At 40.4% G+C, this 127,142-nt stretch overlaps 15 protein-coding genes across 21 annotated transcripts; 8 read left to right on the top strand and 7 right to left on the bottom strand.

The window, feature by feature from the left end:
- Nucleotides 1-9,503: 9,503 nt before the first annotated feature.
- On the top strand, nucleotides 9,504-9,985 carry LOC115772111 (eclosion hormone). The gene is made up of 2 exons (XM_030718078.1): nucleotides 9,504-9,707; nucleotides 9,791-9,985. Exons 1-2 carry the CDS (start codon nucleotides 9,599-9,601, stop codon nucleotides 9,973-9,975), a joined length of 294 nt encoding a protein of 97 aa, XP_030573938.1. The 5' UTR covers nucleotides 9,504-9,598; the 3' UTR covers nucleotides 9,976-9,985.
- A 381-nt stretch (nucleotides 9,986-10,366) lies between these two features.
- Nucleotides 10,367-29,906, bottom strand: LOC115772110 (peroxidase). The gene is made up of 10 exons (XM_030718077.1): nucleotides 29,396-29,906; nucleotides 21,293-21,451; nucleotides 15,203-15,285; nucleotides 15,033-15,123; nucleotides 12,580-12,968; nucleotides 12,347-12,520; nucleotides 11,350-12,280; nucleotides 11,008-11,286; nucleotides 10,859-10,955; nucleotides 10,367-10,798 (listed from the first exon to the last, which is right to left on the bottom strand). The coding sequence occupies exons 1-10, from the start codon at nucleotides 29,404-29,406 to the stop codon at nucleotides 10,751-10,753; spliced, it is 2,262 nt and encodes a 753-aa protein (XP_030573937.1). The 5' UTR covers nucleotides 29,407-29,906; the 3' UTR covers nucleotides 10,367-10,750.
- On the top strand, nucleotides 15,331-16,823 carry LOC115772130. The gene is made up of 6 exons (XM_030718111.1): nucleotides 15,331-15,374; nucleotides 15,546-15,759; nucleotides 15,820-16,011; nucleotides 16,069-16,380; nucleotides 16,440-16,569; nucleotides 16,633-16,823. The coding sequence occupies exons 1-6, from the start codon at nucleotides 15,331-15,333 to the stop codon at nucleotides 16,716-16,718; spliced, it is 978 nt and encodes a 325-aa protein (XP_030573971.1). The 3' UTR covers nucleotides 16,719-16,823.
- A 7,105-nt stretch (nucleotides 29,907-37,011) lies between the features above and the next one.
- On the bottom strand, nucleotides 37,012-37,645 carry LOC115772008. Its single transcript, XM_030717939.1, has 2 exons — nucleotides 37,256-37,645; nucleotides 37,012-37,188 (listed from the first exon to the last, which is right to left on the bottom strand). The coding sequence occupies exons 1-2, from the start codon at nucleotides 37,635-37,637 to the stop codon at nucleotides 37,133-37,135; spliced, it is 438 nt and encodes a 145-aa protein (XP_030573799.1). The 5' UTR covers nucleotides 37,638-37,645; the 3' UTR covers nucleotides 37,012-37,132.
- Nucleotides 37,646-39,331: 1,686 nt separating this feature from the next.
- Nucleotides 39,332-39,888, bottom strand: LOC115771967. The gene is made up of 3 exons (XM_030717879.1): nucleotides 39,689-39,888; nucleotides 39,463-39,615; nucleotides 39,332-39,406 (listed from the first exon to the last, which is right to left on the bottom strand). Exons 1-3 carry the CDS (start codon nucleotides 39,864-39,866, stop codon nucleotides 39,393-39,395), a joined length of 345 nt encoding a protein of 114 aa, XP_030573739.1. The 5' UTR covers nucleotides 39,867-39,888; the 3' UTR covers nucleotides 39,332-39,392.
- A 420-nt stretch (nucleotides 39,889-40,308) lies between these two features.
- On the bottom strand, nucleotides 40,309-41,580 carry LOC115771845 (aspartic proteinase). Its single transcript, XM_030717726.1, has one exon. The coding sequence runs from the start codon at nucleotides 41,575-41,577 to the stop codon at nucleotides 40,447-40,449; it is 1,131 nt and encodes a 376-aa protein (XP_030573586.1). The 5' UTR covers nucleotides 41,578-41,580; the 3' UTR covers nucleotides 40,309-40,446.
- Nucleotides 41,581-42,212: 632 nt separating this feature from the next.
- Nucleotides 42,213-43,028, bottom strand: LOC115772127 (vasotab). Its single transcript, XM_030718105.1, has 2 exons — nucleotides 42,768-43,028; nucleotides 42,213-42,321 (listed from the first exon to the last, which is right to left on the bottom strand). The coding sequence occupies exons 1-2, from the start codon at nucleotides 42,958-42,960 to the stop codon at nucleotides 42,260-42,262; spliced, it is 255 nt and encodes an 84-aa protein (XP_030573965.1). The 5' UTR covers nucleotides 42,961-43,028; the 3' UTR covers nucleotides 42,213-42,259.
- Nucleotides 43,029-45,336: 2,308 nt separating this feature from the next.
- LOC115771600 lies at nucleotides 45,337-46,331 on the top strand. 2 transcript variants are annotated; one of them, XM_030717357.1, is made up of 3 exons: nucleotides 45,337-45,817; nucleotides 45,879-46,058; nucleotides 46,122-46,331. In XM_030717357.1, the coding sequence occupies exons 1-3, from the start codon at nucleotides 45,598-45,600 to the stop codon at nucleotides 46,160-46,162; spliced, it is 441 nt and encodes a 146-aa protein (XP_030573217.1). In that variant the 5' UTR covers nucleotides 45,337-45,597; the 3' UTR covers nucleotides 46,163-46,331. The 2 variants fall into 2 exon arrangements, with proteins under 2 accessions (XP_030573217.1, XP_030573218.1); XM_030717358.1 differs by lacking the exon at nucleotides 46,122-46,331 and having other exon boundaries at nucleotides 45,881-45,983.
- A 14-nt stretch (nucleotides 46,332-46,345) lies between these two features.
- Nucleotides 46,346-47,370, top strand: LOC115771601. The gene is made up of 3 exons (XM_030717359.1): nucleotides 46,346-46,534; nucleotides 46,598-46,723; nucleotides 46,783-47,370. The coding sequence occupies exons 1-3, from the start codon at nucleotides 46,441-46,443 to the stop codon at nucleotides 46,851-46,853; spliced, it is 291 nt and encodes a 96-aa protein (XP_030573219.1). The 5' UTR covers nucleotides 46,346-46,440; the 3' UTR covers nucleotides 46,854-47,370.
- Nucleotides 47,371-48,751: 1,381 nt separating this feature from the next.
- Nucleotides 48,752-55,451, top strand: LOC115771597 (leucine-rich repeat protein soc-2 homolog). Its single transcript, XM_030717352.1, has 4 exons — nucleotides 48,752-48,826; nucleotides 50,856-51,363; nucleotides 51,427-54,747; nucleotides 55,416-55,451. Exons 2-3 carry the CDS (start codon nucleotides 50,964-50,966, stop codon nucleotides 52,869-52,871), a joined length of 1,845 nt encoding a protein of 614 aa, XP_030573212.1. The 5' UTR covers nucleotides 48,752-48,826; nucleotides 50,856-50,963; the 3' UTR covers nucleotides 52,872-54,747; nucleotides 55,416-55,451.
- On the top strand, nucleotides 55,060-56,604 carry LOC115771599 (protein CREG1). Of its 2 annotated transcripts, none has more exons than XM_030717354.1 (4): nucleotides 55,060-55,159; nucleotides 55,484-55,940; nucleotides 55,999-56,080; nucleotides 56,143-56,604. In XM_030717354.1, the coding sequence occupies exons 2-4, from the start codon at nucleotides 55,497-55,499 to the stop codon at nucleotides 56,250-56,252; spliced, it is 636 nt and encodes a 211-aa protein (XP_030573214.1). In that variant the 5' UTR covers nucleotides 55,060-55,159; nucleotides 55,484-55,496; the 3' UTR covers nucleotides 56,253-56,604. The 2 variants fall into 2 exon arrangements, with proteins under 2 accessions (XP_030573214.1, XP_030573216.1); XM_030717356.1 differs by having other exon boundaries at nucleotides 55,062-55,159; nucleotides 55,496-55,940.
- A 93-nt stretch (nucleotides 56,605-56,697) lies between these two features.
- On the bottom strand, nucleotides 56,698-57,880 carry LOC115771598 (protein phosphatase 1 regulatory subunit 7). Its single transcript, XM_030717353.1, has one exon. It carries the CDS (start codon nucleotides 57,773-57,775, stop codon nucleotides 56,783-56,785), a length of 993 nt encoding a protein of 330 aa, XP_030573213.1. The 5' UTR covers nucleotides 57,776-57,880; the 3' UTR covers nucleotides 56,698-56,782.
- Nucleotides 57,881-58,212: 332 nt separating this feature from the next.
- LOC115771611 (transcription factor IIIB 90 kDa subunit) lies at nucleotides 58,213-74,507 on the top strand. The gene is made up of 7 exons (XM_030717380.1): nucleotides 58,213-58,439; nucleotides 58,498-58,866; nucleotides 58,928-59,032; nucleotides 72,481-72,630; nucleotides 72,696-72,922; nucleotides 72,978-73,899; nucleotides 73,962-74,507. The coding sequence occupies exons 1-7, from the start codon at nucleotides 58,367-58,369 to the stop codon at nucleotides 74,114-74,116; spliced, it is 2,001 nt and encodes a 666-aa protein (XP_030573240.1). The 5' UTR covers nucleotides 58,213-58,366; the 3' UTR covers nucleotides 74,117-74,507.
- Nucleotides 59,687-70,120, bottom strand: LOC115771610 (BTB/POZ domain-containing protein 6-B). 4 transcript variants are annotated; one of them, XM_030717376.1, is made up of 6 exons: nucleotides 70,027-70,120; nucleotides 64,327-64,761; nucleotides 62,017-62,520; nucleotides 61,800-61,953; nucleotides 61,071-61,745; nucleotides 59,687-61,006 (listed from the first exon to the last, which is right to left on the bottom strand). In XM_030717376.1, the coding sequence occupies exons 2-6, from the start codon at nucleotides 64,673-64,675 to the stop codon at nucleotides 60,463-60,465; spliced, it is 2,226 nt and encodes a 741-aa protein (XP_030573236.1). In that variant the 5' UTR covers nucleotides 64,676-64,761; nucleotides 70,027-70,120; the 3' UTR covers nucleotides 59,687-60,462. The 4 variants fall into 4 exon arrangements, with proteins under 4 accessions (XP_030573236.1, XP_030573237.1, XP_030573238.1 ...); XM_030717377.1 differs by lacking the exons at nucleotides 64,327-64,761; nucleotides 70,027-70,120 and adding an exon at nucleotides 62,582-63,015; XM_030717378.1 differs by lacking the exons at nucleotides 64,327-64,761; nucleotides 70,027-70,120 and adding an exon at nucleotides 62,597-63,015.
- Nucleotides 74,508-84,759: 10,252 nt separating the features above from the next.
- On the top strand, nucleotides 84,760-125,858 carry LOC115772096. Of its 2 annotated transcripts, XM_030718058.1 has the most exons (8): nucleotides 84,760-85,032; nucleotides 96,169-96,289; nucleotides 103,894-104,604; nucleotides 116,061-116,275; nucleotides 117,254-117,389; nucleotides 120,746-120,879; nucleotides 124,968-125,241; nucleotides 125,380-125,858. In XM_030718058.1, exons 3-8 carry the CDS (start codon nucleotides 104,379-104,381, stop codon nucleotides 125,733-125,735), a joined length of 1,341 nt encoding a protein of 446 aa, XP_030573918.1. In that variant the 5' UTR covers nucleotides 84,760-85,032; nucleotides 96,169-96,289; nucleotides 103,894-104,378; the 3' UTR covers nucleotides 125,736-125,858. The 2 variants fall into 2 exon arrangements, with proteins under 2 accessions (XP_030573918.1, XP_030573917.1); XM_030718057.1 differs by lacking the exon at nucleotides 96,169-96,289.
- The last annotated feature ends 1,284 nt before the right edge of the window (nucleotides 125,859-127,142 follow it).

The following is a 127,142-nucleotide window of genomic DNA, read 5'->3' as shown; positions in this document are numbered from 1 at the left end:
GACTTATGGGGTTATATTTTAGCTATAAAACAGGATATCCGGCAGACGTTTGCAACAAGATCGTAATGAAAGGGCATCAAATGCAAAAGGATTATTTAAGCGAATACGTTACTATGTCACACCCAAGCGGCTACCGAGGCCAAGGGCACCCGGAAATTACAATGACAACAGCAGCAGGATCGCGGGCACTAGCAAGCCAAAGAAGAGCAAGCAAATGGCCAAGAAAAATAGAAATTGAAAGCAAAAATGTGCTGCTAAGCGAACCCATGCCAACGGCTGGCAAAAATAATTAATTCATAATGCTATGAGTATCAGCTGGAGTGCACCGGGAGTGCAGCGCAAACACTTTATTAAAATTAAAATTTATCTAAATTGCGGCGGCAAGCCATTCTGCCCGCGAAGTACTTTAACAACTTCGTCGACTCTTCTCGAGATGCTGGCCACAAAATGGAAATGGGAGGGATGCGGACACAAAACCACTGCAGGGGTTGCTTCTGATTGTTGTTGCTGTTCGAGCTTTGTAAGTGAGTCCTGCCTGTCAGCCTTCCTGTCTGTCTGTCTGTCTGTGTGTGTATCTGTGTGCCTGGTCGTACTCTAGTCAGCTAGTCAGCCAAGTTCCGGGATCGTCTTGTCTTGTCGGCTGCCTGTTAAGCGCTTTGCTCTATAAATTGAAGGCTTTCTGCTCACTGCTGTCTTTGGCAAAAACTGCCAAGCGGCAGGCAACACCTTTGCATTTTTCAATGTAACAACCATGCTGATTTATTATTTTTGACAGTTGTTTCTTCTTTGGCGCGGTTTTACCTGCACTTCAATTTGCACATTGTGCGGTGTGTGCATTATAAGTGTGTGGTTAGCTGCAAGGCGTAGCAGCTTTTGCACAATTTTTCATTTCCTTTGCATTTTTTGCGCTCGCGCCACTTCACGTTTTTATTTCATTTATTTATTTTACAATTAGACAAAGTGAAGTGCGGCTCCAGGCAGACAGAAAGACAGGCAACAGCTGCAGCCGCAGAGATACAGGGTTGCAACTGCAGGTGCGAGTGTGTGTGCGTGTGTGTGCGGGAGAGTGCGAGTGTGTTCATGGAAGGGGTTTGTCAACGCTTGATGGCAGCACGCCAAGATTGGGCGTCTTAAATCAAAAGCTTATTGCGAGAAATGCTTAAAATCCACATTAAGGCGCACTTAAGACCATCTGTATACAGAAACTGACTCATCCAAAAAGATACCTTCATTCCAAGGCAGCAGCGCCAGAAAGCAATAATCATAAAAGTAGCCCGCACGCTCAGCTGCCTGCCTGACAGCCTAGGCTACCTTTGGCGCAAAGTTTTCACATCGCCAGGCCACTGTTGGGTGTGTGGTGCCAAAACGAATGGCAAATGGCCCTGCCGATGGAACACTTAAGCGCAAGGTAAGTGAAAACTCAAATAAAAATGGAAACTTTTACAATGCCGCCACGACATGGACATAGACGTCGCAACTTGGCAAAGTAACTTCAAGGCTATTTTTGGGCCAAAGCGAGCTCTGGATATGTTCAGCGCCAAAAAATTGCGGCAGATTCAATAAACAGTTGTCGGTCAGGTTCCTTAAAGCCCAACTCGAACAACTGATGTTCCGACTTTAATCTTCATTTGCTCTCCCCTCAGCCTCGGGCTATGCAGTGGTTTATTCTTGTTGGCGCCCCAGCGCTTTGAAGTTGCCCCGCCCGAGTCCTGATTGTATTCGGCCAACGGCTTGACAATTATTATAATCTATTGCGGCACTGTAATCACGAGCCTGCACTTTCATTCGTAAAGCTCTACTGTTCGGCGTTTTGCGAAATTGCTTCTTTTGTTGTTTAGTGCTGCGAAAATGTGGCAAGTTTTGCAATACATAATATTTGACTGCCACACACAAAGATGCGATTTGGTCTATGCAATTAAGTTGCATTATTATACCAACTAATGAAGTTGCACGCCATTCAACGCTCTAATAAAGGCTGCCTCAGTTATGATAAGCACGGAGCGTCAATAAAATCGATTGTTTTTGACCAGGCCATACCCTGTAGAACATAATTACATAACTCTCATGCTCAATTTGAACGGAGAAATGGGCACAAATCGCTAAAGCTAACAAAAATGTTACATTTCATAAAGAAATTTGTTTAAGGCATTGTATAGAGTAGATAGTATACACATTGGACTGTTGGTTTTTAGCAATAGAAAGCGCTTTAGTCGAATATGTGACGTTTATTCATTTACTGTTTTAATATCCCTTTAAATAACCCTGTGGTTACAGGGAATGCAAACAACATGACCGATAATTGAAATTTTCACAACAGTGTGGGACGTCAAATACAATATACATACGTACGCAAATTGATTTTCCCCTTGAATAGTGTCTCAATTTAAGCAAGTTACTCACATGTGCATTCGGGAGCATTTTCCATTGGTATTTTGCGGAAATGGCAAGAATATAAGTAGTATAAATTGAGATCAATGTGTGTAGATAGATTTAAAAATATTTTAATCTGTATATAAGTATATAACGTTTTGTTTGCTGACTGACTGACGGACAGACTGACTGGCTGACTGATTATAACTGTCCGATCGGCTTCACACTCACTTGCAAAAAATTTGTTCAAATTAATTAAAGAAGTATTTCAGTATTCGCCCCTCTGAGAGGGAAAATGCGGATCAGAGGTTGTATAAAGAAAAATCTACTTTTCAGCTTCAAGTTTATTATCAGGAGACTTGAATGGGCTGAGAACATTATTACCAATTTGTGTTTATCAGTTCGATGGATTTTAACAAGATAGTACGTGTAGATTGACACGGGCGGAAAATGGACGTCCAAAATAAAAAGGCTTAAAGCCTTCAACCGTCCTGCCTGGATATACGCATTCATAAATTTCGCAATCCGTGATCCTTTATAAGCCGCACTTTATCCAGTTCGAACAACATTTCGCATTCATCATTCTCGCTGCCACCCCAAATTTACTTAGTAATTACTTTTAATTACGTGTGTGCGCATAATAAACTTAATTTGTAAATTCCTGAATGAGCTAATTAGGCAGCATTCGTTTTTTTTTTTTTTGTTAAGCCTTGGTCAATTTTAGTGGTCAATTAAACAAAAACGCGTAATTGAGTGACATTGCTCGATGAGTGAATTAAGAGATGAGGGGGCAGGAAAACAAGAGAGGGCGAGAGTCCTTCATACTCTATTTAATTTCCGCGGCATTGTTGAATTGCAGTCGGGTATTATTAAATATAAAACGCCCTTTAATTATATATCAGTGCGAAAGGCACTGCAATTAACTTTGCCATTATAAATATATTAGTTGTAAAGCATTAAAATTTTGATTGAAAATGATTGCAATTTAGATTGTTTTTGGGCAGAAATTTCAGCATATTTGATTCGCTACGGTTAAAATGGAAAAGCGTAAAAATACCTAAGATGAAAAATTTGGAAAATAAAATGAAATTATTCAATAATGAAATTCTTGTGCCATATATGAGAACACGGCTAGATTATCGCGTGTCCAGTGAGTAAACGCACTCAAATTCATTTCATTTGAAGTACAGAAATACAATAAATGAATACAATTCGAATAATTTAAGCAATTAAATGCGCATCAATGTTAAATTATTTCGTTTATATGATATTATTTCGCCCCAACTATGCAGAATGGCATTTATAAATGTTTATTAAACATGCGTATGTATATAAGCATGCATATGAATACATGCCTGTTATGTGTATGAGAGTGGGTGTGTGTGTGTGTGTGTTTGTATGTGTGTGAATACATCATATAAATACAATTGACTCAGTTGAGCCATGGCACCTGCTGCAGAACTATATAAATCCTCTTAAAAGCTTACAGCATATAATATGCAACAAATATTAAAAAAGTAACTAAATAGAAATATACTTAATAATGATCTTAATTATTATGTATATAAATTATTTCCCTTGTACACTTAAGAGCAATTCGTTCCAATAGAATTCATTTACGCCTAAACAGGCGCTTCCCGCGCTGTTTCAAGTGAGTAATTTATGACTTGTTTTTATATAATTGAAATCAAAACAATTAATTTAAATCAAGGCAATTAGGTCTGTAGTTTTGTGTCAAAAGGCGAAAAATCATTTGCCAAACAATGCAGAGCAGCGGGCACAATTTCAGCCATGAATAACTAAATGAATAGCTGAAACGAATCCCTGCCTCATGTCAACGTAAATGACAGGAAAACCAGCTCGGGTTGGGCGCGGGGGGTAGACACACACTCGCACAGAGAATACGTTAACGCACGGCCTGGTAAGGAGAGACACACAAACAACAACAGGCCAAGCAGCTACGAGGCCCCACCAACCAGCTGCCCCCGCATGCTCGTCCACAATGCCGCTACTTAAGCTGCTCTACGTGCGCAAAGGACACACACGCAAATAACTGCGGGGTAGCTTTTAATTATCTCGTTATTTTTTAATTTCCAGCATTTCACTGATTTCATTTTGAGCACATTGAGCGCAACGGGCGGTGGCCCGTCGTGAATGTCGCCAATCCCGCAGTCATTTGCCCACGACCACCCCTTTAAGCCGGAGGAGCCGGCTCGAGGCAACTTGATGCCAATTGAATGCGAAATATGCATTAAGCGGAATTGAAGCAATTTTAAGATGCAACCAATTGTCAGCTGGATATACCTTTAGTCTTACCTCCGGCTTTAACAGCTCCGCACTAATTGTTAACGTTCTAATGAGACGACTTTAAAGCCCCACAAAAGCGCTTGTGTAAAGTGAGACGAAAAACAATTAACTAGTCTACCCCTAAAACCCGCACGTCAACATCAAATTAGTTTGAGGATTAACACGTTTTTTACATGTCCTGCCAGCGAGCGAGAGGAGGTCAAAGGGGTTGATGGTAGTCGAAAAGGTGTGTGAAGCGGGCGGGTGTGGGCGGTGGCGTGTCCGTGCTTAATTACGCATACGACACGTTGACTGGCGGATTTTTAGTTTATTTGTGAGAGCCCCTTGCTCAGTTGGGCATGAAATGGGTTTATAGTTACCAATTATTTTCGGTCATGGCTAAAAATGTGCCCCAACCTGTCTATTATTAACAACTGAAACTATATTAAGCATCTCATTCGGGCAGCCGTGGTCCCTTTTTCTGCCCCTTCACTGCGTGACTAGCTGCCGAGTGCAGGGATTATGTGCATTTAAATAAAGTTTTGCTCGAACTGACAAAGTTTGCAGCCAGCTCCAAATAGGCTTCATTGCGCCATTGTCATGTACCCGATGCCCGGCGCTCGGCACTCTGTCAATATATCTTTAAGCTAAAATCACTGGCACAATGTGCGTATTGTCTGGCTCCAAATTTAATTCTTACGTGACTGATTTATGGAGTCTTCGTGTGGAGGCGAGCAAGAACTGTGGCAATGTATTGGGCTATACAGAAACGCATCGATTGCGAGCAAAGCTCATAAATAAAGGCAGACAAACCTCGGCTTGGCTTAAAATAAAAGTTGCTGTTGCAAAACAAAATTCAAAAAAGAAATAAACCAAGAAAACGCAATAAAACTGCGCTGCATCGCATCGAACAAAAATCTTGTGCTGATTTACCCGCTGCGCCTCGAGTGCAGCAAACAGCCACTAATAAAAGTTTCTGCAGTTCACAGGCGTTGATGTTTGTTGTGCGGCTATACTTTCAATGCGGTTGCACACTCACACACACACACTCTTACACACACGCACACACGCACACACTCACAACTCACGAATGCCGGTCAGCGGAGAAAATTTTTGGCTTTTGTGGAATTTCAACAGCGAATGGCTATCAACCGCAAGGCAACCCAGCATCCGGCATCATCCAACTTCTCGACACACGTACGCCTGGGAAAAAGTTAATTTGGCCAACACTTTAATAATGAGGTTTGTATTGAAGCCAGCTTGATTGACTCCTAAAGTTGCCTATTCTCTTTACGGACAACTCCATTTTAATGAACTGCTGCCTAAATTACGAAAGCCGTGAAAATTTGTCAAATAAAATATGTAAGACTATGGATCTTTTTAGCTCGTAATGCTAAATTTTATAAAAAAAAAACCTATACATGTGTATTTGTATACATATTTTTATGTACATAAACATAAAATCGTTAAATTTTCAAAAATGTATATAGTGGCGCTAGCTAGCGGAAATTATAGAAGTACAAAAATACCACAAAAAGTGGTGCCACCTCGACTATAAAAAGTACTCATGCAAGCAGTGCATCATTTGGTGTCAACCGTTGGCCAAGCAGTTAAATTATTGAATTATAGGTTAAATTTCGATTTAATAAAGCTTTTAACTGAATAACGGATATTTAAGGCAATTCACTTAAAATTTTATTTTATTTAAAAGTATATCCAATCTGTCCTGTTTGGAAAATCTTGATTGCTCAGAAAATGTCAACAATAAAAAACAACAATAATTCGGAAAGATAATTCGTTAGTCCGACAATTATTCGTTTGACTCCAGCCCTGTGCTCTGCTCTCATATAACACAATAATAATGTACTTAACAGAATAACAATTAAACGCACCTATGATTTAGCTAAGTGAAAATATATTCTATGGCCATCGGTGTTTCTTATGATACATTAAAAAATAATTTTTTAAGTACCTTCCTTGCCATGCGAAATGTGATGGCAAAGCAGTGCCTCGCAAGCAGTGCCAAATACAACATATTTTTACAAAGCAGTTCACAATTTCAATTAAATTTTAGTTCCGTATTGGTGGAAATTTTCAATCGTGGCTCTGATTAAAGGTTAGGAAAAGAAAAATGGATAATCACAATTAATATGTGTATACAAGAGTTTGTCTTGACTGACTGAATGATTTAACAACCAACCAGCGTAAAAAAAAAAAAAAAAAAAAAAAAAAACGATTTCCATTAAACACAAAACGAATTCTTTACTGAAATTATAAAATTTAGACGTGGGCGCCAATAATTTTGTATTTTTTTGAAGTTGATGCGAGTTACACAAATGATTTCGATAGCACTTGCACTTGCAAGGTTATTCATATGACCCCAATGATGACGGTTGATTTCTTCTACATATGACTCCGAAAATAGGGCCGTCGTTTGTGTTTTATGATTACTTTGTTGAATAGCAAATTGATAGAGATGCGCGGGACAATTGGGTGAGGGCGCAGGCATTTGTATAGATGAGTGTTAAAAATTATACCAACCAATACGCACGTGGGCCACGTCCCGTTGGGTAATGCTATTATTTAAACAATAATAACAACAGCATTATTGTAATTGGAATGAAATGGCATTTTGATCTATTGAGCCAGAGAGATTTATAGGCAAGGAAAAGAAAACCCTATGGGTATAACAAGTTAAACATATATTTCCTGCTTTATATGTTATATGCATATCTCACAATTGTATAATCCGTATAATCCACTTCTAGAGTTGTCACGAAAGAAACGCAATTAAACTGGCTAAGTAACATCCAGCCCGTGCACCGCTGTGAAAACCACTCAAGAAAGTGGCTGCCAGCGGAAGTAAGTTTTTGCTTACTGGCAAGCATATATTCAATTAGGTGTTTGTTGCTGAGACAAATTGATTAATTTGCCAACAGAAACCCAACGGTCCCCTGGCAACCGTCAAGCAATATAAATACAATAAGAACTCTGCACTTCGGCAACAGTCGGTGTAGAACCAGTTTTCAGCAAACAAACCCGCCGCCAACACCGAAGCCTCGTTTTGGCCAAAAACCCACGTATTCGCCGAGACCGAGCATCGCTTCCAGATCTTAAGATCAACTACCGGTGAGTGTCGAGTACTATTTTGTGTACGTCACCAAACCAATTAGACAAAAGCTGCTGTCAGTTCAAGTGTCACGCCCACTAAACGGCTGTGACGTATAAGCCGCGTTTAGCGCTCGATTCATATTACTCATACGTACGGCGCGTGTTGGCAATTAGCTTAGAAAAATATTAACAAATCGTTTATGTGGCATAAAATTAGCATAACTAGAAGTTTTCCCACGATTTACATAGTTGACTAGTTAATAAATGATTACCAGCATTTTGTTTGAGCAACAATCGTATAAAATGTAAACAAAACAAAGTTTTAAACAGACTTCGAGATGTCGATGCTTAGATACCCTTGCGTACATATGGTATGCTTGCTGCACTTTGCTCTCATGTGCAATTGATCAGTGTCTTGTCAATCAGTATAGATCGTTGTTAAGAGTTCGTTCTTAAACATTATTAGCATTTCGGACTGTTTTAGTTATTGGTTCGGGAATACAAATAGCTATAATTGATCGACGATTTGATGACCAGCTTAAGCAAGGCAACGCAAAGAAGGCAGGGAAAACGTTCTCAGCCTGAGCACAAAAATACATACTATATTCAATCGGAAATATGCAGGTATCACATAATTCGCGTCTTAACTGTTATACCCTCTTTAAGGGTATTGAAAGTGACGCTACAGATGACTGGCTGCCAGACAGCTTGTAGCCGCTGGCCGTAGCGTTAAACCAGTCGCTGGCATCGTGTCCGGTTGGCACAAAAGAATTTCACGCATTTTATTGGGGCGTAACTTATTATTATTGCTGCTCCGGCTGGGTCTACGGCGCCGGCGCCAACTCCCGCTGGCATCTGGACTAGCCCGGCCAACTCTGTTCTACGTTGTACGATTTTAGCTGCAGTTAATTAATGAGCAATCGGGCGACCAACAACTTGGCCGGCCGCATTCGATTTGCATTAATTACAGTTTTTAGCATATGATATCGGTTGCAGTTCGGCTCACTCCGTTTCCTTGACACTTCCTGCTGTTACTTTCCATGCGATTCTCTCAGCTTTCTTTCCACAAGTCGGTGCATTTTTATTAATTTTATTTGTACTTGAGAGTGGGGAATTTTTTTGATTTTTAGATATTTTGTTTGACATTTTACCTTATCCTCTGATTTTAAATAGATAAAATTTAACTTTGCAAAACAGATAGTGTTTGTTTTTTTTAGAACGCAATATTTGTAAACTCGTAAAAATTTGAATTTATTTTCTTAATTTAACCATTTACTCATTCCGATGTAAATACAAAAATATTTAACAAGTCATTGTCTTTGTCATAAAAATACCATAAAATCTGTTAGCCAGATTATTATGCAAAACTTAACAAGGGTCCACGCGACTTCGATCTGGTAGCTCCTTGCAACCTTCAGTAAACAAAAAAAAGTCCAGCCCACACATAATTTGCATATAGAACATCGAGCAAATTGGCATTTTATTGAATTTGTATTAATTTTATAGTTTTTTTCCTTCTTCTTTTTGTTCACATAGCTGACGCACTGGGGGCTCTCTGAGACCGGCTTGAAGCGCTGTTGTTGTTGTTGTTGTTTTTGTTGCCGCAGTTTCAGACTTCTTGACGTTGTTAAGCTTTCGCATCTGAGTTTGGGTTGCCTATAAAATAACAAGAGACAAACGTGCGTTTTATTATTTCAACATCGCACTTGGCGCGCAACGGTCGCATATGCTACAGCGCTTTACTCTATCATAAGCTAGAAAATTTAGAAAACACACACACACACATATACATCTATCTATTTGCTTGACAGAGATCTTGACCATTATCAGCATGTGCAACAATAGGACTCTACTGCTACTTAGCATTGCACTGACCGTTCTGTGTCTGTTGCAATGTGGCGAGGCGCTTCCTTCTATAGGACACTATGGCAAGCGATTTGGTATGTGATTACAACCACATGGAGAAATTCCTTATATTATATTATATTTTATTTTGTATTTTATATTCTATTTTGATCTACAGATCCCATGGGCGGCATTGATTTCATTCAGATTTGTCTCAACAACTGCGCCCAGTGCAAGAAAATGTTTGGGGATTACTTCCAGGGCCAGACCTGTGCCGAGTCCTGTCTCAAGTTCAAAGGCAAAGCCATACCGGATTGCGAAGATATTGGCTCTATAGCGCCGTTTCTGAACGCGCTCGAATAGAGGTTTCAAAGATATATCCGACTCTTATAAACTGTATGTGTATGTGTGTGAGGAGTGTGTGCATTTTTATCGCCTGTGACTCAGACGCGTATTTGGGTCAATGCGATGCGATGCTCAGCACGATCTTGGCTGATGACGACCACGACCACGACGACGACGACACTGAAACTGGCGCTTACTATATACGATTTAATGGCTTTAACTACAATATTTAACTAGAGTTTCCGGAAAAAACCTCAGCTCAGCACGTAACCAAAGAAGTTCCTATAGTACTTACTTACCAACTAACATATGGTGTTAACCAGCATTCAATAATAACAAGAATTTAAAGAAACATTAACTTTGTTTTTATTTTTTATTTAAATGATAGTTATTGCATATACAAAACTTACAACGAAATATTCGTATGTTTAAACATTATTAAAGGTCTTGTGTGTTATTAAACGACCTTCTTGTAACTTACCCTGTATTTTTGCTATTTTAAAATAATACATATATACAAAAAATGTATGGAAAATGCATGGAAATGTTGAAAATCACTATAGAAAATGGCAGTGTGAAACTAAAACTGACTGTCTTTAGAATGCTTTAGTGCGAAGGATGCGTTGCAGCAAGAGAGAAGACTAGTAAAAGAGACTAAGCGGTAGTGGGAGATACTAAGAATGTAGAACTGAAAAACAAATGCCAAAGACTTGTTGTTTTTGGCTTCTTGCCAAAGGTGTACAGCTGTGCCCAATATGGTATGCATGTAGAAAAATAATTAATAAAATGATGTTTACTTTCTAAAGTTGAGCAGCGTGTCGGGTATTTCATTGATATAGTTCTGGAAATGAAATACAAAATTTAATAAATATATTTTTCATTATAAATCCACTCGACTTACATAGACAGACGAGTCCAGACCGTGACTGCCGAAGTCAGCCCACTTGCTTAGATCCATAGAGGGTATAATGCCGCTCTTACAGGGCACGCGTGGATTGCTATGGAGAGCATAAATTTAGATCGCATCTCAATTATCAGCTAGAAACTTACATTTCATGATCTGGCAGAACCATGGGATAGATTTGCACGGTGTCAATCAAATCGGTATTGTCGCAAATCAAACGCGAAAGCTTCGCCTTGCGTATTTCCTGCAGCTGCTCGGGTGTAAAGGAGGAAGGCTGATTGGGCAGTTCATACCAGAAGCGATCGCCGCGACGCAAGTAGCTCATCTGCGTGGCAATTATACACGCAAACGTGGGTCCCAGCATGGAGCCAGGCAGAGATTTCTCTGATACGCCACCAGACCATAAATCAATATCGGCAGGATGTCTAACAAAGAGTGAAAGGAGCAAATGTTTATAGGCTAAGTCCAGCAGCCTAATTTATACTCACTCGAATATGCTGCCATAGCGCAGTACTGTCTCGTTTGGCATGGAGCCGTACATCTCATCCCACGTATTGGATGTGGGCAGACCGCAGAACTTGCGGAACTCCATGTAGCCGGGTATGCCAAATTCGCGTCCACGCTGCATGTTGAATGAGACCAAATCCATGCCAAAGCGCGCGCCCTCCTTTTTAAAGAGATGATTGGTAACCTCTTGGGTGATGGAGTCATCCATGGCTTGTGCCACTTGATTCATTAGACCCATAAAGTATTCATCCAGCACGCCAGCTCTATACAAATCATAGGGACGTCGAATAAGGTCCGACAAACGCTTGGAGGCTATGAATTTGTGTGCCTTCGACCAGCGCTCTACGGCGGTGGGCAGCAATGAGTGGCCAAAGCGGAATGCAGCGCCAGCAAATGAGTCAATGATGCCAGGATTGACATTCGGATCATATCCATCCCAGTAGCCATCCTTCTGCAACACGAGGCCAAACTTCTCCATGACTTCCTTGCCGAGCAGAATGGGCAGAAACTCGTTGTAGGTGACATGCTGCACTATGGCAATGTTGATGCGTCGCGCCTCCTGGAACAGAGTCTCGTCGTCCCAGTGATGGTTAATTTGAGCCAGACCCGTGGCCAGACGATTGTGTTCCCTTGCCATGAGCGTGTGCATGCAGGTCAGCACCAGCTGCTCGTTAACACGGATCTCACCGCCCTCGAAGCAATACATGCTCTTGTTGGGGCGCGTGCAGCCCTCATCGGGTATGTCCAGTTTCAGAGGCAGCAAATCCTTCAAGCCATACTCCTGGAATACGGGATTCATGCGCATCAGACCGCCGTAGCCAGTGCGCAGCTTGCGCGCAAACGATTCCTTAACGCCATAAACAGTGTTGGCATCAATGACGCCAGTCAACGTGTTAAACTGCTGGCGAGAACCTGATTTGGAATGCAATGGGCTTGTGATATCATCAATAATCGGTGTTAAGTTAAGGCGCTACTCACCCAAGCGACAGCCGGGTCTTGGTGATGGGAAGCCGCGTACGAAATCAATACACTTGACATTAAAGAGCCGATAAAAGTAGTCGTCATCGGGAATGCGTATCTCATTGCAATATGGATGCTTCCGGTGCAGAGGTCGCTTGCAGCACTCCTCCGGATCGTTGCGATTAATGGGATCTGCAATTAGATTGAATGGCTCTTTTCAACTATTCCGTTCACACAGTTGCCTGACCTACCCAAAGGCGTGCCAGTCAGCGTAAAGTCGTGATCCATGAACTGGCCCCAGGCAATGACCATAACGGTGCCCGCGTGATCATGATACCCATCATCTGGATGCATTGTGCGCGAGACCACACGCGAGTAGGGCAAGTCGCGGCCGGTAACCGAAATGCGCGGTGCATTGATGCCATCCGCATAGAGTGGACCAATCAGGCGCTGAAAAGGCGCATTGGTAGCGCCCCAGGTGGGATGCTCAATATTGTTGCACAGCCCATCGAAGCGGCGATATTTGCCCGGTCGGCATTCGACGCCAGCAAAGAACGGCGGGCAGACCTCGCGAATGAGCGTCTTGGAGGTGTCTATGGTGGGCAGACCTTTCTCGATTTCCTCATAGGATAAGCCATAGCTGGAAGAAAAGATTGTAGATTAGTTGCCTGCCAAGTATAGCTAAGTGTTGACAAATTATATCTAACTATATCTGAATTGCCTGCCAAAAACTGCGGATATCGCCCAACATGGCATTTTCCTGTCGCGCCAACTGTTTGGTTCTCCTTTGAGCGGATATTTTTCAATCTTGTCAAAGATTGCAAAATTATCGAATTAGCCTAGTTCGGCACGCAATTAACGCACTTTTGGCCCGGCTTACGGTGACAGACATTGATGCTGATATTTTAGATTTGACGTTGACATCAATGGCAAAATATTCGCTTTCAATTTAAGTCACTTGCCGTTTTATTGAAGCTGACTGCTAGGCCTGTGGCCCGTGAATTAAGCGCTGGTAATCTTTTATCTATTGCTGGCAAAAGTGCCGAAAAACTAAGTGGAAAAACTCTGCTGTTGCAGCATAATAAATTTGCGTCGGACACTTCCTCAAGTGCATGGGAAAGTGAGAAAAACTGCAGTAACCTGAGCAATGGAAAGGCAGCTGAAGCTAGGGCGAACCCATTGTTGTTGGCTCTGAAGATAGTGCAAACAGATATGAAGCGAAAAAAAAAAACTTAACAGTCAATTGGGCTGGCAGTTAAATGGACCGAAGGTCCATAAATTAAAACAGCTGAGAAAATGGCCAAGAAAAAAGGTGCTGCTAAAAGAAAACTTTCAAGCAGAGTATTAAAAGCCTTTCGAAAAGCATTGCAAATTAACTGATCCCTTACTAAATGGAATAGCAATTTACTGACTTTAGACAATCTACTTCTTAATATTGTATACATTATATAAGTTTCCTTAAGTTCAATTAAACAAGAACCCCTATGCCTGTACTTGTGTATATCCAATTAAAAATATTGAAAGTAATCCACAATTCCTTAAGTTAAAAAAAATATTTTTAATTCATGCTGTTCGCAGCTGGAATCAACACACCTTTCAGGAAATGCTATATAATATTGTTTTTCCCAATTTAAAAAACGTTATTTTATTTTTAATTAATTGAATCAACTCGGCACCAACCACAATATGAGTTAGAATAGCTGTCTGTGAAAATCCGAATCTTTAAATTAAATAAAAAAAATGTATAAATTAAATCTGCTTCCATTCTAATCCTGCACTTTACATAATCGACCATTAAAAAACTGCTCTAAACTGCCATAAAAATAGTTGTAACATTTTTATCATATATAAAACGTTTGTATCTGATATTAATTGAGCCGCCGACCAGAGGCCATAATCATAGGATTATACAACAGCAGCTGCATTGCTGATGATCCTCCTCGTACTCATGTTAGATGAGCTAAGCGCGGAGGGTGTCCACAGAAGAAAGTCGCATTAAAGCACAGGCTGCAACTGCGAATGGAACTGTGGAACGGCGGCTGTGACCAACTGACTTGGCAACCCGCTTACCCACAAACACCAGTTGGCCAACCATAAAACTGGTAATGCTATGTTGCATCCTCAGCTGGCTGCTTCTTGTTTTCTGGTCGGGGGCAGCTCACTCTCACTGAGGCTGCCATCCCGAACAGACGATGCATTGCATAATATTGCTTTTGTTTACATTTTGCGCAGCGAGCACAACAAATAGCTGGCAAAATTTTTGGAGGCGAATAGAAATAAAAAATGGAGTTGCGCCAGTTTGAAGAAGTTTGCAGATGGCGCATCGACAGAGTCAGGCTAGCACATGACTGCAGGTGGCCAAGTGGCCATCAGTCAAAGCCACCGACAGCGGCGACGACAGTAAATTTGGCATTGCAATTAGCATTTGCATGTGCCAAACTTTCAAATTCATCCAAGCCGCAGAACCTTGAAGCCAGGCTCAGCACCAGTTCGGTTTAGTTCAGTTCCAGCCTCAAACTCATACATATTTATGACTGCAGGCGGTCTGGACGGGCTCCAGCAACAGCAACAGCATCAGCACGAGCACGAGCACGATTTAAGTGCCATGTCATGCGTTATTTGGCAATCATTTATTGGGGCTGTGGGCGTGTCAGGCGCAACTTTCAAAATGCGTTTAGCATTTATTACCGTAACATTTACTTACGTGCGCGCCAACTGTATGGATATATCGAGCAGCAGCTCGCCCACGGTGGCCAGCTCCTCGGGCTTCCAATCGGACTTGGGCTCGGCCACATCTGCAAAGTGCATCAGATATATAGATGTAATATGAATAGTGTGCTTATCTCTGCATTGTTTAAACTTCTCCACACTTACGTATACGCTTGCGTGCATCCGAATAGGCCGCATTGATGGCATCGTAGGTAATACATGTGCCCGCACCGCTGCTGTAGGGGTTTCTGCAAGGGAAGGGCAAACAAGAAGATTATTGAATGCTATTGACAATGGCAAGCAATTTGTCGCTATCACATGTTCACCACGCACACCAGTCACACGCCCACCCACACATACACATACACACACACCCACGCCGCCACAGTCTGTGCAATGTCTGATAATCAAATTATTGACGGGCCAGCGAGTAAGGCAGCAGGCAGCAGCAGAAGGCAGCTGGCTAAAGGAAACGGAAATGTTGGCCACAGTTGAATACGTGACTTAGTCGAGGCAACATGCAGCAAGCACGCAGCCAGCTGAAGAGCATATTGTGGGCTCATCGTGCAACTAATTTGAATGCAACAATGCAGCAGCTGTTGCACAAGCACTGCCCAGCATCTGCATGGAGTCAAAAGCTGCTTAAGTTAATGAAATTGTTGCTATTGTGTGTTTTAGGCATATTCTTATTGAACTACTACCAAACGGAGTTGCAGGGGCAGGTGAGCTAAAAAATGTATTGCATATGCACAGCATTCTCGTACCTTTTGACATGCTTCTAGCGCTGTGCCTTGGAACTGCCACGCCCTTTGCGTTATGCACTGCGACCGCCAGAACGGTGTGATTTCTGTGCCAACATCAATAGCGTGCCACGCCTCAGCAACCTTAGTCCCGCCACATTCGAGGCAAAGTATGCATATAGTGGTGCACCCGTCATTGTCAGCGATGCCATGCAGAACTGGACAGCCATAACGGTGGGTTAGCCAGCCAAATAAAACAAAAGCTACTTGGTTAACAAATACTGTGCTTAGCTCTTCAATTACTGGTACTTTCGGGATGTCTATCGCAAGGCTAAGCGCAAGCAGCGCATACGTGACTGCCAGTTTCTCCCCTACAAAACGGGCTTTCAGGATATCTACGAGGCTATGGAAATGCCGCGGTCGCGCGTCGAGTTGGAAGCGAATGAGGCACCTTGGTACTTTGGCTGGAGCAATTGTCATGCCGAGACAGCCGAAGAGTTTCGCAGGCATTATGGCAGGCCCTACTTTCTGCCTGAGCGGTCGGAGAACAATGCAGTTGATTGGTTTTTCATAGGCACTGCCGGACTGGGCGCCCAAATGCACGTGAGTATAAGGGTTTCAGCTTAAAAGAGGTAGTGATGAGCTTCTTCAAATCCTCTTAGATTGATAACGTGCGTTTGCCGTCGTGGCAGGCGCAATTGGCGGGCAGCAAGCGCTGGCTGCTTGTGCCACCGCCCGAATGCTATTTCCAGTGCAAACGCTTCGAAGTGGTTGTGCAACAGGGAGACATAAGTAAGTCGAGAGGTAAATGAGGTCTTAGCAAGCCTTTAAGTTAAATTTTTGCCTATTTTATAGTCGTTCTGGATACGAACAGATGGTATCATCAAACGTTTGTACAACCCGGCGCCATTAGCCTAACCATTGGTGCCGAATATGACTAACTCAATTCCATTATAAACTGGGTTTTTCCCAGCAGGAAACAAAATGCAACAGTTGCAGCAGCACGCACACACACACGCACACGCACAGCATCTCGGGCCAAATAAATAAGCTAAACTGTAACTGTTACTGTAACTGTAACAGTAACAACTTAACTTAACTTTTAACATTGCATTTGCGTTTGTAGCCGGTTTGTTAATTAAATGCCAAAACACGCAAATTTCTCGTCTTGCGAACTGCTCGAAAAGCCCCCTAAATAGGGGGCAAAGCGACTTCCTCAAATGGAGCGACATGTAAAACGCGTGTCAGGTGACAACGATACATGTTAACAATGCGTAAGTATTAAATAATTACAGCAACAGCAACAACAACAACAACAAATGCAACACACACCGTAGCACCCAAGACATTGCCCAGACACGCAATGCAAAATCCATTTAAGCAATGGACGACATTCTTCGCGAACTTGCATCCATATTTTGTGTGCAACATGCTGCATACGCAGTTAAAGGGGTCTAATGATATTGAGATAAGGTATGCAACAGACCAGGCTAAATATTTTACTTTTACCGTCTATCTACGCGTCTCAGCCTTTTAGTTAATTACATCCTCAATAGGGCGTGTACTCAAGGAAGTGCTAAAATTGCAGCCATTTAAAGTGTTAGTACCTTAGATTAGTTTGCTTATGTTAATTAAAGTTCAATTTACATATGTTAATATATTTAAATGAGGCTTAAGTACTTAAAAGTTGAAAATATATTGAAATATATAATAATAACTATGATATTAGCGCTCCCAATCAAGATTAATTTGCATCTTATAAGCTTGCATTTCCATGAAGGAAATCTAATAAATTAATATTTACAATATCTTACAAAATTCAATCATGGTACTCTTACACCCAATATTATATTTATTATTTTATATTTTTTTTTGTTATATAACTTTCTCTGCTTTAAACGGATTTTTGAGCTAAAATATCCGTTCTTATATTGCTGAAAATACAATTTCATGTCTAGTTAGGGTGCACAACAAAGGCTGCTTAGATTTGGATTTTGTTTTTGGGGAAAATTTGTCAAATGCAAAATTGTTGCTGGCACTTAACTGGTCTGCCAGTTAATTTTAAAATTTATTGCTGATGGAAAGTTCAATGTGCGCATTGGACTGGCCGGCGAGCAGTCAGAGATAGAGTTTTGGGCCAACTAGAAAGTTGCTTGCATGCGGCACACACTGGAAGCGACTTGGTGCGACTGGGACTTGCTATCCTGATTGGGTTGCTGTGGCACAATGAATGTGCATCTTGTTGCACTGTGTGCACGTTTGCAGGTGCGCGAATAAACTGTTGCGAATGCTTCCTGCTGAAAGTGAAACTGTATCTGGTTGCCGGGGCCGGCATGGCGTATGCGTAATATTGCGAATTGTGAGTAATTGCAAAAGCATGTCGTAAATTCACAGACACAACATCCCAACATCAGTTATCTATATACTCGTGAATTTTTGGGGTCTTGTGGCATAACCAAGACGATCGCCGGGGCTACCACACTTACGCTGACGTGCGTCCAGCAGAGAAAATAGTTTACTAAACATATATCAGAGCTGCAGCATCAGTTGCAGCAATCGCAGCCGCAGCAGCTACAGCAATGAAAGTGTCCCGGGTCGGGAAACCTGTATTTATCATTTAAGTAGGTTGTTGTGGCTGCAATTGTGGACTGCATTTTTTGCCGGCCGCAACAAAGTTCAATAGCCAGGGCAAAGCCACATAGTTGCCGAGTCACGTTTTACGCCAGGCAACCCCAAATTAGCTCAACTCTCTGGTGACCCCTATATTAAATTTGTTATGGCCCGATCGTGCGACATTTAAAATTGTAACCATCTGCGGCAGAGCTGCAGGTTTGTGGCGCATGGTCGAAGTTCAGAAATTGTCTTTTGCCACTTTTTTCAAAGTCACATTTCGAAATCGCTTCAAAACTTTAGTTTGCAATCAATGGAAGCGGCAGCTGTTTGCCGCACTGCGCCACAGGTGCCTTTGGCGTCTCAAAGTGTTGCAATGCCATTTATTTGTATAGCTGCTGTTGCTGTTTTTTTCGTATTTGTTATTGGTTTGCTGCTGCCGCAGCTGCCTTTTTGTTGTGCGGTTTTTACCAATAAATCTGTTGCGGCCTGTCAAGTGCCGTCAAACCGACGCGTTCGCATCACATGACTCGGTCTTCGAGTTGTGCCAAAGACAGAGTATCCGAAGTCGAGGTCAATAGCTTAGCTGTACATCAGAAGTTAACATTTAATTCTTTCATTCAATTCATTCATTCAGAGTTTATTTATATTTTAACAAAAGAGCATATAGGCCAAGTCACATGTGTTTTAATGCGTTGCATTCAATATTGAATTTTTAATTAGGTCAAATATATTTAATATAATGTGCTCTTTATGTGCAGACGACTATATAAGCCACAGTAAACTTCCATTAGGCAAAACAAGTACTGCAAACACTGTCCTCAACATGAGATTTCTCACAATTATTTTCCTGCTCGCAGTTTGCTTCTGTGCAATGTGGGGTGTAAATAGTCAACGGGTGCCCAGATGCCCTGCGTGCACCAGGGAACTTAATCCTGTTTGTGGCACCTGGAGACGCGGCAGGTTAACCAGCATCTGTACTTTTAGCAATGAGTGCATGATGAGATATCAGATATGTACCCGTAATCAAGGTATGCAAATGAATTTGTTCTTTACAGGCTTTTGCTAACTATTTTTGTTTTGAATCAGGTTGGAAGCTCGCACATATGGGAAAATGCAAAAGGCAAACAAATGATTGCAATATTCTTTTGACCTCAAACTCCGGCTGATCACTAAGCACCTATTCAACAATTTAAAAAGTTTATAAATATTTTTTAATCAATATAACAAAAGCCAATAGCGCACAAGTGTCATGTATTTTTATTCGTTGCATTGTATATTGTGTTTTTAATTGGGTCAAGTAAATACATATTGATTACATATAATGTGTTCTATATGAGCAGATCACTATATAAGCCACAGTCAAGTTCCAAAAAGCTTCAGAAGTACACTGTCCTCAACATGAGATCTGTCACAATTCTTTTTCTGCTCGCAGTTAGTTTCTGTGCAGTGTGGGGTGTAAATAGTCAACGGGTGCCCAGATGCCCAACTGTGTGCACCACGGAATTTAATCCTGTTTGTGGCACCTGGAGACGCGGCAGGTTAACCAGCAACTGTACATTTAGCAATGCTTGCAGGATGAGAGTTCAAATATGCACCACTAATCAAGGTATGAACATAGAATTGTTATTTAATGGCATCTACTAACTGTTTTCATTCTCAATCAGCTTGGAGACTCACCCATACTGGCAGTTGCAGAAGAAATTCAAATGATTGTAGATCGATTTTGACCTCAAACTCCGGCTGATCACTTACCACCTATTCAACAATTTATCGAGGAAATATATTTTTAAATTTATAAAACAAAAGCCATTATGGCACAAGTGGCATGTAATTCAATGCGTTGCATTCAATATTGTGTTATTAATTGAGACAAGTAAATACATATTGACTACATAAAATGTGTTCTATGTGAGCAGTGGACTATATAAGCCACAGTCAGCTCCCAAAAAGCTTCAGAAGTACACTGTCCTCAACATGAGATCTGTCACAATTCTGTTCCTGCTCGCAGTTAATTTCTGTGCTATGTGGGCTGTAAATGGTCATCGGGTGCCCAGATGCCCAACTGCGTGCACCAGGCAACTTAGCCCTGTTTGTGCCACCTGGAAACGTGGCAAGTGCACCAGCACCTGTACTTTTAGCAATGAGTGCGTGATGAGACATCAGATATGCAAAAAATCTCAAGGTATACATATAGAATTGTTATTTACTGGCATATATTAACTGCTTAAATTCTCAATCAGCTTGGATATTGACCAATTCTGGCAATTGCAAAAGGGAATCAAAGGATTGCAGAGCGATGTTGACCTCAAACTCCGGCTGATAACTAAGCACTTATTTAACAATGTATAACATTTCAACTAATCAGTAACTAATATACTAATATATTGATTTTTTTTTATATTTGATAATATATGTATACATCATTTATTTTTCATCTTGTGCTAATGCAGTTGTCCGTTTTGAAGAGCTCTGAGCTGCTCCTGTCTCACAGCAGATCCAATCACTCAGCATGCCTTTAACAACTGACACTAAGCTCCACTGTGGCTACCCGCTGAGATGTGTGCCCCATTCATATGCGAATATGTCAGGCCTAGACGCAAGTTGAAGACTCGCTCCCAGGCGTGCAGCTTTTGCCCCCGTTGCCCATTTGGCAAGACAAACCGTGTCAACACGCCGCCACGTTGTTGTCGCTGTTAATGATTAGCTCAAAGCCGGCTGTCGTTTTTGTTGTCGTTGTCGTAGGTGTAGAGTATCGACAGGCAGTGCATGTTGCCACTGCTTTAACAGCACCCAAGATTTATGACTGTCAGCTTAGCATTTTGCCGTTTTGGTGTCAACGTTCAAATATTTGCGCACAAACGTAACCCAGAATACCACAGGCGCATTTTCTATTTGTACTTACAGCGTGCCGCGAAACAAATTCACATTGTAGTCATAGACAGAGGAACGACCCGGTCCGGCCAACAGCAGGGCACAGTCCGAGCCATGAGGCGACTGCAGTTGCGCCCCAAACTGATGATATTGCGCCTGAGCGGCACTCAGCAAACACAGCGCAAGTATTCTGTGAATATCGACAAAAAGAATATAATTATTCGTAATATGTATTAATTGGATTATTATTATTGTTAATATAATATTAAATAGCTTTGCGGTTAGAAGGTTAATTGAAATATTGGCCTGGGCTTAACACATATGAATATTACTAGCAAAATAGCTTTATGCCCGTCGCATGGTCTATCAATCATCAGTTGCAACAACAACAAAGCTAGCCATAGCGGCAACAACAGCTGTCGAATTGCTGCCAATGTAGCCAATTTGAATTGCATTGTTTTTGACTGTCCATTGTTTTTGGGCCACATTGCGCGGCGTCTGGCTGCTTGACAGCTGGCAACCTTGCTTTTATTGAGTCAAATTTATGACTTGAGGCACGTGTTGATGTTAATGGCTTGTTAGCCTTTGTCACCTGCACAGAGCCAGACATAAAAACATATTTTCGGTCAATTGTTAATGACTTTTTATAAGTATCGATTGTTAATGCTGACAACAACAACAGCAACAGTGAAAGTGCCCAGTCTTGCCCTGCCATCTGTTCGTTTTCATTTATGATCTATTGCTCTGAGCTTTTGATGAAAAGAGCTGCTTAGGGCATATCGCGCTGTTCCGCTCTTGTGTAAGCCAAATAAAACGCACTTAAATCCTTTCACTTTCCACTTCGCATACAATTTGTTGCTTTGTACTAAGGCTTTCTTTTCAGCTGGCCACATAAAACGCGGTGCGGCAAATATACTGCAATTGTATCCCATTTCAGCGCAGCCCATTGATGCCCCCGCGTAATATGAGCTATATTGTGGCATGCCAACTCTAAAGGCAATTGTTAAATAATTTTATAAATAAGCTTGTATTTTTGCAATTTAACAAGTGTTCTCTTCATGCATATCTAGCGAGCACACATTTATATATTTTACGTTTAATTTGACCATTGTAAAATCTCGCATTTTGTGACTAAAAGTTACAATTCACAGATATGGCATGCTCTTCATACCTTGAGGTACTTACAATATTTTATTTGTAATTACGCGGCAATTGTGTGTTGCATAAAAAGACATTTGAAAAGCCACACAAATCAAAATGGTTCAAGGCAACATTTCGAAAATATGAGCCAGTAAATGGGAAAAAAGGCGTGCAATGTTGGTAATTAAACGGTCGGTAAGTTGTATTTGCGGTATTTGGCCCGTTTGGGCCATAAGCCGTCATGCCAAGGCAATTAGAACGCAGCAAATGGCACATTCGCCCACGCAGTGATTGGCTAGCTGGATTCGAATTGGACACGCCTCACAAAATTGAACTGCTCCAAGTTGATTGCATGCAGGCAGCCACTGCGTAAGTCAATTAATTGTTGCTCGCCATTGGGGCGACAGCTTTTGTGAAAGGCGCTCACGCACACACGCAAAAATAGCCAACGTCCTTCTGGCCAAGTTGCAAACAAAACGACAAAATTTTTGCATATTCACGCAGCGTCAAGTTTTACACCTGCCCGCAAGAGCCAATTAATTTTTTGGCGGCTGCTGCTAACAGCTTTTCATGCACTTATATATATATACATATATATGTTAAGCCGCAATTGCAACTTATCTAACGATTCAGCGCATTTGCATTTGCAATGCACCTCAACTCTTGTCCAGCTCAACCCATATTTTGGCAACAATGTGACCATATTTGGGCTGGGGCCACCTTTACTGACTTTGAGTATGTGCCCAAAAAAACTCAAAGCGACCTTTTTTTAGCCTGCTCCAGACAGGCCAAATCCAAAAGCCATAACGAATTAGGAGCTTAAACAAAATACAATCCGTTAACAATATCTGTCTGCTAACGATGCTGCGCACTGAGCTTTCAACGTTGTTAACAAAAAGGCTAAATTCAACTGGCTTGTTGTGGCCTGAAATGGAAGCCACTAATCTTCACATATTTAAAGCGCGTCCACAGTTGACATTTGTTAATAATTTTTACCAGCGTCAGGTTAATTGCCGGTTGCATTGTTGTTGTTCCATTGTTGTGGCATTGCCAGATGTTGCATGTGACTGTGGATTTGCATCGCATGATGCCGGCTGCCACTTTGTTATGTCACCTCTTGGCTGGCATTCATGTAAGTCTTATACAGCATATCGCCCAGGCCCAGGGGCGCGCCAAGTGCATAGGACCTTTTGTTGGGCCTTTCATGTGGATCTTGTTATTGTGGTTGCTGCAGCTGCTGTTGCTGTTGCTGCTGCATCTTACCTCATCGCTCTGCATTGTCTTTAGGTATTATATGTAAATTGCTTACACCTCTGATTTTACATATCTTAGCAAAATGTTGAAATGCGCATAATTTTCACTGATTAATAATGAATCAACACCCGAAATGCTTTCATAACAATTTATTTAAACCAGGAGAAGCTCAAAGTGCGTTCGATTAAAATGGTGTTTCCTTAAAACAGAAGAAACAGATGTACAAAATTAATAGCTATACAATAAAAATCGTCGACAAACAAATATACCCATGCACAGCCAATGTTCCAGCCATAGTGTAGTATTTATTCATAATTAATATCTCAGTAACTTAAAAGCTGCCACTACAATTCATTTTTTTAATAATTTTAAAGTGAGAGGCTATAGGCGAAGCAATATACAACATTTAGGTATCTAGCTATTAAAGTCATCGAAGAACTGACATATAGACAGACTGAAAGTTAGGCTGACAAAATAAAACTGACATGTCTAGATCGACAAGGTTGTTAATTCTGATTAAAATTGTTGATATATTCTACAGTATTCGGAAATGAGTCCTTATGCCTGTTAATTACATCAGTTATTCACATTTTAGTCCATTTTAAGACTACATGTATAGAGCTGTTTCATATTTTAAATAAATTAAGGTTTATTATATCATTTGACCTTGTATTTTGGATTTAATTTGATTCGTAAATATGGAACCGACAAAGCTTTAACTTCAGTAAAAATCCAGGCAACTCTAATTAGGTCTCTATTTCATTGCTAATGCTGAATTCATGACGTTTTAATTGTCGCTATTAGTTTTATTTATTTAAATCACATAGTTTCAAACTCGAATTGTTTGTTAATGAACATATGCTTTATTGTTTCATTCATAAATTAAGGTTTGATGTATTTTATGTTTTTGACTTTGTAGTATTTCGAATTGTATATTAATTGGGAGTCATTCATAAATATGGAAGTGACCGACAGACAGACAACGCCTGAACAACAATAACAAAAGCCCAGACATATGGAAGTAGGTCTTGTCTCTATTCGATTGCTAATGTCGAATTCATGACATTTTAATTGTCGCATTTAGTTTTTGCTCAATATTGTGCACCGGCTGCTGTTGCACCGCCGGCCGGTTGCTCAAGTCAAAGTGAATCTCATACTAGGCAGAATCGAGACTGGGCAGACCAGGCTCTGACCAGGCCACTGTCATGTATTCACATCCGTTGGTTATTTCAAATGCAACTGCATAAAAAAAAATCAAATCAATAGCGCACACATGGCGCATACTTAATAAACTGTTGGCCAATTGCAACACGAGGCGCATTTATGCGGCATTAGTGTCGCTCTTTTTTTATTGTGCCATAAATCGGCAAGTTGTGCAGCGGTAAACACGTTTCATGGATCCGCGCAATGGGCTAATAAGCGGGCTGAAGCTGCCTTAGTTCGAATTGACCTAAAAAAAGCGCTCAGGAACTTATCAATTTCATGGAATCGACTTCATCTCGTGAAGGGTTTGATATATCACCCAATGAACCGTTGCACGCAATCGCCAGGTTTCAGATAAGCATCAGACATGGCTTACGTGCAGTTTATGGACTTAAATATCGAATTCATTCGATTAGAATGTAACGCGCAGACATGCCAAAGCGCAGCAGCAGCTGCTGCAACAGCTATTGATCTTTGTTGCGCATACGCCGCGTTGCACAGCTGCCCGTGATAACCAAGTAGGCGATCTGCGGGCAACAGCTTATTAATTGGGCCCGCAACAAGCTAACGCCTTTGCAGATTTATAACTCGCATTGCCTCGGCTAATTGCAAACAAATTGCAGTGCTCAACGGCCAGTCAAAAATTATATGTGCAGCCAGTTTCAATGCCAACTTATTGATCAAAATACAAGAATTTTATGAAGTGCAAACTCAATGCAAAACTAGCTGCTGTCCAGGCCCGCAATCGACTGTAAATGCATAAATCAAATAAAAACAACTTTTGCATTTGATGTTGAACGCTGATCTCGGTTTGCTGTTTTTGTACAAGTAAACTGCCTTGACTTTCTTAGCCTTACCCAACCCAAAGACTGCGTCTCAGCGGAGGCATCCTCATGTGACACCTACATAAATGCTTGGACACTCAGTGCTTACGTATGGCAACGCCTTTCACCTGTCGCTGTAGCATTCGTTGTTTTCAACAATTACCAAATTGTTGCATGATTTCAATAACTCAGCAACTGTGGCTTCGACTTCAAATGCCTTACAATTGGCACATCGTCATCATCATCATCAATTTGAGTGCGAATGATGCAAGAGCCACTCCACTTGGTCTGCCTACAAATGAGCGGGTGATTATCGCTTAGTTATTTGTGGATTTGTATAGTTTTTGGATATTTGGATTTGTGTATTTGGCTATTGCGTAGCTTCTCAGCATGCCAACATGCAGCATTATGCGCTGCGCTTTATTTAAATAGTTTTCCAAAGACTAGCTGCATCTGTTTTTTTTTTTTTTCGGGGCGCTGCAACATGCTGCATAGTTTTGCTTTCAGTTGCCCCATCATTTTGACAAGCGCACATGAAAAATTGAAACAAAAACTCTGCGCCAGATATTTGGGTTAGTTTGGCTCTCACGATCTATAAGACTCTGTTATTGTCGAACCAAGGCGCTTCATTCTGTAGCACGATCGCCGACAGCTACTGCATATTAATTAATGCTGGCGACTCTTGACTGATAAGCGCAAAAAAAAACTGCGTTGATTTAAAATATGCAGACCAAGAGATCCGAAATAAAGCACATTTCACTTTCGGTTCTCACGGTTGGTAGCTAGCTGAAAATCATATATCTAGTATACGACCTGTATACATGAGCATATAAATAACATTCATTTGTCATAGTTATTTGTAACACTTTCTCGCCTGTGAGACAGCAGATTTTGGTGTACATCTTAGAAAAGTGGAAAAATTTCTACACACGAATAGGATTAGCACAGACAAATATGAATTGCTATTTCATGGGTGATTACTGTGCATGTTTAGACCCATGCTTGTAGTACTTACTGTAAACCCAAACAGAAGTGTTGTAAGATTTTTGAATGGACTTTAGTTTTCGCCATCCGTTATCACCCTTTGCTAAGCTTACTTAACCAAGCCATAATTTTTTACTTTTGCACGCTAAACTTTCATTTATTACGCGTAGAGGATCATTAATAGATCGCCAAATGAAAAACTAATGCAAAAACTCAATTAAATGTCTAGGTATACAAACATGCGCCAAAAACAAACCTTGATGTGGGCAGCTTGAGCATAGTAAAAATTATATCGGTTAATTTAAGTTAATGTCGTGTCTTATGGCGCATCATCATCAGTTGAAATACAATTTCAAAGATCTGTAAATCAAAAGTGAATGTTGGACCAACATTCACTTTGAAAATCGAGCACTGCGCCAAGTGCCGCAAAGCCCATCAATGTCAGGCGCACAAATTTTGTGTTGAAAGCAAAAACCGTCACGTGGTTTGTTGCTCAAGAAATATGGCTAAACGGGAGGGGAGACAAGGAATTGGCATTATACAAGTAATTGTAACAAAGCACATGACCTAAAACGATGCTCAGGCAAAAAAAAAACGAATTCAAGTACAAAATAGAAACAGCTCACAATTTTACCACAGCTCTTGGCTGTGGCTGCTTCTGTGGCTGCTGTTGTTGTCTTCAATTGAACCTTGCAAGGCTGTTTATGTAACAAAAGCAAGAGCGTCCAAATTTTGTGGGCTAAGTTTAAGCCGAGATACATTTGTGAAATTGGCCAAAGGAATGATTTATTATGGTCAGTGGTTCATTACTACGCAGCACAACGCGTCTTTATCGCAACACCTCGATCTTTGGGCGCTTTCCAATTTCAAAAAACACGCCCACCTATCGACAGCTACGATTTGTGGCTCATTTGCGTGCTGTGGCACAGAAAGTGCATGCAAATTGCCAACTGCAGACTGAGCTGCAGCAGCCTTGACACAAATTCGACATGCAGCAGTGGCAACAGCCGTAGTCAGTGCGATCAGCCACTATAATCTCTCTGCAACTACCTGTTGGCTCTGCTCTCTATAGTTACAATCATGTCTTCATTTTATAACTTTTGCTCGAACCGGATTTCTAGCAAGTCACGCGGCAGATGCAGCCCAGTTCCAGTGCGGGGCACATGACCAGCAATTGCAGCAGGAAATCAACTGCGCGTTGCACTTAAGGCTGTTTTTAGCCTGTCTTCTACATTTAAGGAGAAAGTAAAGTGGACAAATCCAGACGCAGTCGCAGACGTCGCAGGCCGTCAACTGGTTGAGCATGAATTCCAAATCAACAACTGGCAATCATTTGGCCAATTGTGTAACTCGAGTTGAACTTCGATAGAAATGTTAATGACCTCGTTAACGCCTACCGTTTTTTTGCCTTTAAGATCAAAAATAAAAAACGCATGATCACGCTCTGTTCTTAATTTATGTTTACTAATAGCTTAATTTTATGAATGCTCTCGGAACCATAAGCAAACCAACAAACGTGGCCAACAACCGACAATTAACAGCAAGGCGATAACTCAATATTGTTGCCATAAATTGTTGGCCCAGTCTTATGCTTATTTCAGCTGTTAACTTAGGTGCGAACTGCCGTTAGCCACAGAAAGAACCATGGAAAAGACCACGAACAATTAGCTATTCGAAGGCATTGCCAGGCATTAAACAGCGTCTGACTCATGCCCAACCTAACCACGCCCACAACAGTACTTTCTGCCCAGCCTTAAGCCGCAGCTAAGCCGACTAGTCGACTACCTTGCCATTATGGGATTATACGCGCCTTCGACAAAAAGTTAACTATTTGAAATAATATATTCAATTCTACGAAAATTGTGCCCATATTGTTTTGCCAGGCTTATAGTCTTATCTTTCACCTTTGCTGCTGCTTAATTGCTTTTTAAATGAAACTGTAGTCAAGCTGAGCTCAATTTAAGTAGGTGTGAATGACGAAACGAACCCCAAACAGCGGGCACTACTAAGCCAAGAGCATGACCTATACGCTTATTAACTAAACCAGCTAAGCTTTGCCTAAAGGCTGTCTGTGATGATTTGTTCAGCTGTAGACTCGTAACAAAATCATTAGTTGTGACCCGTAAGCTGTGATTGGCGCGTGACAAAAAAGAGATATTGTGTAGAAAGTTTTCGGAAGTCATAAGTCACGGATGTACTTAGTTATTTAGAAGGAACAACAGACATGTGGTACTTTTAGCCTTTCATAGAACTCATTAAGCCCGCAACTTTAACAACTACACAATCAACATGTGGCAACCATTTACAGCGGACAATCAAAACAGATACAACATCTACAACCTGAATATAAATGTGGTAATCAAAACACAAACATGGCACAGGCCAGAAGTTTATTAAACAGCGTCAACAGAACTCACACAAATTTCTCTGCCGGCCACGCAGAACTTTCCAGTGCCACGCCAAGAGAAACGGTAAAATGTCAACAGAAAGTTGTCATAACTCAGCGGCTGGCACATAAAAATTACATAAAACTACAAAAAAAATAAAGCTAGTTAGGAGGTTGAATTAGGCTCAGCTTTGTGCCACACACGCGGCAAAATTAACTTGAACTATTTGAAATAAGGCGACATGCCATAAATAAAAATTCAACTCATTAGTTTGGCACAGAAATAGATACAAATTCGCACAACCTGCCAAGTAGTTGAGCCGTAGGGGGGCAGGAAACATACCTTAAAATCATTTTGTTGACGTTGCACGTTGCCGTTTGGCCGTAGATCGTTGCGGCTGTTAATGACTTCTTTAAATGCGTTTTGTCGATTTTCGCACGCAAACACCAAAAGCTGCGTATTAATCCAATTATGGCCGGCGGAATGATAAAGTGGAACGTTGCGACAGCCCACGCAGTTTCTTACGATGGTATTTTTTTTTTCACTTGACCTTAATTATTTTTCGAGCCTGTTGGCCGAAGTGCAGCACACAGCTGCTGGGCTTATGCACAAAGTCTTCTTCAGGTTTGTTGCTTGAGTCTTTTGTTTTTTTAGCACACTTCTTTGTTACTTTTCGTTTTGTTTTAAGCCGGCAATTTATAGTAAAAACATGTACTTTTAAGTTTCACCCTTTGTCACTTTTTTTCTCATAAATTTTTCTTCATTTAATTTATTCACTGCACTTGCTGTTTGCTTTGCTATCTGTTCAACACTTTAAACACCCAGCACCCAGTACCGTTAGCCGCTTGCTGTACCGCCACGGCGTGTGTCCAACAAATAACTGAACTCAGCAGCCCAATGCTGCCACACAAAACCAAATAGCTTGCCGACTTGAATGCGGCTGCGTCAACGTCAACGCCGCGACGCCAACGCCAACAGCGACAACAACATCGACAGCGACAGCGACAACGGCCACAGCAACAGCAACACGATAGCGATAGCAGGCCAATACAACGGTCCCGATATTTACCCTGTACTTTGGTTATCAGGCAAGCAGCTGCTAACAACACCGGCAAAACAAACGCCCAAAGCCAATGACGGCGCCAGCGAACTTCTCCGATGCGGGCTTAAAGCTCGACTTTGAGTCGCGTTGTCGTGTTTGAGTGCAAATTTGAGCTGTGTGCTCGTCGGGCTACGACTGCCCACATGTGTTGAGTTTACTGTGGTAGCTTTTGGCGTGGTGGCTAATTGAGTTGTATGCGCATCAGGTTCGTTGCCTAAGTCTTTTGTATTGATATGACAAATGTGACTGCGTGATGCGATGAGCATTGTTGAATGAGGATTAATTTCTTATTATTACATAATCCTATATGTTATGTATGTCCTAAATCTATCTTTTATGAACATCTTAGTCAAATCTTTAAATGCTGTACGGCTATTTTGTAAATGCAATCATAATTGTGACTGTTGATATTAAAAGTTGAATGGTATACGCTTATGTAATTATTTACATTAAACTAGACTTCATTCACTAAGGCTAAATAATTTAAATTTATAGAGCCATACGCACGAGCAAATCATTTTTATAACTGCAACATTCTTATTCAAATATCCACGCCATAAGCCTAAAAACATCCAAAGCTCACAAACACGTCAAATAGCTAAGCCATTAAAATTAATTTAATTTGAACCGCTCTCAAAAATTTAATCTTTTTTGGCATTTTTTCCATATCGATTTTATGGCCTTTGATATTGGTTGTGGCTTTGTTGCCATTACAATTGCTTTGCATGAACGCATGAATATTGTGCAACTACTTCAACAGCAATAAGAACAACCACAGTGTGACACGAGCTGCACGCATTTTTGAAAAGTGGTTTTCGGCTTTGTTGCTGTTCTTTTATTTAAGCACAACAAGAGGCAGTTTTTTATACGCATTACAATCTGCGCTATCGACCTGGTTTGACAGCATTACATTTTGTTTCGTTTTTGTCTCGTTTTACTTTAAGTTTATTAAACATGCCATTAAATTTTAATGGCGTGTGACATTTTTGTTTACGCACCGCCTAAATGTAGAGCAAAACATTAGCATGTTTGCATATTAGTTTCTTATTTTTTAGCTTGTCATTGAGTTGCTTAATTAATATTTATCGCATGGCATTTTGTATGCGAGTGCATCAAAATAATGTCGTATTGCTTTGAGCTGACAAAAAGCTCGTTGCTTTGGCAAAAGTTAATTGCTAACGCGGCTTCAAATTGGCCATTTGATTAGCTCGCCAGAGCAGCAGCCAACTGAGCCACAAATGCTCCATGTTAAGCCAATTTAATTAAGTTGGAGGCGCTGAATGGCTGCCACAGTCGCTGCAGACAACCTTGCGGGCATTCTTAACATGTTCAAGATTTTTACCAACGCACCGCATGTAGGCTAGTTGTTGTTGCTGCTGCGTTCACTTTTCAAATGCTTACAAAATGTCAATTTTCGGCACAATGTTATTTGTTACTCGATCGAAGCGATTGAGCAATTGTTGATATGTTTGTACTGATTTAATGGCCGCCTAGCTAATTGTATAGGAAAATCGCACGAATATGTCGCAGAAATTAAAAACTTTTGGCACTCTGCAGACACCCCAAATGCACAGCTGGCGACAACGCAGCGTATGAGTCATATCTGGCTAAAGATTTGGAGCGCCTCCGGCACAAGCTCCCTAGTGGCCTGAAGTGTGTAAGCCAATTTTATTACGCTTACATAATGTGACGGAGTTGTTAGCCACGATGGTGGGATTTGTTAATTTTACGATATTTTGGTATACATTTCTTAAATCATTATTGCCATGACATTTCATTTTTGGCAAAGAGCACTTATCAAAGCAATTGGATTTGCTATATCTTGAACGATTGTAAGCATAATTTGCTCTTATTGTTGGACATGAGCCAAACAACTAAACCGACCATAGCCGACCCTGAGCTATTTAAGTATTGGGTGAGCGAAGGTTTCTTTTCAAATGCCTCACGATCAATTTTTTCTTTTCGCACTCGTTTGGCTTTCGCTGAGGGTAAATATAATTAAATACCTTTGACGAACAATCCGAAATCAAGCCATAGCTACTTATAATGAAGTCTTCTATATGCCAATTATGGCGATGGCAACAGCTAATGAGGAATTGCAAAACCGACCTGGCTACGGTCTTAACTACTTATAGCTCATGTATTATGCATTGTATTAGCAGCTGTCCAAAACTCATTTTATAAGTACATACAACGAAAATATATTTTAATATATGCAGCTAAAATATTCATTAGGAAAAAGTCGACAAAAATGACACAAATTTTTTTCAATAATTTGTATTATTTATTCATTTTTTTTAGCTATTCTTTTCGAATTCGCAGCACGAGTAAACATTATTATAAAAACTGTACTGGATATAAAAACAATTCGATGTGCATTGACGTTCTAGTGGTATTAACAGTTCAGATATCATAGCGACAAAGCCAACGGAGAATATTTAGTAAGGCACGTGGGCATATTTACTAGGAAGCACGTGATGACTATATCCCGAAGAGACTGGAGCCGCGATGCCATGATGATAGCCAGCATTGGGATGGCGATAACCAATGCCAATTGGAGCTCCGATATGTTGGCCAATGACGGCTCCGTGAACAGGAAGATGTTGTACTTGCTGGTAAACTCTACCATGCTGATAACCGGAAGAGATTGAGCCGGACGAAATTGGGCCAATTGAATCGATGCCAACTGATGAGATTGGTCTGCCAGCAAATCCATTGTAGGCGTTATGGCCACCATGAACAGATCCATAAACAGCTGGGAGAACAGGTCTGTAAGCCGCTGAGCCAGCTCCATTTTGCGACAAGTAAGCCGTTGTTGGAGGATAAGCTATAACTCCATATGCCAGGCAACTGAGCAGGACAAAATAAGTGACAGCCATATTTGCAATTTGTATTTAAATTGAATAAACTCCTTATGAGATTGCTTGACAACTGATGCGCTCTTTGAGATACTTTGACGCTTTTATAACTCCTGCTTACAAAAATTAATCCAGCCAGTGAATACTTTTTTATTTTTTTGCATATTGACCCACATCTTGTAACCTAATTAGTATATCTAAATGGATATCTGCCAAGCTTTTCTAAGCGATAATTTATGGCATACATTAAACACATCACTTTGCAATATGAGTTAAGTACTTGTTAATTATTCTACTAACTAATTACTCTTATTTTTTTTGGAAAGTATGCCTCGGAATACCCCAAGGTTCAATTAATTGATGCTGTTGTTCTTGTCCGTCAGGTTTGAACTTTGTTGCCGGGTGGAACAAAACAAAAATCTACATACTGCATGCACATACATAATCGATAATAATCAAATAATCAAAAACCAGTTAATATTAAAATTATTTAGTATTTAAGTATTTAAGTTAACTGTTCTTTACTTATGGGTAATAAAGGGGCTGGTTTGCTTAATATGTATATATACTCATTTTTACAATAAATATTTCTTATAAGTTAATATTAACTTAAATGAAAATCCCAAAAATATATTATTATTGACTTATAGCACCAGAATTCTTCTGAATCAGAATTTGATACATCTGCCCTCACAAACCTTTAGTAAAACTGTCCCAATCAATTTTCCTTTGTATCTTGAGGAGTTCAAACTCATCTCTTTCGAAATCTTCATTTGACCATTTCTTACACATGACCGAATGTGTTGTCAATATCGACCACGGAATGTTGGGAACAGTATTAATTTTCCCAGATAAAAATAATTTTCAATATCTATTTTAAAATATACAATGGTATATGAAAATTGTTATATTAAAGATTATAAAAGATGATATTCTGATCACATTCGTATCTAAGACATACTAAGACATGTTTCTTATTACTGTTAAATTTTACTTACTATTGTAATATAACAAATTTTATAAAATTGATTCAAGTTGCATACCAAATAATAACGAGTAAAAAGCGAGTTTTCTTTTTTTTAAATCGTTGGAGAATATTTATATTTTATTCTTTATGCAAATAAATATTTACAATTTTTAGTTTTATGCACAAAATGGGTCAAGTGGAGTCGGCAGCTCGGATATTATAGGTTCAATAATCAATTAGTAGGGAGCCTTGTAGCCAACGGTATGGGAACCATAGCCAGATGAGATTGGACGAGCTGCGCCCATTCCGACCGATGGGCTTGTTCTTGCAGTAACTCCAGCATAATATGGTTGCTGCGGAATAGGTGCAACAGGGACAGCGATTCCAGGAACTGCGGGACGATAGACAGCTGGGCGTACACCTCTCATACTAGATGGGGCTCCGATGAAAGTTGGTCGCTGTACAGTTGAGGCGGAGATAACAGTTCCAGAGACAGCAGGACGATAAGAAGAAAGGCGTTTGCTTCCCACGCTGTATGGAACTCCAGTAACAGCAGGTCGAGGTACAGTTGGTGCAGAGACAACTGAAACAGCAGGACCTACGACAGATAGACCTCTGGCTGCTCCTTTAACTGGTGACAAATAAGATGGGTATGGTCCAGAAACAGCGGGTCCAGAAACTGCAAGTCCTGGGAGGGCTGGTCGGTATGAAATTGGGTCAGAAACAGGAGCCCCTTGAATTGCTGGGCGTCCGCCAGGCGTATTTCCAACTGGTGTCAAGTAGGAAGATGAGGCCACAATGCCGTATACGAGACAACTCAAAATAATTGCGAGAGTAGCTGCCATGTTCGTTTTTTTTTAGCCAAAGCTATTTGTGAATGTGGCTTAATGGTTGCTTGTTTGGAAGTGATGCTCTTTCTGGTGAAGATCGACTTTTTTATAGATCCAATTTCATACAATTCATTCACCAATCGCATTTGTTTTTCAATTAGCCCGTACACATTAATCAGTTTACAATAATGCAAATTTAAAAGCGTAATAAATCAAATAAGTACTTTTAGGAAAATCATTTGCTGAACACTCAAAGTCGGTGCTTAACCTCTAAACCCAAGGGATCCATATTCAGAATTTGTTAAAAGTTCTTAGTTATAATAAATATAAATACTATTATTATTATTATTAAATATATAGTAAATAATTATTAAATGTAATGAGTGAAATTGTTAGCCCTATCATATCGCTTTTAGAGATTTGCGGGCCATAAAATGTTAAAAATTTTTCGCCACTTGACGTGGAGTTGGGTTACAAAGCGTTGGAGACAGACTTACAGACAACAAAATTAACATTTAATTCTTTAATGTTTCTGTATGAAATGTATTGAAATGTATGTTTTCCCTTTTACTTACATTTGCACAAAAAAATAATCATTAAATAGATATAGGATTGATCACACCAACGAGTTGAGTCCATCTGTCCGTGTCCTTCCGCCTATTGGTATGAACGCATCCATCTAGGACACTACAAAAGTTAATGATTCGAAATTTGCAATATATGTTCCCATATCGAACTATCTAGTTTTATTTTTCAATGTGTCCACCCAGTTTTAGAATATCCATTAATATTGATTTTGTGAAATGGGTTTTTAAGCATAAATCAATGAATTAAGGAGCTATACACACCGATTAAGATTATTTTACTTTTTTGATAGCTCTCCTCCCTAATTATAAGAATCAGACTGTAAAAACCAAAACTAAAGATTCAAGGCTGCTTTTTCCTAAGTGTGTCGCTGGGGGAAGAATAAGCACAGTCCCTACATAAAGTGCGCAATGAGAGCTCAGCGTAGTTTTGGGTATATAATATATATAGGTTGGTTCAAATGCTCCTCGGGCATTTCCAGCTTAAGCACTCTTAAAAGTTGTTTAATTATTTGTTTGCATTATTTATTTGTTTTAAATTGCATTTGTAATTCTATGCTCATAGTTTGAAGAATTGGTTCAAAAAGTTCGGGCCTTAAAATGTCAATCACGAAGTCATGTTGCTCTGATGCTTAGTTAGTAGGGAGCCTTGGAACCGACAGTGCGCGAGCCGTAGCCACTTAGAGGACGTCCAGAGAAGATTGGGCCGCTTGAAACAGCTCCGGCTGCTGGGATCGGTCTTGGGGCAGCTCCAGCGAAGTGTGGTCGTTGTGGAACTGGCGCTGGTAGCTGGGTAGCTGGCACAGGCACAACAGCGCCATGGACAGCTGGGCGAACACCACCCACAATTGACGGTGCTCCGATGACAGCTGGTCTATGTACAGATGGCGCAGCGACAACAGGTCCATAGGCTCCACGGCGATAAGAAGATGGCCGTTTACCAGCCACATTAGATGGAACTCCAGGTACAACTGGTACAGTTGGTGCAGTGACAACAGGCACAGAAACAGCAGGACCTGGTGGCAAATAAGATGAAGATGGTCCAGACACAACAGGTCCAGGCATTGCTGCTCGGGTAACAATTGGCCCTGAAACGTAAGCACCCCGTGCCTCTGGACGTCCACCAACTGACGACGAGTAGGAAGACGACGGAGAAGAGTCTACAAAGCCGTATGCGAGACAACTCAAAATGATAACGAGAGCAGCAGTCATTTTGTTTTATTCAGCCAAAGCTATTTGTGTATATGGCTTAATTGTTGCTTGTTGGCAACTGATGCTTTCCTTAGGACATCTTTGCCCTTTTATAGTCCCACTCCACAAAACTGATCAAGCGCCATAAAACAGTTAACTATATGACAAAATTAAGTACTTGATTAATCTAACAACCACTTTTGGAAAAGTTTTGCACACTCTTGATTTGCTCCAGTTTTTAGTGAGAATTAACCCAAATTGGTTATTGCTCTTTAAACCCAGGAGCTCGAACTTGAACTTTACAGCACGCGTCAAGTGTAATGAGATTTTAGATAGTAACTAAAAACAACGTGCGTCAGTCTTAAGTGGGTAAATGCAGGTCATTGGCTTTCAGAGCCCGGCTGATATAATCGCATTTGATATGGAATTCCGATTAAACAGCAGTAAATCTTTATTATCTTTGTGCAATGACATTGATGCCCATACTTATATGTTGTATGTCCAATATTGTTAAATTTTAATCAATGAAAAGGCAGTTCCAGATTGTTTAACTTATCGATGAAGGAGACTCAACACATTCGCCCAGTGCATAAAACGAGTAGGCTGTCAAGAAAAAAACATAAACTATTCGTAATGCGTGAAATTATATAAAATATTCACAATTACTCACCCCTTTCCTTAGTACACATATAGTTCCGCATCTCGCACTCATTGCTAAAGGTCAGATATTCCTCCTGGAAGAACTGTGCACAGACTGGTTCAAAGTTTCTCTTGCACGCCTTCACGCACCTCTGCTTGCAGATCTCCTTGTCGGTTTCAATCAGCTCCGACTTGCCTTGGTCGAGCCGCGCACATTGTTCCACCTTTAGCAGACATCTATTGTGAAAGACGTGGCAACGCTCCTCATCGGTTGCCCAGACATACTCCTTTTCATCCGAGCATTTGTACTTCACGTTACAGTCGAACAGGCGCGCCTGACCTTGCTCCAATATGGTCAGAAGAAGAGCTAATGCGCTTGCTAGCACGAGTGTATTTCTGCGGCTCTTCGCCATCACACTCATCTGCAGGTAGTTTCCTAACTTGACTATTCAAGCAGAAGTCAACTCGTTTTTATATGTTTTTGCACGAAGTGACGTCAGAGCTCTACCACTTCGTGTGATTTTCGCTAGACCTGAGGTAATTAAGCTATTTGTTTGTTTATATAATTAATATTGTTTTTATTAGTTGGCCTAATCGACAATTCAATTATTTTTAATCATAAAAATAAAAATTTCAATTGTTAATTAAGAGCTATTATTTCTATATAAAAATGCATTTAAACTATAATTAAACGCTATCTCAGTTTAACACTGGCTTTGCAACCATGTTGTAAAAATATGCAAGCTTAAACTAAGTGTGAATTGTTTATTAAAATGTGCATGCTTCAAATTAAAGCATGTGTTTATTTCTCTCAAAAGAAGACTCAAAGTAAGAAAACAAAATATTAGAAGTTCAGTGCCGCATAATATGCTGGGCAATCGGAAATGATTTGGCTCAGGGCCAGACAAATACCAAAACGCACCTCTTTAGTTTCACAGACCAATGACTACTTCGCAAATAAAACGAATTTTAGACTACGTTTTGTTTGCTAAGTTTATTTTCAAGAGCTGGTAAATTATGCACAAGTTCAGCACAACGTAAGTGGGTCCCACGATAACTACTGTCTTGTGGGTATTTGCTATTCACAGAAAACTTACCTCATCAGAAGTGCACAAATTATTATATATTATAAATGTATGTTTAGGGCCCGGCAAACGTAGGAACGTGCCTCTTCCAGTTACTAAACAGGTTTCATGTTGTGGTCAAGAATTTATTTCAAGCCAAAATTGGATTGGCTTACAGTATGTGCCATTATTAAATATTGTTAAAAGTTCTACATCATCGGAACATTTATTATTTTTGTAAATTAATAAATATTTTCGACATTTCTATGAAAATAAATTATAATTTCTTATACCCATTTTTGCAGGTAATTATTTCCTATTTGACCCCGATGGCTCTTGATAAACTTGTGAACGAATTTCGGTGAATATCTCCTGACACTTTTTTGGACGGGGTTGGTAAATAATTTGTTGTTATTTATTTAATAATTGCAGTTGGCAGAAAATCAAACGCATCACACCAAATCCGCTTTGAACACGCTATATTTATGCCCACTTCACAATTGAAAGAATGCAATTCGTTTTAATTGCTTAATTGTTCTTATCAGCGCATTAGTTGTGACGTAGAAACGTGCCTCTTTCAGTTATTAAACAGGTTTAATAGCATTGTTGCAAATACACTTGCACACATAAAAGCAAATGGGGGCTAGATATACAGAATATGCGCCCTATATAAAAAACCATATGATTGTTGTTTTGTGAGCTAGCAGAGAGGTTGCTTTTATTAAGACTTCAATATCATGGTTTGCACTATTCTTCATAAGAGACATCATAAGTTATACGAATTGATTTAGGCAACCTAACATCAAGAATCCGGGATTGAATTAGGTTTGTAGCTTTTTACTATTCTAAGAATAACAATAATAATAATTATAATAATAATAATAATAATAATTGATTATCAGATTAACTATGTATACAAATAAAAAATTTCACATCCGTGAGATTCTGAATTGTCACCTTACCTGCCAGCACCTAATATTAAATGAAATAATACTAGGTAAGAGATTTTAATGAATGTCAAAATATGCATATATTTTTGTTTATTTTTTTTCTTTTTTTTTCACAAGCTGTTTATTAAAACGTTAAGAAGTCGGATTTCTATGCTCAGTCCAAGAATGCTGAAAGAAAGTGAATTTTGGGAAATGTTTTGCATATAACAGATGATTATACTTACTCTCGCCAGTTTTGCAGCTATGTACAATCTTTTCGCATGCATTTCCAAAGTTTCGTACTTGGCCCTTGTAGGTGCCTGAGACCGGCTGATATATCTGTGGGCAAATATCGGGACACAACTTTTGGCACTCCTCCTTGGTGGCAATAGTCAGAGCTGCAGGTGAACAGGAACAGATCATTCTTAATTTATTTATATTTTTTTTAAATTTAATTGCTCTTTTACTCACCTGGCTTGCGCTGGCAGTTCTCCTTGTCAAAGAAACACTTATTACGGAAGACACTACAACTGCCCCCGCCGAGTGCCCACACTACATCCTCAGTATCGGGACAATCAGCCGAACAATTGGCATTGACGTGGCTTAAGGCCAGACCAAACAAAATTGAAATAAACCAAATCAATTTCATTTTAAATATTAGATCAGCAGCGAATCGTCGACTGTTGCCGCGATGCTCTATATGATGAGCTTATATAGCATATTCTCAAAACGTGCCCACGGCGGGAGCAGCTTTAGCTACTGTTTGTATGTAAATATTTTTGTTTATGTATTTGTGAATAGGTTTAGGCAATGGGTGGGTCGAGCTGAAGCACCTTATCAGCTGATTAAATAAACAGGTTTCGTTCTCTCAAAAATTCGCAACACATGGGGATTATATAGCGCTCTGCTCAAGCTCACCAGGTTTGACTTATTTACTTATTAATTATAGAGCAAATATTAACACTATGAGGTAAACTTCAAACCATCATTATGTCATTTGTAGATTCTATAATACTAGATTTACAGTTTTGCCCGCGAACAGGTAAATCCCCAGATAAAAGTTAATTACTGTTAGCTATTAATTTATTATGAATCATTAAAATTATAAAAAATTAATTGAATGTTTGCTATTTACTTATAGATATTATGAATCATTAAAAAAACTTTTATTATATTATGGAATTATGCAATAATTCTTCTAATTTAACACGTTATGATAATGTTTTTGATTAGTCCTCATCTTGGACTGCTTCGGCAAATCCAATGCGTTCGGCTTCCACATCATATACACTATAGACGCGCGTCAGGAATATGTCTCCCAGCACCCAAAAGTCGGTCTCAATTGGCACAAATCCACTCGCACAGATCGTCTCGTTTGCAGTTTCCAGACTAACTACATAATCTGAGGCAGTAAGTGCATACTTCCTGTCTCCAATATGGAACTGAACATCTTGCAGATAATCCCAGTGGCAGCTAACGATATAGGTTTTGTTCTTAATCCTAGCCCCAATGGCCTGTTGTAACTCCTCGAATATGCGCCGCGGCATTAGCACCAGTGATGTGCCCGTGTCCAGAATTGCGTTGACTCTGCCATCGATTTTCTTGTTGCCCACAGAAACGCCGGACATCACAAACTGCCAGTAACCGACCTTGGACAGTGGCACATAGTCCAGTGCGCCCTTGTAGCGGGAGTGATCGATGCCGCCAAATGTGATCTCGCCGCCGTACAGCTCGCCGGCCATGCGTCGTAAATAGACGGAGAACAGGCATCGCTTGACCAGATGCTGCTGGCAGAACAGCTCCAGGAATGGAGTCGAGTTTTTCCAGGCTATCTGTCTGAAGCCCAGTCCAACAATGCCATCAAAGATCGTTGGTATGAAGGTAGCTTGATGATGCGACAAGGTCTCTCCAAAGATAAGGTCGGGCACAACTACATCAGCTATTCGTAACGTGTCCTGCGACAAATAGCCGCTCACATGGCCGTTGCCATAGGCCAGCGAGAAGTTGCGGCCATTTTTCACATAGCTCTTCGACTTGTAAGCCTTGTACCGACTGTGCTGCTGACAGGCTATATTGCTATCTGGGCAGTTGCTGGAGGGCAGCCACGTGTTGGCTGAGCCTGTATCAAAAATCACTCTGAACAATTGTGGCGGCGTACCCATGGCAATGCGCCCATAATACTCCACATTCTCCCTATTGTCTAGCATCAGCTGCAGCGTCTGGGTAGCAAGAAAACTATGGGACAACTGACTTGCCGGCTTTCTCTGAGCCTCCAATGGAACCCGGAGCATACGAGCCTTGGCGAATGTATATAAGAATATCAAAAGTTCGCAAAGAACTAGTAACCACGTTTGCGGCATCTCGGTTGGAGCTTAACAGAGAACTGAGCTTATTGGGATATTTTTTTTGGAACACTTTGCGTAGGTGTTGTTAGTTGTAACAACAGCTGTTGATTGTAATTAGCCCGTAAGCCCCAACAAAATGTGTGCTCAAACTTTAATATATATATTTATTTTTGTTGGCTATTAAAAACTGCGTAAAATAATGTGATTGACCTTGATTTACATGAGATCTCCCAAGTTAATTTTTAAAATTTAGCAAGATTAATTCAACCATTGCTATATTGTGCATACAAATTGATATACAGGGATATATCTTGATATAGTTCTGCATATAACTACAGTTATATTCATATTGAAAACTATAGCTGGAACCCTGACTTCAACAAAAGCGTTGCGATCCCAGAACTGTAATTGTTTCAATTCTTTACTTAGAAAAACGCCGAATCGAATGTGTCTTCAAAATATTGAACCAATAAATGTATTCTTTTCATATAGAAGTATTGTTGCAACAATTCTTGGCAATTCTAAGTATGTTAAATCTGAACTGATACATAAATTAAATATAACATTAAGTTTTTGGTTTTAAGCCATATCTGAAAATATAATTCTAAAATGTGAAAAGCGGAAAAATAGGTTTCAGAAAAAGAATAGTTTATTTTATATAAAATCCAACAATATATTCTTAGATTCTGAGTTGTGCTTAGCTTAAAAGGCTCCCACAACGTCCTGAAAGCCCGTTGCAATTCGGAGTTTCACGCCAATCTGCAAAGCAAAATACACATACATAAATAAATAAGTAATAAAAGGTCAATTAATAATAATAAATTCGGTTACAAAAGTTTGCTTAATCTCTGTTTACATTGTAACATCAGATACAAACTATGTGCTTAGTGGCTCTAAAACTGCAGACCCAAAGCAGTCACTTTCAAACTTTGACTGCAAAAACATCACTCTTTGCGAATTTAAGGAGCACGGATATTCAAGGAAAGCTATCAGCAAGTACTTGTAGTCTCTTAAACTGTTTGAGGATATACATTTCCGATTTAATTGATCTCGTTGTGCTAGGTAAAACACTTTATATGGCACGGCATATATATTCAATGTCGGGAGTATATAGCTTGGTATATCCGGATATATATAGCATGGGACACGTTGCAGAAAACTAATATATTGTGTTTATTTAATGAACATTAACCCAATCAACTTACTTATTCCCTTGGTGCAACTATTGCCAGCCATCGCACAGCTGTTGGAGAACTGGCAACGCACTCGTTGACCACCAACTAGAGCTTCTCCACAGACAGGCTTATATATCGCTGGGCATATAGTTGGGCAGCGGTCGGCGGCCATTATAATGCCACAGCAGAGCAGCAAATTGATTAGGGCAAAGCAAAACTTCATTCTGGTGGAAAGTTTCTAGAGACTAGCTGATTTCGTTGAAAGAGGCAGGCTTATATAGCGGCTGTTAGACAGTGGGAACTGGTTTTCTCTCGGAGAAGTTCTTGACAAAAACAACAAAACAATCGAGTCAATAAAAGATGTGAGAAAAACATTTTTAAAGGTGAATCCCCATTTGCGTATGGCTAAATCGCAGCAATCATATAAGCACATTACAATGATTTCTTTGAACATTTATTTCCAGGTACTTTTGACACTAAGTCAACCAGATAATTATTACAACGTGAGCTTTAAGCCAACGTCTTCTCAATGACTCTCGTTATATTCCGATCATAAATCATGGACTGCCTTAAATGATCTCGAGCTGGGCGTGCTACCAGCTCACATGCAGCCAGTATTAACCATTTGATTTTCAACTTATATAATTCATTTCATGGCACGAATCGATTCGTTACAAAGCTATTAATTGAAATCTTGAGGTCTGGCAATAGGTCGACAAACGTTCAGTTCAAAGCGTTGGACATGTTCAGCATGTGGGTGTGGATCGGTTATCTGTTCATCAAGCTGTCCAGCAGTCAATATGTTAAAGAGCATGTGTCTATGCAAAAATCAGGCATTCTAGTTCATTATCATCCCGATACTATCAATAGGCCGCACTTGAAGCCGTCAACAGGATCAGGAAAAGTATTTCTTCCAGCGGCATTCACAGGAACTGGGAATCTGTTAATATTAAATAAACATAGTTCCATACCGGCAAAAACGATCAGTACTGCCGACTTAGGGAAATCTGTGACGACCAAGCCCCATTTAGCAAAACCGGAAAAAATAAAGAAAACGCACAAAAAAATTTTTCTAATCGTGAATAAGAAAACAGGACATCTCGTGAAAGTAGCCGTTGTGCATAGGCAGAAACGCAAGCAAAAATAAATAAATTTCATAGTGTCTTAATAATGTGTTCAATTATCTAGTTAACCCTTATAATAAACAATTACCATTCACTTGCCGAGCATTTGGATTCATTGCGATCCGACGATCTAGTGGACTGGTGGGCAGTATCAAGAAGGCGTTGGGTGGGCGTTTGCCTTAATATGTGCACATGTCACCCGGCTGATGGAGAGGAGAATGATTACCGCTGTCAAATGCTTCAAATGTTGGTCGATATCGCGGTATTTTCAAGCATCAAACTCAATAAAAGCCGAAAAAGAAACATTTCACTTTCTAAATAAGCGAAATACCTTTAAGAGGTAGCACAGTAAAACAACTACAACAGCTCCATCGAGATGACTTTCAAAAATCGCCCAGCGTCCAAAGACGACCAGTTAAAGAAGATATTTTTTGTATTTCTGTTTTGTTTTTGTGGCTTGGCTCTGCCTGCAACAAGTGGCCAATTGAACCCCAGCCGGCGCATAACTGGCTCCACCAGTAAACTGATCTGTTGCCTCACTCGCAGCCAGGAGCCTGGTGTTTTGACAATTAAAATAACACGTGGTTAATTAAAATTGCATGTAAAATTATTCATAATTGAATTCATAAATCCCTTTGTAACTCGTATTAACCTTTTCATTTCAGCATCTTTGTTTATTCATCTGTCGTTTTTGTACTTTAAAAGTTGTAAAAATGCATTTGTTGCCAAAATGCCAGGCGGCATTTTCAATTTTGAAAACAAGATTAAACACAAAACTGTTTATTATACGATATAAAAAATATTATTTGCTCAAATCCGAAAATGCGCGAATATAAGTTATACCTTTTATAATATTCAAAATTGAAAAGTTTCGAATGTTTTCGGCTTGATATTTGTTTACATTGCCTTCTGCCACATTCTCTGGCATACATTGAATGCAAAAAAATCACAATGAACACTAGATTGGTATATTAATATTAACATATTAGCTTTGTTGTCTATTATGAGTAAGTAAAGTTGTTTTTATACCCTGAACACATTAAAGATGGGTATAAGGGTATATTGTATTTGTGCAAAACCAAATGTATGTAACAGACAGAAGGAAGCTTCTCCGACCCCATAAAGTATATATATTCTTGATCAGCATCAATAGCCGAGTCGATCTAGCCATGTCCGTCTGTCTGTCCGTCCGTCCGTCCGTCCGTCCGTCCGTCCATCTGTCCGTCTGTATGAACGCAAGGAACTCAGAGCCTATTAGAGCTAGAGACCTCAAATTAGATGTAGGTCCTCCTAGTGCCTGCGCAGATCGAGTTTATTTCCGATAATCGATAGCTTACTCCGTTTCCAAGCAATCGATAAAAAATCGATATCGATATCCTGTTTTTTGGACAATTTTGGTAAATAATAAGAGCTAGAGTCACCAAACTTGACAAATAGCTTCTAAAATAGAATATATATTATGTTGGAAGAAGAGGGTTCAGGGTATCCCCTAGTCGGGAGCTCCCTACTAGAACCTCTTACTTGTTTTTCTTATTATTGACTCAGTTAATAAGCTTTTTTAAACGTACGTGTAGGTACGCATTTGTACAACTGAAAAATAATAATACACATATAAAATATGAAGCACATATCGTGGCTTTTGTTATTAATTAAACAAAGCAATTGATAGTAACTGACATTAAATCGGTATAAATGAGCGACTCGGATGATGCCAACTTTTAGTTTCCACCTGCAGCATGTATAAACTGTCGCTAACAATCGCACTGTTCGGCATATTGTTCTGCCTGGGCACGGCCCAAGCCCGCGATTGCCCTAGAAAATGCGAGCTGGCATTTCGCTGTTCACCCTACTATAAGGATTTGGTTTGGAGTATTGTGGACGGCACCTGCCGTGTCTTTCAAAATGGTTGCTTATTCAGCTCGGAAAACTGTAATCGTGTGAACAGTTGCAAGACAAGTTGGTAGAATATGAACTTTTACTTAGGTATAACTGTTTGATATCCTATATCTACATCAAGAGATGGAACAGACAACACGTGAGAAGTGCATGAAGTATTGCAGTGATATCTGCCCGTTGGGCGGCAGTGGACTTTGTGCCTCATTCGCCCATACTAATGCAGATGGCACCACTGGATGGAAGACCAGATCTTTCCTCAACCGCTGTCTATTGAATCGATTTGCCTGCCAGCAGGAAATGGGTGAGCACATATACAAATATACTATACAAGCTATATACTTATCACATGATTTTATCCTTGCAGCTTATATCGGAGAGCCAAGTGAGGGTGAATGCCAGGTATAAATATGCTAGTTTAAATTGGAGCATCGGAACTAAAAATGTCATATTAAATACAAAACTGTATCTCGCATATATTGAAATGCATCCAGACTAAACACAGTTGACCCTCACAACTGTTGCCAGTTTTGAGTATTTTTATAAATTGTATTAATATTGACACAATTTTTGAAAACAAATAAACACAGCAATATAAAAATAAAAAAATACATTCACTAGAAGCATCTTCGCACTGTTATTAAATTTAGCTTTATTACTGCAATTGCAGACGAGAAGCAAGCACAATGAAAACTGGAATAGCTTTTAACAATAAACTGCTTGTAATTCTATTGCTAGCTCCAATTGGTATTATCTATGGACAACTGTTCACTTTGCAAGGTGCGTCAAGTGCTTCGAAAATATAATTCAAATAAATGTTTTATATTCCGCGTGCCTCAACAGTGCCTAATAAGTGTCAAGATGTTTGCCCCACCAGATATCGTGTGGTTTGTGCTCTGCACGACGGATGCCTGCGAACATTTGCCAGCAGCTGTGTGATGCGTATATATAACTGCAAGTACCAGAAGGGTAAGTGGATCATACAGTGACTATTTAATGTCAATGACAGTATAGCTTTTCTTTTCCAGATTATCGCATAATATCTCAAAGAGCCTGTGAGTTTATAAGCAACGAAGAGCTACAGAAGCTGGAACTCTAGCGGTGAAAGGGCAGCAACAGCAACAGAAACAGACGCTAGATGGCGCCACAGCCCAGGGCGCATGCGTCGCATTAAATTTCGTTTGGTGTTTGTGTGGCACACAAATCGCCAGGATATACATATAGATATATGCTGTCACTGCTGTTGCTGCTGTTTTTATGTGTAACTCTCTCTCTGGCTAAACTGTTGTATCGTCACGCCACAACTAAATAAGCGATAATTCAATTTTAAACGTAATTTTTGCTCTGTTTTAAAATACATATTTCAATTGTGCGCTACCCTTTTTTCGTGCTCTAAATTTATGCAAATACGTGAATCGCTCTTATTCAATAAAATATCCTCCAATCCTAACATGAGCATTGTAGTGTAAGAACAAACACAAAAAAAAGTGTACCTTATACAAATCGCAGACAACGACAACGACAAGAAAAACTGGGTTCGGGCAGGCGGCAGCAAAGGAACCTGCAACACAGAACAGCACATACACACGGTGAAGGCTGCAAAGATTTTCCAGCTAAGTCGCGTGGCGATCTAATAACAGGTTAGTTCTCCCTAATTGCTAATTGATTTGACATTCAACCTGCTTCCGGCATTCAGTTGCAAGAATGGAATCCAGCAAATTGCGCATAATTTATGTATAACAATCTAATGTCCGTCTATTGTTGTGTGTACGTGTAGGTGTGTGTGTGTGTGTGTCTGAGAGTGTGTGGGTGTGCGTCTGTGCGTGTGTATGTATGGATAGCTGTGGGCCACATCATTTTGAAGCATACATTTCAGCCCCGTCGCTGCATTATGAACTATATATGTATAAATATATATATATATATATATATATGTGTGTGTGTGTGTGTGTGTGCGTGTCTACATACGATTATATAGTTACATACATTATAAGCAAGCATTGATGGAGTTAATAGGAAAATTCTCGAGAATTTATATACGTACGTATGCACGAGTGTGCACCAATACACATATGATTGCATGCGAATATGTGCAAACATACAATGTATGGGCATGCGTGTGTGTGTCTAATGCGTATGTAAATGTGGCAGTGCGACCCTGCCACTGAATAACAATAGCCACACTTCAATGACCTAGACCTCGACCACGAAAGATTAAATGCCGCCAATTGGGAGAGTGCAGTGTGGCTTGCCTCCCACAAAGTGTGTGTCGTTATTGAAACTGCGCATTTCACATTATTTTCACATTGAAGCGACAAAATGCAATCGTTTCATATCGTGTATTTTATTAATAAGAATCACCGGTGTGGTGTACTACAGTGCGCAAATCAAATTTTAATCTGTGATTTCCATGTTTAAAATTGAGTATATAATATTACTCTCTACAATTAAATGTGCTACGCATCGATAACTATTAAATTAGTTTCGTGAACTCGCTCTGAATTTGGCACTTTAACCCGTGCTTGGCGCCATCTATGGTTCGTGAAATATTAGACGCATATTGATAAGCCTTCTAATTTTTATAGCGGTTAACATTAAGTCTTATCGAAACGATTTTTGGTCGTTGCCTTAATTTTGAATTGTGCAAAAAAATAATCGATAGTGTTAAGCACAGCTGTTCTGTTATAACTATGTTAAAGCACTTTTTATCATTTATTACTGGTAGTAGCGGTTTAATTCAGTCTTGAGCCTTATTCGTAATTTTTCATAAATTTCCTATAAATTCTCTAAATTACAATAACTAATTTTTTCAAGTGAAGAACTGAACTACATGTAACGGAAATTTCGCCAGAAGCAACTGTCTGTGCGCTGTTAATAACATTTTAGCGAATGTTGAAGCCTTAGGGTGACCATAGATATAAAAAACATTCGTTGCTCACTCGCGTTGTTCTTTGGTCGCTGCCGCAATTAAGATTTGTGCTTGTGAACAAAAAATACAAAAAATAAAGAAAAACAAGTAAAAGACAAACAAAACAAATTCAAAATATAATTAATGGCTTCATACTAGAAACTGTAAGTGCTAATGTTGCGGGTGGCCTGTGTGAATGTGCGTGTGTGCTTGTGTGTGTATGATTTGTATGGGGACTACTTGTTGGAGATGAGCAATTTATGTTATTTTGATTATACCGTGACTTCTCGAACCGAATAGAATGCTAGTTAAATTTGTTTGAAAAAAATGAGATATCCCTGATAACACCAAAGGTAGATATGCTATCACAAGATAAGAACTAAACGCTAACTTGTTGCCATGGACTTGCTATCAGGTCTTTTATGCCTCTAGCGCATGTCAAGATATTTGTGTATTCGCAGAACTGTTGCGGCACAAATCACACATAACGCATCTCTGCTGTGCAGTTGTTGCGTTTCGTTTCCGCCACCCACAACAACAGCACAGCGCAGCGTAGCGAAATTTATGCGACGATATGGCAACAACAACAGCAACAACAACAACAATAAGCAGATGAGGCTGCTGAATATAAAGAAGGAATGGCGCACAATGCCCCATAATTATCAAAGAAGATTGAAGAAGCAATGGCAATTTGTCATGAATCAGACTCAGAGACTTGGCCAGACTTTTGTTATGGCACTTATGTAGTTATACCTCTGTTTCTATTGCTCGTTATCACATAATTTGCGAAAAAATTCCAGAGCACTTGCCAGTTACTATATACCGGCAACATATAGCGACCTGCTCACATGAATGCATGCACACATACATATGGATATGTGCATGCACATACATAAAGACAGGGTTATGATTTACTGGAAATTTGATAGGTTGAATAATGCACTACGCTGTGCGGTCCCTGTTTGCGTGTGTGTGAATATGTGTGTGCGTGGTCATGCGTAATGCCATATAACGGTAATTTGAGGTTTGTCCTGCTGTCGTACTTGTTGTTGCTGCTGCTGAGTGCGCTCTTCACCTTTGGCATTGGACTTGCAGGAATTGTCAGCTCCTCTGACCTTGACACTTGGCCACATGGCCAGGAGCAGCATTTGTACTGCGTAGGTGTGGGTGGCCGGTTGGGTGCGGTCGTTCACGTGCTTTGATGTCGGTGTCGCCCACAGCTGAAGTTTGTGGCAAATGCATATATAATCGATGGCTAGAGGTTGGGCTCATAAATGCACTTAATTCATTTCATGAACATGCATAATTTAATGAAATATGAAATGCAGTACATTTAATATTTAATAACATTTAGTTAAAATATATATTACGTTTTTCTGGGTTCCGACCCTTTAAAAATATGTAGTTTATAAAGATGTATAGGTGGTATATGAAAACGTAAATAAAATACGAACATATATTATATAGTGCAGTATTTGGGGCTGGCTTCCTTGACTCATTTTTACTTCCAAACTTGTTCAAAATAATAATGTTCTTAATCACAAATGAAAAGTGTTTAAACATAGTCTATGAAGTAAAGAAATGTCTGTTTTTAGGCAAACTCCTCCCTTAGCAGAACACAAGACTGGACCCCTAGATAAAAACTGCACATTTGTAGTATGCGAAGATAAGCTTCTAAATATAAGAATTTTTCTAAATTAAAATAACACATGGAGCCGAAGCATTCCAAGTGCGAGAAACTACTGCATTATCGTTCCCGCTTGGGCTCTAGTTTTTATAAACTCAATTACGATGCGATCCATTACCACCTAGACAGGCCGAGGTGAACACATTGTTTTTGATATGACTGTAGGGTTGATTATTGATTCGCGCGTAGAGTTTCAGCAAAGTTTATGGACAACTTGTTGAAGCGCATGCTAATAAGGACTGAGAAACAAAAGCAAAAGTAATAAATCGCGCGTGGGTGTGGGTCGGGAGGCTAAGCCATTGACGATGACGCACGGCTGTCTGTGTGTGTGCGTGTGTGTGTGTGTGTGTGTGTGTGTGTGTGTGTGTGTGTGTGTGTGTGTGTGTCTGGCCAAGTATTCGCATGTATTACGGTCTGACGCACAATTGATAAACGGCTGCAATAGGCAGCGTACACTCCTCGTCCAACCTAGCCTGTTTCTTATTGTCTTTATCTGAACGTTGCAGGGAAAAGCTACGAGTTCCACTGGCTGCGGCTGGAGCTGTTGTTGTTGTCGTTTTGGCACACTTCTGGGCAACATATTGTCGCCGGCGACCGCAAGACTGGGCAAAATTATGAACTTGTGCTCCTCGGCTGGTGCAACCGCATCAACCTCATCACTATCGTCCTCAGGGCACGTAGAGAGTAACAGCAGCGGTCCCTCCGAGGCCATACATTGCTTTGGCGTCGTCGGCGGCGGTGGCAACAGCGGCGGAAGCGGCCGGGCAGATACAGCTCTCAATCCAAATAACAGAAGCACAGTCAACGGTGGTGGCGGGAATCCTACAAGCAGCAACGGTCCCAATCTGACACACAACGAAATCAACGCAATCATGCCGCCCGAGACTCGTCCCAAAATGGTGACGGTTAAGCATCCGGAATCGAATAAACCCAAGCCCACCACAAAGAAGATTGTGAAAAATATCCAGGCGGATCAGGATGTCATCAAGGCATTGCAGCGTTGCCGCGACGAAGGTAAGTGGAATCGGCGCATATAATCAACCAATGATTTTTACTACTGGATTTACTTTTTGTTAGGCATAAAGCGCTTGGACTTGAGCAAATCCTCTATCACTGTCCTACCCAATACGGTTAGGGAGTGCGTCCATCTCACCGAACTCTACCTGTACAGCAACAAAATTGGGCAGCTGCCCACGGAGATTGGCTGCCTGGTGAATTTGCGGAATCTGGCATTGAATGAGAACTCATTGACGTCGCTGCCAGAATCGTTGAAGCATTGCACACAGCTTAAGGTGTTGGATTTACGACACAACAAGCTGGCAGAAATACCGCCAGTCATTTATCGACTGCGTTCATTGACGACGCTGTATCTCCGCTTCAATAGAATCACGGCCGTGGCGGATGATCTGCGCCAGCTGGTCAATCTCACCATGCTGAGTCTGCGCGAGAACAAAATCAAGGAGCTGGGCAGTGCGATCGGAGCGTTGGTGAATTTGACCACGCTGGATGTATCCCATAATCATTTGGAGCACTTGCCGGACGACATTGGCAACTGTGTGAATCTAAGTGCACTCGATTTGCAGCACAACGAGCTGCTAGACATCCCGGATAGCATTGGTAATCTGAAGTCGTTGGTGCGTCTGGGTTTGCGCTACAACCGGCTGAACTGCGTGCCCATCTCATTGAAGAACTGCAAAAGCATGGATGAGTTTAATGTGGAGGGCAACGGCATCACGCAGCTGCCAGATGGCATGCTGGCTAGCTTAAGCGCGCTGACCACCATAACGTTGTCACGAAATCAGTTTACCAGCTATCCAACTGGTGGGCCGGCGCAGTTCACCAATGTCTATAGCATCAATCTGGAGCACAATCGTATAGACAAGATACCATATGGAATATTCTCGCGAGCCAAGGGCCTAACAAAGCTGAATATGAAGGAGAACATGCTGACCGCTTTGCCGCTAGATGTTGGCACTTGGGTTAACATGGTAGAGCTGAACTTGGCCACCAATGCATTGCAAAAGCTGCCCGATGACATCATGAATTTGCAGAATTTGGAAATACTCATACTGTCCAACAACATGCTCAAGAAGATACCTAATACGATTGGTAACTTGCGCAAGTTACGCATCCTGGACCTGGAGGAAAATCGCATCGAGGTGCTACCTCATGAGATTGGCCTGCTGCACGAGCTACAGCGATTAATACTACAAACCAATCAGATAACCATGCTTCCGCGTAGCATTGGCCATTTGAGCAACCTCACACATCTTTCTGTAAGCGAGAACAATCTGCAGTTTTTGCCCGAAGAGATTGGTTCGCTGGAAAGCCTGGAGAACCTCTATATCAATCAAAATCCAGGCTTGGAGAAGTTGCCCTTTGAATTGGCACTGTGCCAAAATTTGAAATATTTGAACATTGACAAATGCCCACTGGGCACTATTCCGCCCGAGATACAAGCCGGCGGCCCATCGCTCGTGCTGCAGTGGCTGAAGATGCACTCGCCTTACCGGCAAATGTGAGATGTGGATGGCGTCTGGCGCACCGTCTATGTGGGCAGCGATTGCTACTATCAGTACGAGCTGCAGACGGAGCAACAGACGCAGGGTAAACAGTCCAGCGATCGGCGCTAACGGTGCGAGCTCAGCTAAGATTCGCTACCCAGCCCGGACCCTGGCCATGCCTGTGGGTGTAACCTCTCCCTGAAACCCGACTGGAGTGCGTTGCCTGGCAAATGATAGCTTTAAATTGTTATACCAACGTCCCGCGTATTGTAAAACTGCCCCGATTTGCTTTTACCTTATGGTTTAACTCTTAAGTTGTTCACTTTGAAGCTGCTTAGCGTCATCTGATTTGGTCCTCAACTTTTTGGTTTTAGTTTTATGCTTCCAAGCTAGTCATAAAAAAACAAAGAAACAAACAAAAACACTCACTAAACGAAACTAAATTTAATTATATTAAAGCTTTAGACTCTTTTTGTTTGATACTCGTTTAAAGACATTAACAAACTAATTGTCATAAAGGAAAGCTAAATCGAATGTTCAAAACCACAAAAAATACGCAAGCGCCAAGGAATTGTTTGAAAAAATTAAAAAACAAATTTAAACTAAAAATATATACACGCATATACACAAATAAATATAATTAGTAGAGTACTTCGTATGCTTATAAGAACATAAAAACAAAAGTATTAAAATAATTTGATTAAAGTTGACGACAGTAACGACGCAAGTTGAAATTGCAAGTTTTTTGAGCGCTTCAAGCAAGTACTATGTGGATATAATGCACCTCTATCTATAAGAACATATTTGTGTATTAAAGCAAAAAATTGGATTTGCTTGTAGCGCACCATAGGTATATATAAATGTAATAAACATATACTTAGCACATGCATTATATGTATGTTAAACATTTGGAATGGTTTTGAATAGCCAAAAAGTTAAAGGAAACAAAAACATAAAAAAAATAAAAATAAAACAAAAATCGAGTTAACGTAAAGTCAATATGTGTGCGCGTCTATAATTATAATTGTTATATATCTCATGCATTTGGTTACCAAAATCGCATACATTTTTGTATGGCAAGCATTGAAAACACAATACTTACGAGTAGAGAAATGCCAGTTATTTGATAAGCAAAATACATAAGTATCTAGAGATAACAATTGAACCAGAAATACTCTGGTTCTACACATGCATACCGTACTATACATACGCAAATAATTATCAGTGTTGTACAACATACATACATATGTGGGTGCCACAGCTGCACTCAATGAATAATGAATAATGAATAATTAATAATGAATATTAATGTCTAAACAGCTCAAAATCTATTCTGTCTTTTAAACACTGCACTATTTATTTTTGTAAGAGAAAGACTACAAGTTTTTTTTTTTTTTTTGTAAAGAACAAACACATACATACATATATTGAGCTGTTCTCTGTTGCAACGCAAATGGGCTTTAAATCACTTTTAAAACAAAATACAACTGAATCAACGAAACTAACTTTAACTACATGCATAAATCATAGTGCGATCTATAGCTATACTTTTACATACATATTTTACATATACATATATACACAAATATTTTTTAAAATCACTTGAATTCTATACATATACTATGTCTTATTTCAAGAATCCATGAGATATTGAATGCATACAATTGTAATCTAATTACAAAATTCTTAACAAAAATAGTAAACAAAGTACGAATAACGTAAAATTCAAACGGTACAAAACAAAGAAACAAACAAAATATACGGAAACGTAACAAAATAGAAATAAATGTTAAAAAATGTTCGCACACTGAAGCACACACATAATACATACTAAATATGAAGATGAGGAAATCTCACCTTATGCAGTCAAGTTAAAAAGATGAAAAGTTGAAATGTAAGTACAAGTTACGAGAATATATGTTAGACTAGAGCGATGGATTCGAGAAAGTCAAAATGTAAAGATATTCCTAAACATAAAAAACATATTTGAGAAATAAACAAAATGTTAAAATTCAATGTTAAACCACAACCCGAGCTTAAAAGCTTTACTAGAAAATTAACAGCTGTTGTTCATGCCTTTGTATTAGAGTGTGCGTGTGAGTGTGAGATAGTTTCTTATAGAACAGCTGGGCACTCTCTCTCCCTCTGTCTCTCTCTCGCTCACAGCTTGCGATAAGAAAATCGCAACTGCTTATTCATTGCGATAGACTCTCCGAAGGCAAAACAACGCACTTGCACCCCGACTTTTCAAATAAGACGACATTAACTTTAGGACTTAACTAAACTAAATAAATAAATAAAGTCAGGTAAGCAAGATAGTGCAGTTAAACGAAACGTAATTGTGGAAATTGTGTTAAGAGTAAGCAGATTTGCTAGCCCGAAAAAAAAAAACATAAGGGAATTGATCAACTTGTAGACGGTAGACTGTAGACTGCTCTTTGTTCTTTTTGTCCGCTTGAGTCATGAGCTTTATTCGAGTCTTACATATGTAAGTATATAGGAAAATGCATTTGATTCCCCCAGATAAGGCCATGTGAATAAATACCTTTAAAAGTGTCGCAGTTCCACTTTACGCTTCACAGTGCGCATTTCAGAGAGAACCGTTGAGCATATTCGCTGATCTTTCTCAGTCGCCGCAACAGAATGCATATTGGGTGTCAGCAGCTGCTGCTTTTACTGGTTGCCTGTGTATTCCTTAGCCATACGCAGGCCTATTCGGCTCTTCAGGATGCTCGGATTATCGCTGAATATAAGCGGCAGCTGGAACTAAATCATGCCAAGATCGCGCGCCAGCTGGTGCACCGTGCCAATTGGGCATCTGTGGGCAGCATTTCAACTAACGAAGCTGTGAAGGACTATCCCATGGTTAATATTATATCGATCGATGACAATGGTCTTGATGGCAACTCCACGGGCGTAATACGATTTTTGCTAACCGATTTGGATTTTACGGGCCCAGATTGGCAAAAAAATAACAAGGTGACTTTCATGTTTACGGCTGAGCAGACGCTGAGCTGCACGAATGCAAGCAAGGATCCCATGGAGCCAACCTGTGCGCGTGTCATCATCAGCGGTCAAGTGAAAAAGGTCTGTTGCGATCGATCAATTCATTTTTACAACAATAATATAGTCATGGATTTAACAGCTCCCGGAGCATGCACCAAGCTATAAACCTGCAATGAACACTTTTATAAATCGCCATCCAGCGGCGGCCAGGTGGATAATTGGTAACTAGAATTGTAGAATTGTACTAGTTACGCTTATTCTTTATCATGCATGTTTTTTATAGAGCATCATTTCTATCTGTGCGAACTGAACATAAGGAACATATTTGTGCTGGACTTCTATGGTGGGCCGCACCAGGTCAACGCCTCGGACTATTACGCTATTAAGATTTAAGCACTGATTAACGTAGTATCTACGTTTTAGCTGCCACTTGACGCGCCAGTCCTTTGTTTACCATCCGAGAAAGAATTATGTACATTGATAAGAGAATTGTCTCATTGAACTGGCGATATTGTACTGAAAATATTTGATATGGTTCTGCGAAGTAATGAGAAATTGGTGAAAGCAACAGATATCAGGAAAAATGCGACTTAAGCAAATATAAAGATTTAATTTAAGGGATCGTATAATAGTACTTGCGCTCAATATAATGGGATCCGTTTATTTTTATAAAGCTATTTATACCCGATTCTTTAATGTTCAGACAGCCAGTAATGTACATACAATAAATTGTTTTTGAAAAAAATTGTGCAATTGAGATTCTGTTTAAAAATAAATTGCCTGGCCAATGACAAAGGATCTAGTAAGTACCCGCTCGAAGAAAACATAAGCAAAAAACTCAAATTTGGAATATATATTTTTAAACTTTTAGTTTGTTTCATATTAATGTAATTAATGAATTCGATATAAGATTAACCAGAACGTTACGCGTGTGCGCCCGGCAACACGCACAGGGTGGCATCAATTTTCTGCAAATGGGGTAAGATATCGCGCAATTTGGAACGATAGCGTATATCTGTCGCCACTGGATTGTGTTCCAAATAGATGGTCTGCAACGACTTGTTCATCTTGAGCACCTCGAGGTTCTTCCAGTTGTCGATGCCATTGTCATTCAGCCAGATCTCCTCCAGCTGCTCGAGGGCCTCCAAGTTGCCAATTAGCTTCAACCTGTTCTTAGCTAGATCTAGTGTGTCCAGGTTTTTGTTCTCGGACAGATTCTCTATGGTTTCTATGCCGTTTTCGGATATGTATAGCTCTTTCAAATTGGTCAGCTTCTCCAAGTTTTCAATCTTAACTATACGATTGGCCTGCAGACTCAATATCTCCAGGTTGACTAGCGTATCGAGATTTTCAATTTTTGCGATTTTGTTCTTGCCCAGAAACAGCTGTCGTAAATTCACCAATGTCTCGATGTTCTCTATTTTCTTTAGCTTGTTGTCGCCAAGCTCCAGCATGGTCAGATTAGTCAGCATGCCGACGTTCTCGATAACGGTGAGTTTGTTTGCCACAAAATAGAGCTTCTCAAGCTTGAGCAGCTTGTCCAAGTTCTCAATTTTGGTCAGCCGATTGAAGCTGAGATCCAGTATTTCCAGGTTAACTAGCTTGTCCAGATTCTCAATTTTTGTGATCTGGTTATCGTACAGTTCCAGCTCCAAAAGGGTTTTCAGCATATCCAGGTTCTCAATCTTCTTGATCAGATTCCATCGCAGATACAAACGCTCGATCTGTTTAAGTGGCTCGAAATTCTCCAGCTTATCTATGCGGCGATGATTCAGATCCAGTTCATAGCATTCGGGATCAATCATAACGATTTCCTCAATTGAAGCCACCAGCTCTCCTGGTATTATCTGCATGCCGGCTGTTGGCTTAGCCTCTCCACTTATAGGGATTGCACTATCGCCGTCAGCCATACTCATAAGAATGCTTTTCGTTTTCTCGTTTGATATACAAATTTAACAAATTCTAAATGCCGCCTGGCCTGCTCGTCGATTTCCCAGTTGCTTTTTCGCTGAATATTATCCAGTGTTGGTATGTGCACGAAATCGACAGCGCAGTGTTGTAAGTGTTCACTGCGCTGGATATGCGACTCATAAGAGTTGTGGTGACAGTCTCCTTTACGTATTTAGTCAATACTGTTTTTAATATATTGTAATGATGTAAAAAATATACACATATTTATCAATGACGGTATTAAATGTGGAGACAAGGTTTTGTATTTTCAAATGCTTTATTTATTCAAATAAAATTTTATTGCTGCATTGCTTGAAAGATTTTGCGTATCGGGCTTTATTTGTTAACAGCGTACTAGAAATAACAGCTGATTATTGGTATTTTGCGCTTTTGCAAAAACGCGTGCGGCGTTATTTTTAGTTTAAATAAAATTGTGTATATATGTATAATTAAAATGTCGTGAAAGACGGTCCTTATGCCTACTCGAGTTGCTATTTTGTACTCCCATTTAGGACTCTCTAGATATTTTCTTATTATCGAGTAGCTGAATAAACATCATGTCGACGGGATTAAAGTGTCGCAACTGCGGATCTAATGAGATCGAGGAGGATAATGCACGCGGCGATCGCGGTAACTATATCCGACTTAATATATGCCACCTCTTAATAATCCTTGACGCTGCTTTTAGTCTGCATGAACTGCGGCTCTGTGCTGGAGGATTCGCTCATTGTTTCCGAGGTGCAATTCGAAGAAATGGGCCATGGCGCCGCCGCCATTGGACAGTTTGTTTCCGCCGAGTCCTCGGGCGGTGCCACAAATTATGGATATGGCAAATTCCAAGTTGGCTCCGGCACAGAGTCTCGCGAGGTAACAATCAAGAAGGCTAAGCGCGACATAACGCTCTTGTGCCAGCAGCTGCAGTTGACCCAGCATTACGCGGACACAGCTCTCAACTTCTTCAAGATGGCGCTGCATCGTCATCTAACGCGTGGCCGCAAGAGCACCCACATTTATGCTGCTTGCGTGTACATGACCTGCCGCACTGAGGGCACCTCACGTAAGTGGGCAGTGCTTGACTGTGGCAAAACAATGGCAATTAATGAGTCTTGTTCTTGCAGATCTTCTTATCGACATAAGTGATGTACAGCAGATTTGCTCGTACGAGCTTGGACGCACTTACTTGAAGCTGTCACATGCCTTGTGCATTAATATACCATCCGTGGGTGAGTTTCAATTGTGCTTGCTGGTTTAGCTGCATACCTTTCAATTAGTAATACCCCCATATCAGTATTTCCAAAACACAATCAGAAAAGCCCCTAAATACTCCCTTTCTTACAAAATGTTCAATGAATATCCATATCGGTCTGAGTAATTAGCGTTTAGGAAGTACGGATAGAAATGCGTAAGAGGGGCAAAGTGATAGAAACGAGAAAGTGAGGGAAAAATGAGAGGAGCGAGTCAAGACCAAAGACGTCAAAGACGTCGTTCCCATAGTCACATGCAAATCTAATGCTGTTTAAATTCGAAAAAATCTAATAATGTATTTTATTGGTTAATAATCATAATACACAATTCAAAGATTTCATATTCAATATAGGATAACATTCGTCTTAAATTATATGTATAAAAACGATCGTTTTTATTTGAAAAGCAAAAATCAGTACAATTTCCAAAGAAATCAAAAACTTGAACAGAAATATCATTGTTGCGTAGAGCAGCCTGGGCAGATTGATGCAAAATTGGTTGGTTTTATATCATAGGAAAGGCTTTAGTATGGGTTTATATGAAAGTTTCGTAATCAAGTATAAAATGAGTACGTCTGGCTTGAAGAGATGCGTCATATTGTGCAACTAATGCAACTACAAATTCACACTACAAGATATGCATAAAGATAATTTTTGCGCATAATATCATTGTCTTTCTTATTTGAGAGTTTGGCAAATCCTAATTAAGTGTGTACATCATTAAATGTTTAACTTGGCTTTCAAATTCGTACGCATACTTCAACATAATACTCTTTCAAGTGTATATAGTATATATCAATATTTATTTATATGTTTAGTATATGCTGGCAAAAAATATGTTTGTATGTCGTGTTTTGCATTCAATTTTGTTTAGAATATATTTAGTTATCATTAGCTTGACTGATTGCCCGTTGTTTACTTGCTTATTGAAGATGCCTCTGATTACCTTACATGCTGGCTTTCACGTCTCAGGTTTTTGGAACGTATTTAGTATAAGTGTATGTATGTGTGTATATGGTTGACTTCTGCGGGTTTACGCTTTCGAATTTAAAATATTTTGTTTGTATGCATTTACCAACAGACTATATGTTTGTATATATATATATATATATCTCAATGTACTACCAAAACTAGAGCGCTCTACGTGTGTCGTATAGGTGTGTGTGTATATAATAACTTTATGTATATATATATCATACAGATATATATCATTCTTATATATCATACTAATATCGATATCCTTAAAACTCCAATTTGCTTTGTTGTGTTGCACTGAAAACCCATGAGTTTCGATTTTGTGTATGTTCTTGTTGTTGCGTCTGTGTTGGTCTTTTCTGTTGTTGCTGCTGCTGCGGCTGCTGGCGATAATAGCATGCGCCCTGCCACTCCGCACAGTATAACTGCGCGCATCAGGTGTTGCTGCCATCGCTGCTGGCGGCCGTGCTGCCAAGAGGCAACTCTTCAGTAGCATTATTAACATTGTTGCTCGAATTGCTTGCGGTTGCCCCATTGCTGCCATTTGTGACATTCGGTGTCGCTCCTATGGGCGTTGCGCATATTGAGCTTGTGGGCGAGTTTAGGGCGGTTACTGTAGTGGGTCCGTAGAAGATTAGTTCGGGGATCTGGCCACCCTGCACGCCCGTGCCATTGGTGCTCTCCGACGAGCATTGGAATTGGAATGTAACATTGCCCATGAGCACTTCAGACATGCCCTCCTGGCCAAAAAAGCTTAGCTCATTGCCATCCAGTATAACTGACGCTGTGTAATAGCACTCTGGTTCGATCTGTATGGGATTCTCGAAGAACACATGGAAAGTGTTGCTCGACCCATCTGAAAAGAACTTTGTATCATTCTCTGCCAGCGTACGCCCCAATCGCTTCAGTTCAATTTTAACATTGTAGTTGGCCGCTCCCGTCGAAGAACCGTAGAGGCCAAAGCCCACAATGAAAATTCTAAGGGGAGGCAAAAGTATTTATTTATTATTTATGATCGTATATATATTTCTGTTTGACTCACCTGCGATCTACTGAGAACTGTATGGAATCACAGCGGCCCCGGTAGCGCCACTGATTTGACCGATAGGCGCACGATTGGAAGCGATGGCAAACTTGGGTTTTAAGACCTGCTCGCGGTCGCGTGGGGAAGCTGAGAGTGGGCTTGATTTTGGCTGTGAAATGCAAGAACATGTCAATTGTCTCCTGGGATGTGAGTATGCCCGTTTGGGCTACACCATTAGCAAACTCTTCCAGGGTCATGGTCGGTATGCGTATCAGATGCAACGCCTGTCCCAGAACTCGGCGCTTGTTTGGCGACGTTTCGTCGATGCTCATCTTCTCACATGCATTGATTGCCCAATTGAGCGCAGCTTCAAATAGATGTATCTCCTTGCAGTTTAGTGTCTCGCGTGACAGTATAGACTCGAAAGTCTTGAGGTCAATGTCCACAAAGTCTTCGGACTTAACCGCCATCTCGGCCTGAGCATCGATCACTTCCCAGCAACGTTGCATCAGTTCGGGCTCCTCGAAAAGACGCGATTGACTGAGAAGTAGGCAGGCGTTTTTTGCCGTCAGCTTTACTTCCAGATAGTTGACGCAGGCGCGCGCCAAATGTGGCACAATATATTTCTTGGCTGCATACAAAGTGGCCAGTATGTGTTCAGGTTCCAGTTTGATTTCATCACAATAAAGATACCTACAGAGATTTTAAGTAAATTTGGAATTAGGCAATTAAATAAACGACTCTTACCTTAGAAGCGTTAAAAAGGCTGTGGGCTCTACATCGGGCACCTTGATTTCCTGCTTGTCCTCCGCTAAGCCGCCGTAGAACATGGCATAGAATACAGAGCTGCCCGTTGCAAGTATATATTTGTGTGCGGGTATAGTCTGAATGGGATCAAAATCTATTGAATTTGTAAAGGAATACGATTAATTTGCTGTCTCCTATGGGATTCGTTATAGCCTACCAAACTCGCTGCCCACGATGAACTTGACATCTGACAGCAACTCATTGTTAAACATTGCCGCATTGCGCTCCAGCACGGTTGCCTTGCTGGCCTGCCAGTTTGGATCGGCCGTGTCAATTGCATTGGAGGCGCCTACGGCGGCATAGCTGCTATTGCTGCCAGCTGCGCACACATATGATCCGCTGCCGCTGCTGGGCGTTGACGTTGCGATAGCTGCGTTTGCCGCAGCCGCTGCCGAGGCAATGGCCGCTGCGGCCGCTGAACTGGAGGGTAGGCAAAACGTGGTGGGACTACTGCCACTGTTGCTGCTGTTCAGTGCGCCAGGGGACGCCAAGGGCGAAGACGGCGCACTTATGGGCTGTGTTATTTGTATATTATGATCGGCGGCGCTGCCAGAACCCGCACCTGGAGATGTTACTGCGGCACCACGCTGCTGTTGCTGCTGCTGCTGATGATTGTGCGGCGGCGAGTGCAACAGTCCGTTGCCATTGTTAAGCGTCTCCACTGCAACGTAGAATTGTTCAATATACTGTATTAGCATAGATTTCCATATTTATATCTAAACCATGCCCAACCGTACTCCGCCAGCTTCTGCAGAATTCGCTGCAGCATTTAGCAACTACTAGCCGCCTCGGCCTCACTTCCGCTACTGCGCCGCCAGTTCCCATCGGTGTCCCCATTCGCCGTGGCTGCAGCAATGGCGGCCCCCTTCTGAAACGCTCCCCCATATCAAACCCAAACGTAATGTGGAACGTCCAAAAATAGCTGCGTTGACGTTGGCGCTGCTGTTGTTGCTAAATCTGCAGCTCGCGACTTTTAGCACGGACCCCAAAGCAGCGTTGTCTGTGTGCGCCTCCTTGATATTAATAATAATGTGCGTTTCTGTTTGTATGTGCGTGAAATGCTAATCGGAGCGGATTATCAAATTTTCACTTTGTTGGTTTTTCAAATGTCAGAATTATGTGTTTTAATTATTTTGAGAACTAGACAAATTCAACAAGTAAATAAAAATAATAATAAACAAAATCCACCCCTTTAGCCCTACCTCCTATTCAACTGTCACACACATACTACAACAGTCGTCGCCTGTTTTGTGAAAAATCGATAACACGGACACACACACGCACACAGGTACTCGCTGAGACGACGCACCTGCTATTTTGTGTATTTGCATGCACTTTTCTTACCATTTATCCAGCCGCCGTTATGCTGGGAGTGTGACATGGATTCTTGATTGCGCTTGTTAGTTGTTTTCAACGAGAATCGATTCAAGGCGTTGTTGTTGCTATTATTATGGCTATTGCTGCTGCTAGCCATGACTACGCTGTGTTTGTTTGTATTGTTTGCACAGCAGTCAGAGAATGGAAAATTCCGAAAGGTCAGTAACCGACTTTTAGGAAAAAAAACTCTATGTGGGCACTCTGCTTTTACTTTGAAATGAGTGCATCCAATTTGTTTTCAATTAACTGGCGACATTTATAGTGCCATTTTAAAAATTAAAGAAAACTGCGTATATCGGCCTGAAAGAACTTTCAGTAGTCGGCACATAGATAACTCGATAGACAGTGGCGGTCGGACGATAGTCGATATACACATAACATCCACACTAGACAGACAATGCATCTGTCTGGTGTGTGATATAGCAGCCAGCTTCTTGGTGGCTTATGGCGCGCGTGTTTTGAGTTTGAATGAGCTGAATTTCAATTTACTTTGGCTTTACGTCAGTTTCGCAAGCGGCTTGGGCCGCAATTCATTGATTATATCATGGTCGCGGCTAATATGTATTTCCGTCATGCCAATTTGAAACGCTGTGCCCGCGCTTGCGCTCGCGCTCCTGCACTTGTGCTGCCCCATAAAAAACGTCAATGCGTACGTGAATTCCAAACATTACCACAGCCTTGTTCGGTAGCAGAGGCAGCATCATGTACATATTAGCCCATGCTTTTAGTTTTTAAACTTGACTCATATTTTTGTTGTTTGAATACAGCTATTGATTATGGCTGGGCTGCGCATATTTAATATGACCACCAAAAATTTGAACTTGAAATCGATTTGGTTGCTTGTTTGGGCATCGTTGCTGTCATCGCTGAAGGTTTGTTGATTTCTTAGCACACTAAAAACACACACACACACACACACACAGCTCAGATTTTTACAAATTGAACACACACGCACACACACAAAACCAGTTTCTGCTTATGTGCAGCCGGCTTAGCCAAGAAAGAAAACAACAAATATGTTGTTGACCTTTGCTTCAACGAATTTTCAATGGGTAGCTTCCTACGGATTTCCCACATGCTCAATACTTACTGTTGCGCTGGCGCTGCTGCTGCTGATGCTGCTGATCCGTTTGATCTTGCTCGGGCGGCGGCAGTTCCTCGTTTTCCGGGACGCGTGCCGCGTATTCCGGCTCATAGTTGTGCGCATAGGCGCTGCCCCAATGGCCGGCAAAGTCGTCCTCTTCGAGCGTTAACAGGTGATCCAGCACCTGCACGCCCCGTTCGAGGGGACCGTGAAATTTGTTAATTAGCTCGGAGAGACGCAGATTGAGGCCGTAGTTGGCGCCGTTGACGCTTCTTGGCTTCGTTGTATCGATCGCCCAGTAGAATAGATGACGCCCCAGATGACTGCTCAGGGTGTTTGCAAAGGCTTCGATCATCTTTGTAGCATCATCGTTGCGAAATGTGGCATGTTTACAAACGCACGCTCCTCGTTTCCGACTCCCACGGCACTCTGGCACTGCAACTAATCAAAAGGCAAAGCGTTAGGTTATATAATATGATAATACAGTCACTGAACTCGCACACACACACACATACACACACACACACGCACACACTCTCTATATCTATCTGTCTATCTGCTGTTTCTCTAACCCGAAATCTCGGTTTGCGGTCTGTGCGTTGCACTTTCACTTCCACTTCCCATTTTCATTTCCACACGCATTTGTCGCTTTTGGATTAGCTACAGGAAATCATTTAAACTGGCTCGGCCTTGGCGTTTTTCGGGTCGCTCTGCTCCCATGTTATCCGATCTCCCCGCATTTGCTTTCATTTTAACTGTCATTTCTCAGGCAGAATCCACACCTGTCGTCGAGATGCCCGTGTGGATGCCTGCGCCGAGCTACGGAAATTATGCAAGCGGCCACTTTTAATTGGCAGCAATGCGAAGTCCGTAACCAAAACAAAACGGCAACACTACACACACACACACACACACACACACATACACACTTATAGACACTGGACAACACATTTCGTGGTGTCATGCCGCTGACAACCCGCTCGACATGCTGACTGCCAGCGGGGGATGCGGGAGTGCGTTTAATAATCAACAAGCGACGACGCCCCGCAAAAATCTAACAAATAATTAGTTGGCACCCGATGAAAATTTGGCATGCGATTGTTTCCGGGGCAGCATTTTGTAGATCTCCTAATTATAACATTACCTCAGCTGATCACTAACTGAATTCGGTAAGCTACGAACAGCTGGTTTGACCAGCCTAGCTTGACCGGAGCTAAGCTTGTTTGTATAAAGTGATATAATTAACTGCAGAGTTAATTCAAATCTGATTGCGATATATAAATCTATATACATAGTATCCTATATACTATTAAAATCAAGGCTGCGATCTGAACCAAATACTAGAAACCAATACAGTTCAGCGACAAATAACCGAACCGAACCATATTATAAAAAACGATTGGGATCAAAATAAAATTCTTTTGCTGGAGATCCAGTATCAATATTGGTTGATGTCGATTGCACATTTGAAAAAATAACAAATTAAATTGTTTCATTCGCATTTTGAAAATAAATGATATGTTTACAAACAAATACAAATTTATAAGTCCAAGCCGTAACCCAACGTCCCGACAATTTCAATAAGCCGGGTATATTTTTTAAAATAAAAAAAATACATCCATACATACCCCTGCTCCATGTAGCTGAGTATATATCTGCTATATACTATATGCTGTATGTGCACTCTACGCTGAATGCTGCTTAGTGTTGAAAAAGTTGCGTTTTCAGTGCTGCACAATGCACAATAAAGCAAAAATTTAACAGAAATGATTCAGAGTTAATTTTGCAGTATTTGGGGGCCTAAAAAAAGTGAGACGTGCATTTTAGGGTAATTCCTATGTACATCAGTCTGCTTCTAGGTATGTCACATATATGTAAGTATATCTGTGATCCATAAGAGTGCATCTGCTATATACAATCTTTGATATATACCCATTTATACGCGTAGTTCCACAAATACTTTCAATTTATGCTAAATGCATTTCTCGACTTGACAACCAAGTCACGTTTAGTGCTCATCACTTGTAGACTTCAGTTTCGTTTTGTTATTGTTTTTGTTTTCTGTTTTTTGTTTATGCACATTTCGCATTTTGTAGTCAGTTCTTGGTTAATTTGTGTTCCGCTTTGGCTTTTGCATTTGGAAACGCATTTCAAATTTGCCGCTTGCATTAACTTTACGCGCCCTTTTCTTAATTTATGTATTTTGTTGGCTCTGTTTTCATTACATTTTTCATTGCCTCTTTAATTGCAAATGTCGACCCACTTTGACCAAGCCGGGTCGGACCACAACCACCGACGAGCGACAGGCGGACCGACAAACAGACGGTTGGACAGACATGAGACGGTGACAGACCCAGACCCTAGTGAGACCCCAAAACAACGCCCGCGTAACACTTTCGATTTTAATTCCTCATTACACGCGCACAATGCAAAAGTCAAGAAAGGGCAAAAAATAAAAAATAAAACCAAGAAAAAAATGAAGAGTTGTCTTTTTTGTTGGCTTGGTGGAGCTGCTAAATTGGTCTCCTCTTTTGTTTTCTCATTATACCTTAACTCATTTTACGGGCCACGTTAAAAATATATTTTGTTGCATTTTCATTTGCAGTCTGATTTTGCAATCGCAACGCATTTAGCTGATTAGCGAAATACAGTAGAGAGCAGCGATTCGAATTACCCAAAAAACTGTGCGGCAAAAACAGTTATTGGCAATACGTGAACCAAAAGATTGGCCTTAAATCTAAGCCATCGCAGCTGAGTAGCCATTCGCTCACGTGGCTGTTGATTTGACGATTTCGCGCTTTAATTATGAGAGCTTGTCAGATCGTTTGGCGCAAAAAAGGGCATTTGAACTATATCGTACGGTTTGTTGGCCTACCAATAACTTTTTTAGGTAAATGTACTGCTGTTCTAGTGTTATTTCCTGCTCGATTTCCTATTGTATATGCGGACTTGGTCTGTATCTTCAATAGATTTCCACTCCCTACTGCCTGTGATTCATATTATATTTGTTACGTACATATCTTTAAATAGTGTATTATATTATTTTTATGATAACTTTAGAACTAAGGAAACACACAGACGGTTGATGCTGATCTATAATATATGCACTTTATGGGGTCGAACATATCGCCTTTTATGCATAACACATTTCATGACAAAATTATAGAAGTCTCTACAAGAGTATCAAAAAAACATCTTTGATCGTACATCTTTCTTGTGAACTGTTCACTTTTCCTCTTTAATCTTACATTTACATGATTCTGAAAGAAACCTCAAAGTTTTTCCCTCTTTACCTATTCAAGGGAGGTAGTAGCTTGCCCTTCAGAGTATCTGCTACTCGTCATTATGATCTTAGCTCATCTTTTCGTTTTTGCTTTTTTTTTTTAGTATTTTTGAATCTGCTGTGTATCTGTTAGGTGTTGTCAAATTACTTTATGCCTCGTTTCGAGTGCCCTTAGGTGGTTTCGCAATCATTCAGGCAGGCAGCCAAGCAGTCAGGTGTCGGTCGCTTGGGGGTTGTCTGTCAGACTGTCTGTCAGTCAGGCGGTCGGGTTGTCGGTCGGTTGGGGCCTTGCGGTTTAGACGCTTTGATTTGCAGATAATTTTATAGACATTAGTGTGCAGTTTTTCTACTTGTACAACAATCTACTCGTTTTTATTAATATTTCTTTATATGCAATTACATGCATGTACATACATGTATATACATATATATCGCATTTTTTTCTATTTTTTTTTTTTTGGAAAGTCATGCTGTATTTTGTCTAATGACTTGCCGACTTAACATTTTTTGACTTTTGTTTGGCTTTTGAAGTATTTCAAAAGTGTTTCACAATGAGCCCAAAAATTCCCCCCACACAATGCGCTTTACTCTTGGGTTCTTTATCAAGCTTAAAGTCATGCGCATAATTTTGTATTTGTCTTCCTGCAACAGACTCTAAATTTAATATATGATTTCTGATATTTGTTTTTCTAGTATTAGTTTGTTGCGAAAACCAGTTTCAAAGTTGTTGTTGTTGTGCCTTTGTTTGCTCAATTTCTTAAGCGCTTCGATATTCTATGGGCGCATTGAATTGTCATCAGGTTTTCTGGGACTGTCCAAAAATGTTTTTTCCTCCTCTTCTATTTTCGTATTATATAATATTTAAATATTCATGTCTCAAGTCGCGCGCTTCTCCGACCAGAATTTCAATGAACCATTCGCAAAACGAGAATAGGAAGACAGTTTTATTTTTTTACTTTTCTGTGGTCTTAACAACGGGTGGGGCAATTTGTATTTGTTGTTTTTGTTGGTATTGGCAACGAGCGCAAACTAAATGGAATTGTTTGTTTGTCATAGATGAGTATATTCGCTGCCTGATCTTTGCGCGTTCCAAGCGGCTTCTCCACAATTTCCGTGCCTAAACCAACTATTAACAAAAACACCTTAACAAATTGGTCATAATTAAATACTGTAAATTACAGCTTAGAGTAAATTATTATATGACGAGACAAGCGCAAAGAAATTTTGTAAGGTTCGAAGAAAATTGAGATAATAAGTAGATAGTATAAAATATATATATATATATATGTTGTCAAATTGAATATGCACCTTGGCAACATTTCGATGCATTGATTATATAGAAATAATATTCGCTTAGGGATTCTGCTGTATTAACTTTAGTGCGATAGATGGAAAGAAATCTATTAAATATTTTCAAGTGTAATAATAATGTTTATTTTTAGCATTTTTTTTGCAACTATTTATTTTATTTAGAATATATACATTATAGTTTGTTATTTCAGTTAAATTAACTTTGATTGCATGATATCGAGAAAAAAAATATGTAAGTATTGTTGAGACAGCACAAGTAATCACTCATTAGACTCGAAGTGCTTCTCAGAGTGGGGACTCACAATGACCAATCAATGGGTTGTCAAAAATATGCTCGATCATTTGGCACACTTTATATTTTAAGGTTTTTTAGTTAGTCAAGTTGTTTAAGTTATTCAGACAGCTTAACATTCTGATCTACTCGTGCGACTTGTGGCAAAACTTGAACTTTATTTTGTTTGATTTAGCATTAGCTAATTTCTGTATACGCATTTAGTATTCTGTTTAAACAGATTTTTAACACTTTCTTTGTCCAGCTTCAGTCTGAGCTTGGCTTAAATACACATTTTTTTCTGCAAAAAGTTGTCTTCTGATCAAATGCTTCTTTGTTTTATTATTGATTCAAAAATATTGTTTACATTGACGTCATATATTATATGCACATTATTATTAAAAAAAAAATGTGTCAACAGGCAAGACGACCAAAGTCATCGGCCTGCTGAGCGCAGAGAGAAAGATATAGATTGAGTAAGTGAGAGATAGAGAGAGGGAGAGAGGGCTGCGAGATAATTATTATGAGATATAACCGGCGAAATTATAATTAAACATGTGATTTATTTCAATTTATTTGTTGTGTTTTTTAATTGCAGTGCACTTCACAACGTTGTGAATTTGTTTGTTTTTAGATATGTATATAGTATATCTAGTTTTTTTATACACACGCACTTTGCCGGCTCTCAACTCAATTGCACATAAATTAAAACGTCAACAGAAGAACGCGCGCTTTGCAATTAATAATATTTATTCAACAATTTCAAGACAAACACACGCACACACTCACACATACATACAACAACAATTGAATATAAAAAAATGTTAAAAATTTTTTTTACATGTGATTTTTGCGCATGCGCGTCGTTCGCTTTTGCTGCTGCGGCTACGGCTGCTGCTGCTGCTGCTGCTGTTGCTTTTAGTTGTTCGCGAGTCAACGAACGAATTCGAAATGACACGACGACAGCAGCGATTCAGCTTCTTGACGATCGACGCTCAGGTGTTTCTCAGGTATTTCGTCTGCGAGCGGGGCGACTGCGTTGCCTTGAGAGACGCATGAATTGTGCATTTATCGCATGCGATATTTGTATTTATTTCGTTTGGCGATTTTTTATTTACCTATTTTTGTTTGATGGTAGAGTGTGAATAAAATGTAGTTTACTGTTTCAATTTGATTTTTATGCCCAGCCTGGAATAGCGTTAATTTTTGTATAATTCATTTAGTTAGACCCTTTTAAAAATATGAGAAGAGCCTTGCAGCAAGGTGTCTCTCCTGATATATATGTTTCTTATATTCGCAAAATAACCTATATTGGACATAAAAATACATCACACATATATAAAACCATGAAAATAATATACAAACTGAATTGTATTATGTTTGATTTGTTTTATGTTTATAGGTTTCAGTCTGGCATATTTAATAGGCTTACTTAATAGTTATGATCCGAACTCATGCAAAGCGCCCTGCGTTTGAATTTTATACAATCTTTATAGCCATCTATTTATTTGTAAGCTGCGCTTAATTTGTTGCTAATTGATTGAGACAGAATTCAGATATTGAAGGTTGGCGGGTTTGGTTATTTCTTAATATTTAAGCAAACCACAGCACAATGCTAGTTAATAATGAATCGTGGCTAAATTAAATAGCAATTAAGCCGCATAGCCGAGTTAATTGCGTCTAGGAAAGCGCTTGCCCAAATTGCTGGCATTTTGCAAGGGCAACAATGTGTTCGCTGGGCGCAGCCCGGGGGGTTTTTTTTTGGGGGGGAGGAGGTGTTGTGTAACACGCCCAAAACGATAATTGCTGTCATGACAAACGCAAAAATAAAGTTTAAATAATAATAATTTCGCTAGCTCCTGCAATGAGCGCTGGCGTCGGCGGACAGGGAAACATTAAGAAACCATTAGCAGCAGCAGATACCGTGGCCGCACCGCACCGCCCCTCTCAGCCGCACGCCCGCAGCGGGCTGCTGTCAGATATGGGGGAGCAGCAACTGCAACAGCTGCTGCTGGATGAGTGGATGCTGCACAGAAGGGTCAATGCAGTCGCAGCAGCGACAACGGCATCATTTTTCAAGTGGACCCACTCGACAGTCGCATGAGTTGGCCGCTTGAACTTAGGCGGGGTTGGGCTGCCTTAAATATGCGCATTCATTAGGGTTTAATAAATATTTTTTCGAGCACTCTTGCCGGACCCTGTGAAAACCGCCGCAGCCAAAGGGGTTGTTGTTGTGCTTGTAATTGCCGTCGCCGTTTAACGGCTGCCTCAGTGTGTCAAGTTGTGGCACAAACAGGGCTTAAGGGCCTGCCCAGAAGGCTAATGGGCGCGCCACACATATCACCCATATCGACTGCACCACTGTGCGTATAATTTTGGCATCTCAATATAAATTCGTATCGTTAAATGCAAATTTGTAGCTTAAGATTGACGGTCAACTGGACCCCACGCGCCCCTGTGGCTTTAGTCACACGCTTGTCAAATATTAGCACCGGCTCGCTTGGCGCAGTTGACTGCAAGGTTGTTTAGTTTAGGTCTATTGTGGACTTCGTATTTTGTATTTGGTATTTGGGGTTTAAGTTTGTGGTCTTCGCACTCTTTTCGCACATAATTTTAATTTTCCAGTGCGTTTTGTGCAAAGTCTATTTGCTATGCGTGTGTGTTGGCGGTTTCTTTGTTGTTGTTGTTGTTGTTGTTGTTGCTATTTGCTTTTGGGCCAGTTACTAATTGCTGCGCGTTGCTGTGTCACCTTTTTGCATTTTGCAGACCAAGTAGAACTAATTGCCGGCTTAAGAGGCAAATAGAAATGGCCAAAAAGACGTGCCCAACGTGAGGCAACGTGACGTATGCGCAATATTGCTGCGGTTTTCAAATCTATCGCATGCTATTAAAAAACATACTAACTCGCTCTCACTCTCTCTCTCTCTCTCTCTTTCTCTTACTTGTGCTCAATCTTTGACTCGATCTCAAGCCGCTCTCATTCTTTCTCTCTCTGTGTCTCTCTTTTTGTCTTTCGTGACTACGCTCAATGTCAGCGTCTTGTAAAAGTTGAATGAATTAAAAAAAATATCGTCTTGGTGCTCGGGTTCAAGTTTGTTTTTCGGCTTTCGCATGGCCGGTTATTGGCTATTTTCGATTTCATTGCTTAGAGGCGCTTTGAAGGTCGCTGAACGACTTCTTCTGCTGCGGCTTGTTATCAATTTTTTTTGTGGCCATGAGGTTCGGCAGCCAAGAAAAAACTTGTTGTGTACTTAATTGACAAGTTCCTTATTGCATCATTTACACGCCTTTGCAGATCCATGTCTGTACATCATGCGCTTCGCGAACCGACTGCAGCTGGGGCCCAAGACCCATGAGGTGTCCATGACGGCGCTGCGCATTGTGCAGCGCATGAAGAAGGACTGTATGCACTCGGGACGTCGACCCACAGGACTCTGCGGAGCAGGTGAGTTTTCCGTAAATGAATTTTAGTTGATTTTTATTTAATTTGTTGTCTTTTGAAATTTTCAGCACTGTTGATTGCCGCTCGCATGCACGAGTTTAGCCGCACCCTCGCAGATATCATCGGTGTAGTTAAAATACATGAGTCCACGCTGCGTAAGCGCCTTTCCGAGTTCGCTGAGACACCGTCGGGTGGTCTGACACTGGAGGAGTTCATGACCGTCGACTTGGAGCGTGAACAGGACCCGCCCTCGTTTAAGGCAGCGCGAATTAAGGATCGCGAACTCATACAAAATGTGAGTACATATTGAACGTAAATATAATTGATTTGATCTAGCTTTAATGTCATAGATGGGCGTGCATGAGCTGACGGAGCTGCAGAAGGAGATCGATGCGCATTTGGAAAAAGATATTGGCAAATACACTGAAAGCGTTTTGCGAAAAGTGACAAAAGGCAAGAAGGAAGAGTCTGCACAGTCAAGTAAACATAGTCAGATGTCGGAAACGGAACTTGAAATGCAGGAGTCCAGAGAATTCATTGAGGCATCCAATGCCGAAGCTATTCAAGAGTTTATTGTAAACAACACGGATACGGACTCTAAGCCCCAAGCAGTCATGACCAGCGCCGTAATCGAGGGTCTGCGTCCCGACATCGAGGCCATTTGCCGTGTAACCGAAAGTGAGCTGGAGGACGTAGAGCGCGCCAAGCAGCCAATGGAGACTGAGTTATTTGTTGACGATTTGAACGACGAGGAACTTGATCAGTACGTGCTAACGGAGCAGGAGGCCGACACAAAACTCAGCATGTGGAAGAATTTAAACGCAGAGTTTCTCCGCGAGCAAAAGGAGCGAGAGGAACGGCTGGCCAAGGAGCGTGAGGAGGGTAAGCCTGAGAAGAAGAAGCGCAAACCAAGGAAGAAGGTCATCGGTCCATCGTCTACCGCTGGTGAAGCCATCGAGAAGATGCTGCAGGAGAAGAAGATCTCCAGTAAAATCAATTACGACATCCTAAAAACTCTTACAGAGGGCATGGGCTCGTTTTCGGGCGAGAGTGAGACAGCTGAAGATGCTCCCAAGCCGAAGACATTGGAGGAGCTGGAGCAGACTCCCGTCATTGTGGAGGAGGGACCCATCTCAAGCAAAAGCAGCCGCGGCAAACCAAACTACGATATGCCAGGACCCAGTCGAAAGCGCGTTAAAGTAGAGGCTGGCCTGCCCGTCAGTGAGCCCGCGGAGCAGCTGGAGGCCAAACCAGAGATTGCGCTGGAACCAGGTGAGCTCGTGGCTGCAATTTTATTGCTGACATATTCTTTATTTATTGTTTCGGTCTTTTAGATGAGCTGGACGATGATGCTGAAGCAGAGGATGCCGATGCCGAAGTCGAACCAGAGCCGGAGCCAGAGGCCACGCTGCAGGATATGCTAAACCAGGGTGCTGGAGATGACGATGATGAGTTTGGCTATGGCTTTGACGAGGAGGAGGAATACTAAGTTTAGGCGTAGCATTTAGCATTAATACATTCTATATGGTCATTTTTATACATAAAACCATATTCAGCAACTACTCATAATATAATTAAATTAAGCCTTAAATTTACAACTTTGCCGAGTGCTCCACTTCTTCTTTATCTTCTTCATCCGGTTCTTGCTACATGCTGCACTTGTTGCAGTTTCGCCTTCTCTTTTTGCGCGTTAGCAGCCATTAAATCATCGCTCCCTCTTGCCCTGAGGCCTTAGCGCAGCCATTTACATGTTTAAGCCGTGTTGCCGCTGCCTCCAGGCTCAAGTGTAGCAGCGCTGCGGGTTGGGGTAGGTGTTCAGCTTGAGGGGTTAGGTTTTGCTGCTGCTCTGTTGCTAGTTTGCTTCTAATTGTTGGCGCTGCCGTGGCGCGCCTCCAAGTGCTGCAAATAAATATTTCACTCTTAATCATGTTTTGCACTCGCTGTGTTGTGTGCTTGCCTTTGCGCTTGTTGTTGTAGTTGTTGCGCCCCAGGCGGCCAGTCGTCCAGCCGGTCAGAGATGGTGGCAGCCAAGAACTTGACTTGGCTGCTCGCCTATGGCTCTGGCTCTGGCTTCGGCTTGCGCTTCATGGCTCGACGGCCTCGTGGACTGTTGAGTGCCAAGTGCCCGGCAATGAGATGTTGAGTGTTTGGAGCACTTGTCTTTGCGATTTTATAGTTATTATGTTCTAATTAGTGTTAATTTAGTTGCTTGCGCAAGGCAGTCGAACTAAGTTAACAATTCGCAAAGTGTTGCATACTCTTAGGCCGTTGCATAATTTCCATTCTGCACTATTGGACTTTTTCCGCTTCGATCGACTGTTGCCTATAAAACTGCAGTTATAAGCTTTAGGAGCGCTCTTAAAATTGTTTGAAAAATATATAACAAATTGATGAAGCCTTTAAGTTAAGGAAAGCCTTTCTGTACTAAAAATTTATTTCATTAAAATTTTGCTGAAAAACTATCTATTAATTCCAAATATTAACAATTTTATTATTATATTTACGTTTTATACAGCTTTTTTTTTTAAAAAATAAAATGACAATTTGAAATTTTAGGCTTACAATTAGTTTTCTGATCTTTCTACAACTTGTTTTGTATATTAGACTTACCAGTAGAATAAGTAGTTTGTAAATACTCATATAAATTTAATTTAAGTTGTTCCTGATAATAACAGAAAAATTAAAATAAAGCAAAACTTAATATCTACAACTTGAGTAAGTTTTTATGGGCGTATTTTCAGTCAATGAAACAGAGGCAATGGGTGCTGTAGTCGTTCTTATATGTATTTGGGAATCTGGGATTACATATGCGCATGCATTGGGGCTGTTGTTTATATCTAAATCTGGTCGCTTGTTTCCCTAGTTCGGTAATGGGGTTGTGCTGTTGCTCCTGCAGCTGCGCTGATAAACGACTTTGTTTTGCATGCCGTAGAGGTTCAGGTCGTAAATATTAGCAACGGGTAAAGGACTGCCACAAATTTGCGTGCATTTAATGCCTGTCCGCTAATTTGCATAAGCTTCGGGCTTAAAGCAAATGATTAATAAAACGCACACGTCCACTTGGAACTTGGAATGCAGTTAAAGCAGTAGGCGTGGCCGTCGCAGAGGCTGCGGCCAACGTCTAACTTCAAATAATAATGTCAAATGTATGCACATGTAAATCCAGCTAAATGTGACATCCAAATGGCAATTAGAGAGACAACTCTCTCGACTTGCCAGACACTTGGAAAGTTTTGGCTGGGCGTGTGACTTTGCCCAAGCAGTGCGACAAATTTATGCACATTGATGCCAAGGGATAAAGGAGTGTGTGTGTGTGTGTGGGAAGGTTACTTAGAGAGTGTGCGATGAATTGTTTTCACAGTTCGAGTAGAGCCTTTGATGTGCATAATTCAGGCATAATCCGTTCATTAATCATTAAAGCTATAAATTTTTAAAAATTTTATGGCTGCACAATGCTGTTGTATGCCTTTGTCAACTGTCAGCTGTGGTGCTTTAATTAAAAAATTCTTGCTTACGACAAAATTACTACAATATATACAATATATATAAAAGATAAATATTTTAAATTTCTGTGTTTTATAGTTGTATTTTAATTGCATTTAATTAAAAAACAATCCAAGCAGAAGCCATTTTTATTTTGTTTTTCGAAACCAGCCGACTGGTTTTCACTTCACTTTACACGTTATTTTCGGATTTGGCCAGGTCTATTATTAATTGTAACGGCCGCAAGTTGCCATTGGCATGGGACATGCCCGTCAGCGCCAGAGACCAATTTGAAAATGATTGAAGCGAGTACTTTAATTAAAAAATATCCTACGGAGTTCTTGTAAGTCCGGCCAATGCGTTAAATTTATGTAACTGCAGCAGTTCACACGTATTATCAATCTCTTAATGCGCTTAAATTGCACTGCATTAAGTATACGCCGCATACAAATTGCGTTTTTCCATTTATATCGCCATGCTCACTATTAAATTTGCATTTACCATGCCAAAAACTGATTAATTTGGCGTGATTGTCAAATTATATACATACATATACATATGTGCTTATATGTGTGTGCGGTGTAAAGTGGGTAAAACTTCAATTTCGTTATACTTGATTTATTTCATTGGACAAATATACAGATATGAGCGTATGTATGTGTGTGCGTGTGGCGTCTAATTTATGCGCTAATTAAGTATGTTGTGTTTGCTGTTTTGCAGTTCGAGTGTTCCGGTTCCATGAATAAATTTAATGCTTTTTTACCCAGCTACCTGCCAATTAATTAGGTTACTAAATGTGTTGTTTAGTAATTTGTTTCCATATCCACTGTGGTCTGCGACACTGTGGCGAGAGGCTGGCTACACAAAACAATTTGAAAGCTTGCAAAATGGGTCAAATTTCAAAAGCGTATTTCAGCTAATGCCGGACGCGAATGTAGCTTTTATATGTACCAAAAATGTGTTCATATGAATATTATACATTTGATATTAATTTCACTTATTGCTTAGGGACCGATGTATGTTATAAAAGTTGACTCTCAATATACACATATCTGTATTAATTTGAATCAGAATTTATAATGAAATCTCAGGAGATTATGATTAAATTCGATACCTTGTCACTATCTTAAGTCTATAAGCACACAGATTTTGTGACATACATCAGGCCAGTGCTTGGAAACATCTTTGGATTCTCTATGCAAATGCAGTCTGCCCGTTGTCAATCAGTTAACGTTTACACACAGCCGGTGCTTAATAGGAGCCTACAGAACGCATTTGGGTTGCGACTGGCGGTCATTGATAATGGGTTGGCATTTGAAACAGCCAGCAAATGGTCAAGTCACGGCTGCAGATGCTGGAAAGCAGCAGGCAGAGCAGTTAAGTGTTGGCCAGCTAGCCACACACATACACATATACACACACACACACACACACACACACATGTAGAGGCGGTCACATTGCCTGCTGAGCAATGGCAGTTAACAGACAATTTCCAGCTGCCAAGCAGCAGGCAAAACATAAACCCACAAGGGCACACACAACCGCACCCAATGGCATAAATAAGCCACGCACATTTCGGCCTGCATGCAAATATGCAGTAATAAAGTAAATAAACGCTTACCACCCGCCATTATGCCGCTAGCAGCTACAAACTCACAAACCCATACTTTCGTATATGCGAGGTGTGTGCGTGTGTGTGTGCGTGTATTGAACAGAAAGTGCCTGGCAAACTATGCACGGCTATGATTGCAAAACACGACTGCAATTACCTGGCCTGCCGGGCAAACTCAGCCGCACACTCTCACACAGTCGCTGACACGCTCGCGCCTGCATTTATGGCAGCAGCTTGACTGGGCGCCGCAAAGTAGGCAACGATAATGGCATAAATTCAATGAATAAACATAAAATGGCAAGCACATAAAGCGGAGACGTATGGATGAGTGTTAGTGTGTGCGTGTGTGTGAGTGTTTGGGGCGCAGCAGTAGCATAACCTGCAACAACAAAAAGAACAACAATAGTAGCAACATCAGCACAGTAGCGGAAAAATATGTATTAGCCAAAAGTTTACTAACAAAATTAATTATGCGAATTAAGCGTAGTAAAAGCACTTTAAGCAAGTTAACCCCAAGCCAACGCTAACACTCTAACGACCAGTCGTCGCCACACACTAGCCCCCAGTACCATTCATAACATGTGCCGCATTTTGTGCCGTGTCACAGCCCATAGCACAGGAGCAGCAGCAGCAGCAGCAGGACCACCAACATCAGCCGGAGCAGCGGCTGATGGCGGCACATGGAGCGGGGCATTGTTCAATTTATGCGTATATGTTTGCTGTTGCTGTTGTTGTTGCTGCTGTTGCTGCTGTGTTGGGTGTATTGTGTTTGCCAGTTAGTAGTTTGCGGACACAAAAGTAGGCCAAGCACCCAGGAGCCAGGGCTGGACTCGGACTACAACTCGAACTCGAGCTGGCTGCTGCACCCAGAGCAGAGCCCAGCAGCCGCCTGGAAGTTGTTTATTTAAGTGTGAAATTTGAGTGCAGCGCTGCGTAATGTGTAAGACCCAACGACGAATATTTAGCGTTATGTGCGGCAGGCGAGATAAGCGACATGGACCTTAATAACCGACGCGTTGCGAATTCCCATAATCATAAATCGACTTGCCGCTCGTCTGCCACATAATAGATAACACAAAAAAAATAAAAAAATACATGTCGTGGGCGCCGCAAAAAACGTTGCACTTTTCTCCTTTATTTTTTTTTTTAATTTTTATTTTTGGTTGCAAGCAAGAAAAAATTAAAAGCTAACTGTTACAAACGGCTTTTCGGCGCCATCGCCAGCCGTACGAAATAAAACAAAATGGCGGCGCTGCGCTGACGCCAGTTGGCAGCGCTGCTTCTGGCTGCTTGACGCCATGCCAAATTAGCTAAGAGTCGGGATAGTCATTTAGTTAATTGCCGCACAAAAATGTCGCGTTGACTTGGCAAGCTCACTAAATCACAGCCGCGTTTTAAATTGAAAACATAAATATCGCAAAAGTAATCGAGACAAAAACTCATGTAAATTCCTTTGGTTTTATATTTTTTGCTGGACATGCGTATGACTGCAAATATTGCCACACGCAATTGAATTTTAAATGCTCTGTAATTGTGGTTTCAAGTGCCAAATTGTACAATGTAGTGTTATGAGTAAAAGAGTGAAAAAAGAAGCCACTTAAATTGGTTTGTGGTTTGTTTTCAAATACTCTTCAGAAGTGAACTGAAAATAGGCAACGCTTTGAAGCAGGCTTTTTCCACCACAAAAATCGTAAAAATATATGCTAAATTAAAAATGTACGCTGCCTGCACGTGTGTTCTATATTGGTCATGAAGTACAAGAGTCGGAACCGAAACGGAACGAATCCATTCAACTACATACCCCTACTGAACGCTATGATCTTTTTCATCGGATTATAGCACATAAATTTCGTTTCTGTAAGGATCCCAAAAGAAAATTGTATATGCATATCGAGACATGCTTCAATGTTCTTTGTACCATGTCTCCGTATGCATATACGAAATTTAATGTCGGGACCTTTACAGCTCGAAAGGGCTAGCAAAATGGTGGATCAATTCAACCACAAGGAGTCTATGTGAATATTTATCCATTATATTGCGAAGATTAGCTGAAAGCCGCCGTCTCTTTTGCTAGACTCGGTGAAAAGTAAAGGGATACTGTAATATGTACGCTTAACCTTTTTGTTCTGCCTGATTAACTGATGTATGTATTTTTTCAAACATAAAAAACGACAGACCAACTTTGCATCACATTTTTGTATCTTTGATACCAAGCTTGCTTTACTTTCTTAAAAGATTTCTTCGCCGCGCTAAAATTAAAAAAAAAGAGTTTTTAATTTTCGCTTTGTAATGCAATTCCTATGATGTGTGCTTATAAGAGAATTATATGTAATTACTTATTTACTCTCGCTCAAGGCAAACCATTAAAATGCTAACAAATGTATTGTATCAAAAAAGCGTTCCACGCATTTCGTATACTGACCGTTTATTGCGACCAAGTAAGAATTCATTTAACTGCGTTGAGAACTTTAGCATTTCCTAGCTACAATTTTTGTATTTTTCCGTCAGCTTGTGTCAGTGACGTTATTACAGTCTGCAGCTAAGAAGGAAGGTGTCAGCAGGGAAATAGTATTCTTTAGTAGAATTGAAAATATTTGTTATTAACTATATCAATTGAGAATATAAATTAAATCACAAACATATAAAGAAAAAAGTGATTGAAAACCAATGAGAGCTCATACTCTAATTGGGCAATTGAGTGCGACCTCTCAATCTAATGAATGGAAGAGATTCTATGTACTAGTATGAGTGTCGGAATGGCGGCATTGAAACGAAGAAGAAACGAACTGAACACGAATTAGATGTGGTGCAAATTTAATGTCGTTATGAGCTTACTCACATTTCGTGATTTAAGCTGGCCTGTAATGGGAGCTTGTTATTGTTATGGAAATATGTAGTATTTAGCTGATATGCAACAACACACATTATTAAAATTGTCCGTAAAACGTTTGTCTGTAATTTAATTTCGGGCATCTGAAAATAATTGTGCAGCTTGCTTTTGCATAAAAGGGGAAGCAAATTGTTGTGCGAATTCTGATAAACAAATCGAATCCATCTCTAAATTTAGCATTATTTTCAGCATTTCTTTAAGCTTTGTTGGTTTATTTTGGCTAAGCTTCAAATGCATCATCATTTTCTTTTCAGCAAAACAATGAGTACACTGCAAGTGTCGTATTCGTTAACTCTTTTAGTCCATTTTAATTACACATCCGCTGAAACTAATGTGTACTCTATGTTACTTGAATGCTATCACAAAGCATCAATGCAATTAATTTAGACCAGTTTTTATATTCTCAACTCTTCTGCAAGTGTATATAAATGTCAGGGATATGCAGATTTCCGCTATATCTTGTTTATTATATAACTTCGGCACACTGTGATTATTTCATTTTATTAAAAAAACCATATATGTCATATATATTGCCTCGTCTCGCTGTCTAAAAAGTTTTTGTTCGCATTGTTTTATTACTGCATTGAATTAATCTTATGGTATTCTGGTATAGGTATATGTATTAAATTTATAATTTATTTATTTAAAAAGTTTGGCGTAGTTACAAATTATAACCAATCTGATGGTAGCTATAGTTGAGCATTTAAACAAATAAAATAATTGTTAACCATCCTCTAAGCTAACTTAACTTTCATTTGTAATAAACTCTTTTCGTACTAAAGCTTTATATTTATCTATCCATCAGTACTTTGTGCGGCTCAGAGTCGGCCATTAAATTGCCGTTAATTAGCGGGCAAAGTTAAACAAAAATCAGCGAAAAATCAGCTTTCAATATGGTGTGGCATATGCTCAGATAATTAATTAGTGCTCGCTCGACTGATTGGCAAGAAGAGGCGATGGAAAGGGCTCAAACAATTAGCCAAGCCCCAAAAACTGGCCAGCACAATGGCAGGCGATGATGAAGCAGCCTGGGCAGCGTTTGCTTGATTTTTATTTGGTCAACCAGGCACCCTGTCAGCCAGTTCACAATTTGCTCTTGCCCACATTAAGTGGGCGTGGCGGATTTTCTTTATGTACTGAAAACGTTTTTATTTGCTTTGCTGCCCTTTGCTTGTGCAGCAAGCTAGCTGGCTGGCTGGCTGGTGGCTGCTGACTAGCTTGCTTGTGCGCTTGTTTCTCGAAAAATAATGACTGCACATTAAGTATACGTCAAACATGACACACGCACAAGTGCACACAGACACACACACACACACACTCGCTTACAGAAGGCATGCCACCCTGACACAAAGCAAGTAAAATGTCAACGAATGACAACAGAAATATGATGCAAATGGTTCATGTAAGTGGTTCTTGTCGCTAACATTTATAAAAAGGGACAACTTACAATGCAGCAATGACAACACAACACAAAATAAAGCTTAAAGTCTGTGTTTGCTTACAAGTGCATATGTGTTCGTGAAAGAAGTTGTTCTTTACATGGAAATTTGTCATTTAGTGTATCCACTGCGTGCTGCAGAAAATAGCTGGCATGCAAGAATCGCGCATTCGGCTCGTTAGCTGCGCAATTGAAGTGAGTTCGAGAGGACTCATGTCATGAACATTTTCCATGTCAACGAATGACGTTGAATCGCCTTGAAACTCCCTTGCTCTGCCGCACACCCCTTTCAGAGGGGAGCCATTCTCTCTCTTTCCCTCTGTACGGCAATTAAAAGCACATTTAATATAAATTGTTTGCAAGCGCTGCGCTCTGCATTGCAAGGACACTCAAAACAAAGTCTAAAATGTTTTCTCATACCTTCGGCAGGCGCTGAGCACGACTGAGAATGCTTTAAATGCCAGACGAATGTCTGGGCGAAGGACATTTGACTGAAACTTGCTCAACGCCAAAGTTGTGCGCCTTTAATTAAGCAGCTGAGCTTGTCGCATGCGCATATTTGTAATTGCCGTCACCATGGTCTCGATTGCGGCCCCCGACTGGCCTGTTGCTAATCTACGTTATGTGCGCTAGATCAGCAATCTTATCATCATTATTTGTACAAAATAAAACAAGCTAAGGCGCTGCACACAATTTGGCGATTTGTGGCGAGCAAAATGCCCGAGAGCCAAAGCCTGTCAGTCAGCTCGGTCGGTCAGTCCTTTCAGTCTGTCAGCTAGTCAGTTGGCCAGTTAGACCACAGCCCACAGCATACAGCCCGCCTGGCTGCTCCGTTAGTTGGGCAGTCATCCACTTGACCGCATTGATATTCCATGCTTGATGCGCGCCGCTGTTGCTATTGGTCATTGATGCTGCTCCTTGCTTGCTGCTGTCGCTGAAGCGCCTCGCTTGCTACTAACGATGGATGTCCTTAAGCCAATACACACACTCACACACACACCCACACAGATGCATGCATACACAACAGTGCCATAGCAAAATATTTATCTCTATATGGCGATATATAGCGAGTCGCTGCCAAAAATGTTGCCGAAGCAACGGCGGAGCTTTGTTAACTTTTTACGTTTAATGAAATCAATTCACAAGTCACGTTGCTGCCGGACAATAAATACATCAGAGTCCATTTAATAAAATCATGATGTGCACTTTGCTATGATATACGAATACACACAAACAAGACCACACACACAAAATATATAAATATATGTATATATATGTATCGATTCTATATTGTAAACAACTTTTATCTCATTGGAATGCCGCATATGGCTTGGTCATATACCACAGACAGGCCTTTTCCTCCCACAAAAACTTGGCTGTGTGTGTGTGTGTTCGGTGAGTGTTCGGTGTGTGTGCTTTTCTGGATATTTACCCAGCTCTATATCAATATCAATTGCGCGATAAGTGCAGCACCGCAAAACCTTAAATCAAAATCCGTATGAGCAACTGCCTTGGCTCTTTGGCAATTTGTTGTGGATTTTGGCTTACATATTCAGCTCATTATATACATAAATATAATTTTATATATAGCTTAAGAAAATCGCAAACTCATTTTTATGTGGGCATTCAGTGGTTTCTGGTTGCTTTAAGCAGTCTCTAAGGTGATGTGCGAGACTATAAAATATTAAATTCAAAGGCATTGAACAATTTGCTTGGCATTTAGGTTAAATCTTGCTAATAGATAAGCATATGCTGGTAAATCTTCGTTACTTATCTTATTTTTGATTAAACGCAACTCATATAAAAGTTATATATTCATTTCAAAATTAAAAATGCCTCCAAAATGTTTTACATAGTGGAGTGCACATTGATTGTTAGTGCTAATATCACCTTAAGAAATAGTCCTGGCACAGGAAACCTATGGAATGTGATATTTTTATATGCCTTAAAGGGGAAAAACCTTTCATGCAAGTTCATTATGTGTATTAGCTAGTAATTGACTCATCTTTGATGTCAATTAATATGTATATATGGCGTGTAATTAACATCAATAATAATAAATATAAATATGAATATAGGGACTAATATAATACTGTTAAAATAGCACATGTGTCTTACAGCATTTTACTATTTATAAATATATGAAAATGCAATCAATTTTATTATTTTAAGCATAAGTAATTCCACCTTAGCTTGGTGCTACTCACGCTGCAATAGATCTGGCCGCTGATAATAACTTAAGAAGTTCCATAGTGGGTTTCATAGCTGTGCCCAGTATTTGCCAGTATTTCGCGAACTTGGCAATACGCTTGCGCGTTAAAAATATGCAGAATGTGTTGTTATTCGGCTTGCTATTTAATAGTATTCTGGTAGCTGTGATATGCAGGCCTTATCAGCGAAGCAGCCTCTCTACTGGCCAAACTGTGCTACGCTCAGCTGTTATTGCAGCTCTCTGTTGGCCATAACAACAGCTATGTTCAAATTGCTTGCCACGACGAGCAAATTTTCGAAGTACTCTCTTAGCCAGGCCCGAGCTGTAGGTTTCGTGTGGCACTTTCTTGCTGGGATGCGCACGAGCGTTTGGCAACGAGACGAACGCTGCTTCGGCTGCGGCGAGACACGAGGGCTGCTCTGTGCGTGCAGCCTCCTCGCCTATCTGACGCGTATAAGGCAAATCAGTTGGTAGATGCGTGGCGAACGTTGGATTTGTCGGTTTGGTAGTGAAAGTGGCAGCCACGCTGTGTCCCATTGTCTCCGCATAGAGTAACATTGTTCAGTGCGCAAAAAAAATATATAAATAAAATAAAGGAGGAGTCAAATGACAAGTGATAACATTCGATTGATAATGTGCCTGCAACTGGCAAAGTGACAGCTCAATTATCTACAAAAAATAAAGTTTAAAAAAAAAATAAAATACAAGCAAAAACTACAAAAGTATTAACAAGGCAGTTCCCAAGGCGTCGCACAGTCTTCGAGCAGCTGGTAAATGTTCGCTTTAAGTTTTGTACCCTATAAAATGGCATAAATTATGGCCTTTGCGGCAATTTAAACATTTCGCACACACACACACAGCGCGCACGCATTAAATTAAATATTTTGTGTTGTGGGTTATGCTATCGCCGGCACACGCGGCGTATACGTAATCCGACTTTGGTTCAACATTTGTTCATGCTGTTGTTGACTAACTGACTGACGGACTGATGGACCGACTGTGTTCCAGCTGGCAAGTTCATATTATTGGTTTCTTGTTTTTGTTTTGTTTTTGTTGCTTGTTTGGCCAGCGCCTTGTAAGTTTATTTGTTTGTTTACTCTGCTTAAATGCTAAAAGCTAAAGCGCTACAAGTTTACGGCTAACGGCACAACAATTTTTATTAATTTGTATTATGCCAAAAATAGTTAGAGCATCGAAGCTGAAACTTGGCCGATGTCTGCTTCGTGTCCATTTGGCTTCATCAATTTGCCAACTTTTGCAGAATGATTGTTGATTTTGTTTGATCTGCCTTGAGCTGTTGTTGTTGTTGTTGTTTATCGCAGTTGCTGTTACCATGACTGTTGCTGCCGCTGCTGCTGTTGTTTTTATTTGATTTTAGTGCTTTGCTAAGAGTCAACATTCGTTAGCTAAAATTTGGCTCACGTTCCATTCGACCGAGTTCTCAATTTCATGAGTTTTGATGCTGGGCGCTTTTATTTGTTTCGTCGCTTAGTCCTCGCTACCTACGTCACCCTATTCCATATACCAACACCAGTACTAATACTAATTCCTATCTCAGTTCCTTTTCCATTTCTATTTCTGCTTCAACTCGTTGTCGCTGTATTTGTTTTACTTGACTGCAGTGTCCTAGTATTTATTTACTATACTAAAATAGACATATATATATATGTGAGCACACTAAGATATATAGTATGTATGTATGTGTATTTTGAGCGACTTGTGCGTTTATATAAGTGGTCGGGTTTTTGCGGCGCTGTCCTTAAGATTATTTATGTGGTGATTAGCCGCGCTGAATTATTGCGCAAATTATCAAGTGTGCTATAAAATTTCACTGCTATTTATTTGCACAACTTTTAGCGTGGATCACGTACTACGACTCTCAGCCAAGTTAGGCCCCACCCTCTGTTCTGGCATTCCCTTCTAGCGTCTCATGTGTATCATTCAGCTTTGGGTGTGGTGCGTGTGAATGTAACAAATTGCGCAAGTTTGATTTTTAACTGTGAAAAATTGAGGAATAAAATTGGATTGGATTAATTATACAGGATTTCGCTTAGCTTATAGCTGGCATAAAGCTGATAAGTTATTTAACACTTGGGTGCCAATAATTTCTTAGCGTACATTACTTAAAGTGACGTTATAAATATAGATGTTATTAAGAATAAGAAAGAAATTATAGAAACGATTTTGATTTTGAAGTGTTAAATGTGTCATAGATTTGTGAATAGAATAATTTTCTAAAAAGTCTTTAATATCAGATTATCATTTTAGTATTTAATAACTTTTGCTTTTCTAAGAGTTTTTGATAATACGAATAATAAAATCGGATTTTCATTTCAATATTTAATAACTTGTGCTTTTATAAAAGTTGCTTGTAAAGAGAAATTGTTCTTGAAATGTTGTACAATTAAATTGAATGAAAAAACATTTGAGAAAAGCATTCAAATATAAATGTTATCTAAAGCATTGTCCAAGATCTGACTCATTTCGTTCTTAACTATACCCTACTTTAGAAATTAAATACTTATTCAGTCTTTAATATTTTTAAATTCATGCTCAGCAATTAAATAAATCTTAGTGACAGACATTAAATGCGCACATTTAATAATAATATTATAAAGTTTGAGCAGCATTATTAGCATTTATCTCTGACTCTCTCTCTCCCTTATTACCCATGGCATCTAACCATTTTCGGTTTGTCTGTTAGAAATGTATACCACAAGCTTGGGCTGAGCTCAACTGGTATGGCAACTAATTGCCTGAGCTCTGCACAAATTAATTACATTTAAATAAACACGAATGGAAGGCAACAAACCTGACCATGCCACAAGTAGCAGCAGCGGCAGTGGCAGCGGCAGCAGTAGCACCAGACAGTAACAAAAACGAACCAACTTAATTCAATATAACTTACGAGTTGATGGCTACTTTAAGCCGCTTAGAATGAAGCCCACACACACACATTCACAACAAATACAGAACATGGGTTATAAATTTCAATGAATTTGCCACCAAAACAAAATCATTAACTTTGCTGCAAAACCAATGAATGTACATGAACAGCAAATTTCACTTTGTTGTGGCTGCCGACGGCGTCCTTTCTGAAGTGGGCAACGGGCAGTGGGCCAGTGGGCCAAAGTGGGCGTAGATTGCTCAATTCCGCAAACAATTTAGGCTTGGCCACAAATTGGTATGATATCGCAGTGTAATGAAAGTTAAAGCCAAATTTAATGCTGGGATTAGCGATAACAGCGATAGGCACGAAGTTGAAGTCTGGAGGCTCGTCCAGCCGTTTGCATATGCCAAATGCCTAATGATTTATGACTACGGCCAGTCAGCAAGTTGCTGCCCCACCTCGCTGCCCCACTCACAGCGACCGTTGGAATGCGCTGAAAAACCCCTGCGAGCCGAGTCAGTTGTCGGGCAAAAAGGGTGAGCGCGGACCAACAAAGTAAATTCAATTTTACGTTTCACAACTCAGCATGATTTCTATCAAAGTTGAAGCTGCCTCGGTAGCCCAATCCAGTCGTCCATTTGCCCACATCGTACTCCGCAAACTGATTACCTCGGTTGTGCCAGTGTCCCTTGCGAGTCTGTTTGTGGGCGTGAGTTAGTGTATGTGTGTGCGAATTTATGCTGTTCTCTCTGTACTTACGTACAACAGCCTGTGTAGGCAGCCGAAAAGCAAGCAGCAACAAAAAAAAAAAGAAAAAATAATAAAAGCAATCACTGAAAACTTGTAAAGCATCAAGGCGCACTTTTCCTGCGCTGAACAAAAGTTGAACTGATTTTTTAATGTTATATTTATACCCAGTATATAAACGAAAAAGGGCAGCTATACACATTAGCTTGTTAATAATTCTAAGGAAACAAAAACAATAGCGTATTTTTGGTATAGGACTTTTATTTCTCTCTCTTTTTAGTCGATGTTCAGAATTCCACAAATCCACAAAAATGTGTTCCCCTATTCGGCTATAATCTCTGTCAATTTGTTCATTAATTTCAGGACTGCTAAAAAATGTACAATGCATCTCATGGCCACAATCCATCTTCTAGCAAATGTTTGGTCCCTTAATCAGGAATTTTTGAAAACTTTCAAGAGAGTTTTGTGGCGCTGTTGCTGTGAAGGGAGTCACGGGCTTTCAACAAATTACTTTCTGATAGCTTTCGCTCATAGAAACTTTATGAAATTTTAATGAGCGGCGCTTGTAAATTGTTGTTAATACGGGAAATTAATAAGTTAAGTAGCCGTTAGTGGGCAAAGTGAAAAGTTGGATCGATTGTAAGTTGCCAAGTTGTGTATCATTAAGTACATAATGGCCACGCAGAGCAGTTTGGTTAATCAACCTTAGAGATGTCCGGTAATCAGATACATACTTTCAAAGCAAACTATCCTGCTTCTTCGTGCCTTAAAGAGCCGGAATGAAGCCTCGTTTTATTTTCACTCGTGCAAAGTGCAGTCATCTGTGGAAATATTGGCAAAACTCACAAAACTCAAACAGCACAAGCATTTGACATAAATCCTTATCATCCTTTGTGCACAAATTGACATTGCACTTGTAAGACGATTGGCGAGACGTTTCACGAGCACGCCCCGCGCTTAGCTCCAGCATTGTCCATTTTAACTGGAATCAACTGGAATTCTGTGGTTTTGTTTTTTTACTAACATTTGAGTTGTCTTTGGCTGCGCCTCAAAGTATGCAGCAGCAGCTCCCCTCAATTGTCTAGCTGTTTGGCACGTCTTTTGCTCGAGTGACACACAGCTTATATCACAGGCACAAAATTAAAATTCATAATATTGACTTTAATGGAGTTAATGCTGAAATATTCAAGCTGGCGGCTTAGACGCCGCACATCTCATAGATTAGCTGCCTTGAACGCAATGCTAGCCGAAATCTGGGCTAACTGAGAGACAAGGCAAGTGCCTGCTTCCGGCCTGACATTTTATTATGCGACACGCAACCACTTTGGATACCTATAGAGACTCCATGGCCCCCGCCCAAAACTTTGACATTATTAAATTATGCGGGGATTTGCGCACTTTTTTGAGCCTCTTGACGTTTTAATGATGAGCCAGCATTAGCTGGAGCCTCAGCCCGCTGGCTGCTGACTGCTTGACTAGGTCGAAATTAAATTATTTTATTGCCGGAAAGCCTGGGAAATTCATTAAATCATTCTTTCACGCAACTTTCAGCACACATTTTCGGCATGCCCAAGTAGGAATGAAAATTGAAGCTCTTTACGTACATCCGTCAATTTGGCGCCCTATTGGGCTTGTTTACGGCTGATGGACAGGCTGTGGCATTGATTGAACCAGAGGCTTTTGGCTTTTATTACAACGTGCCATTGCTTCCAACTCAAGGCTATATTGTTATCGGCTTTAAAAAATAGCATTTATTCTCTGCGTGTTCAACGACCAGAGTAAGATATTTTTAGCTGCGTTTTAAAGCGTTAATCCGCAGCAGACAAAATACGTAAAGCCCACAGCCGTCAGTTACAGACAGGCGAGATTTATTTATGATTTTAACATGGAGCGCCTTTAAAGTGGGGGGCGAGCCAAAAGCTAAGCCTCAAAACCAAAACAATCATCAAATAGAATCATAAAAACAGTTAGCAACGATAATAAATTTCAAACAGAAACATAAAAATGCTGCCACGTGGCAGCCGAGCGCGACATAAAAATCCCATCGATTTGTTCACCTCTCTGATATATACTCATACCCATACCCATACATATATACAAATACATTTATACGATACAAGACCCGATGAGCTATTTGCTAGGTGCCAGCCTCTGTGCTGAAATAATCCCTGCAAATCAGCAGTTTTGCTTTTAGGACACACGAAAAATTCGAATAATAAATCTTGAAACAATAAAAATTTACATTTTTATTAAGGCAAAAAAGTTTCTGCAATGCAATCAATGTTGCCGCACAATAATTTCATGCTAGCTGCCAAAGCGTCTACCTTGCGTATACGTAATGTGCCTTTTATTCATCCCAGCTAAATTGCATTGCATACATTACATCCAATTGAGTGAGAGCAATATTTGTCTATGACCGGACAGAAGACATAAGTACCATAAGTGCATGTTAATAAATCATTAGAATGCTAATAGATTTTATTTATCCATTTTATGTCTGTTATTTATAAGTAATACGCTTGTGTGTCCCGAATGGGCAGCAGAAAAGCTAAGCTAAGCACTGTGTTTAGCAGATTCACGGAAAACGAAATGAAGATAAATTGACGGGCACTGTCGAACATATTTTATGATCCTATTATAACCATTTATTTCTAAATCCATAAAAACATAAGCTATAATAGACTGCAAACTCCCATGACTCTACTTTGTACCGTGCTTCGCATCATTTTGATTATGGTGCCTTATTATGCCTTCTTTAATTGTGGATTATCATTTATTTTATATTATAGTTTCAGCTCTGGATTTATTAAAAAATCACCAAGTCTAATTCTGTTATTATATGATAATTTGCCTACCTCAAACTCATTAATATAAGAAAATGTGCTTAACTGCAATCTCCTTAATTAAATCCCCCACTTCAATTTCCAGACAAACCTCAGCAGCATAATTCATGTAATTTTCATTAAGCTACTAAGGCTACGGCTGCCGCCCCCTAAATATTATTATGAAACATACAAATTGCGTTAATTTTTAAGCATATTCCTTTTAAAAAATTGCTCAACAACATTTTACATATATTTTCTAGATTGCGTTGGGGCTCAAATATGAGTTCGCCAACGACAACAACAGCAGTTTTAAGTACTTGACATGAAAATTTCAGCAACACGCTCAATGAAATGCTACTCCAGCAATAACAACATAACAGGACGACGACGTAGTAGGCAATGCCCAACTGAAAAATTAAACTTATGGCGCAACGCACGCGAAAATTTGTGCTCCAGTGACCAACAAGGCCTGCTTGTTGTTGTAGCTGATGTGGCTGGTGCTGGTGCTGCTGCTGCTGCTGTTGCAGCACTGCTCCCCGCTGATGCTTATCATAGCCGCCTACAAGAAGAACAACATCAGTGGTGGCAGCAGCAGAGGCTTCGTGGCGAAAGCCACAACAACAATATGGTTACTGGTGCCGCGCCCAGCCAAATAATTTGCTGCCAGGCGCAGCTAATGACCAGCTTGTGTAAGTGCGAGGACAACGGCAACGACAACGACAACCACGATGACGATGACGACGGCGGTGAAAAATCAGGACAGCAACTCTGCTTTTGCTGCTGCTGCTCCCTCTGCCCCAGCCACAGCGAGCAACAACCACAACAACAATCACAAGTTTAGTTACAAGCAAAATGATGGGCATGAATTCATCATGGGAGGGCTCGTGCTGGCTGCTAGCCGCACTCTACGCTGCTCCCGCCTACTTCCCATTACTGAGCAGCCTTTGTGGAGCAAATTTAAAATAAAGTAACGACACAAAGTCGACCGGGCAGAGCGAGAGGGAGACAGAAGAGGGGTTAGGTGAGCAGATTGCTAAAGGAGCTGAAGCGGCATCGCTCGCTAATTTTATGCTCTTTTGTGATTTTTGTGCTCGCCTGCTGGACACACCCCGTGGCCGTGTTTAGTGTCAGCCTGCTCCCCCGTTGTCCGTCCTGGTCCTTCTGCCGCGCCCCACTAGCAAATGCAAACTTTGCGCGCTTTTGTCATTAGCGTTGATGGCTGTGACGTGGGCTGAGGCACCCGGAGCGCTGCCTTTTTGTCCTGTCCGCTTTTCATGTGTTGCGGTCGCCGTTTGTTGTTGTGTTTTGGTTTGTGGCCCCGCCAGTTTGGTTACTTTTAATGAGCGAGGCGCGGGTAGGGTGGGGAGGGGGTACGGGGAGCGTAGGGCGTGGCATAGCCACGTTTTGGGCACTCATTAAGTCGCGGTTATGCAGCTTTATTTTTGTTCACTTTCAACTTACTTTTAATGTAATGAAAGTGAATTATTTGCAAGAGAACCACATTTTTATGCTTTGCGCCCTAACCCCTATTCAGAGGCATCCTTATGATGTGGCTTTCGAGTACTCCGTAAGTAATGCCAACGAACTGACAGCTGATATCCAATTGCTCAATTTATTCCATGCTTACCTACACATTGCATTAAATGCATTTCCATTCTCTTATTTCGTTTCTATTGAAATCAGCGAAATTCATCTGAAATTATCTGCAATTTAGCATCCTTACATTTGGAGTGCACTCTTTAAGCATTTGAATACGTTCTAAATATATATTTAATCTGCTCTTCTTGCCGGTAGTAGCAGCTTTTCGGGTTGCTTTGACGCAATGAATTCACCAGCTCTACATTGAAGGGCGAAAAAAAAAACAAATTCCTTTTAATGTGCTTAGCATTTAGTCTTCAACATTATTATACTATAACATTTTAAAAATTCAGCTACGCTTAAGGATGCTAATTAAAAAACTTTATTTTTTAATCTGCATACAGTCGGATGAATAATAAAATAATACCACAACAACCCGTTAGGTCGCAAATCTAAGACACATTTATTGTATAATAAAATATGAGTTTATTTCTTTGTTAAATTTATGTCTTATTGTTTATTTAACAGAAGGATAAATACGTTAAATTTAGAGATCAACTCTTAGTTATTTCAAAAATGTTTAAAGTAACTAAAATGTGTTGAGAGTTTCTCAAAATAAGAATTATTATATTTATATATTTAGGTTCCGCAAAACGAATTAAACCAAAACGTGCAAGTTAAGTACATAGTGCATAGTGCATTGGTTGCAAATAACGTAAATTATTTCAATTTTCAATTTCCTTTCACATTGCACTCAGTTTTTAATCATCTGCACAAATGTTGTTCTAGCTCAAGGCATTTGTAGCCGTTTCTTAAATTGTTTGCAATGCAATTTATGCAAATTTTCCAGCAAGGTAAATGTAAATAAACAAATTGCAAAGCAGTTGCTGTCGCTTTGGCTGTCTCTTTCTCTCGTGCCGCTCTTGCCTTGTTTGCTGTGCAAATTTTCTTTAATTAGTGCGCCAAAATGTATGCAACAAGCTGGCGAACCGGCAGGCATAGACGCACTTTACAAGCGCTGCGGCAAGCCTGCTGTTGGCAAGGGAGTGGTAGGCAGTGGTGGGCAGAGGGGGTCTTCTAACACTACTCTGCAAGTTACAAGCTAGTGTAATGATGTGCTTATGTCAGAATATAGCTTGTAATGCTAACTCGGTATAATTTCAACGAAAGTCGTCGTTGCCAGCCACAGCAAAGCTACTGCCGCAGTAGATACTAAGTACACACGCATGCACACACACACATCCACACATAAACTAACACAGATGTCTAAAATATTTTGGCGGTTTTCTCGCAAAATTGAGCTAATATTTTAGTTGCGGGATAACATTGCCGCAGCACACGCTCGTCATTTTCTCTGCTAATTAGCGTCCACAACTGCGGCAGCAATCATATTGCCATGGAGCCGCCAAATGGTGCAGCTGTAGGACGTTGTCATGATTTTCGAAGAGCCCACTTAAATGGCCATCAAATACGCATCAATTGGTGGGCTCATAAAAATGAAGTCTACCAATGCATAAAACTTGACAATTTGTCGTCCGAAAACTCTGCCACTGTGCCAGTGTCTCGACAATCGTGCTTGGTCAAGTATTTTGCAAAACAATACGCCATTTTTACAACTTCTATTTGAGTCTGGTTGTAAAAGTTTTTTTTAGCCCCGGGCAGGTTTATTTTTTATTTTTTTTAACTATAGCAGCTTTTGCACCACTTGCAAAAAAAAAATAAAACAACCCAAGCAACAGTTAAGAGTACCTAACTGGAATATACCCTATGCCCAGTGCATGCATCATAAGTGAGGAATACATTCGCATTTGTATTAGAGACAGGGTTTTGCTATAATTGGCTAAGTTATATGCATAACCTATGGAGTTGAGCTCAGATAATGCTCAACACTATTTCATAGTTTAAATTATTATACAAATAAGTTTAATTGTCAACATTTTGAATAGAAAGCTAGCTTAGCTAGTGTTAAACTGGGCTTATCTTTTTAAGTTGTGTTGAAAGTCACCTTATGATTTGAATTTTGACATGATATGTATATAAATGTACACATGTTCGTCCTTTGCGCCTAGTCAAATAAATTTTTATAGAAATACTTATATAATTACAGGGTATTAAAGTAGAGAAATTCGGAGAAGAAAAAGGAAAATAGTTGGCAAGTTTATTAAAAGTTGCTGCAAGTTGTAGACTGTGCGAACTCTGGCATGACTCCCATAGATACATAGAGACTGAGTATATATACATATATATATTTATATGCATATATATATATATAAACATACAGCAAGTGGAGGAAGTGCGCGCTGACAGGCAACAACTGACAAATGCCAACGCTAACTCACTCAACTCCACGCAATATGAAATAAAAATGGCAAAAAGGTTGAGAAAAAAGATTTCAAATTTTGTTTTGCGTTTTCTTTTGTTTTGGTTTTTATTTTTCTTTTGTTTTTGCTGCTGGCACCATCTTTGAGCGGTTTTTTATTATTATTATCTTTGACCTGGGCCAAGGAGATGCTGCTGCTTCAAGTTTTATTTATGCGTAAAGTTTTTGGCCTTTTGTTGTGCATTTTGTGATTGTGTTTTGTAATTTTGCATTAAGGTCAGTGGGTTACACATAGACACTTTTGCATATGTGTGGCGCCTGGCTGGGACAGCAATTACATGATATATAGACTATATGTTAAGTGCCATCAACAATCAGAGAACAACATGCATATCATTAGCAATTCAAGGGAATGAGTGCTCATATTACTTGCTCCTTTAAATTCAAGCAAGTTCTGCAAGCGCGCAGGTGAAAATATGCGTAACCAAGATGTTGTTCGATGAACTTCTTAAATGTCCTGCGTGGACCAACCAACCTGCTGTTTACCTCTTACACATCTTAGCAAACAGAAGGAAGAGCTGGTTCAGCCCAGCATTCCATGGCGAGCTAGCATTGTTGATGATGACGACGATTAGATGCTGATGTCGGTGTCGTGGATGATACCTGTGTTTGCCTGGGCGTTCGCAGAACCATTCTGATTGAACACAACCAGTTTGAAATTGCTAAACACTCAGTCCGACAGACACACACGCACACACATATACATACAGACAAACAGAGAGTCACACGTACCTATTACGTGCTGTGACATTGCTGCTGACAACGGGCAAGTAAAAATTTAAACAGTTCTGTGTCCCGGTGCCGATTCAATCAATTGACAGCATTTCGCATGTGCTTCTCTCACTTTCTCATTCTCCCTCTCACTCTCTTTCGCTCTCTCTGTCTCTCTACATTTTTGTATGTATTGGGGAGTATCTCACATATCAAACACAAGCCGTTAAATGATTTTTAGCAAAAATCGAGCGGACATGACACACTCAAGTAGCTCCATCGCCTTCCCCTGCTCGGCTTGAGAAGCTTGCTCTCGGCACGTGATTGCTCAGCTCTTGGCCGTGCCTATCGTTGGCTGTGTACGAGTAGCTTGTCGAGTACGGCTCTCAAGTAATTTCCATTAAGTAAGTGTTTTGGCCCCTTAACTTAACATCAAATGCATTGGCATTGACAGTGATTGCATTAGTCGAATGGACAAGCTCTCGAGGAAATGCCTTTCTGAAAGCTGCTTACGCATCATTGTTATAGATTCCGGTTGGCTTAAAGACTGCTCTGTTTATGTTTTTTTTTCTTTTATTTTTTTATTTTTGTGTTTTTTGTTTTTATCGTAATGCTACCTGAACCAAAAATTATACAAACAACAGCTGGGCAGGGTAGGACATCTGGCTGCCATCAACATAATAACATAAATGTAGGCGTTGTCAACGCGACGCAACGTCGCAGCGCAGGCAGCAAAATTTCTCATCTTCAAATCGCTATTTCCGACAATTTCCAGGAAACGTAACATCCGCCCAAAGGAAGCTTTTGGCTTTTTGGAATCACAACATTGGTTGAATTTGACAACGTAGATGATGCTAATGGCGGCATTTTTGTGTGGGCATTTTTGGGAGAAGTAAGTAAGTGATCATTAAGCAAGTCGCGACAATACGGCTTATAAGAAATTATGCCAGAAACTCTTTTATTTATTATTTATTTAAAAATACCAATAGCTGCCAACCCAACGAAATCAATATTACATTTTAGAAAATCAAACTTTCCAATAGTGAATACTGAATAAATTGCAAAAAAAACTTATTATTTAAAATTGCACAGAGTGGTTGGAAACAAGTACTTCGGAGATTCGCATTGCATTTGAGCGCAGAACTGTAGGCGTTTGATTGTATTTGGCTGGGCATCCAAGCAATAAAAGAGCAATGATGCCATCTCAGACTCTAAGTCAAGAAAGTTGGCTTGGTCCAATACTATGCGCTAACTGTACTGTGTTCCCACAATTTCTCGGCTAACAACCTCCCTTGAATCATCAGTCGATTCAAATGCCCTCCTTAAGCTACTGGATAAGGTTCATGCCTTTTCGAGACCAAAGAGAAAGAGGAGAAATGGTTTGCAAATTGCATAAATGCACGCATGTCATGTTTACACACGCTTGATAAGTACCAGATCCACAAGTCGATGATGTTATTTAAATAGGCATATGTATAGGCAGGGGGCTAAAAAGGATACGCTGGACTTTTAGCCCACGATTTTCATTATTTTTGTTAGTCTTAAGATGGGAAGATATATGTTAACAAACGGTGCTTCTAACGGATACTCCCATTAGGCGGTGCCCCTCTTAAGCGGACAAAAATGTCCCGTATGTTGCTGTCCATCCAAGATGGTGTTCACTGTAATAACTTTCCCATTTTCTCAAAAGTTGTTCGTGTATAAAGATTCTTAGGTCTTCCTGGCGAATCATCCCAATTTGATCGATTCTTTTCCAAACGGGTTAAAAATTTCAATTTTTGCTAAAAACTAACTGCTTTTACGAATTTTAGATTATTGGGAAAAATTAAAAAAATGCTGCAAAGCGGCTGGGATTGCAGAAATAAACTTGAAGCTTTAGTGTATATTTAATTAAATATAATCTATAAAGAGTTGTCAAATCCAACTTCCCTAATGCTGGCAAAGCCTATGCTTTAAAGAATAAGAGGCATTTTCTTAACCCTAAATCACTTTTGCAGTTTTAAAAATAACTTTATTAGTATTTTTAGTACGCCAGGTATCTCTAAAGCTGTTGGAGGAGTAGCCATTCGCCTGCCCATTTGCCTGTTCCGCCTGTATCGACTTTTCAGATATCAATAGCTAGCAATGGTTGATTGGGGCAACAAGTAAGCCGAACGTAGTTCAATAACAGTTGATTCGATTAAGTTTCATCAAAGTGCACAACATCTGATGCTGCTAATGGAAACATGGTTGCCAATTTAAAATTTCAAACAAAGTTACTGCCAAAGAAGAAGGTGGAAGGAATCATTTGCTAAGTTTTATAGCTATTTCTCGTTTAAATAGTTTATGAGCTGCACAAATATGCTAGGTTAGTCGTTGCCAGTCTGCAAGTCTACTAAAATTGAACTAAAGTGGCAACTTTCAGCAAACAGATTTTCTTTTGTTTGTTTTGTATTTGATTTACCTCAGTTTCTTTGCCCCGCTGATTGCTGGCCTTTTTCTTTGCGTGGTGCCTTCTGATTGCTGTTTGGTTGTGCATGAAGTGGCTTGCTTTACGATTTTTCTCCACCTGCTGCTGCCTATCCTAAGCCTCCGAAATGCAGACAGCCGTAGTTCATTGCTTACTGGGTCAAGCATCTGTGCACAGAGGTGTAACAAACGACAACAATTGTTTTAGCCGAAAACCTTGCCCCGCACCCAAGTCCACACAAAAGCAATACAAACTGTTTCGGCCTTCACTCTGTTACAGCAGACTAGGGCTGTGGCTGTTATTCCTATTTGGGGCCCGCAAGTGCAAACTGTGGCCAAAAATCAAGTTCAGTTTTGTGCAGTCTGCCGTAAGACTCTCAAAGCCCAAACAACTGATGGGCTGACTACTTGGTCACTGACTGACTGACGGACTAGCTGCAATTCTGCCTTGTTTGCCTGAATTGAATGAGAACTAGGACTTGAAGAGAGCAATTGATATGCCTGGCTGCCAGCCGCAATGGGTCAGCTAGCAAACCAGGCGGGAGCATGACACTCATTTGTGGGTAGTGAATTTTTGGTCAACAAGCCGTGACCTTGTGCCGCTTCTAGCCCTGCGCATTGTTTTTGGCTATTGCTGAGAATATCGCTCTTATATTACTTGAACTCGGCGGGCTGCGGCTCTTATTGTTATAATGTGGCATACCCATTGTTGCAGCAGCGCCTGCTGTGTCTTACACTTCCGCTATCGCAGCTGTTGACACGCCCCATCTACCCCTGCTCGGCAGCAAGCCCCTCAGCATGGCCTTTTGATGAATCACTTTTTGGGGTCAGCTCCATGAAATATTTTGCTCCTATTGCGCTGCTGCTGCTGGTTTCTCACGCATTTAGGTTCGGTTCGGTTCTTGTCTTGTCATTGTTTGTTTAATTTTGTGTGAGCCGGATACCCCAGCGTGTTTTGCCATTGTCCTGCTGTCAACGAAATGCCAGCAGCAATCGCAGCTGTAAAGCACTTGGCCAAACGCAACGGGCGTCTTGGCCAAAAGAATAGGGGCGTGCCAGCACTCTCGTTATGTTTATGCCCCTGACAACAAAAGAAATTAAATTGCCAACACTGAAATTCAATTGTATCTCTCCTTAGGACTCCGCACTCAAAAATTGACAAAACGACAGCAAGACAGTCGGACAGCCAACGAACGATACAGAAAACAAGAGGAAGTAGCAGTGGAAGTAGCATAAAAGCTGGACAAATTCTGTCGATATTTACAATGGTTATTGCCACAATTTATTGGGGCATTGATTTTGCCTTCGCTCAGCCCACAAGGCTAGGAAGTCAACAATTTATTAAAAAGCGCGTACCGGAGCCATAAAAAGGTCAATGATTATTATGTTTCAAATGCAAATTCGCCATGCCGACCCACTGTCGAGTCCAAAGTAAATATAGAACGCAGCGAGGCTATCTTCCGCATAGACGTTGAAATTTGTTTGGATTTCGATGAGGCTGTTTTGAAGTGGTTGCCCTCGCGCTTGGCTTCCCTTTTCGAACTGGTCCTATATTATTTGATGGCGTTTTTGTGGTGCTTCGATGGAATTTTTTGTGCCGTGCGGACACAGAGAGCAAGAAGGCAATTTTATAGGCATTGGCCTAGTCATAGCAAAAAAACATTTATTTAAGTAAATAAAATAAAAAAAAATAAATAAATAAAATAAAACAAAATGGAATTTTCTTAAATGATATTTCTTAAATTAATTATGTTAATTTTTATACATTTAACAATAAATAATTGTATCTCATTTAATATTAATTATTTCAAAGGGAAATATTTACGACGCTGCTGAAATATATATTTAATAAATTAATGTAGAATATATAAGAACATTGGGCGTTCGGAAAAAACCTTTCAAAGCCACAAAGGAATTTAAATATAGCTTTTAATTTTTAATAATTTAGCAAGTGTTAAATATATTATCGCTCGTTGTTCATTGTTTTTTAGTGCCATATTTGAAGTCCTTAATTAAAAATCAACGCTCGTCATTACACATAACCATACAGATTTACTTGTGTATATATTTAAACTGTTATTAGCCCATGTACCCGACTCACCTGTCGCGTTCTACATAAAAATAAATTTAATCCCATGCACTGCAAATACAACATATAAATTTCTATCTGTTTACTCTGCGTATACGCGATACAAAAACAAACATTTGCGCATTTCAACATTTGCCGCAGGCGAAACAGTGCGATGCATGTGGTGGCAATGGCACAGTTGCAACTTGTATAGTGTTGCAAGTATCGCATGTACAAGGCTGCTTGTGCGCGAGAATGTGCGAGCTTGTGAATATGCATGTGCTACGCACAATGCTGTATTTGGCTTGCCGTTTGATTTATCATTTGTATTACATATCCCTGGTGCGGCACACAATGCTAATTAGTGCATTTAATGTTAAATGCTAATCAAAACAGCCGTTTGAGTTTACACTCGGTTAGAGGTCAAAACGATTAAACAAGATCCCAGGCATTGTTATGAAACTTTGTGATAAAGTAGGGGCACCAGCGGGTAGGCAGCGTGGCCAAATACATACCAACAAATCAAATCAGAGCAGCGTTTCACGACAAAATCTTATGAATAAACAACTAGATACCGGCCTCATAAATATGCGCATTTCAAAAGGGCACAAACAGAACAAAGCAGAAAAAAAGAAAAACACTTTTCAATTTTGGCAAAACAACAATGTAAATTTGATGATATGCAGCCGAGTGTAAAGAATCAGACACCAAAATGTTAGAACAGTCATGCTAAGAGATTGCGCGACGATACCCTGTAGGAAGGTACTCGCGGCACAACGCTGTTTTTCACCGCTATTCTAAAGGCTTCTAATTAGTTTCTTGTTTGATTTATTGGGCTTAAGAGGCTTCGGATAGTTTCTGAATTTAAGCGGATGAACTGGCTACATCATCGAGACCTTTGACGACTCTGTATTTAATATTTTAATGGTATATAAGCCGTACAAGACTCTAAGCTGACTAAAATAATGACTTGCTATTGTACAAATTTAATTGCATTTGAAATGCTTATAATTGAAACCAAGGTAAAGGATACAAAATTTCACATGAAACTGAAATTTCGACACAGCCAGAGAAAGATACAGTGACAGTAGACTAGACAAACAGGCCGAGCAAACTGTCGACCGACCGACCGACCGACTTGTAACCGGAAATTGTCAGCAGCAGTCTTGAAGGGCAGCTATGTTTGCGTGTGTAGCCGTGTTGGTATAATGTGCATGTATGAGAGAATTATTATCTTGTACTTGCCCATGTCAAAGACAATTTGCATCTCTGAGTCTGACAAAGGGCGATGCGTTCGATAGCAGACGACGGGCCTCTCCGTGGGGCGTTGTCACTGCATGTTGCTAGCTAACAATTGAGTGGCACAATAAAGCATCAAGGTGCTGGCATATGTGTCTCGGTTTCTGTATCTGCGACTATGTATTTTAATGGAGCAACAATGTGCAGGGCTGTCATGTTTGATGTGCTCTTGTAATTGAAAGCAGTGGGAACACATGTAGTTATTTAAATAAAAAGGACCAAAGAAAATATTAAATAAAAATTTCTTCAAGAAATGCAAACAACGAAGGATTCAATGGAAGTGCTTTATGAGAACGATTTAATATGAATCTTTTCATTACCCAGCACTATTTTCAAAAAGTGTGTATGTATGAGAAAATAATAATTCTTTCACGTGCCCTTGTCAAAGTACATTTACATTGCCTGATCTGACAGAGGTCAATGCATTCCATAGAACCTCTGCGTGGAAGCAGCGTCACTGTGTGTTGCTAGCTATCAATTGGGTGGCACAATAAAACATCTAAATGCTGGCAAATTGATCGATCGATTTAATATCAAACAGCAATAACCAATACTAGTTTTATGCAGTGTTGTAGGTTTCGTTTTTATTATTCTACCGAGAACACTAAGAAGTATTTAAAAAAGCGGGAAAAGCGCAGTTCTATGAATAGAGGGCCAAATCAAAAACATAACCAAGTGATTATCGGTCTCATTATCAACTAATTGCAGTTTCTTTCTTTTTTTCTAGTTTCCTACAGCAAATTCAGCATTAGTGAGACTTTAATAACTTTCCCTGTTAAATAATTCATTTTAGTTCACACAAACCATCTAATATCACAAATATACACAACTAGAGTGGGGGCACGGCCTTGAAAGCGGAAACACATAACAAAAGTGTAATTAAAAGATCCCAAAAGTCGACACATTACATAGCGCGTGTCTCTACCAGCGTGTTGTGGAAGCTACATGAAGATTCCCCCAATGCCTGCGGCCGACTGCCGCTCCTTCCATTTAATTGTGTGGTTTTCCACGCGTTTTTATGTGTTTCAATTTTCATTGGAGCACTAAAATTTGTCGCTCACAAACGGCGTCGTCAATGACAGCGCCATGACGCGCACATGGAGCAGTTCCCTTTGCCTGGCATACTCCAAACTCCTGGTAAAATAATAACATAATAACAACAAAAGCGAACACAACGACAGTCGAGCGGGCTAATAAACACTTTTATAAAATTCTCAAATCGCACGTGTTGCGCTTGTCAAGGGGTTGCGTGTAGCACAATAAAATAGCTAAGTGCATGGGCATGTTCTGCCATATATGGAAGCTTCTATAGGGTATGCATGCATATATATATATATAAATATGTACGGATATGCATTATGTTATTTATGTTGTCGTTTTTATCTGCATGCTCTGTATTAAGGTGTGCGGGCGACCATAAAAGCCGGGCGAAGCAACTGCAGCAGTTGCAGCATGACATCGATAAGCTGCCACAGCCAGTGCCAGTGCCACTGCCATTGCCACAGTCATTGCCAGAAAGAATGCAGCGTGTGTTCCACATAAAGTTGGCAATTTGACATGGCCACCAAGACTGGTGGTTATGTGTGTGTATGTCTGTGGTGCACTGCAGCAGCTGAGTGCTGGTAACTAATGAACGTTATGAATGTTTGGCGAAATGCTTTTGCCAATTGGAGTCAGTGCACTTGAGAGGCGGTAACCGTGGCAGGGGTTGAGGGGTGGGGGTGCCCAAAGTGGCATTTTATTTATGATGTGCGACCTTCAAGGCGCACAGCACACTACAGACCCTAACCAGCGCCGCACAGACGCACATTACAACCACTTGTGCGGCGGCGATTATGCATCCTGACGAGTGGCTGGCACAAAGGCGTGCATTGAGCAGAGAGAAACAAAGGCTGCAAATTTCTTGCTTGAACGCATGTCAATTTGAGGGTAGCTGAGTAATTGAAACTTAAATAAACAAACTGCTGCAACAGTCCGCAGCAGCACGTCGCATGTGGCAACACAGTAACGAGTCACGGGTAGCGGCTACATTGAGTGGCAGCTAAAATTGTGCTTGATGCACAGAATGGAGGCAGCTTGTGAAAGGCATCGCACACTTATCCTTGCAGCTGAGGCTCAAGTGCCAGCAGCTACTTGTGCACAGCCCCATTAGTGTAAACAAAAACAAAATTGTGGCTGCTAAACCGCATGTTGCGTTTGTTGTTGCCATTGCACAAAATCAAGCAAATGGCTTTCTTTCTTTTTTCAATTTTTATTTTGTGTCTTCTGCTTTTTTTTTTTTTTTTTTTTTTGATGTTGCAACATAATATTTATTATTGTTTGTCATGTTTGCTTTGCATTGCTTCCTGTCTACTGCCGCAGCACCAGCTACTTATCAACTTGCTTGGCAACAATGTTTCAGCAGCATTGTTGCTGTGGCTCGCAACATTTTCAGCGTGCTAATTTTGGATTTGTTGCCCGCCTACGTCCCACCATAATTTTGGGGTGTGTTTCGCAGCAGTCTTGAAAGCAGAAGCGGCAACAAACAATTTTCAGTCGTTTGTCAACTTGTCCTAGGCACGCTTCAGACCGGCAAACTGTGTTCAGCATCGCGCAGTTGTTTGCGTTGGCCAACAAAATCATTTTACGAATATCACAATATCAACAACAATAACTAAACAACAGTGTTTATTCTTGCACTTGCAGCGCACTTCCGGCAACAACAGCTGGATGCACACTAACAATTAGCTGAAACGAAAATCGTTGCCGCATTAAATTCAATTCCGTGGATTATAATCAGTAAAAGTGAAAGACTGGGCCCAAATGGACGCCATCCAAACAAACGAAAAACAATTAAAAGCCGGAAATTGAGTTGTTAACAGAAAGCGAAACAGCAACAAAAAACAAAAAATGTGCAAATTTGAAAAGTGCAAATCAAACGCAAATTTCTGTGAAAACAAACGACGCTGAGTCGAGGGCCAAATAAATTTTAAATTATCTGGCTGCTTATTAGGGGCAACTACTCGAGTGGCGGCAGCCGATGGCTGATGAGCGAATCCGCCAAGCATTCAAAGCAAATCGTGACCATAACGCGCATTAATAATTCGCATATTCCCCAATCGCCAACTATAAACAGTCTCTGTGCTCCGGCCGACAAGCGGCGCAGCGTGTGAAGTTGAAGTGTTTATTGAATGCGCCGCAAATGTTGCCTGTCTGCGAGTGAAAGACACTGCTCGACCCCGATCATGTTGGTGCCGCAAACGCCCAGCGGCTTGTCAGCCAACGCTCGCAAAATGACACAGCAACCCTTGGGACATGGACCTCGACATTCGCGAAAGCAACGCCAGAACCGATGGACGGCAAGAAACTGTTGGATCTTGCATGCAGTTTTCCTGATCATCACGCTTTCGACAATGGGTGAGTTGTGGATACTATTTATGTTCTTAATGAAGGGCTTTAAAAAGCAAGACTAAATAGGTCTTGTATATACTGGGCTTATTCAGAAAGGGAAAAGGATATATATATATTCTCCGTCTTGCTGTCCGTAAACCTGAAGCTTGGAATATGTGTTTATGAATAATCGCGTTAGACAAAATGTCAAGCTTGTATATCCCGTATTGGTGACATGGTCAACTTATGATTTAGGACTATTAACGACCTTCTATAAGAATCGATGGACACTTAAAAGATTTGGCAGTTAGCACGTTGTAAGCGTTTGTGGTTTTAAGCTTCTGTTGCTTCAACTGCAACCTTCTTACTTGCTTTTACGGATTAAATGTCATATATAAATATGTGTCTCATCAGATAAGTGTATGCTTTGACGCACATATCCTTTTGTAAACAATTGATATACATTTATTCTATTGCATTATTTATAAATGGTTGCGATATGCTGTAGACAGTAGAGTCTAGCTACAACAAAATGTGCTGGTATGAATCTCTTCACTCTTTACTTTACCTTTTTGCAGCCCAGGCGGTCTGGGCCAGCCCTGTCCTAGGCACCTTGTTACGAAAAATACCAAATGAAAATTAAATTGACGTATTTAAAAATGTCGACTCGGTTAGTGGTAAATTTCTAGAAATTACAAATTTTGACAAACAAAAACTATAAGAAGAAAAATACCTGCGGGGCAGCTATCAAAGTCAACTGTATGCAGCTTTGCCGACAACAGTAAAAAGCCTTAAAAGGCATACTTTTTAACTAAAACAAAAATAGGGGTTATTCTTAAACAATATAAAAAACAATATTTACGATGTTTTTTCCCAGAAAATCAGGAAAAATAGAAAGTAATAACATTTTAATGTTTAGTTGATATCAACGAAGTTTATATGACTTACTTCTAGACTTTGTTTTAAAGCACCGGTAAATAAAATCGGCTATTATTAGTCATAAATGAAATCACATTTCAAAACAGCCTAGAAAAATTGTATCTATATTTGACATTTGGTAGAAGAAAAAGAAAAGATTGGAGCATAGAAAAAGTAAGGTTGCAGCAGTATCTGTTTTTGGCTGTAACTTATTGTAAAATGCATTAAATTTTAAATACTTGCTAGCCTCAAGTTTTTAAAAAAATCTTTTATTTATTTTACCATGTATTTGTAAAAAAGAGGAAACATGTTGATTGTTTTGATTAAGTCCAGGGGAAGTATGTAAGAAAGAGATGGCTTGTGGCAAAAGTTGGACACTTTACTGATACTATTGTTGTATTGTCATGATTTTCTTAAAGCGTGAAGTCAACTGCATCGACTTTCCAGCAAAAGGAAGTCATAGAAATTTTCGAAACGTATAGTGCTTCTCAATTAAATGGCTGAAGTGTGCTCTCGAGCATTACAATCAGACAACAGCTAAACAGCTACTAGACAGACAGTCGGACGGATAGGATAAAATTAAAAGAATGTCACACTCTCAAGATACAGCAATAAAAACAACATCAACAGCACTGAAGTGGGAGAGTCGCAGCAAATGACATTTGAAACAAACACTTTTGCCATAATAAAATACAAATAAAATAACAACAAGAACAACAAGAGGAACCACTTGATAGCGGTAAATGGGCCACACGATTGACGAAGCATAGGAAATCCACTTGAGAGCGGGTGACATTAAAAGCGGCAAACCATTAAAAGGATTGACAGCCAGCAAGAGGGGCTGGACCAAGCCGGGGAGGTGCCAATGACAGAGCGACAGGCGTCGATGTGCCATGCCAGGCAGTCAGCCAAACCGACAGAGCGACAGATCCACGGATAGATAGATGGATAGATATACAACGGGTAAAGACTGCAGCCAACTGTCGACGGCATTCCGTAAACGAAACGCAATCGAAATAGAAGTCGAAATCAAAGCCCTATCACAGTGCTGCTTAGTGGGCCGTTTTAGTTGTTGTTGTTGTTGCACTAATGTCAATGCTAAATGCTGGCAAAAAAAACTTTGAATGGTGTTGGAGGCAGCTCCGCCCTCCCAAAAGCAGCTCATTTGCCGCTGCCTAAACCATCGCCATTGGCATCGCAACGCAAATCTGTGCTCGTTGCTGCAATGTCCACGTGGTCACTGATGAACAGTGACACGCTTAAGGCCTCAGCAGGGCAGCAGCCGTGCAGCACATTTCAATGGGATTATTGTGGCCATTGTTGTGTGTGTGTGTCTTTTTCGGGTGTGCACTGCAAGCTGTTGTGGAATGAGAGGTAGAGGGTAGGCATTGAGATTTGAGAGTGCTGCACATTGTTGTACTTAGCTGTATGCCTGTTGAGAGCTCTAAGCAATGTGAAGATTTGCCATAGCCCAAATATAGGAGGAATGCAGTGCGGCAGTTTATTAAATGGAGCTGTTAATGCACGGGCTTAATGGGTTTTGGGGCACAGGGCCGTGGCATCCAAATGGAATTAGGTTTATAAATGTTTAGAAACAACTACAAAAGATATATGAGGGAGTCAAGGAAGTGCTATAAATACACTCAAATAAAGTGGGATTTATGTGCAATACTGAACCAGGCCCTAAATAAGAACGTTGTGTTGCATCAGCTAGTTTCAAAAATTGCTTCTCTTTTGATGATAAATGTCTGCGAAATGATTTGCATATGCACACAGCACAACAATTAAACCACAATTTATCGGAAATCGGAAATGGATGCTGTTCATATAAGTACACACACAAAACCGCATGCTAAGCGATTTATATTCCCGTATTTTTAATCCATACAGACAATCAACTAAAATTTGACATACCATTTGGCTCAGTCGAACGCTTTGAACCAGAAGCGCAAACTGCTCACTGACATTGTCAGCCCGACTGCATATGCGGGAAATGCGAATATGCGGAATGGTACGACAAATGGGGGGAAGTGTGCAAAGCAATTGGAATAACACAAATAATAAAATGGCGTTTCAAAATGCTGTTGGCAAATATTATTAAATTTTAATTGCAAAATAATATTGACATGCGGCTAACAAATTACAAATAAAATATTGAAATTTCACGGTGATCCGCACATGAAAAAGGCAAGGCATAAATTTCCAAATGCGTGCGTTGATAAATTTTTGGACAGGAATTTGCGTCAAAATTATGCACGGCATGCGAAAATTGCATTGAGTTGAAGGGGCGCAAAGGTGTGTGTTGCTGCGGTCTCTCATTATATTTATTTTTAATGCAATTTGGTATCTGTGTTGTTGTTGTTGTTGTTTTGTTGCTCGTTTGCTGCTTTGACCCTCCATAGAACGGCATTTAGGATTTGTATCTGAATCTGCTTTTGTTTGTTTGTGTATTTGCTTGTTTGTTTGTTTGTCGTTGCCATAAAACGCAATTATCGCGCACAAACAAACCAAGCGGATCACAAGCACATTAATGCCAGTACAAAAACAACTGCACTTACACAGTTGGTTACACACACACACACATACACACTCGCGCACACATCTGCAGCCTGAATGTCAGCTTGAATTTCAAAAGCTGCAAAAGTTGTCACCATCAACGCAGCATTTCCACATTTTGCTTTTCCATAATTAACTTATATTGTACATTAGCAACAGATTTTGTTTATTAACGCGTATGCTTTCAGTAATGCCCACGCCCACGCCCAGCCTCACCCAGGTCCTGATCCAAGTGCCTTAATGTGTGCCGGGGCCACGGGGCGCATACTTATATTTTGGCATTGCCCGCGAGCTTATTTATTTTCTGTTTGTGGTTTGTTCTAACAGCTAGGGCGCAACGGGGCGGTACGCGATGTGGGGCGAATTCGTTTGTGTGTATTCCTGGCATCGCATAATTTATTTATCATTAGCGCAATTCGGCAAAGCAGGAATGTTGTGCGTGTGTATGAGTGGCCATATAAGATGCTGGCAGGCATAGCTGCGTGTTTTCCTAAATAGTTGAAATAATTTGGCCAATTAGTCCAATTGTGGGATGCCAGAAGCAATTCTAAATAAAAAAAAGAGAGATGCTCCAAATGGAATGCTATTACAATATAACAAAAATACAGTTAAAAATTCGAATTTGAATGACGAAGCATAAATGATAAATAAATATAAAATTTGATTAATTTAAGTAAATCAAAAACATTGTGAAGAACTTTTAGCTGAATTGAAAACTGTTAGAAAACTCTCAATATTATTGAATTTTTACTTTTGATTCAATTCAGTCGTGCTTTATACGCTCATTCATATTGGCGTATCATTCATTTATGTATATTCACCCACAGCTATTCTAATATTTACGCTGATTTACTGTACCTCGTTCGATATTTATACGTAGTCGCACTCTCCACTCACGCAACCATCTGGAAATTCAATATTTCACGTTTAATTAAGCTGCAACAGCATTGAAAAAAAAAAAAAAAATCAAATAATAGCGTTAAAAAAAGACTAAAATCACAACGACAAAATCGCAACTGCCACACAAAAATGTTTTGGCTGCCACTCCCAACGTGCCAACCAAATAAATATGCAACAAAAATACTCGTGGCCCTGCATTCGTGGTGCAAACAGTGTGCGAAATGCAGCAGCCGCAGCAAAAACGCCGTAAACTTTTAACAATTGCAAAAACCCACTGCAAAATAAAGTGAAACAAAGGCAAAACACTAAAAACTACTGCGGGCAATAAATCTGCAACGGGTAGCGGGGCGAAACAACTGCCAACAGTAACAGCACCATTGGCAACAACAGCAGCAACAACAACAGCAGCAGCTGCACAAATGTTGCAAGGGCGTTTGCATAAACACATTTACACACACACACACACATTCACATACTCACACACAGCAACAATTGGATGTGCCTGCTGCGTAAATAACTAATAAGGCCCTAGAATATTTTTGGAGTATAATTTAGGAACAGCAACAAAAAACAACACACAATAAGAAGAGCCAGCTATGAGCTATGTTGAAAACAAAGCATAGAGTCCAGCAAATGCAATCGTTGATCATGGCATACAGTTTGTGTGTGCTTGTGTGTTTGTGTGTATGGCGCGTTCCCATAACTTAATTAAAATTATGAATATTTTTGTTGGCTAGGATTACGAGCAATGCTGGTAACTGGCAATATGGCAAAAAGTATGCCACAGCAAATGCGCTTTTTGCAATGTTGTTGAGTAAACAGACAAACAAACAGCAACATCAATTTATGCATAAATCACATGGCACAAAAACGCAGCCAGATTGTAAGCTAGCAGGATATGGATGCTTTCACAACGCCAGCCAAAACAGACTACAGATCAGCCCTGCATCCTCTAGCCAACTGTCCAATGCATTTTGCGTCATGGTCGTGCATAGAATTTGTTAGCAAAAATTAAATTTCCGTATGCCAATGTCGCTTATCTAAATTCTGTTTCTCAGTTACGCCTGGTTTTGATGTTGCTCTTGGCCATATTTTAAATTAAAATGCCGTTCACATTAATATGTTGAAACAAGCAAATTCCACTTCAATTTTGACAGCTAGTCAAAAATAATTTGTAATTTACTTTGTCTCCCTTCGTTGGCAAATTGTTTTTTGATTAGCAAACAATGTAGCGTGCTTTGGTTGGTTACATTTTCAGTAAAAAAATTCGAAAACGTAAAAAATAAAATAAATAAATTAAATTTAAAACAAGTGGTTGCATTGCAATCCTCAATAAAAATGTATCCAGCGCGTCTCTGAAAACTTGTTACCTGTGAGGATGGGCTGTTGGCGAGCTGAGCTGAAAGCGAAAAGTCATCAAAAACAAGTCCACAAATTAACTTCCGCCAGTAACTGCATTCGAGTTGCTAGAACAAAGGTACAAACCGAAATAGCGCTTTAAAGCCTAACATGAATGTCAGATATACCAGCGAGCTGGTCCGGTTTGACCTGGCTTGATTTTCACGTGCTGCGTCCAATTGCTATTGGAGAGGGACAGGCAGCAGCGGAACATCCGCGGGCCGGCAACATGGCAGGCAGCATCACAAATGGTCAAAAGTTCCATTAGTGTCAGGCCGTGAATGCTATTTACAAGCAGTTTGCGATGCATCGTGTGAGATAAGAGCCTCAGCGGGGCCAAATGGTTAAATAAATGGCAAAAAGTCGGCGCTCATAGCGCAAAGCACACAGTGAACACAGCTGGGCGAAAGCAATTCGCAGAATAAGCGCTGAAAACTGAATATCGCAATCGATGCTGGCGTCGAGATAACAAAATGTTTTGCTGCCCAGCCTCAATTGAGTCGTCGTCGTCGTCGTCGTCATGCATTCGTTCTTAACATTGCGTATACGCCAAGTGTACAAATGCATGGCGACAAGCGGTGGTAGTTAAAGAAAAAACAAGCTGAGTAAATACGAGCGTGTGTACAAGCTCTTGCATATACCTGTATACACGCACACACACACACACACACGCACTCACACACAAATACGTAAGCACATAAGTAGAAAGGTATAAATGAGCACACAGCAAATGAAAACTGGCAAATAGAAAGAAAATTATATAAAAATAAGCTTGCGACTGTATGCTGTATGCAGTGCAATGTCACCCACAGACTACATTTTCATATATATGTATATATACAAATACATATTTGTCTGTATACAGTGGGGTGTGTATATCTGTGTGCAGATTCTTTGCCTGCTACACAATATTTACGCTGTTATCCTTTTTGTTTTATTTGCTTAGCGCTTCTGTGAAAAGAAGGACTATCGTGAGACAAACGGCAAACGAGCAACATGAGGATTGCAGGAAGTGTGTTTTGTGTGTGAGCCCCGTTATGGCACATCATCATCACCATTATGATCATCGTTATCCACTTGCAAGCCACTCAGATTAAATTTTGTTACATATTATTTTTTCATTTAGCGCATTTATTTTCGTTGTTGTGTTTACTTTGTGCGGTTGTCGCTTTGGAGTGTTGCGTGAAGTTTGTTTGCGCATACTCGAATGAGTCTGGATTTTTTATTTACCCAAGCTCACAACTGCGTGGTCAAGGCGTTGGTGTTGCTTTAGCTAACAAAATATATTGGATTTCGAAGTGTTGAGTTATTTATTGTGCACATGATGCCTTGATATTTATCTATTTATTACTTATTTCTGGTTATGTTGTTTAATTCAATCAATTTAATTTTCAATAACTTTGCAATAAATAACAAATTAGTGTCTTGACCAATCCTTCTCTTACAACTCATTTAGTGGACACACACATACATATACAGACATCCAGTTTCCCTAATTATTAATTTTTTTTTTCATAACTAGTATTTTATGCAACAACCACATTTTAAGGTGTGTGTGGAGCTGCCTGCCAAGCCCATAAAAAACTACAGCTAAAAGCCAAGTAGAGCAACAATATTATGTTGGCGTGAGCTGCGGTTGTGTCTATGCTGATGTTACGTAGACACGATATTAGGGGTTGGGCTTGGCCAGCCAACGGAGTGGATTAAATTGCGCTCTACTGGCACCACACGCTCTTCACCTCCACTGCTAAATTCTAGTAAAGCATAACTTTTTACTACAACAACTTCAAATTCCAAATATTTTTCTTTGAACCCGAACAGGATAATTGTCTTCTACCGATACTCTTCTTTGATATATCTTAAATTTAAATTATAAAACTTATTTTGAAATTATAAACAAATTCTGTTTATATATTTTTTTAATGTTTTCCGATAGTTCGTAAGAATGAATATAAGATACAAAATATTGAAACTGGATTAATTATTGCTTAGTACTTAACTCTCTTACCTTTTTTTTTTGCTCTGAAAATTCACTCTTGATAATGTTTTTTAGGGTATATCGTGTTGCGACTTTGCATTATAAACGTGTGACTATTGTTTTTCTACCCCTTTTTTTGTCTCCTGTCCATGGACACGCACAGAAGTGAAACCACAGCGTGTTTCTTTTTTCGTTGGGTGCAAAGAATAGTATTAGTTTAGTGCTGGACGTGTGCGGGGCTTTTGATTTATGGTTTCGAATGTTGCAAGTTGTATTTTTATGTTAATTAAATTGCGTTGACTTATAGTGAGTATGGTCGGTTAGAGTGCAGGTTACTCTACTCACTGCACTCCGGTATTAAATGTTGTGGACACATACATGCATAGGAGAACCAAACGGCCGTTCGAATGTCCAGGGCTGTTTGCTATGTTCCGGCCACGTAGCGCAAACAAATGAACTGCAGCTGCGTTTATAGTGATTACAGCTGTCTGCTCTGGACCTGCACCTTAAATGTTGTTGACCCAGCCAAGCAGCAGCAGCAGCAGCAGCAATGCATGCTTATTAGAAATTCCATTATATGTAGCATACTTATGTGCGTCCATGTACAGGTGCTTCTGTCAACATAAGCCGGCAACGAGGCAGGTGTTGTCTTTGTGCGCGGCTCAATGGCAACAAGGACGTCACATACTGTTTCCCCCTGGTTAGCCCTACGTGCTCCTGTTTCTGTGTTGCGGCTGCTGTTTTGCAGTGTTGTGCATGATAAATCTTTCAATATACTGCCGACGATGGGGACTGGCAAACATGTCAAGTAGCAGCAACAATATTCATTTGAATTTGCAACAAAAGCCTATTAAGTACCAAAACAATAGTCCACCATAGGCACACACACACACACACACACACATATACATACACATAAAGGACTTGTATAAATACATCCTATGTTTGTTTGTTTTCGACTCTCGCACGCGAGTGAGTATACAAATTATTATGCAGTGATAAATATGCCCACATTTTACTTGTCCTACCCGTCCACCGTCTCCCTGAACACCATCTGTTTCTATTTGGGCTGTATGGTACGGGGTGGTTCAGGGAAGTTTTTGGGACTGTGTCTGGTGCCTGTTGCTTGCACCACGTTCTAGGAATTTGCCATTGAAAGTATTGTGTAAGCAAAAATAATCATGCTTGCTGTCGATTGTGAAAGGTTATATGCAGAGCTTAAATGGTATTGACATTTGGCAGAACTATAACTATGCTGAGTATTGTGCTGCTAGGTAAAATAACTTTTAACGGCTTCATAAGACTGAATATAAATAGACATTTTTTGCGAAGAATGGTGAAGAGAACAACTTGAAGCATCAGTATGCCTGAATCTTGTGTATGCCTGAATGCTTTGGGAACGTATGGCATGGCCAGGTCAATCGATCAATTTGGATGATTTCATTAATTCCTTTTTTTTTTGTTGGGTGCTTCGCACAACAAGCAAGCAAAACCCAAAAATAACAGCCGCTTTTTCTTTGCCAGCAATACAAACAACTGCGAAAACTTTTTCAGCAACAACTGCCTAACATAAGGGCAAACCGGTCGTGCAATGGAAACCAAAAAAGCGAGAGAAAAACCAAAAATATAAAGAAAAAATATATTCGTATCTAACTTTTCAATTTGGTATCACTTGCGGTTTTAACGAACCTGACGTTGCCACCATTGCGGCCAAACGATTCCCGCAATGACGCACTCCAGCATGATTGAAAAACAATAAACAAAGAAAAAAGCAGCAAACAGGACTTCCGCCCTGAACTACCTAGATGCCAGTTGCTAGCTCCCGGCTGCATGAAAAGAAATTCTGGTGAAAACGGCGTGAAAACTGTTTACCTCTGGACAGACGATGAGTGCGTCCAGGGAATATTGTGGGGCCAGTGGGCTATGCAACAATAACAAAAACACGCTGCAGGTTGCATTGATACTGGAAACAGTACTTGCATGGAGCCAGAGGTTCACGGTAAAGGGGCCAGGAACTAGAAACTTGGGTCCAGGGACTTGAACGCGGTTCCTTGTTGCTGTGCTTGTAAACAAATCGCAGAAGGATAAGGGCAATGCACTTGTAAGCGAGCACTTAGTTGAATCGAGTAAATATGTAAGTTTCGCAAAAACTTTCTACCTGACATGCACACACTTATTTGCCCCACTGTACTACGAGTAACCGTGCGCGTATGTGTGTGCAGATTTATAGACATTGTTTGACTATTTGTGCAATACGCCCTGCTGTGTCCTCCGAGTGTACTATGATTTCTTGCTGCACTTACGAACCAAACACTAACAAGCAAAACTTTTGCCAGCAATAAGCAAGAATTTGCGGTTGCTTTTCACAGCTCCTTCGTCCTTATTGCACTTGCCACACTGCCTGTTTGCGGTTTCGACTGCACTTTGCAATTTCAATTATCAAGCAAACTACATTTTCTTTTTCGATTTCCGTGTGCAAATGTTTATGCCACAAGCTTCAAGGCAAAGTTCAAAAAGACATGCGCAAAGGTCATCGGCAACATTGTCGGCCAATTATGTGGACTTGGCCAGCAGCTCATTAAGGTCAAAGTGTAGTAACGTATTTTTCAGGCTGCCAACGAGAAAATGTTAAAAGAAAAGCCACGCAGAATATAATGAAACTCATACATTCCATGCATGCCATAATAAGCAGATGCAGACGTTGCCCTTGCCCCAATATGCAAACAGCTCCCAAAGGTAATTTATATCACGCAGCTGGTATATAAAACAACAGAGGCTGGCAACAGAAAAAACAGCCGCAACGGAAAAAATGAAAACAATTTTATTTTATTTACCTCGCGAGAGATTCACACACCGTCCCCGATGAAGGGCGAGTTCTCGGAGGGACCCTGGCAAAGCCGCAAATGATGTGCCATTATTCTTAAGGGTACAGCCGCACGAAATGTGACCCAAATAAGATATAAAAGTTGTTGAGTGCCTTGTTAGGCTATGTCCTGATGCTTGTAAACAGCCAAGTGGCTCTCTTTGGCGCGCTGAATTATGCTACGTATTTGTTGACAAACGACTTTCAAATGGGCGGCCATAAAGCTGTCGGAAATTGGCGTTGATTGTTTGGCAATTAATAAACGTTCTCACGCAAATGGCCAGTTTCGAAGGTGCTGACCAAGCGCAGCAAAAGGAAATATGAACTTGCGACCAGGTCCTGCCCGTTGGCTTTTATAATATTATTTAACGTTCCGTCATAAACTTTGCTCATCAAAAATCATTTACCGGAAACATATAAATATTGAATAAGGCTTAAAATGTAAATAAAATCTATCAACTATTTTTATGTTGCACATTAAGTTAAACATATATGCAATAATTTAATGCTTTAGAATTAGAGATATACTCATGACGAATTTGTTCAGCACGGCACGAACTTATGCCAACGACCAGTACAGCACAATATGCGAATGTCGATACACGCATTTGTATATCTTCATATTTTGGTCTTGATATATCGTATTATTCGTCCATGTCTGCTGTCGTTTTTTGATGAGCGTTTTGTATCAAGAAAGGAACGTGACACACGTCCAAGTTCAGAAAAGTCTCTCAACATCAACAATATTTTAAATATCTCGTTGGACTGTATTCCAATAATTTTTTTCCAGTTAAAAATACTAAATTGCAATCGTAGAGTTTTATATTAACACATCATTTTTTCTGTGTATCTGCGTTTTTTTCATTCTAGAGCTGGTTGAGTGCGCGCTGCGCAATGTCAATTTAATCATTGAGCCCCCGGCGGTCCGACAGGGCCAGCATGTTGTATTGCGCTGCATATACGATCTGGAGGGGGCACCACTCTACTCTGCCAAGTTCTATCGCGGTCAATTGGAGTTTTACCGTTATACGCCCGGCGAGTTTCCCAATTCCAAAGTGTTTCCATTTCCTGGCATACACGTCGACGTAAGTACTACAAAAACCCGATGTGAATGTATAGCTTTTAGGTTACGATGGGCTTTACGTTGGGTGGGCGTACGTAAAAAAGTAAAAATATTTAAGACATTGTTCCGCTTTTAAAGCATCCGCAACTTTGGCAGCTTGTTAACGTTGAATGCAAATGCAGCTGCCGAGCCGTCGAACTATCCAGCCTCTTGTCATTCGCGTCCGGCCTGACCAACTGGCTGAGGCTCTGCCTGGGGTGGCTTTGACTCGGGCACTTTAGCTGGAACTGCCGTCACTTCGACGCCCTTAATTGCGCGCACACTGCATTTATTTATATTGTATATTTTATAACTTTTCGCTCATGCATATTCAGTTTGGCAGTTTTATTGTTATTGGCGGGTATTCAAAAAAGCCAGTTCATGCCAAGACACCTGCAACTGCAGCTGCCTAGCCTGAATGCCACGAAGCTATCAGAGCGGCTATCTGCAAAATATTTTCATTTAAATTTTTGTGTGGCAGCGTCTGAAATTTGGTCGTTCCCGTGCAAGTGCCGCCCCGCTCCACTCGTGTCCCGAGTGTCGAGCCAGATAATTTTGCCAGATTATTGAAAAAGTTGCATCCTGCTGGAGGCTGGTCAGGGGCCGTCAGTGAAATTTTGTTGCCCCGATAAAGTTGCACTGAATCTGTCCAAATATTTCATCAGGCTATTGAGTTTATGCCAGCAAGTTTATCTTTAGTTTTTGTCGTGCAAAACTTTAACTTAGTTGCGAGCTTTTATACAATATATTCTCTCTTTTTTTTTTTAAATTTTCTTTATATATTTTATTTGCCATTAGCTGGTTTAATATATTGGAGTGCACTTTATTATAGGAGTGATGTCAGATAACATTCATTGCAAATTGTTCCGCTTAAATAAATACATATAAAGCTGATTTTTTATACAATATTCCAATTTATATTACATTCATTATGTTCTCTCACTACATGTCTCTTTAATAGGTAACCAGCTCAAATGCTACTCAAGTACTCATACGCAATGTGGGCTTTGGTCTTTCCGGTAACTTTTCATGCGAGGTGACCGCCGATGCGCCGCTTTTTTCTACAGCTACTGCAGTGGGGATCATGCAAGTTGTGGGTAAGTCAAAAATTTCGAATCTTACACCTCTTTAGCAACAGTCATCAGATAAAAATGAAAACTTAATCGAGCCATGTGGCATGTCATTTGATATCCTACGATCCTACGATTGCCTGCCCTAAGTATGAATTAAGTACCTGTAGCTGTGGCAGATTAAATGGGAAAAAAACTTTTTGTAAGCGGTAAAGGCAATTTGCGGGCGCCAAGGCCGCAGCAGCAGCTGCTAAAGCTTTAAAACTTTTGTGGGGGAGGCAACTTGTGTTGAAAATTGCCTCATTAACAGGCTATTCGGTCTGACAGATAAACATCGTGTGGAGCTCTTGCTCGAAGGTTGTTGCCACGTGCCTGTCTGGGTCATTTAGTAGTCCTGCCATCGCATCAAGCATTTCACGGCCTTATGTGTTTTAAATGAGCGTGCGATGGCACGCTCGGAATTAGGAATTTAATCAGTATATCAGAGTCATGGAGGGCAATAAGTGGGAGCCTAACAAGTATATATGTCGTTGTTTGTGTACATACAGTAATCATGGCTGAAAAAATGCAGCTGAAAGCATTGGCATCGTTACCAATAATTGCCAGCAACAATTGGCAATGCAGTCGGTAACTAGGTAACTGGGTCGATAGCTCATAAATGGCACACAGTGCGTATGCGTAATCTCGGCTATGCTAACGGTGCGGCATCAAGAGCAAGAGCAGCATTGCTCAGCAGTTAATCTTTATATTCGCTTCGCATTAAATATTGGAGGAATTCGCACAGACAGCTAAATTTAGCTTCAGTGGCTGATTTTTATATCACTTGCCGCGCAATTTTCTTTCTGCTCTGCGCACCCTGCGACTCCCCGGCCCACTCGAGTTGCTGTGTTTGTATGATTGAGCACTTGCCTCGATGGTTAGCTGGGTGCCTGGGTGCCTGGGGGTTGTGTGGCTGCTTGCTTATTGCCCGGCATTAAACATTTAGATGTGCGCGTCTGGCGCGAAACTGGTGCCTTTATTAGGTTGCCATCACCTCAATGTCTAACCAGTCTGGCTGGCCGGTCGCCTGGCTGCCTCGCTGTGTGAGCTCAATATATTTAACGCCGCATTTAGCTCGCTTAATTGGCCGCTTTTGCTTAACTGGCATCAAGGGATTAAAGCTTTGATCAAGCATTTGCTTTAAATTCATGAGCTTGCCAGCCGCACCACTATGCCCAGGGCCCTTCAAGGACGCCTAAAGCTGTTTTAGTTATTCAAGTTTCATTAAATGCTGAGGCTTTTAATTGGCTGCATGTATTGTTGTTTCTGTATGCTTTATTTTTGTTGTTGTTTTTCCTTCACATACATCAATATGAGATAAGCCAGCGCGCCTGACGCACTGACAGGACGATGTCTGAGTCTGCAAAGTCAGACGCGTGCTAGCTCATGTGCGTCCATGTAGCAGAGTGTGTCTGTGCACGTGTGTGTATGTGTGCATGGGCTCGTGCTTTCTGCTGTATCTTTGTATTGTACAGCTAAGCATTTGCGGCTTATAATGTCGTCGACACTAAGACCCCAATAACTTGCGGGCTAAACAATAAATTACTGTAGCAGCAACCAAAGCAAACACAAAGCATATTGCGCATACGCCTAGTATAGCAGCGCCTACAGAATCCTTAGGTGCTACAATGACTAGTAGCTTAAAGTAGTAACGACAGCGCCTATTTTGCTACTTTAAGAAGAGATAGACAAGAATTATTTTTTATTATGTTATTAAATATTTTAGTAAACGTATTCATATTATTGTTCGAATCAAAAATTGAGATTAATGTAATCTAATCTGACAAAGTAGTTTGGTTAAGCGATGAAACAACAAACTTACAAGAAATACAATTATTTAGCGTCTAGGCTTATTTAATTTGTATTCCCAAATACGTTAGTTATGTTAATTGCAATGTCATGCTTTAATAGTTTCAAAATATTTGTTTACATTTTGCAAATTTAAAAAAGAAGTAGATATTCATATAACTAAAGTCATCGATTTTTGGCGTGGGAATTTTCTATTTTTGAACTTAAGTTACATGGATTAAATGCGTATCGCCGTGGTGTATGTTTAATATTCCTGGCAAGTGTATATAGAAACTACATGTTAATATCAAAATTTCGTCTTTCAGTAAGAAGTCAAAGATTACTCAGGTACATTTGGTCATTTGATTGTCTTGAATTTTATGGATATGCTTTCCTCTATGTAATCTATGCAGTCTTCCTTTTTCAGACATGTCTTGTGACTTATGTTTTATGCATTTCCGCTGGCTCATTGTGGCTTCCGTTTAGTTACGCTCTCTCATTCATTTATGCAGGCGCTCGTTTATTCATGTGCCGTTGTCCTTGAAGCAAATGGTCCTGAGGTTTAATCGTGTGTTAATGAGCTCAAGTGGCAATCAGATGGCGGGCCAAGACGCCAAAAACAAAAGCGAGGCCAAAAATAAATGCGACTGCGTCGCGCTGCTTACACATAAAATAAACACTTTGTCCTTGCGCTTTATGGAAAACAGCGCGGCAACTACTGCCATTTGGCTGGTGACGCTTCGCTTACGCTGCCGTCGACGCTCGCATTTGAATGCCAAGGCAAGCCGAGCAAAGTTATGCTAATTCACGCTTTCATTAAGTCACAATGCCACACAGCTTCTGGGCGCACCAGGCGACCCAAATGCCGTGGCACATGGTTGTGCAAGTTTGTAGATAGTTGGCAAACATTTGAAGGGCTTAAACTTTAATAACTTAATGACATAAGTCAAGCGGGGATTCGCATACCTCGTTGCTGGCCAAGTGTAAAGTAGGCTGGTCAGCTGCTAAATTAAACTTAAAGCCGGACCCCACAGCTGACCCTCATTAGGAGCCTTTTGGCGTCCCACACAACAGTAAAACCAATGGAAAAGGTAAAAAATCTGGGGAAAAAAACCGCAGCAGCTAAAGGAATAGTTGGGACGACGCCATTGTCGGTATGTGTGTGTGTGTCAGGATTAGAAAGTGAGTTGCCTTGAGCTATGTCGAGTGCCGGGACGCATTCGAGCAGCCCAGGCTCAAAGTTGCCGTTGCCGTTACCGTTTTTGTCATGGAAATTACTTTCTTCATTAGTTACTTTTGTTGCCTTAGTTGTGACTTTGGCTTTGCTTTGGTTGACTTAATTAAAAAGTTGAACGTAGCCCCGACTGCTGTTGTGGTTGGTGCTGAAAGGATTGAAGTTGTGGGCGGCACTGCGTCGCCACTTATATACCTATTAACATTTTGTAAGAGGCCTGAAGCGACGACGACCTGCCCGGGTCAACAATCCAATCGAAACACAGTACCTTTATATGGATGCCTTAATATATATATATATATATGCTTTGCTTTTCTTGCAGAGCTGCCCGACAAACGTCCGCAACTGTATACGGAACACACGCGCTATGAGCCTGGTGATGTCCTGCGCGCCAACTGTAGCACGCCGCCATCTCGACCACGTGCCGAGCTAAAGTTCACCATCAACAACATGGTGGTAAGTACAGTTATTGGTGAATCAATGCTCTTAAATCTATATTTGTGGCTTGCAATAAGAGTCGCAGTTGGCATAGAAAAATACTTGAATTTATTTTTCTGTTCTGTTCATAAAAAATACAAAAAAGATAAAAATAATAAAAAACGAAAAAAGGAAATCTGACAGCGGGTCAGCGATTATTAATGTTCAAAGCTGTTGAATCCTTTGAAGTTGTGGTCTATTCCGATGAGAAATGAAAATGAAAATATGCCAGCATAGACGGCCCTCCATTCAAGTTGCCTTTGTCCGTATTCTAACATGGCGTATGCGCAATTTTACACCCTGCCAGCCAGCGCACACATTGTCATGTGTATTAACAATGCATGCAGCGCAGCTGTGGCCGCCTTCTTGTCGTTTGGTTACTGTGAAAACGGATTTCTATGCGGCCGCAGCAAACATTACAAACACCAGCTCCTTTGTAAGTCTCAGGGACCAGTTCCCTGGCTCCCCCGGCTGCTAGTCCTTTATTGCATTTGGGCTTGGGCCACACGTCGCAGCTGTGCGGTTGTGCAGGCTGTCATTTTGGGTGAATTCTCACTTTTAGCTGCTGGCATCACAGCTGCTCGCCCTGTTGACATTGCCGAGTCTGCTAAGCTGTCAGAGCGAAGATTTTTGCTTCACAGTTTTATGAATATGCATGCCCCATGCGTCGCGCTGTTGTTGCTGCTCCTCTTACATCGATTTTTGTATAAATTGGTGGCCGACTGTGGCCAAATGATGTCAAGAGCAGTTAAGTGGTCAAGTTGCAGATCATCTTATCCGTTTGGCTCGCCTCACATCAGTTTATCTACATAGGTAGCCATAGACCAGGCGATGAGACTGCGTCTGTCTCAGGGAGTGAAGAACTTACAGCTCCAGGAAGTCCGATTTTCAATAAAATAAACGATTGCCGTTCGGTTCACGGTGCATAAGTTTACATCACTTAAGTAGTTGTTCATTTACCTTTTCATTTTATGGGTGGCACAAAGAACTGCACTCAATACAGTTATCCTTAAGGATGATTGATGGGCGAATCATCAGCGGTATCTAAGTAGTACTTAGAAGATATACACATACTGATAATACAAATAAATATATGAACATAATTTTTGTTTTAAAGTTGTAACCTTTTTTTATTAAATAACTTCAAAATCGGTTTGGGAATTCAATTATTTAGGTTTTATTTACAGTAAAGTATTGCTTTGATCCATTTTACATTGGAAGCAATGGGCTAATATTATCTTGCTGGTTGGCTTCTTGTCTTTGGCTTGGGGCAGTTTGAAAGTGTTGTCATGCCATTGAAAAATGGTTGGCACATTCGTGCAGCTTGCTAGCATGCGCACATTAAACATGATAAATGAATTCAAATCATTTGCACCGCAATAACTCGAACTCAGCATGGGGCAGGCTCCATCGCTTGCGAGCTACAATAACAACAGCAACTACAACGGCAACAACTACAATAATGGCAAGGCTGCGCAGTTGCTTGAAAATGAAATGATAGCTTATCGGGAATGCCAAGTCGAGGGAACGAGCACTTTTGGCAAGTGCCATTGCTATTACCATTGCCAATACGGGGGAAGGCAACAAACCGTAAGCAAACGTGGCAGACGTTGACTAAAATTGAGTAGAAAACGATACCGCAGGAGAAGGAAGATATATTGCAATTGCCGATCACAGGAAACAAATGAATATTTCATGCTGTGCAAATCAACATGAGGCTGGGGAGCAGGCGCACGCACACACACATACACACACACTGTAGCATATTCCACGTGCCATTTTAGCAGCAGCAGCATCAGGAACTTCACCAGGCAGCGGCAACAAAGTTTACGTTTGAAGGTAACCTGCCCCGGAGCAGCGCCTGCGGCATCTGGAGCCGGATCTGAACTTTATGTTGACAAAGTTTTTTGTGGTAAAAGCCACATCAGTAATTTGCAGAGCACACAAAAATACTAACACACACGTAGCCATGACATATGTGGCCTGGTTTAGGGCTGCTGTGGCTTCGTTTTCGGCTGGCTGCTTCCGCCGGGCCAGGCATTAATCATTTGGCATGTAAATTGCCAATTAATAACTGCTGCATGTCATTTGGCATTCGGCTTCAAAATGTTACGCAAATTTCTACCCAGGCAGGCGGAACGGATTGGGCGATGCTTCGAAGTTAGAGAAACTGAGACTCAGGCCAACGAACCTATAAACATTGCCAAGTGCTAGGCGCATTCACATGGAGCCCTTAATGAAGACAAATAGCGCTTGGTCTCTGCCAAATTTAGCGGAAAATTGAAAAAAGCTTCGCATAGCAGGTCGTGTTGTATTTTCAGCCAGCCTTGCGACAAAGTTCTTGGCAACAGCTCCAAGATATTGCAGTACCATCCACAATTTATACGTTATCGATACGCTTGCAATGCATTGCGGACAAACGACAAATATGTGGTACACAATGCTATAAAATATAGTAATTGATATTTTAGCCTAACAATGCATAACACAGCTTGTGGATGTATTTTATAAGTGCAAATTATGGCGACTTTTCAGATGTGTCGCCTGAACTTAAATATTTGTTGAAAAACTCATTCACAAACAAATAGTATAGTTTCAGCTAAAATGTCCCCATAAAATAAAGAATAAACTTATAGTTCAAATTGAAATTGCTCTCTGTTGCTCTTAAAAACAAAAAAGAAACAATTTCCCTGTCTACATATTCTTTGAATTCCTAATACTTAGAAATCATAGAGGCTCAGCCTCATTTTTAAGTAAACATATAGGCTTCTGGCGAGCAGTTTTTCACTTTTTGTGGATTTGTCAAAGCTTTATGAAATGAAAAGCAAAGCACTTACTGAAAAATGTTCCACACATTTTCACAGCTTTGCCAGTTGGGGTTTTAAAAGCGCAGCTCTACGTAGCAAATGCACAAAACTATTAAAACATATAATTTCTCTTGTTTGCACAACATAAGCAGAATGCAAAAACTGTGTGCTTTTTGGCATGCGCATAAATAAAAATTATTTATATAAGCGCAAATCCTTTTCTACATGCTCTTATACGGACACGCCCGCCGCACACATAGAGCAAAGCAGATCCAACGAGACTAGAGCTGAGCAGGCCAGCCGTGGCTACAATTTTACAGTGAATTGCACTAAATAACTGCCATTAAGCATAAAAGCTGTTCTCGCATGAAGGAGCTGCTGGCAGCATTTAGGCTAAATGCAAGTTTAAGCATCTTGAAGCTGGCGCAAATAAAGTGGACTTACGCAGCAAGGATTCACGCAGACACAGACACACACACGAGCATGGACATGGACATGGACACGGACATGGACTTGGACATGGAGTTGGACATGCACAGAGAGCAGTAGTCTGTTGAACAAGAAACACCAATACAAACGCAGTTCGAATAAAAGGATAAAATGGCGCGTATATGGAAAGAAAGAAAGCTGTAAAACTGGCTAAAACTTTCATCAATGTGTCGTCTGGCGCATTTGAGCTGCATGTCCTGGCAGCATATGCCCAGTCTCCATCTCTCTCTCCCCATCTGCAGATCGTTTGCCACAACCAGTGCCACTAATGTGCGCAATTGTGAGACGCTTCCTTCTTGGGATTTTGTTTGTGTTGTACTCCAGACACCGCCTGCCGCTGCTTTTTGCTGCATTACATTAACACAGATAAAGTTCCTTGATACATAATTTCCATGCATACACAAATAGCCGCCAGGCTAAGCTGGATGGTGGCTGGCTGGCTGGCTGGCTCGCTGGATTGCCGGCACATGTGGCCAACCTCTCCAGGCTCTCCAGCAGCGCACTGTGCCAACTTGCAAATGGCGACAAGATGCTAGCTGGCAAAACTTTTTGCTTGTCCAAAAGCAAACAAAAGTATTACGAGTACCGGGGCTAAACGTTGCCAAATGTTGTCGTTGCCGTTGTTATTGTCATTGCTGTTAAAGTTGTTGCTGTCGCCCTAAAATATGCAAATGCATTTGCAAGCGCTGAATAAACAGGCACAGCGCTCAAATTATTGTCTCCGCCTCCAGCCTACAGTCTATTCAATGCTCCCTTTTGTCTTCCATACAGATAACAAATGCCGAGACACAGTATATTCGCACAATTGATAATCTGATCGCTTCACGCATCTCTCTGAAGCTGCAGCTACAGGGCGTGCACTTCTCCAGCGTAAACACGCTCATTTATAATAGCGTGAATTCTGTGTATGGCCATGGCGGACCCATGTATACGCCAAATCCAGGTGGCTTGGTACTGCGTTGCACCGCACAAATTGGCGACCTATACCAGGAGTATAAGGAAATTGAATTGGGCACACCACAAAAGGATCCGGTGCCGGCACGTGGTGAGTTTACATATTTCTAAATGTGTGCTTTGACATTCTAAACTAATTACGCAATAATATATTTGCCTTCCGTTTCCCTTTTTTTCAACTCTTCTCGAATGCCCCTCTGTTTGCTTGGATGCCTGCTTCCGGATGCAGTTACGCTCTCTTCCGGCTCGAGCGTGAAAAACTTCTTCAGCACGTATTTCTCCACATCGGCGGCATCACGACGCGTCGGCGGCGTCCATTTGGCGCCCATTACAATGGCGCTGGCAGCGCTTCTTGTCAGTGGTGGCGCCCTGCTTAGCCAGATGGTCCGCGGGCTAGTTTTGCAGCTCATACCCATTGACGACCGCCCAGCTATCGTGCATTCCAAGTCCACAGACGGTCGTCTGTCCACGCTGCCCTGCCTCCAAGGCGCCATTGCAGCGGCTGGCTTGGCCAGCTCGGAGATAATTAGCTTGGGAGCTAGCCGTGGGCAGCAGCTGGAGCTCTGTGCGTGTGTTACAAATTAGTTTAATTGTCAAGTAATTAAATTACAATATATTTTGTATGCAAATGAAATTAACTAAGTATACATATAATGCATATGTGTGTGCAGTCAACATTTGGTTGGTTTATTTAGTGCTTTCATTGTTTTTATTACTTTTTAATTTTGTTTTGATTTTCAATCTTGATTTGATAGCTTTTAATTAAATCTACAGATTTCAATGTGGTGTCTAAACTAGCGAGCTAAAACCAAAGTATTTTTAAGCAAACCATTTGACGTTAGCCTAGTTAAGCCGATAAATCCAGATGAAAATGGATTTCAACCATTAAATAAATGTTCACATCTGAAATCAAAGTAAAAGTAAAACTACTTATTAAATGTGCAAACTAACAGAAAATGTAAGGTATGTGTTGAAAATGAAATGGCTAACCAGCAATAAAAAACCAAAAAAAAAGCAAAAAAAAAAAATAAGGAAATAAATGTGTAAAATATATTTAAAAAGTGCAGTAAACAATTATAAATGAAATCTACTCGTAAAATGATCGCCTTGTGAGGGCATATTGTAAATGGTGGTGAAATTGCATAAAAATAAAAGAAAAAGTGTTAATTTTAAAAAGAAATCAACCAAGTTGTTTCAATACTTTCTGGCATATATTTTATTTGCTTGCAAAAATACCCAAACCTGACTATCTTGTACCATCAGTTGGCTAACAAGAGTTGTAATTCATTCAAGCGACAAGTAAAACGGTATTTTTCAATTCAGGAAATCTTGCAAAGTTGATTTTTGGCGTTAAGAACTATTGCACAACATTCTTGCAACAAAGGCTAGCAACTTCACAGTGACTGCCTCTGCTTATTGTCTGCATTCGGTTTGCCTGCAAAAGTGTGAAAAAACTTGCCTTTACGCAGCGGAAGTGCCGAAAGAGATATAATATAAGGAATCTAGTTCATTGCATTGTGTGCGGCATGCTTTTTAGTTGCCGTTTCCGTTCCATTCTGCATGCGCATTTTGTACTTATTATTTTTTGCAATTTCTTTGAAAAATTACTGAAGCGCACACTGCTGTTTCTTTTCAATAGCAGCCAAGAGTTACAGCAGTTCAAAGGACTCTCTGAGTCGATCTGTTCTGTGAGTAAAATAATTACAGAATTGTACACAATACTTGCTATATGTATACCAGTATCTAGTAATGCCTCATACAATGGTAAGAAGGATAGCAAAGGCAGCAGTAAAATGATTTGTGTTTGGCAAAAATAATAATTTAATTTAATTGAACACTGTAGAAATACTACAGGAATTTCTATGTTTTCTGACTTTAACCTAACGACCAGAAGTTGGTTTATTCCGAAAATACATATAATTTTTCTTTTTTATTTTTTCTATCGCTATCTGGGAGCTATAAATTTCTAAAGCAGTCAAAAGTATTATTCAG

Source organism: Drosophila novamexicana, unplaced genomic scaffold (genome assembly GCF_003285875.2).
Source record: "Drosophila novamexicana strain 15010-1031.04,08,12 unplaced genomic scaffold, DnovRS2.1 tig00000108-arrow-pilon, whole genome shotgun sequence".
Classification (NCBI taxonomy): Eukaryota; Metazoa; Arthropoda; class Insecta; order Diptera; family Drosophilidae; genus Drosophila; species Drosophila novamexicana.
Note: the sequence above shows the minus strand (reverse complement) of the source record. Positions and strands in the feature narration are given on the sequence as shown.

Coding starts and splice junctions, on each gene's coding strand:
- LOC115771599 (XM_030717354.1), top strand. CDS start 55,497: ATGCATATTGGGTGTCAGCAGCTGCTGCTTTTACTGGTTGCCTGTGTA. Junction 55,941..55,998: donor TCAGCGGTCAAGTGAAAAAG/GTCTGTTGCGAT, acceptor TGGATTTAACAG/CTCCCGGAGCATGCACCAAG. Junction 56,081..56,142: donor GGCGGCCAGGTGGATAATTG/GTAACTAGAATT, acceptor TGTTTTTTATAG/AGCATCATTTCTATCTGTGC.
- LOC115771600 (XM_030717357.1), top strand. CDS start 45,598: ATGTATAAACTGTCGCTAACAATCGCACTGTTCGGCATATTGTTCTGC. Junction 45,818..45,878: donor TGTGAACAGTTGCAAGACAA/GTTGGTAGAATA, acceptor ATCTACATCAAG/AGATGGAACAGACAACACGT. Junction 46,059..46,121: donor TGCCTGCCAGCAGGAAATGG/GTGAGCACATAT, acceptor TTATCCTTGCAG/CTTATATCGGAGAGCCAAGT.
- LOC115771598 (XM_030717353.1), bottom strand. CDS start 57,775: ATGAGTATGGCTGACGGCGATAGTGCAATCCCTATAAGTGGAGAGGCT.
- LOC115772110 (XM_030718077.1), bottom strand. Junction 15,124..15,202: donor GGATGCACGCAAGCGTATAC/GTAAGTGTGGAG, acceptor TGCACTTTGCAG/ATGTGGCCGAGCCCAAGTCC. Junction 11,287..11,349: donor CGCTATGGCAGCATATTCGA/GTGAGTATAAAT, acceptor ACTCTTTGTTAG/ACATCCTGCCGATATTGATT.
- LOC115771597 (XM_030717352.1), top strand. CDS start 50,964: ATGAACTTGTGCTCCTCGGCTGGTGCAACCGCATCAACCTCATCACTA. Junction 51,364..51,426: donor GCAGCGTTGCCGCGACGAAG/GTAAGTGGAATC, acceptor ACTTTTTGTTAG/GCATAAAGCGCTTGGACTTG.
- LOC115772096 (XM_030718057.1), top strand. CDS start 104,379: ATGCGCCGCAAATGTTGCCTGTCTGCGAGTGAAAGACACTGCTCGACC. Junction 104,605..116,060: donor CATCACGCTTTCGACAATGG/GTGAGTTGTGGA, acceptor TTTTCATTCTAG/AGCTGGTTGAGTGCGCGCTG. Junction 125,242..125,379: donor GGATCCGGTGCCGGCACGTG/GTGAGTTTACAT, acceptor TTCCGGATGCAG/TTACGCTCTCTTCCGGCTCG.
- LOC115772130 (XM_030718111.1), top strand. CDS start 15,331: ATGGCAAGCAATTTGTCGCTATCACATGTTCACCACGCACACCA. Junction 15,375..15,545: donor CATGTTCACCACGCACACCA/GTCACACGCCCA, acceptor TACGTGACTTAG/TCGAGGCAACATGCAGCAAG. Junction 16,570..16,632: donor TGTGCAACAGGGAGACATAA/GTAAGTCGAGAG, acceptor CCTATTTTATAG/TCGTTCTGGATACGAACAGA.
- LOC115771845 (XM_030717726.1), bottom strand. CDS start 41,577: ATGCCGCAAACGTGGTTACTAGTTCTTTGCGAACTTTTGATATTCTTA.
- LOC115771610 (XM_030717376.1), bottom strand. CDS start 64,675: ATGATCGAAGCCTTTGCAAACACCCTGAGCAGTCATCTGGGGCGTCAT. Junction 61,746..61,799: donor GCCTTTTTAACGCTTCTAAG/GTAAGAGTCGTT, acceptor AAATCTCTGTAG/GTATCTTTATTGTGATGAAA. Junction 61,007..61,070: donor CAGTTCTCAGTAGATCGCAG/GTGAGTCAAACA, acceptor GCCTCCCCTTAG/AATTTTCATTGTGGGCTTTG.
- LOC115772127 (XM_030718105.1), bottom strand. CDS start 42,960: ATGAAGTTTTGCTTTGCCCTAATCAATTTGCTGCTCTGCTGTGGCATT. Junction 42,322..42,767: donor TAGTTGCACCAAGGGAATAA/GTAAGTTGATTG, acceptor TTTGCTTTGCAG/ATTGGCGTGAAACTCCGAAT.
- LOC115771967 (XM_030717879.1), bottom strand. CDS start 39,866: ATGAAATTGATTTGGTTTATTTCAATTTTGTTTGGTCTGGCCTTAAGC. Junction 39,616..39,688: donor GAACTGCCAGCGCAAGCCAG/GTGAGTAAAAGA, acceptor GTTCACCTGCAG/CTCTGACTATTGCCACCAAG.
- LOC115772111 (XM_030718078.1), top strand. CDS start 9,599: ATGTGCAACAATAGGACTCTACTGCTACTTAGCATTGCACTGACCGTT. Junction 9,708..9,790: donor ACACTATGGCAAGCGATTTG/GTATGTGATTAC, acceptor TTTGATCTACAG/ATCCCATGGGCGGCATTGAT.
- LOC115771611 (XM_030717380.1), top strand. CDS start 58,367: ATGTCGACGGGATTAAAGTGTCGCAACTGCGGATCTAATGAGATCGAG. Junction 59,033..72,480: donor CATTAATATACCATCCGTGG/GTGAGTTTCAAT, acceptor ACGCCTTTGCAG/ATCCATGTCTGTACATCATG. Junction 72,631..72,695: donor CACAGGACTCTGCGGAGCAG/GTGAGTTTTCCG, acceptor TGAAATTTTCAG/CACTGTTGATTGCCGCTCGC.
- LOC115772008 (XM_030717939.1), bottom strand. CDS start 37,637: ATGGCGAAGAGCCGCAGAAATACACTCGTGCTAGCAAGCGCATTAGCT. Junction 37,189..37,255: donor TATGTGTACTAAGGAAAGGG/GTGAGTAATTGT, acceptor TTTTCTTGACAG/CCTACTCGTTTTATGCACTG.
- LOC115771601 (XM_030717359.1), top strand. CDS start 46,441: ATGAAAACTGGAATAGCTTTTAACAATAAACTGCTTGTAATTCTATTG. Junction 46,535..46,597: donor ACAACTGTTCACTTTGCAAG/GTGCGTCAAGTG, acceptor GTGCCTCAACAG/TGCCTAATAAGTGTCAAGAT. Junction 46,724..46,782: donor TAACTGCAAGTACCAGAAGG/GTAAGTGGATCA, acceptor TTTCTTTTCCAG/ATTATCGCATAATATCTCAA.